We start from the raw sequence: 143,314 nt of genomic DNA, 5'->3' as shown, positions 1-143,314 counted from the left end.
CTGAGAGATATTGGGGGTGGGTGCGGAGTAGAGCCAGACTTGCAGTGGAAAGATCGGTCTTCCTCTGGAGGTTTAAGGGGCAACTTCTGGAATATTCTAGGAGGAGCAGTGATTGTGACGCAACTGACCAGGGTATATAAGCAGATGAGGTTTTGAGGGAGTGTTGGGGCTAAAGCCTGCCAGGAGTGGATGCAGGAGGGAGTGGAAAAGAGGAAGCTGATGCAGCAAGACAAGACCATTCTTTCCAGGAGGTGGACAGCAAAGCCCAGCAGAGAAATGGAAGGAAGCTGAGGTAGCTGGTGGGGAAAGGGAATCAAGAGAAGGTCTAGAGTGGTCTGAGCTTGAGTGCTCAGTAATGGGCCCAGGAGAGGGTGGGCTTGACCGTCAGTAGGAGGGCATAGCTGCAGGGAGGGCAGACAGGCTCTGGTGCCCAGATGACGTGGCTGGAGCAGGAAGGTGGAGGCAATGGCGGGCAGGAGACCTGGGCAGCAGAGGCTCTCTCCTGAGAGCTCCTTGCACGGCTGCTCTGCTCCTCTGCTTGTGGGTGATGAGTAAGTAACCTTGTTCCCTGGCTAAGGTGCGATAGTGTGTGTGGTTTGGGGTAGAGAGAGCCCAGCTGGAAGAAGACACCAGAGATGGAGACAGAAGGAGTAAAGAGGCCTCGCGCTACCTCCATTTTGACCCCAAACTTTCTGAGTTCCTTCCAGCTTACCTCTTAACTCAGGTGAAAGACTGAGCAGGCAAAACCTAGCATGAGGTAACCCGAACTCCCACCTCAAGCAATAAGGACAGCCCTGAGCCAGCAAGACCCCGTGACCCCAAGACAATGATGGACCTGACTGACCTTCACTGTCCCCCTGCTTGGACCCACTGGCCCCTGTCCCACATTCTCCTAATATAAGCCTGGCACTTTGGCACTTGGGAGAAAGTCTTTGGGACACTAGTCCCCTGTCTTTCCGGTGTCGGCCTCACTGAATAAATACCGCCCCCCTTCTTTTCTAAAGATTTTATTTATTTGAGAGAGAGAGAGACAGCACAGAGGGAGCATGAGAGAGAGAAGCAGGCTCCTGCTGAGCAGGGACCCTGATGTGGGGCTTGATCCCAGGACCCTGAGATCATGACTATAGTGGAAGACAGCAGCTCAAGCCACTGAGCCACCCAGGAGCCCCAATAAATGCCTTTCCTGTCCCGCCACCACTCGTCCCTCTGTCTTTGGATTTTGTCAGTGGTGAGTGGCCAAACCTGGTCTGTTTAGGGGCCCCGGAGCTGGATGCTCTTGAACCCCCATGTCCTGGCCACAGTAGGACATTGAGAGGGAGAAAAATTAGAAAGGGCCCAGGCCCAAGCTCCAGTCTCTCACACACACACCCTGCCCGGAAACGGCAGCAACCCAGGTCAGGAGCTTCCTTGTGCCCTTCAGAGTCCCAAACACCAGGCCCAGGCTTGAATCACTGCTGACTTGCCTGCGTGTGACTCTCCCAGAGCCTCGAGTTCCCCGGCTGTGAGATGGGGCTCTCCTGGCTTCCTCTCAGAGCTGTTGGGACAATGAAGGGGAATAACATACACGAAGTGCGGTAAGGGTGCGCGCGACCAGGAGTCAGACGGGTCTCCTTCCTCTTGGCTTCCGCTCCCACACCACAGCCCTGGGAGGTCACGCTGGAACCACGGCAGCTCCAAGAATTGGAGCGGGGCCCCGCCTGCTGGCCGAGTTCGGAACTGCACCTCCTCCCGGCTTCAGAGAGGGTTGCCTCGGAATCCAGGGGGACAAGCAGTGGTTTCCGAACTCAGTAGGTGAGCACTCCAGAGCCTTCCTGCCAGGCTCATCATATGCCGGGGACTTTAATCCACCTGCCGCCTCTCCTCCTGCGTACCCTCCCTCTGCCACTTGAAAACATTAAAAAAAAAAAAAAAAGAGAGAGAGAGAGAAGAGAGAAGAAAAGGAAAGGAAAAAGGAAAAAGATAAGATCAAAGGTTGCCCCTCTGAAGCATTCCAGGACCCTCTCGCCTGAGGCCCACCTCCCTTCCGAAGACAGAATTACTGGAAACTTTCTCTCCCTTATTCTCTCGACAGGTAGACTTAACTTCTAGGTTTGCTAAACTGTGAGAGAGGGAGTGCTAGAACTGGCTTCAGGGAGACTCACCTGTGGTCAGGACAGCCATTTCTGTCATTTGATTCCTGAACCACCCCCCGCCCCCCCCCCAAGCCTCCGTGACTCTAGGTGGCAGGGGGCGAGATGCCTGAGCTCTGGATTTTCTAGTATTTCTATATGAGCATGTCTCTACTAACCCTTCCCTTTCTTCTTTTCTTTTTTTTTTTAAAGTAAGGAGGAAGAACACCTTTTGGTGTCTCCTGGTAACTCAAAACTTTCCAATTCCCCGGGGGGAAAGCTTACAGGGTGGGACCTGGCCTCTAGCTTTCCGATTCCCTTCTCCCACTATGGGTCATACCCCCATCCTTCTGGTTCCTCTGCCTGGAGAAGCTTGAATACACACTCCTCCTTATGGCAATTCCCTACTTTTCTTCAGTGCTCTGCTCCAATGTCATCTCCCGAGAGGCCTCCCTGACCGCCCCCCCCTTGTCCATCTCTGCTGTCCTTACCCTGTCCGTCCTCGTCCCACTAAAGCACTCAGCAGGTGACCATGTCGCTAGCCTGGCAAGCCTCTTGCAGGCGGCGTGGTGCAGTTCTGGGTGCCCAGCTCGCACATTTCCATGCCTAAGAGCTGAAAGAAGTGGGTCCCCACTGCCATAGTTTGCTCACAAGCAAAATGAAGGATCCAGACAGGATCTCCTAAGTCCTTCGGACTCTAGAATCCTATGATTTGCAGATAATGGGCATATTTTTGGCAAACTGTCACCAAACAGCTGACCCTGAGCCAGGAACACCTGGGGAATGGGCCGCTTCCTGTCAACAGGTATCCTTCTCTGTGGGGTTCACCACCCTCCCCTGTCCCGGGGAAGGGAACAATGGTCATTCCCTCCCTCCTTAGCTGATGGTCCATGAGTGGACAGGGGACTCCATGGAAACCTGCTTCTCTTGGAGTGGGTGTGCGTCCCAGGTGGGGGAGGCGCTGTGTTCCTCTGCAGAGTCACGCTCACTGGAGCGACGACCATCCGCAGATCCTGGTGGGGAACAGGACGGGCTTAGGCACCTGTGGCCCATCTCGAGCCGCATTAAGGGTAGGAGGCAACTGAGCCCATTTCCGTGGTGCTCGTCTCTGAGAAGTGCTAGGACATGACTGGAATGACTCGGAAGCATGGTGCGGAGGGGCCAGTTTCTCCACACACACACCTCCTTATGTTAGGAACTACCGGATTAAGCCGGTCCTGCTTCCACTGCAGTCAAACGGACCCTTACAATATCTTGGCAGGCTCGGATATTCTCTGCTGAGCCTTCTCTGAGACAACACTGCCATCCCCAACCCCCAACTAAAATTCTGAAACCAGCAAGGGTTTACTTTATCATCTCAACTACATCTAAACCCTTTAGTGTAACTTCCAGTGAGTTGTCCAGTTTGGGAAACTTTTTTTTTTTAAACTTCTTAACCAACCTAGCCCCCAACAGAGCTGCAGGCTGCCCAGCACATCAGTCACCTTCGCCCTGGAGGCTGTGTGAGCCCTCGCTCTGGCTCTGGCTTCAGGCTGGAGTTTCGCTACAGTGGGATCAGGGGGAGGTTTTTTCTCTTTTCTCACCTGTAAAGTGGGGATAAAAACAGGCCCCTCCTTAGGGCTATGGAAATGAAATGACTTGTTGTAAATGGTGGGCAGGGTAGACAGGGCCTTGGTGAGGGGCTGTGACCAGCACGGACAGTCACCTTCACTACAGCTGAAGGCGCCCTTCTAAGACAAGGACCTTCATTTTTACAGAAGCCAGCTAAGAAGTCAGCTTCTTACACAGCTGGGATCTTATGGATCCCTCTTCCTCTGCACTCCTGCCCCCAGTCCGAACTCTCAACCCAAGGGATCTAGAAGCCACTAGGCATCTTTAGGAAAGTCACTCCCGGCATCCGAGGTTGCGGGTACAGACCTCCCCAGGCGAGCGGCCGGAGCCAGAGCACAGGCGGCCAGGCTGGAGCAGTGCCCACCACACACCGGTGGCCTGAGGCCAGGTCTCCCCGTGTCCGTCGCGCAATTCTGCCTCCCAAAGAAGGGCAGCAGGCACCTCTTACCCCATTTTGCTCAGTAAGGCTCCAGTCAGGGAACTGGAATTTCTAATGAGAATTTCGGCAGGGAGCATCTTTATCTGTCGTCATGAAACAGGGCCAGAGCAGTGCCTCCCAAGCCCATCCTCTGCTGCTCCCACAGCAGCCGGAATTCCTTCGGCGACCCAATCACAGCCGGCACAAATGACAAAAGGTACGTTTAATTTACAATGTAATAAAGGTTACAGGTAAAAAGCTACACATAAAGCGTGAAAAGGCCTATTACACAAATGTACAAATCTCTGTACAAAGCTTGTATCACTGTTTGCTACCTTCGTCTCCTAGGTTTGTTAGCTGGGCCCAGTCCTGGAGCTCTGGGTTAGGAGAGCTCTCAGTGAAGGAGGGGAGAGCCGCGGAACCAACATTTAAAAATGTCCTCTTAAAGACATCCGTTATTTGCAAAGTAATCTTTTCCTTTTTAATGGAATTGCTGCTCTGACTGGTCATATCCTTAAAAAATTACCTTCACAACACACTTGAAAAGGAAAGCAAGGCTTTAGCAAGTGGAGGACGGTACTCTGGAATCAAACGAGAAACTTCAGGAAGTGGAGTACTCAGGTGTGACGAGAGAAACAGGTAAAGATCCAACAATACTGTAAGTTTAACTACCCATCCGTGTCTATGGCACTGGTCACAGATGAAGGAAAATCAAAATGTTCTCATTCCAACAGAAAGGACAAAAGAGAAAAAAGCCTAACTATTGGACCTCAAAACCAGTGACCTAGGCAAACATTTCTGAGTTGAAACCTTAGCTTAACTGAAGAATTCTAAACCCCCTTCTGATCGACCTGGGATCCATGGCAACCCCTTTGCTACCTGGGGCTTGCAAGGAAAGTCCACAGAAATCCGGCTGCTGGCCCCACAGGCTGCTGATGCTGCTGCCAGCGCCATGGCTCGAGATCCCACCCGAGGGCCTGGAATCTCCCCTCAGGGTACAGGACTTTAAATCAAAATGACCCTAAAACAAGGGAGAACAGAAAAAGGAGGTCATGGAAGGCCTGGGAAAGAGCCAGGGCAGCCTACTTGGCAGGAAATATGAAACACTGCTCTACACTCGGAGTGTTCTGAAGACAGGTCTTTATGGGCTACTCCCCAGCTTTAATAGTACATGGTTAGGGCCCCAGGAGACATTCTGAAAGACGAGACCGCACACATGGAAAGTTTTCTCCCTAGTTCATTAGCTCCCCCCTCACCCTTCCACCCAATTCCCACCCAATCCCACCCTTCTCCATGACCAAAAATATCAAATCAGTAAGGAAGGTGTGGGCTTCTTGCCCGGCCAAGCCTCTTTTGCATATTTCTTCTTCTTGGGTTCGTTGACGGCTTCGGGGTTATAGACTGCAGGGTTGGGTGCAGGGTTCATGTTCACTGCTGACGGCACGACGGGAGTCAAGTCCACGTCAGGGGCGAGGTTCGGGTATGGCATGGGCAAGCCCCCGATGAGTGCTGTCCCGTGGATGCCGTGTGGCTGGGAGCCGGCTTCACTGTGCGTGGGGGGCAGGCCCCCGTAGAGTCCTCCACTGAAGGCAAAGTTCTGCATGCGCCTGCTCCCCGACTCCTCCAGGCCCAGGGAGCCAGGGCCTTCCACCCGCTTCTTCTGTGGTTCATAAGGAACAGAGGAAGCAAGGGGTGAGGCACAAGACGGTGTTAGTTAGCCTTTTCTATTCCAGTCCTAGAAAACATGGAGAAGGCCCCCAACCCTCTAGCTTGTTTTGTTTCCCAGACGACCTATTTCACTGTCCTTAAGTCTCAGGATTTGAAGAGACCAGACGGTCCCTGTCTAACACGATGGCTCCCGAACACCACTGCCCACAAAGGGTTCACCATCCTACGTCACGCTGAGAAAAATGAAGACAATGTGTGAGCTTTTCATAAAGCAAACCTATCCAGTTTAAGTGACTACTCTTTCTCCTATGGTCATAGCCTTCCTCTCTTCTGATGTTAAAATACCCTTTTAGGAAGCAGAGGTGTTATTAGGTGGTGATAAGAATTCCAGTAAAAAGCTAGTATCTTCATACTGACAGCCCAATTTTTGAACATTACTCTGAGAGCAAAACAAATCTGTAGTGATGGAAAGTAGTCTACTGCATGCCTGGGGCTGGGAGTGGGGGAAACTGACAGCAAGGGGGACATAAGGGAACTTTCTGGGGTTTCTAATCTATATAATTAGAATAATGGTGGCTACCCATGTGCATACATTTGTCAAAACTCAAACTATACACTTAAAATGTGTGTATTTTATTGTATGTAAATTATAATAAAACTGACAAAGAAGTAAAAATATCTGCTGGTTTTACGCCTTTTTTTTTTTTAAAGTAATCTCCACACTTAAAGTGGGGCTCAAAACTCACAACCCCCAGATTGAGTCACCTGCTCTACTGACTGAGTCAGCCAGGTGCCCCTTGCTGGTTTTGTATTTTTTTCTTAGCGGGGGAGGGGTAGAGGGAGAGAGGGAATCTTAAGCAGGCTCCATGCCTGCAGGGAGCCGGATGCAGGGCTCAATTCCACAACCCTAAGATCATGACCTGAGCCACAATCAAGAGTACTCTTAACCAAATGAGCCACCCAGGAGCCCCTGGTTTTATACTGGAATGATAAGAGAACATTCCAAAGGAAGAAGCAAAAAGAGAAAAGAGCTCTAGGAGAAATGTGACATAAATGCTATAGAGATGCAGAGAAACATTCCCTCTAGTACTTTTTCACATTTATGAACATTCACGAAAGATCCCCCTCGACCTTCTACCCGTTTTGGATTAAAAAAGACTAACCAAAAACTTGACATAGGTAATCACACTGTAGTTTATTGCAGTCTGAAGATTTTTTATTTTTTAACGATTTTATTTATTTGACACCAAGAGAGAGACAGAGAAAGAGAGAGTACGCGTGCACAAGGAGGAGGAGCAGCAGAGGGATAGGGAGATGCAGATTCCCCGCTCAGCCAGGACCCTGGGATCATGACCTGAGCCAAAGGCAGACACCCAACCAAGCCACCTAGGTACCCCAAGATTTTTTTCTTTTAAAGCGGGATCCACACCCAACATGGAACCAATTCAGGGCTTTAACTCACAACCAATCGTGAGATCAAGACCTGAGCTAAGATCAAGAGCTGGACACTTAGAACTGACTGAGCCACCCAGGCGCCCCTGAAGATCTTTTTTTTAAAGAAGATTTTATTTGAGAGAGAGCAAGAGAAAGTGCAAGCACAAGCAGAGGGAGTAGGAGAAGGAGAAGCAGACTCTCTGATGAGTAGAGACCCAATGTGGGTCTCAATCCCTGGACCCTGGGATCATGACCTGAGCCAAAGGCAGATGCTTAACCAACTGGGCCATCCAGTCGCCCCTAAAGACTTTTTTTAAATAAAAGTTTTTAAAATAAAACTTTCTATCACACCTCCGACCATCTTCCAATCACTTCGTGAGCATCTCTAACATCTCACTACTTCAAGGGGCCATCTGCTCCCTTTGGACAGTCCGAGCAGTCACATAGTTCCTCCATGTATTGAGCAATGAGACCATCTCTGTAACTTCTATCTCCTGGCTCTTCAACATATCCGACCTTTCAGCCTAATCCACATCTGGGCTGTCTTTCCTATCCATACCATTTCCAATCACAAAACAAAGGCATGGCCAAAGCTGGAGAGGCCATGCAGAAATGCAACAATACCTCTTCCTCACCGATTAGCTTACTTGGAGTCAGAAGGGCAAGGCTAAAGAAAAGTGGTCTCTCTGCACCCTGCTGGGAGGTAAATTTACAGACTCCCAGTGTACCACCATTAACACGCAGCATCAAGCTGGCAGTCACCTGCGGTCTTTCTACAGCACTCCAGGATCCCCTAGATTCAGGTGGAATGAAAGTATTTCCACATGATGAAAAGCAAAGAATGTGTTTTAAAATTAAGCACACAATGAACACTTACCTACAAATAAAAGAGTGGGATTTTAAACCAGACTGTATGGCATTTCAAATACTGTTACAACATGCTTCCTACCTTGACTGGGACCACTGCAGTCTGCACCATGTTCCGGAAGCGACCGACTGAGGGATCCACATCCTCTGCAGAAGATAACAAGATTGGGTTAGTGTGATGCTCTGCTGGAAAGATTAAGGGAACAGGACCCACTGCAAACAAAGTAATCACAACTCTTATCAAAACAGAGAAACGCAGTGAACACTTCAAGTGCTTACTCAGTGCTGGCACTGTGTTAAACCCTCACAGCCCTACGAGGCGGGCACTACCAGTTAGCACCTAACAGACATGCTCGGGCCTGATGGGTGAAGTGCCTGGTCCAGTCACCCTGCTGGGGAGTGGAGGGACCAGGGTTCACGTCCAAGCGGTCAGAAACAGGCCTGGGCTCTGGACCACTGCGCTGTACTGCCTTTCCCAAATTCTTTTCCATTCCATATACATCTCTCTTTGAAGGGAGAAACCAAAGAGTAGATTTGGTCAATCCCATGCTAGTGATAACACAGTGACACGTGACACATGGGAAGGGATCACACACCACGTACCTTGCCGGTGCCTGCTCTTAGCAAACACCAGAAATAGGATTCAGGCTCAGGGCTTCCAAGTTAACCCGGCCTTGTGACCTGAACAACTGTACACAGTCAAGACTTACTAAAGGAGCTGAAGCCCAGTGTTCAGGCAGGGTGGAGAGCAGCCCCCTTTTCACGGGGTACACACACACTATTGGCTCTAGCCTGATTCACTGCAGGAAGAAAGTGCTAAGACCAAGGAAGGGACATGCCTGCAGTAACGCTCTCATGCCTCATTTACTGGACATCAAGCATAGAAATAAAGAGCAAGATACTGTCCTGCCTTTAAGAAGTTCACAGCTGAAAAATATAGGCTACAACATAACGGAGCGGTGCAAGATAGCATTCCTGGAGCACACAGGAGACGAGTGGCCTGGATCACCTTGGATGAACAGGACCTTTCTCGCCAAAGGCTGGGGGTGTAGAAAAAGGCAGGCAGACTTATTATCATTACTGAAAAAATAACTCCATGCACCCTTTGTCTTAATATATGCGTAGGAAAGGAACTGTTTCCCTAATAGGGGCTGTACAGCTTATTTTATTTTTTTATTTTAAAGATTTTATTTATTTATTTGACAGAGAGAGAGAGAAATCGCAGGCAGAGAGAGATGGGGAAGCAGACTCCCTGTTGGGCAGAGAGCCTGATGCGGGGCTCGATCCCAGGACCTTAGATCATGACCTAAGCCGAAGGCAGAGGCTTAACCCACAGAGCCACCCAGGCGCCCCTGTACAGCTTATTTTAAATGCAAAGAGGGTGTCTGCTATTCAAAGAAAACACTCCTATGAATCCCTTTGAACAAAGATTCAGTATTTGAGTAATTAATCCCTGGTTTATTTAGTAAGTCTGGTTTTTTATGATGCCTCCAAACAAGAGACCCTGTCTTTGTTCAGTGAACGAACAATCGAATGACTTCTACATAGAAGAAAGAAGGAAAGATATCCAGACTCATTAGGAAAAAGACAAGGTTTCTAAGAAAAGCATTCTCCCTTACCTTTTTCCTCATCCCCATAGGAGCCCTGTTCCAACCATCCCTTTAGCAAGGCAAGTGACATGAAGCAGAAGAGCAGCCTGGGCTGGCTCATGGGGTATGCGCCCCACGTGTGCAAGTGCAACAGGCCTACAGAGGAGCAGGCTCACTCTCTGGGGGACCCCGTCCTGGGTTGCGCTGGCTGAACAGTGCTAGGGCCTCTCACCCTCTCCTCATCTCTGGCCACTCCACTCCAAGAAAGAGGATACACCCATTCCATGAGATCTCTGCTCCTCGAAGCTCTCTGCTACTACGTCTACCTCTGGTACAGGAGCGGCGGCGTGGATAAAATGCAAAAGCAGGGCTTGATGACAGTGGGGATCATGGCTAACATCTGTCAGTGGCCTAATGAGTGCCAAGCGCTGATCTAAAGTATTTATACATGGATTAATCATTCAGCCTCCCACCAATCCTGTGAGGCTGATATCTGTTAAGTCACTTGGTCAACGTCACAGAGCTTATACTAAGTGAAGAGGTCCATTTCAAACCCAGGTCCTCTTAACTGTTATGCTGGGCTCTGTCTGAATATACATTTCACTCCACGGAAATGATTTCTTCTTTTTTAAAAAATTTTTTTAAATGATTTATTTATTTGAGAGGAAGAGGGAGCGACAGCATAAACATACAAGGGGAAGGGCAGACAGAGAGACAGAGAAAGAAACTCCAGCAGACTCCACGCTCAGCACAGAGCCCAACAAGGGGCTTGATCCCACAATCCTGAAAACACAACCTGAGCCAAATCCAAGAATGGGATGCTTAACTGACTGAGCCACTCAGGTGCCCCCCAGGGCAATAATTTTCAAGGAGAAAAACAGCAGACCAGACCCTGAGTTCTAAAGGGGATTTAAAAGACTGACTAGTCCAGGGGCACCTGGGTGGCTCAGTGTGTTAAGCCTCTGCCTTCGGCTTGGATCGTGGTCTCAGGGTCCTGGGATCCAGCCCCATGTTGAGATCTCTGCTCAGCGGAGAGCCTGCTTCCCCCTCTCTCACTACCTGCCTCTCTGCCTGCTTGTGATCTCTCTGTCAAATAAATAAAATCTTAAAAAAAAAAAAAAAAAAAAAAAAAAGACTGACTAGTCCAGTGATTCCCAAATTGCTGGCTGTTTATCAGTACAAATAAGAGCTTGTTTAAAACTATAAAATTTCTAGGTCCAACCCATAGGAATTCTTATTCAATAGGTTCTGGGGCCCAGAAGTGTTTTCCCAACTGGTCACTCAGCCCCTGCCTGAACACTTCCACTGGGCACCCACTGCTTGGATAGTAACCCTCTACTTCACACCAAACAGATGCCTGGATCTTTCATATGGCTCTTTTTGACTCTTCTTCTAAATATAAGAAGGATTTGTTGTTTCTTTTTATGCTGAGCCAAATACTTGCTATTCACTGGCTCTAGGTTTGCCCACTCCTTCCTTCCTAAGGTCAGCCCCACAAATATCCAACTATGGCGGCCGTGCCTCAAGCATGGGTCCCCCCTCCCCATTCCTAGCATTTGGGGGACAGTCTTCCATAGCTCTGCATCTCCTTCTCCCTCAGGAACTACACAACACATTTGAGGGTTGAGGCTGTGTTTGCATTTGGTAACCTGTCTGGGTAAGTTCTGCTCAGAACGCAGATGAGTGGGGTTACTGTCCCCTACTCTTCTATGAACTAAGCACTTGCTTAGTTTCCAGATGCCCCTGATGGCTCATTCAATCAACTGAACTCGCCAGATTTTTTTCATGAGCTGTCACTGGGATGGATCCTCTCCACTGAAATAACTGGTATTTTTGAACCTAAATGTAGGACCTGAAAGTTATTCTCACTGTTATTTCCTTTGGGAAGTAAAAGCAACTTATTAGTTTGGGATCCTTGTTTCTATCCATTGAGACTGATTTCTAACAAGGTTTTCAGAATCTCAAATTCATCCTCATTATACAAATGATACTTCCTGGCTTGATGTTATCTACCTACCAGGTACTTGACGTACAATTTGAGACCAAGAAATGGATGTTGAATGATGGAACAAACTGGTGGAAGTGGCGGCCTTCCCATAAACAAGATGCTCTCATCTTGCTGACACTACGGTACAAACTCTCTACACATTACTTCCTTACAGAGAAGCAAGTCTTTCGTGCACCTAATGGTGGCAGCAGAAGGCTCTCCAATGTTAGAGTTACCACTCACACTTAGAATTCCACAAAGAGGGTACCTGGGTGGCTCAGCTGGTTAAGCAACTGCCTTCAGCTCAGGTCATGATCCTGGAGTCTCAGGATCATGTCCTGCATCAGGCTCCCAGCTCCATGGGTAGTCTGCTTCTCCTTCTGACCTTCTCCCCTTTCATGCTCTCTCTCATTGTCTCTCTCTCAAATAAAAAAGCTTAGAAAAAAAAAAAAAAAAAAAGAATTCCACAAAGAAAGTAATGCTCTACTCTGAGGTAAAACACAACAAACAACTCTATTTCAGCCTCCACTGTGACACCGACCTACTGGATCATGTGGGACTTAGAGCCTGGCTCTGTTTACTGAGTTACATAGGCCCTTCCGCTATTTCTATCACATTGCAACTGCATGATGCTTGAGGGCTGCAGGGCACACCATCAGTGACCTGTAAGAATTCTCATTCCTTAATATAGCACTGGTTATCCTACACCTTGTTGAGAAACATTACAACCAGCCTACACATTGCACACACTATTCTCAGAGGTCACAGCTTTGTCATGGGAAGAAGCTAGGAAGACACCTCACCTGGGTTGATGATCTCATCATCCTCACTGAAAGTCACCCGCGAGTTCTTCCTCTTCCTCTTTGGTCTCTGAATGTCAAGATTCCCCTCCTCAATGGTCAGGGTGGAAATCCGCTTGTTGTGGGCAGTGTTGAACTCTGTCAGGTTCTAGGCCAGGGTTCACACAAGACAGACAGGAGTCAGTACACAGGGGATCTGAAGAATATACAGCTAAATAAAGGGCAAGAAGGCTTTAGGAGCGAACATTAACTTCTCCAGGCAAACAAGTTTCTCTTGTATTCAGGAAAAACTCATTAATGGCCTTAGACTGCTACTATTAACAAGCCTCTTTCGACAAAATATGGAACATCCTGACTAGTGGGGCAGTGATGGTCAAAAGGAGATGAAGAACCTTGAGTTGAGAACAGGTCATCTGTGCAAATATCACTGAGGTGAGGTTCTGTTTTTGGGGGAAAAGACTATCATGTCTTCATGCTGAGAATCAAAGAACGTGACTCAGAAGAACTCTACGAACTGCCTTAAAGTAATGAAACAGAGATGAGAGAGGGCAACTGACAGCATCTTTCCCAGCAGCTCTCCCCACTGAAGCTCAGAAGGACAGGGCCAGAGCACTTAATATTTGGCAGTAATAGTTTGTCGCAACCCGGCCCTGTGTATGGCCCCATTTCTATTCATAACCACCCATCTATTTCAATGATTAACTTGGCCCCAGCACTGCTGCCAGCCTCTTCCCAATTCCCTGGACTTATTCCAATCTGCACTGCAGTCTGAGACACTCCAAAAGTCTTGAGAAGGAACACCCAGGGCAGACCTAACAAACTAAACTTAAAAGACAGGGAAGCAGGGGAGCAACCTGGAGGAAAGATGGGCAAGAGTGACTCTCAGCAAGGTGCCCAGCTACGAGGCTACTTTTTTAGAACAAATAACTTCTAAATGATAAGATTTTTGTTGTGCTTTTTTCCTAAGGGCCGGGAAACTGCCCGGAGGAACAAGAGGTAAATGCACGAGGATGGCTGAGGACATGCTGGCATTCGGTCTACATGAATAGACCAGTCACACCAGTGCAGTGAGGGATACGTTAAGGACAACAGCCACATCATAAACCACTGGGGCTAGCCTCTAGAAAATCACATCCTGTAAATTCACGGCCTTTGGATAGCTAGGTCCATAAGACCAAAAGCAATCTAGTTCTACTCAGAGATTCTTGGGCCTTTTGAACCATATCAAGAAAAGCAATGTAAATGAACAAAAGCTTCAGTCTCTCTCCTGTGATGTCTAACAGAACTTTCTGAGTGACAGAAATGTTCTATATCATTGTCATTCAATATGGTAGTCGCTAGCCACATGTTGACTACTGAGGACCAGAAATGTGGTTAGTAGCTACCACACTGGACAGGGCAGCTCTAGAAAAGTCCAACTCCCAGCCTTGGCTTCTAACATCCAGTGATGGGGCACAGACTACCATGAAGGTCTGACAGGAACTCCTCTCAAGGCCCAGCTGGACATAACCAAGCCCACACAGCACAGTTGTGCATCATATCTAGCACCACGTGTGCACAGGTGCATCATATCTAGCAACTCTGTATGGCAAAATGGCAGAGGCCCACTATTGCGCTCAAGAAAATTTCCCGATGCTAAGTCACTGGCGTTTCGAGCTGCACAAAACAGCTACATACTGCAAAAACCAGAGTCCCCAAAGACAAAACAACAGCATAGATGGACGTAGAATTACATCAAGCTCAGTCTCCTCCTCTGGAAGCCCCAGTAAGCCCTTGAGCTCATCGTCCTCTCCACCCATCTTCTCATCTCCCTTCACAGCTGATGGCAGTGTCTGAGGCTTCTCACGGAGAGTGTAGGCCCTTGTGGATGCGCCAAACGAGACTGTGGAATCGATGGGAATCTGCTGAGGCTTGTGAGGTTCCAACCGAATGTGACCCAAGAAAGTGCCGTGTGCTGGGAATAACCAAATCAGAAATATAAGAGAGAAAAACAGAAACAAAAACCAATCTGAGTTGTAGAAGGGCAAGTAGCTCCTCCCAGCACATCATTTTTGCTTTTTAAAATGAAAATAGCACTGGGTCCACTTTGCATCCCTTGTCATGGGTCACAATGAAAAGGACACTCTTCACTGAGTCTTGAATCTCTTCAGTGGATTTCTTACACATCTCCAGACCTGTCGTTACCCCACAGAACAAAGACCACGGCTCGCTCTCTGGTGCCAGGTAGGTTTGGCTTCATTCTGGGTCCAGCAGGCATGGCACTAACCCAGCAACAGCCATGCCCCACAAGGCAGAAGACAGGCACTGCTGTGGTCTGACCTCTCCAGCCCCAAGTGTAAGGAAAATAAGAACTTCTGGCCTGGTAGCAGTTATGTTTGGGTTTTCCCAGGGCAACGAAGGACATTGGCTGAAACAGGTGCAATATGTATGCCAAGATAAGCCAAAATTCTACTGGAGAGACTCAGTGTTTTCTCATGTCAGCATTCTGCATGTTACAAAATGGAGAGAAAAGATGCGATAAATTTGCAAGTAAGTACTTACGAGACAAGGCTCTCCAAGGCCATTATATAAGCACACTGGGGGTATACGTGTGTGTGTGTGTTAGGGGAGGGAAGAAAGAGTAGCATATGATCAGCCCAGGAGCAGGCTTTACATTTTACATTATATTGAAACGTGGGCAAACTGAACAAACTTCAGAGCCCCATGCAGTTAAGTCTCAAGTGCATTTCTGGGATTATCTTTGGCAAAGATGAAAATCTTACTCGGAGTGTGCTCACAGAATTAAAATTGGTATTATTAGTAGTCAGAGCAAAATGCAGCTGGAATAAAGAACCCACTATAAAAAATTAAATTTTGCTCAAAGTAAGTATTTTTTAATGTCCTGCAATACTACTCTAATACATTAACGTAACTTTCCACAGCTTCTGCTTAAACCAGACCACAATTTTATCGCAGTCCTATGAACACCTGAATACCCGGAGCCCGTGGTTCCTGGGTACGTTTTTTTGTTCTCTGTATATACCTATTGCCATTCCAGGAAATGATTCCCCAAAACCCTCTTCTCTCTCTAGTCATCAATTATTTCAGGAAAATGAGAGCTATCACAGAAACAAAGAGCTCATTTAAAAACCAAACATAAGCTTCTTCCTTGATGAGCAATAAAACATGATTTCAAAACTGAAGAACCCAAAGAGTATTTGCACATTGCCCCAAAGGGAATGTGTGAAACAGGATGGGATGTAAGTTACTTACTACTGTTGAGATCTATTAGGAAAACTCTCTTCAGATGCTTGTGGTAGACCAAGGCAGCGTGGACCCGAGAGCAAGACTGGTGGTCAATGGTAAAGTCACACAAATCAGGGTTTCTCCCAAATAAGTAATACTTCTTCTCATCAATAATCAGTTTCTAAATAAATATTAAATTAAATATTACTTAAATCTTGTTTCAACAGGGTTCAGCAAAAATTCTTCCAATCTAGTAAACAGAGAATCTTGAGTAGATAAAATTCCTTGCCCCATGGTGAAAACAAAATTATTTCCCACTATTCTTCAAGATAAAAAGCTCAGAATAATATACTAGCATTTTTGGGGGGTGAATTGTAATTAATCTCCCCAAATGCAGTGGTTAAATATCTTGTGTTGGTACGAAAAGAACTTTTCTTAATTCTATTAGATGAATGTAGCCTGTGGGAGTGGCGGTCTTCCACCCATTGGAAATTTAAGATTTTACTAGATCTTAATTTTAGGTCAACCAGGAAACAAGAAGTACAAAGCATGACTACAAAGTAATGAGAATGCTATTCAGAAAACCTACATTCAGATGAATAGTAACAACTGGTGAGGAAAGGAAAGGGGTGTAAAAACCTATGGGTATTTTAATCGTGCTGCCATAGCCCCAGAGTATTTTTGGAACCCTCTTTAGGAAGTACAATTACATTACATATCATGGTATGGGTATTTAAATCCAACTTCATTGGCCAAAAAAAGTATTACTCTAAGTTAACTCTAAATAAGTATTTGTTATATCCAAACATAGAACTACTTCATGGGGCAAAGATTTTCTAGGTCTGGGTTAGAAGGGTATGGGGATTAACACTGACTGACAGACCCTTTACTGCTAGGCACTTTAAGCATGATATCATCTAATTCTCAAAACAACTCTGTGAAACAAGTATCACCTCTATTGTTAAAGACAAGAACACAGATGGAAAGAGATGAAGTCACTCATCCAAGGTGACCCAGCTGGTTAAGTAGCAGAGCTGGGATTTGAACTCAGGTGAGAATGACCTGCAATGCCAATATTGTAAAGAATGTGCCATTGTCTGAAACAATTCTAAGAGATGAGCTCTAGAACGTTTCTAGACACTGCTATGGCACGAAAAAGAATCTAAAACTATAGAATGACCCAATATAATATCATAAAAGGAGATTTCACAGACCAGCAAACTATTATTTAAAAAAAGCTATGAGGAGAGTAGGAGCTGATGTAGCACTGTTAACTTTTGACTTTGCCAAATTAAGAACATTAAAAAAAAAAACTGTCACCAATTAGTATCATCGTAATCATTTTATAAAAGAAGGTCATTTCAACATCAAGTAAGTAGGAAGGATAAGGATAAAGGACATTGTTTGAGCCCATTTTAGCTTTATGGAACACTCACATTATCCTTATTTTTATTTATTTATTTTTAAACTTTATTTAAGTAATCCCTACACCCAATGTGGGGCTTGAACTCAATGACCCCGAGATCAAGAGTGGCACGTTCCACCAACGGAGCCAGCCAGGCTCCCAATCCTTATCTTTCTTTAACCCTGAATCAGTAAAGACTTTGCTGGTTGGCTGTAGACTGGGTTGTTATAGATGAAGGACTCTAGATGAATTACACTTCTCCCAGTTCCAAAAGTCTGTAACTTGACCGCTCAAGAAAATGTTTGTGTTTTTCCTTTACACACAAGGTCTCCTTAAGCTCTAGTTCACATTTCACACTACACTCCTCCTAAAATCCCCAAGAGAAGATAGCACGAAGCTGAGTAGAGAAACAGTCAAGTTAGGTAGGACCCAAGAGGCTTAGATTTCATTCCTGGCTGTATCACTGAACGCACAGTGGGCCACCATTCTCCCCCATGCTTTAGTGTTCCTCTTGTGAATCCAGAAATATATCCCCTACGGATACTGCAGCAACTGCACAACACTTCGGTGCCATGCACTGTGCTAGGTTTCCTGCTGTGTCCCTTCATCTCCACAACCACTCTGTGCAGGGGGCAGATACTTTTATTCTTATTTGATTTTGATGATCAAGTTGAGCCAAAAGAAGATAATTAACATATTCAAGTTCAGGCAACTAAACACAGTAGTTGCCTCCTTATCTGCAGGGGATACCTTCCAAGACCACCAGCAGATGCCTGAAACCTCCTATAACACCAAATCTTACATCCTGTGTCTTTTCCTATATGTACATACCTGTAATAAAGTTTAATTTATTAATTAGGCACGGTAAGAGATTAACAACAATAATAAAAAAGAACAACTTTAACAATATACTGCAATAAAAGTGAATGTGAATGTGGCAACTCTCTCAGAATATTTTATTGTACTATATATTAATAATTAATATTAATATATTATTGTACTATACTCAATATATACTCATCATTCTGGTGATGATGTGAGATGATAAAATGCCTATGTGACGAGATGAAGTGAGGTGAATGACAAAGACACTGTGACACAGCATCAGGCCACTACTGATCTCTGACATGTCAGGAGGATCAACTGTGTCAGTAACTGAAATGGTGGGAAGCAAAACCATGGATAATAGGGGATACTACTGATTTTTAAGCTGGATTAGAGATCCAGGTCCATCTTCTTCAGAGTCCAAGCTCTTTTAGCCACTACATTATATAGTTTCTTCACTCTACCTACATCAAAAAAAATGCACCATCAGGCAAGGAACATTTTAAGAAGTGAACAAGTACTATGGGTCGCATTGTTAATTTTTCTTTTAACTATCACTTACCTAGTCTCTTCCAAGCTTAGTCTTAAGGCTCAATTGGTTCAAGCTAGTCTAGGTATGTGGGTCACCTCTGGGAAACTCTGTCCAGCAGTGCCCATCTACTGCTGGCAGAGCCTGTGCAAGGTCCGTACCACTATGGAGCACTGAGACTGAACCACAGCCTGACAGCTCAATCAACCATCCAACGTCACTACCAAGTTTTAATGTTTAGGTTAAAAATAGGACATTGATTTAGAAATGAGAGATCCTTGAAATTTCAACATCTTGTTCTTTCCAGGTACTGTCTATGCAGGCTGAATCTCACAGCATTTTTTGTTTATATTTACATGCACACAGATTATGTATGCACAAAACTTCAATTTGCTAACTACAGTGCCCACAGGCTGGTCTCAAGGAAGTAATATGTAAGATCACCCACTCCTGGGTTCTAATGTAACACCGACCAGATTTAGGTGTCCGGTCACCTAACCTGTATCTCCAGGTGGGAAAGGAGATACCAGGTTATCTCCTGGTAATCTGGTGGGGTGGGGGTGGGGAAGGAGAAAGGGTCTCCAAATTAAAAAGATATACATTCATTAGTAAAGGGATCTCAAGGGATGCTTTGGGTGGCTCAGTGGGTTAAGTGTTTGCCTTTGGCTCAGTCATGATCCCAGGGTCCTGAGATTGAGTCCCACATCGGGTTCCCTGTGCAGTGGTGAAGCCTGCTTCTCCCTCTCCCTCTGCCTGCCGTTTCCCCTGCTTGTGCTCTTTCCCACTCTCTCTCTGTCAAGTAAATAAATAAAATCTTAAAAAAAAAAAAAAGTATCTCAATTACAGGAATGTTCAAATATATGGGGGTAATAGTATAACTTAGAATCAAGGAAATGTGTTAATTCTTGAATGATACCAACTGAACAAAATAATACATTGCTCTTTCAATAGTAACTAACACCACAATTTCTTGCCCAGCTATCGCTAGTAACAGTATTCAGTTGTGCCTCTGAGTTATAACTCAGAGTGTGTCTTTACACACTGGGCTTAAGAGACTCATGGCTTTTGTTTTAATATTGCACTTCTTAAACCCAGCTATCACAACACATCACAAGCCTTTGACACAAGGCTAGGATATAGATAGCCCGGTTAGTATCAAGTGCTGCCTAAACCCTTAAAAATAAGCACATCTTAGGTCTACTCCCCTCAGAAACAATACAGTGACACCTAAGGATTGTAACTTGACAATTGTGTGGCAACTGAGCATACCTAAGAGCACTGAAAGACAGAGAAGATGATCAGTTAGAAACCAGTAATCAGAGGGATGTTTGACAAATTAGTGCTTTGAAAATATAAATTATTTCACAAAGGAATGTGATATTAGCTTTAAGGCTATGCCTCATTGTTTCTACTACAAACTAAAGATTTACTAAATTCTAGTATGAAAATAAATTCCTTTATGTCTTCAAAGCTTCACGCTATTTAGCAACAATACTTTACATCTGTGGAACAGTTTGTAGTAAAAAAGACAGACATTTTAGCTAAATTATTTCCTTGAATAATCTGGGTGTTTCGTAACCTCTAAAATAGAAGAATTCAACACAAAAGGCCTCTATCAGTGACTGGCTAATGGTATGATGAATTAACAGAATTCATCACAACTCATGCCTTAATAATTTGCAAAACACCTGGGTCTCCTTCAGATCTCAGATGCCTTTCAACCATGGAACATCTTGATCTTTACTATACACACCAAAGAAAACCAACTGCATTCAATAATGGGGCCTTTGAAACTAAATTCTGCCTAAGTAAGCAAACATAAAATTGTCTTAAGACATGGAGACTCACAACTCCATGGTCATAGGGGGCATAATCTCCATTTCTTGGTAAGTAAATGGCACCATAAGGATTAAAAAAACTTACAGAACCTAAGAGCTAATCAAAATTCATGTTCTCTTGAAGTTCCATGTGGTGTCCATTCTAAAGACTTGTATAAAAGCTGGAATTCTGCTAAACTTTTCCGGTATAGTACTTATTTCAATTATAGCCATGTAATTTTTGTGTGATTGTGTTTCTTACCATGTTTGTTTTGTTCACTGTTGTAGTCCCTCCTCTGCTGAGTACAATGACTGGCGTACAGTAAGCATTCAATAAATGTTTTGAATGAATGAATGAGTTTCATCACCATGCCATTCTCTTTTCTGAGCAATCGTCTTAGCTTACTATATTTCTCTGAAGGGCTTGGGCTTGAATTTTCAGCATAAAAGGAACTTAAAAGTGAAATGCAATCTACATCATTCACTTTCTTCTACAGTTACTGCATATCTTGCAACTTCCACACAACTCCATGTACTCAGAAAGACAGAATTCCCCAAGCCCAGTTTCATAGGGACCCATAAGCTTATGATCAATTAAAACCCTCATCTGGAAGGTGAGAGAAGTCACCAAAAAATGAGTGTCTGTGGGAGATACCAGGTTTGAATGTGTTATATCACCATGTGCTTTTAATAGGAAAAAAAAAATCAGGATGAACGAAAGTAGCATTGGTGGAAAACAAAGCACAGGAGAGGGGGTGGAAAAGTGAGTCATTGGCAAAAATGTTTAGTGTGATGAGAAAAAAAGGGAAGACAAGTATTTCCATACCTCAATTAGCTTGTCTCCTTTGACTACATCCAGATGTAAACCAGGTGGGGGTTTACCTGCCCTGAAAAATAAGAGTGAGAACAGCATTTTCAGGATGAGTTTGTAAATGTCGTTTACAATCACCGTCCCATTCAACAATGCAGCTCTTCTACCAGCCTATAATTAGTTCATGTTCAAGCAGAAATGTCATCTACTTCACTGTTATTACAGCTCCTTTCTACATCTGACACTTCCCCAGTGATTCAATTGCTCTAAAACAGACTTTACTGGATCTGTATTTAGAGCAGCACCAAAGAAACCTATATTTTAACACTGGATATCAACCTCAGAGAAAAAGCAGCACAAAGAGCCCAAGTACTACAGCTAGGGTAGTTTGGCTACTTGGAGTTTGAATCTAAGATTTACCACTAATACCCTATAAAGGTAAAATAAATCAGTTGGTGAGTGGGTCTGATCAAGATTAGTCTCATCACAGAATAAACAGAGGGTACTGTCCTGAGCTCCTGAGACCAAATCAGGGGTATAAAATTATAGGGAGCTAAGGCAATCCAAAAGCATGCCCATAAAACCAGGTACCAATAAATACAAAAGATGTTTGTCACTTTTGAACAGGTCTTCCTACAATGGCATGTTTAAGGAACTGTTCTCTATATTTCTTTTAACACCATTCATGGGGGATACATATACGTCAAAACACCAAACAGTGCCTGGTGCATACCAGACTCCGAGGAAATGGTAGGTGATCTCAATTAGTCTCTTCTAACTCTAAGTTTAAGTCCTGGTCCAACTTTAAGTCCTGGTCCAAATCAATGCAGCAAGGGACCAAAAATAGGCATACAATTTGTAGAATGAAACAACTGGGTACTAAAAAATGCAGAAGGACCCAGAAAACGGCGGCCACCCTTTCACTTGCTTCTGGTCTTTGTTCCTTTTAAGTTTGAAGAAAGAACAATCTTGCCAGAGCCCCTACATTTGCAAGCGCACACACAATGCATCCTCATCCATCTAACTGAAGATGCAACACAGTCATCTCTCCTGCCCCAACTCCTCTACCGTAGCTGAAAGGACAGTGTATTGGACAAAAGCTCATTTTGTATGGAAAAAGGAGTGTTAAATGTTACATCCACAACATCCTTTCTGAACTCCTACTATGTGCCTGGCTTAGGCCCAGGAGCTAGGAACAGGAAGATGAATCAGACAGCCCTTGCCCTTGAGGAGCTCCCTATAAAGGGAAAGAGATAGAAATAAGCATAAACTGTGATGAGCTACAGCAGAAACATTTCTCTCGGATGGGTCTCCTTGCAAGGCAATTCATATGTATCCATCTTGTACCTTGCTTAAAGACTAAATTAAATTCCTCCATTGTTCCCAAGAGCTTGAGAAGGGTTGAAAGGGGTTCATCCCAACAACTACTGCCTGCCGGCTTCGAGGTGGGTCAGAGCCGTCCCTGCCCTCAGGGCGCTTCCCGTCTGCGGGAGACAGACAAGTACCGCAAAAGAGATGCAGCAACGACAGAGGGATGCGGGGCACTGAGCTTGGGCTGGGGCCGGGAAGCGGGCTCGTGCGCGCTCGGGACAGAAAGCAGGGGGGCAGGTACCGTGCTCCACAAGAGCACCAGGCACTCACTCAGGAGTTGAGGTAAGTTCGGGGCCAAGGCCCCGAAGCGCCCCGGCAACCGGCTGATCGCCCAAGGGACTGCCTAAGCGAACACCTCAGAGCCCCCCAAGTCTGGGTTTCCTCAGTTTCTGGGCCCGGGCTCCAGGCTCCCGGTTCCTCCACACGCCGCCCGGCCCGACGGGCAGTTCTCCCTCAATCAGTTCCAGCGTCTCTGAGCCGTTCGGCTTGCTGCGAGAAATAAGCCGCCCTGCCAGGCCGAGCCAAGCCGGACCGGGCCAGGCCACTTCGGCCCTGGCCGCCCCGCCACTCACCAGGTCGGGCAGTCGAACAGCGGGAGGCTGGAGCCGGAGTTCGCGGCTGCCGCCATCTTGCGTCTCCCCCTCCCATTTGGCGGGCCCTAAGCACGCCGGGAAACTGGAAGACCCGAGAGGAGAGGCGGCATCCCAGCAGTCCGTGCGTACGCACGCGCGCGGGTGCGCGCACGTACATCTACGCACGCGTAGGACGTGTCTAGCGGCCGTGGAGACTGGGATGTGGTTTTTAAGTTCTTTTTCGCTGTTTTGAGACAGCTGGCCTTCTCTGGAAGAGTCTCGGGAGGGTAGGGCATTTCTTGACCGGGGAGTGTCTGAGGAAAGAGGCTTGTAAGGAGAGGTATCGGTCTACCCTGTGTTCTCTTCCAGACATGCCGCTGGGCTCTAAAGTCTTGGGACCCTGTCCTTGTGCTGGGCTTGCGCCATCAGCCTTTCCACCCCAATCTGGAGAGAAGCTAGAGGACAGAATTCAGAGCATGGAGTGCTCAGTTTCTCTTCTAACGGCCCTTCTCCGCAGAGCCGCATGCATGCTACTACATCACCTTCCTAATCCAAATCTGGGTCAGAGGATTTCTGTAGATTGTGATCTGGGAGGCCGCTTTAGGGGGTTCTCTAGTTTGTTTATGAAAACTGCACAAACTGCAGCAGGGGGCGGATCCAATTTGAAGGCAGGCGTTCAAATTTTAAGTGTGCATTAATGAAATAGTCCAGCTGTGGCTCCTTCGTATTTTAAAATTTTGGTCATGGTAATAAAATAGTGCGAGGAAGCGTTAGGATTCAGGCCTGCCTTAGGCCTACGGCGGGCTGAAAGAGACCAATAAATAGCAGGGCCTCTGATTGTAATGGCTTTATTGAATGCTTACTTGTCTGTGCAAGTATGTTCTGTATGGGTCATCTCATTTAATCCTCACAACACTGTTGAGATAGGTATAATGATTCCTGAGGGGAGACTCAGAGATTGAGTTACCCAGTCTCACCCTAGAACAAGTGGTGAGTGGGATTCGAACCTAAATCTGCCTGATGCCAAAGGTCATGCTCTTAAGTCACCACTGTCTCTCATACTTAGATGTTAGTACAATTACATTTATTATTAGCACACAGTTGATTCCCGACACTTTTTCGTTTTTGTAGAAAACAGGCAATGATTATCTGGCCATTTTTAAAGAAACCAACTGCAAAATTATTGTTCACTAAAACAGGCCCTGCATAGCAAGTTATCGCTGTAGTGGGGTTACTTCTTTTCTTCATTCCCTGCTGCTGGTGCTTTAGATTTTTTTAAATCAGACATCAGCCTGGTGTTTGCTCTTTTGACATTTCCAAGGCATCTAAACTTAACTGCAGCATAATATTAAGTCGGATTTTTAAATTACCAACTCTTAGGCAAGCAGGAGAATCACCTTTTCCTCTGGCCTTCAGAAGCAGAGTAAACTTATCCGGCAAGGATGCTAACTGATTGGAACACTTATCAAATGACCTGTTAATATCCTCGTTTCCAAACATAGGATACTAAAGACCAGGCTGATAGGGAAAATACAAATTCTGAGGAAACACCCTCCTTTGAGCATGAGTACGTGATTCCTGAGAAGGAATTATTCTCAAGTATTTTGAGTGTAACAGAAAAGAACAATGTACTTTTATCTACAGAGATTGTCCAGGCCTTCAAGTGTCCATGCCCTTTTCAGGCATAAGGTGGTGTTGAAACCATTTCTAGCTAACAGTGACCTGATAACAAATGTCAACTTTGCCTTTCAATTTCTCAGCTTCTGTGTGTGGTCCATTATTTGATCCCTTCTAGTGCTGACCATACATCCAAGAAACCTAAAGCTACATTCTTACCCTTATGATTCTTTACTCCTTGGCCATGCTTCTTGTTTCCAGCACAGCTGATAGTCATACTGGCTTCTGATGTAATGGCACCTTACATTTACCTAGGCCTTATAAAGCAAAATGCTCTTTGTTTGGGCGCCAATGATGTCAGTATAGATCAGCAAACTGAAAGGCAGCAGTCCCTGAATTGGAAAGACTGATGGGCCAGCTGCCTTGGGATCTGGTGTCTCAACTAAGGTTAATTTTTTCAACTTTGAGACCACCTTAGAATAGAACCTAATGACATTAGGAGTATATTGATGTCAGAAAACTTTCTTAAAACCTTTTTGATTTATGAGTGAACGACTGGAGACACCAAAAGTTTCTCTGTGAATAGATACTACAAAGCAGAGGCTTCATTTAGCAGGGTGGTGAATGAAAAGTTTTTCACAAGGTGCTGACCAAAGAAAAGATGGGCAGAAATTGCCACTACTCCAGATTTTTAGAGACTGCTACATGAAAGAGGAGGTGAGCAAAAGACAGTGTAGAGTGTCTCAAGTGTGGTTTTAAGTCTGAGTGCTTGAGATCAAATCCTGGCTCTGTCATTCCTAAATTGTGTGCCCACGGGCAGACAATACTGCAGTTTACTATGCTTCAGTTTCCTAATCCATAAAAAGGAGACAAGAAATACACAAAAAAATTTGCATTTAGCATAATAAGGTAGTAAGGATTCGAATGTTATCCCACAAATGACCATGCACACGTAGAACACTTCCTGTAGCTTTAAATTCCTGTATTAGGCTGCCATTCCCAGCCTCAGCTTCTTCAGTTGTAAAGTGATGGGGCTAGTCTACATGAGTGTCTCACAGACATTAGAGATGTCATGGACCAGGGGGAAAAAGTAATACAGGGATCTCAACTTTTGTCACCTAAGAAGATTTAAAAATGAAGACTTCCAACTGACATCACCTATTTTTATAGTTTTGAAATATCCTTTTTAAAAAGGTGGAAGGTTGGGGTGCCTGGGTGGCTCAGTGGGTTAAGCCTCTGCCTCTACCTCAGGTCATGATCTCAGAGTCCTGGGATCAAGCCCCACACTGGGCTCTCTGCTCAGTGGGGAGCCTGCTTCCCCGCCCCTCTCTCTACCTACTTATGATTTTTCTCTCTGTCAAATAAATGAATAAAATCTTTTTTTTTTTTTTTTTAAAGGTGGTGGGGCGCCTGGGTGGCTCAGTGGGTTAAGCCTCTGCCTTCAGCTCAGGTCACGGTCTCGGGGTCCTGGGATCGAGCCCCGCATCAGGCTCTCTGCTCAGCGGGGAGCCTGCTTCCCTTCCTCTCTCTCTGTCTGCCTCTGCCTACTTGTGATCTCTGTCTGTCAAATAAATAAATAAATAAAATCTTTAAAAAATAATAAAAAATTAAAAAAAGTTGGAAGGTCATTATCTCAGACTCAAAGATGGTACTTTTTTTTTTTTTTTTAAAAGATCTGATTTATTTATTTATTTATTTGTCAGAGACAGAGGGAGAGAGAATGAGCGAGCACAGGCAGACAGAGAGGCAGGCATAGGCAGAGGGAGAAGCAGGCTCCCTGCCAAGCAAGGAACCCGATGTGGGACTCGATCCCAGGACCCTGGGATCATGACCTGAGCTGAAGGCAGCTGCTTAACCAACTGAGCCACCCAGGCGTCCCAAAGATGGTACTTTTTAAAAAGCCTACTACTTACTACATGAGCACCTGGGTGGCTCAGTTGGCTAAGCTTTTGCTTTCAGCTCAGGTCATGATCCCCTGGAGCTCTGTGTTGGGCTCCCTACTCAGCAAGCAGCCTGCTTCTCCGTCTCCCTCTGCAGTTACCCTGGCTTGTGCTCTCTCAAATAAAAATAAAAAGCCCATTACATCATTTTTCTCATCATGGACTGGTAAAAACTCGGTCCATAATCAGAGTCCAACATTAAAAATTCTATTATTTCAAGTTTATCCCTTAAAAATCAAGTGCCACATTGTCAATCAAATTCCATTTTGGATAAATATCAAAATGAATTACTCAAACGGCCTGTGAGTATGATCTGGGATTGGGTATAAAAATCCTTCACACTATACCCTGGTTAAATGGAGAGTCTAAAATAGTTGTATTTCATAGCACTGAAAAACAGTACTGAAAAATCCCATGAAATGTAGGGATACACTTAACATGTTTAGAAAAGCAGGGAGAAGCGGGTGATTCCTAGCTGAGGAAATAGGATTGAATGAAATCTGAGTTGGGTTTTGGTCTGCATTTAGCGATCAAAAGCAAAGGCTTCATTCCTGTGACTAAGGATAACCTCTGAATAGGAAGGGGGAAAAAAAAGAAAAAAAAAAAAAGAGGGGCGCCTGGGTGGCTCAGTGGGTTAAGCCTCTGCCTTTAGTTCAGGTCATGATCTCAGTGTCCTGGGATAGGGCCAGAATGTTCTGGAAGCAGTAAGGGCTCTCTGCTTAGCGGGGCTCATCTGGGCTCTCTGCTCAGTGGGGAGCCTGCTTCCCTCTTTGCCTCCCTCTCTGCCTAACTGTGATCTCTCTCTCTCTGTGTCAAATAAATAAATAAAATCTTAAAAAAAGAAAAAAAAAAGAATGAAGTTGTTTGGATTTTCTAAAAGACTTTATTTTTAAATAATCTCTACACTCAGTATGGGGCTCAAACTCATGAGCCCAAGGTCAAGAGTCACGCAGTCCACCAACTGAGCCAGCCACGCACCCATAAAAAAGAACGGAGTTTTAAGAACAAAAAGAACAAAGTTGGAAATATCATACTCCTAGATTCCAAACTATACTACAAAGCTATAGTAAGTGAAATAGTATGTTACTGGCACAAAAATAGACACATGGATCAATGTAACAGAGTAGAGAGCCCAAAGATAAACTAACTCTCATATGGTTAATCTATGGCAAAAAGAGGCAAGAATATATAGTAGGGGAAAAGAGTCTCTTCAATAAATGTAGGCAAGGGGCACCTGGGTGGCTCAGTGGGTTAAAGCCTCTGCCTTCTGCTTGGGTCATGATCCCAGGGTCCTGGGATCGAGCCCCACGTCGGGCTCTCTGCTCATCAGGGAACCTGCTTCTTCCTCTTCCTCTGCCTGCCTCTCTGCCTACTTGTGATCTCTGTCAAATAAATAAATAAAATATTAAAAAAAATAAATGTAGGCAAAACTGGACAGCTATATACAAAACAATGAAACTGAACCACTCTTTTAAGTTACAGACTGTGTACTCTGAGAAACAAACTGAGGGTTTTGGAGGGGAGAGGTGTTGGGGGTTGGGTAAGGCTGGTGATGGGTATTAAGGAGGGCACATATTGCATGAAGCACTGGGTGCGGTGCATAAACAATGAATCTTGGAACACTAAAGAAAAATAAAACTACAATATTAAAAAAAAAAGTCCATGTTGCAAATGAAAAAAAAAAAAAAAAAAAAAACCACACACACTAGGGGCGCCTGGGTGGCTCAGTGGGTTAAGCCACTGCCTTTGGCTCAGGTCATGATCCCAGGAGCCTGGGATCGAGTCCCGCATCGGGCTCTCTGCTCGGCAGGGAGCCTGCTTCCTCCTCTCTCTCTCTCTCTGCCTGCTTCTCTGCCTGCTTGTGATCTGTCTGCCAAATAAATAAATAAAATCTTTTAAAAAATTTATAAACACATACACACACACACACACACTAAGCCAAAGTGGTTAAGGACTTAAATATAAGACCTGAAACCATAAAACTCCTAGAAGAAAACAGGAAGCTTTTTGACATTGACCTTAGCAATAGTTTTTTTGGATCTGTCTTTTCAGGCAAAGACAACAAAAGCAAAAATAAACAAATGGCACTATATCGAACTAAAAGGCTTTTGTTCAGTGAAGGAAACCATCAATAAAATGGAAAGGCAACTTACTGAATGAGAGAAGATATTTGCTAATGATATATCCAATAAGGAGTTAACTTCCAAAATATATAAAGAACTCATACAACTCAATACAAAAATTCAATTAAAAAATTGGCAGAGGACCTGAGTAGACATTTTTCCAAGACATCCAGATGGCCAATAGACACATGAAAAGAAACTCAATGTCACTCATCATCAGGGAAATACAAAGCAAAACCACAGTGAGATAGCACCTCACAGATGTCAGAATGGCCAGTATCAAAAAGACAAGAAATAACAAGTGTTGGTGAGAATGTGGAGAAATGGGAACACTTGTGCACTGTTGGTGAAATGTAAATTGGTAGAGCCTCTATGGAAAACAGTATGGAGTTTCCTTGAAAAATTGAAAACAGAAAAAAAAATAGAACTACCACATGATCCAGCAATCCCACTTCTGGGTATTTATCTGAAGAAAATGGAAATACTAATTCAAAAAGACGTATGCACTCCGATGTTCACTGCATTATTTACAATAGTCAAGGCATGGAAGCAAACCAAGTGTCCAGAGAGATGAACAGATGAAGAAAATGGGATATATATATAATATTTCTCAGCCATAAAAACAAAGAAATACTGTTATTTGCAACAACATAGATAGACCTAGAGGGTATTATGCTAGATAAAATAGGACAGAAAAGACAAGTGCCATATGATTTCAATTATATGGAATCTAGAAAACAAAACAAATGCACAAAGAAAATAAAACAGAAACAGACTCCTATATACAGGAGACAAACTACTGGTTACCAGAGTGGGGAGGGGTTGGCGGCAGGCAAAATACGGGATTCAGAGGTACAGACTTCCAGTTATAAAATAACTGATGGGGATATTATGTAACAGCATAGGTAATATCATCAATAATGTAAAAAATTTGGTGACAGATGGTGACAAGACTTCTGTGGTGACCATTTCATATTGTATATAGATATCAAATCACTATGTTGTATACCTGAAACTATGTAATACTGTATGCCAGTTATACTTCAATTAAAAAAATGAATGGAGGCGGCTTAGGGTGTTTAACTTTGCACTGATACAATGGTAATTCCAATTTGATATTGTTGCCCAATAGTATAAGGCAGTGTGTATCACCACCCCTTAGCAGGTAAGACAAAACCTGCCCTGTGAGTATCAGTTTAGCAGCTACAAATTCTTGTTCTAGAACATTCCCAGAGGAAAGGCCCACAATGACATTTCTACTTTACCCTATATAGTACTATAGTTTTAATTTACTTGAAAAGAATGGTAGATCTGCTTAGTGCTTCCAGAACATTCTGTAGAGGAAGGAAAAAGGGGAAGAGAAAAGGAAAGAAATATCAAGGCAAACAGAATCCGTATGCTCAGACCAAACCCCTGTGGATCCTTATAACCAGAAAATGTTATAGAGGAGCCCCTGGGTGGCTCAGTGGGTTAAGTCTCTGCCTCCACCTGGGATTGAGCCCCGCATCAGGATTTCTGCTCGGAGGGGAGCCTGCCTCCCCATCTCTCTCTGCCTGCCTCTCAGCCTACTTGTGATCTCTCTGTCAAACAAGTAAATAAAATCTTAAAAAAAAAATGTTATAGCTAGAAGAGAGTTACTGGGAAAACTTAGGGCCCATAGGTTAAATGACTTATCCAAATACCTATGGCATGTTAATGGCAGAGCCAAGATTCTTCAGCCTTCTGTGCTCCAGTCTGGCTTTTGACCAAACTAATGGCTCTCAACCATGGTTATACATGAGAATTATCTAGAGCTTTTAAATGCCCAGTCTATACTCCAGACTAACTGAATGAAAATCTTGTGGCGGGGCACTGAGGTATCAGTATTTTTTTTAGTTTCTAATGTGAAGCCATGGTTAAAAACCACTGTCCTAGACCACGGTGCCCCCTTCCCCCCAAAGACAAACAAAGCACAGATAAGGAGGATTCTGTGAACAGGTTTATTAAGATCATCTAGCAGAACCTCATGGCAACTACCCTAAACTCCAGGCCACTCGAATTCTAAGCCAAGGTCAAATTTGCTACCCACAATCACTATTACCACCACCACTGCTGGATTACACAGTATTATAGAACAGAACTATGAATAGCTTCATTTAACCCAAACTGAAAACCATTTTTCACAATCAGGAATTTTTTTGTCTGAAATGTTACAAATGATGTATCCAAGTCCAGCCGTAATTTTGGAGCTGAAGGGGCCATGATTGTGGAACCAAGGAATGAACCCCGAAGCTGCTGCTTGGGCCACTGTGACACCCCAATAGGGTGTCATCCTGTTTTTCAAGGAGAGGGCAGCAGCAGCCTTTATTCCACCCCCCAAACCAATCAACTGACCTCTAGTCTTCTTGCCAGGTTCAATTTTTCTCAGGATAGCAAATTACCTAATAGCTACCACAAGTTAACTCATTAAAACTTACTACAAAAGCTTTTAAAATGTTTATTTATATTAAGGAGTGGAATGGTGCAAGAGTACAAAGAAACTTGGGCATCTGGGCCCTTGTTTCCCTACTATTCACATTAGTTTGGTAAAAAGGAGATTAACACTAAACAGAGTGGAAGAAATTAACATAAATATATCCAGGGCAGCCCAGTCCTCTAATTCACTAAAGGATGAACTGAAATCATTGGCCCAATTCACACTTATGTGTGAGCCGACAGAAATTATATTCCCTTTAACGGCTCTAGACCTGTGTGAAAAAGGGAAGTGGACAACATTTCTATTACAAGACAGCAATCTTTTATTGAAACTTTTTTTTTGTCTAAAACTATGCATGGAGATTAATCTCTTGTTCATAAATTAGGATAAGTCTAACATCACTATTCCAAACCATCAGTATTTACAAAAATGAACCTTTTCTTCGCTTTATCACAGGTTCACAGAACTAAATTTTAAACCAACTTCAAGTCTAGCTTTTAAAATCTTCCTGCCATCAAATGCCCAGCAACCCTTATGGGGAAGGGGCAGCCTTTTGACAGCAATATTCATCATTCACCAGGAATGTAGAACCACAAGTGAACAACAACAAAAAGTTTAAATCATTCCAAACAGTTCCTATTTGCTTTCCAAAAGCATGCTTTGTCTAATTCTCCCTTTCTATACAGACAGGGGGAGAGGGACCCCAGAGAGCATAATGTTAAATTAAATTAACCTCTTAAAAAAGTGAACTGAACAAGATGGTTTAGTGTGTGTGCAGATGAACGGCCATGGCTGACACTAGCAGATAATAAGGTAAACTTCAAACCCCATTAACGGGTACCTTGACGACTGACCAGCTCAAATAGATACTTTTAATTGGGATCAAATGTGCCTTTTTTTTTACTTTCTCGTTAAATACGTTGCCAAAATCTTTCAAAGCAGATAGAGAATAGGCTTCTTCGAAATTCAAATTAAAATGTTAAATAACGAAAAGTATCAGCTTATTATATGGTTTCTGACAAATGTGCTGGCTGTCAGAAAGTAATTCTATCTCAGTGGCTAGAAAAAGGTGAATCCAGTATACACATAAAATGACAATATTACAAGACTGTAGTGTCACCTGTCAAAAGAAGAATATCTAGAATGGAATTTTCAGTAAACACTTGGAGATGAAGGGCAATCAGAATACAAGAGAAAGCAAAATCCACATAAATTAATTACTAATTTGAGAAATCAATAAAATGTATACATAAGTTGATAAATACTGTCTCCACGGGTCACTAATTCCAAAGGACTAGTTAGTAGTTATTTTCTAACTAAATTATTACAGGACATTCTGGTGTATGCTCTCTTCTTGTGATCAGTTTGTTCTGGCAAGACTCCAGGAAGCAGGTGCCCTTGAAAACAGCTCAGCAGAAGGTGGCTCGGAGGCAATCACTTCATTTATAAATTCGCCAGATAATAAGTACCAAGATTACGATAATCACAGACAGGACAAGCACCAGGATACAGATCTTCTTGCGAGATTTTTTCTGAGGAGAAAAATATATAAAGAAGACACTCATGAGACAAGTAAAATTTTTGCTATCTGAGACTTCAAGAGTGGTTCATAAATCTGCCACCTCATAATCCAGCATTAACTCTATCGGCGCTTGAATATTCAGAGACCTTCCCCAAATCTCAACAGTTACCAGCACGAGGCAGTAGTGCCAGTTTTAATTCCAGATCCCCTAATACATTTCTGCAAAGGGATTGTTTATACCTATGCTGCTAGGCATTATTTGTAATAAATAAGTTATTTGTGCATATTTTTTTTTTTTAAAGATTTTATTTATTTATTTGACAGACAGAGATCACAAGTAGGCAGAGAGGCAGGCAGAGAGAGAGGAGGAAGCAGGCTCCCTGCCAGGCAGAGAGCCTGATGTCAGGCTCAATCCCAGGACCCCAGGATCATGACCAGAGCCAAAGGCAGAGGCTTTAACCCACTGAGCCACCCAGGCACCCCATTGTGCATATGTATTTTAATAAAGGTTTTATACCAATTATAAAATTCTGTGTTCATCTTAAAAAATACAAAGAAAATAATTACCTACAGATAAAATTGCTGACTTTTTTTTTTTTTTTAAAGATTTTATTTATTTATTTGACAGACAGATCACAAGTAGGCAGAGAGGCAGGCAGGAAGAGAGAGGAGGAAGCAGGTTCTCCGCGGAGCAGAGAGCCCCATGCGGGGCTTGATCCCAGGACTCTGGGATCATGACCTGAGCTGAAGGCAGAGGCTTTAACCCACTGAGCCACCCAGGCGCCCCAAAATTGCTGACATTTTTATTGTATTTTCTCATGATATTTTATCTATGCATATTGTTATCTGACAGAATTGGGATCACACTGTATGATGTTTGACATTTTTCTCACTTACTATTTTAGCATAAAATTGTTGTTATTATAAACATCTCTTTTAATTCCCACATAATATTGAGTAGATGCATATAATTTACTTCATATTTCCTTTACTGTCTGACACTAACATCATCACTCAGTTTTTAAAAGGAAACACTATTATTAAACACAAATTCCTTTAAGAACATTTCCAGGTAAAATACAACTATCCTAGGAACATGGAAAATGACTGAAATGCTGTTTACACCTAAAAAATCATATAGCACCAAATGGAGAGGAAATGAAAAGGACCTCATTTACAGTATTTGTACACTTGAGATAAAGACTCGGGTAAAAGTCACAAAACCAGCATTTCAGCTAATATGTAAAAAAAATCACTTCATACAAAGTAGAACGATTAACTCCCATTTATTCTTAGAAGAATGAGAACCCCCTCTTTATTCACAAATAGTAGTTAGAACTGATTTTATGTCCATCCTCTGTGGCCACAGTCAACATAAAGTATCCACAAAGTCTTACTTTGTTCCTATTACTACACTAATTGAAACAAATTTTAGCTATTCATAATATAAAATTAGCTTTATACCAGATTTAGGTAGCATTTAACCCCATACCAGCTAATGGGGTTAGCTTTGTAGCCAAAAGCCTTCTGTATAAGTTTATTCAAGGACTGATGTCTTTTTGTAGATTTCTCTACAGAGGAAAATATTACAAATGGACTACCACAGCAACTATGAACACCGGCCTCCAGCTTAAACCTAAGCCAAAGCTGCAGCTGTTCTCAGTGTGTCAATGAGCTGTGATGGCTCGTGAAGTCGGCAGCCCAGTGACTTTCCTGGGTACATGCTCTTACCTGATAGTAAGCAGCTCGCTGTAACTGGTCAGTTGCTCTCTCTACGTGTACCTCTGAGCTTTCCACATTGGCTTCTATGCTATCTGCAAAAAAAAAAAAAAAAAAAAAAAAGGAGGGCAGTGGATGTTTTTACCAAATCAGACGTTTCAAGATTGCAAATTAAACACACTCTTGATGATGTTGGCCCTCGTTTTACTACCACCATTCCAACTATCCAGCCATGGAATCCAAAGTTACTAACTGGGTAAGACAATAGCTCTATTCTTTGGAAATAAGCACTGAACTATTTTAGCGGCAAAGCACTGTGAAGTATGCAACTTATCCATGACTGGGTCAGAAAAAATTATGCATACACACATATATTTAGAGAGAGAGGGAGCAAGTCTAAAGCAAATGGGGTAGAATGTTAACAAGAGGTAAATCTGGGTAAAGATTACAAAGGAATTCCTTGTAGTCTTTTTGTTTTTGCAACCTTTCTAAACTTTAAATCATTTCCAAATAAAAAGCTTAAAAAAAGAGGTTACTAATCCCCCAAATTATTTAAGTTTCTGGAGATAAAAGCTGGGAAGCCAACAGCTATTTCCCTCAACAGCCAAAGACTTAGCAGGAGGCTAACGGCAAGGGAGCTGAGCAATCACAGAGGTCTCATTTCAGTTTTTACATTTGACAATATAAAAAGGGGGCTAAACAAAGAATTTAATAATTTTTAAATGTCTAATTTCTTCAGATATGTCTTACTGACTTGTTCACACACAAGTACTGCTATCAACTCACCTCGAGGTTTATGGTATCAATGATACATACCAATTAGATCCCCTTGATCATGGATCATCATGGCCAAATCTTTAAATATTTGATTGACATCCAAAATGTCAGCCTAGGGAATACAAAAAATAACAAACATAAAGCAATAGTGTTAGACGATCCCTCTACTTAGCTAAAATTTTGGCTGTAAACATAACACATGTGTTTCTAAGGCTTATAAATCATGCTTTCTCCGTAAACTGAAAATGAAAATAAAGTTAACTAATATCTACTAAATGCCTACTATGTGCCAAGAACTATACCAAGTAGGTAATTAAACAGACTCTTGGAGCCTGAGAGTCAGCTAGAGAGGATAGTCTTGCTGTGTGAGGTTAATCCTCCACAGTCTAATTGTACCATTGTAGGTTAGGAACCCCTCTGGCCTGGGGCACCTGGGTGGCTCAGTGGGTTAAGCCTCTGCCTTCAGCTCAGGTCATGATCCTAGGGTCCTGGAATCGAGCCCCACGTTGGGCTCTCTGCTCATCGGGGAGCCTGCTTCCCCCTCTCTCTCTGCCTACTTGTGATCTCTGTCAAATAAACAAACAAACAAACAAACAAACAAAGAACCCCTCTGGTCTGTTCCCTCTGAAATGTGAACAATGATAGTACCCACCTCATATTAAAGTACAGAAGCACTAAGTAAGTTGATATATGTAAAGTTCTTGGAACTGTGCAATAAGCACTTCATATGTCAGCTATGATTAATCATTATTTAGTTGGTTCTCATGACAACACAATGAGACATGTATCATCCCCATCGTACAGAAGAGAAAACTGGGGCTCAGGAAAGTTTAATGACTTGTCCCAAGGTCTCAAAGCTAGCAAGTGGCAGAGCTGAGAATTAAAAGTTCATGATGTTCTCCTTTTTTTTTTTTTTTTAAGATTTTATTTATTTATTTGACAGACAGAGATCACAAGTAAGCAGAGAGGCAGGCAGAGAGAGAGGGAAGCAGGCTCCCTGCTGAGCAGAGAGCCCGATGTGGGGCTGGATCCCAGGACCCTAGGATCATGACCTGAACTGAAGGCAGAGACTTAAACCACTGAGCCGCCCAGGTGCCCCTCATGATGTTTTCATAATGTTACTATGCTTCTTTGATATTTACATTAATCATTCAGTCACTCTATGAAGTCAAGTATCTTTGAGAATAATAAGGCTCGGAGAGGTTATATAACTGTCCAGTTATAAAGCTGGTCCATTAGGAAACTAAGCATTACAGCCAGAATAGCTCCGAAGCCCATGCTCTCTGGATTACAATACACTGCCTCTCAGAACACTACAGTCAGAATCAATGCCTTGAGGGGCGCCTGGGTGGCTCAGTGGATTAAAGCCTCTGCCTTCAGCTCAGGTCATGATCCCAGAGTCCTGGGATCGAGCCCTGCATCAGGCTTTCTGCTGAGCAGGGAGCCTGCTTCCTCCTCTCTCTCTGCCTGCCTCTCTGCCTGCTTGTGATCTCTGTCTGTCAAATAAATAAATAAAATCTTTGGAAAAAAACAAAAGAAAAGAAACAATGCCTTGAAAGCCATGACTTCCGAATCATAGCTTGGCAAGACTAGTTCTTCCAGCACATCAAAACCTTAGTTACTTGCTAAGAGTCTTCTGTAGTTGGGACAGTCTGCTAGTTGCTGTGGATACAAAAAGGCTTACTAGCTAACGGGGGTGGGATGAGCATATAGCAAGATAAATAAGAAAAGTCATTACAGAGGAAGTGACTAGTAAATGGTATACGAAGGTGTGCAGAGGAAGGCTTCAGAAGCAGCAAGACTTGAGTTGTACCTTAAAGCAAAAGAAAAGCCAAATAAACAAAAAGTTAATTGAGTTAAAGGACAAATAGCTTAGCTTGGTTATAACATGAGTGTGAAACTGTGATTTATAATAAGAAAGATATATTTAGTCTTCATCCCATTCCTAGACTAGAGCTCCTAAAATGCTCGAAATTTCCTAAGTGGTAAAGAGAGAAAATTAGCTTTTGTTACTTATAACAAACTCCTTTCAACCACACCAGAGCTTAAAGAACAACCCCTCAGGATGGGGGCTGGTTGCCAGGGGAATCAACCTTGTTATCAGAGGGCTGGAGGCTGAATCAACCATCCAGAGCCAATGATTTAATCAATCGTGTCTACATAATGAAGCCTCCATAAAAATCCTAAATGGCAGGGAGCCTGCTGTGGACCCTGGGATCATGACCTGAGCCAAAGGCAGATGCCCAACAGACTGAGTCTTAATGAGGAATAAAATATTTGTTTGCCTTGCCTTGCTCTGTTCTTCATCCCTGTTCTCCCAGAGACCATGTAAGACCATGGAGGAAAGGATTTGAATCTTCCTGGGCACCATGACTAATACCATCATAAAAGTAGTTCAAATTCACCATGATTGCACTGAGACATAATATGAAAATCACCTAAGGACTCATTTCATACTTTTTTCTAATAGCTGAGAGAAAATCCGGGTGGACTAGAGTGGTAGATACATTGAGTCAAACAAAAGACACGACCTGGCTCTTACCTCCAGCTGCCGAATTGCTGTTTCTCTCTCTTTAATAAGTTCCAGATCCTGTTCAGTGATGGCCACCTCATCCTCCTGGCTTTGCATCTGGTTCCACTCCTCATGGCTGCAAGGAGATAAGCACACTAGTTGATTCCTCCCCTCTAAGGTGTGCACAAGACACCCACATTTCTACTACCAGCAGAGCCTATCCAAAGCCATTACCAGGGCTCCAACCCCTCTGGCATCGATACAAAGTCCTTAAGGGCCACATTCTTCATATCTGGAGCCAAAGAGTTGATAATACCACAAGAAAACAAAGTCTCAGCTTCCCTGGGCAAAACTGAGATGAAACAGGGTTATAAGGGCCTCCTTGCTAGTTTCTAGTTAGAGGTACACTCTGCAATCCTGCTAGAGCTTGCTAGACAAGGAAAGCAGACAGAGACTTCAAGTCAATGAAGCACACTGACCCATCCTCTTCTAGAGCACCCTCAGAGAGTAAGCTGTGTTGGTCTCTTTGGTACTAAGTGGGTGGAGAAAAGCAAGCTAAGTGACCTGTCAGGGCTTCTCCAATTAATCTAACAGAATCACACCTTCTGGTTTTCAGATCATTCCTTGAGATTATATTTTGGGTTAAATGCCTCTTTTATAAAAAATACTTTTGAGGTTTTTTTTATTGATTCATTTGAGAGAGAGAGAGAGCAAGAGCATGAGCAGGAGAAGGTTCAGAGCAAGAGGGAGAAGCAGACTCCCCGCTGAGCGGGGAGCCTGCCCCAGGGGGCCCCATTCTAGGACCCTGGGATCAGGACCTGGGTCAAAGGCAGATGCTTAACCACCTGAGCCACCCAGGAGCTCCTGGGTTAAATGCCTCTTAAGAGAAAACTAAAGTAAAAAAGCTAGTGAAATGCTGTAACTCTTCTTTTCAGGTACCACGTTTAGAAGAAAGGCATACTACATATGATGCTAGACATAAAACATTTTGAAACTCCAGTATTAAGCATTTTTCCAACAGTATGCATAAATCAGACATTGTCTCCACAGTATTTAGAGTTTCTTCCACACGTTAGAGACACAAAATGGAGTAGGGTAGAGCCCATCAGGCACCCCTTTGAGGTGCTCACAGTGTAGTGGGAAGAGACAGATACATAACTATGATAAAACATTCTAAGTTCTGAATTAATAACACCAACACATTTCTATGGAATCAGTTAACTCAGTGTGGAGAAGTTAAGAAAGAAGATGTCTTTCAGATGCAAATTGTCTGCTTTTTCTTGCACTACTCCTAAAAAAATGAGTTGCTTCTGTTTTACAGATGGGTAAACGGACACCCAAGAACTTAGAAAAACTTAAATCTGTATTAGAGATAAAGTCCTAATCTGTAGATTCATAGATTCGTACTTATTCCTAGTGAGCCAAGCCCTCTCCCCAACACAAAGACATCAGGGATTTCTCTGGCTTTTTTATTTACCTTGAAATTGTTTCTTCCCTAATTCAAAGATCTTGGAAAAGCACAAGGTTTTGACTTTTTTATTTTACTTGGTGGATTATAAGTTACCCACCCCAGGTCTGCCTTTATTTTTCCTTCTTCTCCACACTGATGTTTTAAATTAGAATTAAGTAGAAAGTACAGAATCCCTTCTCAACAAGCCAGGGGGTTGGATGGATAACTCCTTACCCATCAAATGAGACGAGCTGTTCCTCTCTTTGCCTCTCCTCCGCCTAGAAAGCAGATGGCATTATTACTGCTGTTATCCAGAAACATGTCACAGACAGACACACAAAACAATGGCTTCCTGTCGCTACAGTATAAAGAAGCAACAACCCTTGGCTCCAACGGGATCTGTAAGACGACACAGGGCTCTGGCAATCTGTCTCTACTATAAAATGGGCGTGAAGTAGTTCAAAGCAAATCTGGGCTCGGAATGGTAACCTGACTGAATAGGGTGGAGGAACGTGGGTCGGAGAGAGGAGTAAACAACAGTAAAAGTGATAACTTATTTACAGTCTGCAGGGAAGCAGCACAAGGGAACAAGTGGAAAACCTGCAGGGAAACAAATCTTCAGAACATGTAAAGATTAAAAAATGGGCATGTATGGCACATCAGGCGCTAAAGCGACAGACTCATTTCAAAAAATCAGTCTAATGCATGTATTAAAAAAAAGTTAAGAAAAAACGTTAAAAGAGCAATCTATTCCCATTAAAAAAACAAGTCTTTCCCTTTTCATAATTAACAGAACAAGCAAAATGAGGAAAATTTCAAAGTTCTACCCACCCAGAGGAACACTGTGAGGTTTTTTGTTGTTACTGTTGTTGTTTGAAATTTTTACTTTTTCAAGAAACAGAACACTGGTAGCGCCCTCCAGCCTACCTCTCTCCCCTTCTCCAATTACAACACACCCTCTCTGCCCTTAAAGTAACCACCATCCTGACTTTCCAATGATCATTTTCTCGTATTTTCAATATAGACATGTATCCTTATTTAATATCATTTTACCTGCTTCTGAACCTCACATGAACGAAATTACACTGTTTATACTCTTCCGTGCTTTCACTGGATCATGCCAGATTGTGCCAGATCCATCCCTGATGCTGAATGTAACTGCTGTTCATTAATTCTCTCTGCTGTATGATATTATGTGAATATACCATAATGTATTTACCTATTCAACTACCGATGGACATTCAGATGTTTCCAACAAATAATGCTGCTATAAACATTCTTTTTTTTTTTAAAGATTTTATTTATTGGGGCACCTGGGTGGCTCAGTGGGTTGAGCCCCTGCCTTCAGCTCAGGTCATGATCCCAGGGTCCTGGGATCGAACCCCACGTCAGGCTCTCTGCTTGGCGGGGAACCTGCTTCCCCCTCTCTCTGCCTGCTTCTTTGCCTGCTTGTGATCTCTCTCTCCCTCTGTCAAATAAATAAATAAAATATTTAAAAAAAAAGATTTTATTTATTTATTTGACAGAGAGAGAGAGATCACTCTCTCTGTCTCTGTAGGCAGAGGGAAAGAATCTCTGCTGAGCAGAGAGCCCGATGGGGGCCTTGATCCCAGGTCCCTGAGATCATGACCTGAGCCAAAGGCAACAGCTTAACCCACTGAGCCACCCAGGTGTCTCTGCTATAAACAATCTTTATTTTTTTTTTTTAAACATTATTTATTTATTTATTTGACAGAGGGAGAGAGAGATCATGAGTAGGCAGAGAGGCGGGCAGAGAGAAGAGGGGAAGCAGGCTCCTTGCTGAGCAGAGAGCCCGATGTGGGCCTTGATCCCAGGACCCTGAGACCATGACCTGAGCTGAAGGCAGAGGCTTTAACCCACTGAGCCACCCAGGCACCCTGCAATAAACATTCTTATACATGGGGCGCCTGGGTGGCTCAGTGGGTTAAGCCGCTGCCTTCGGCTCAGGTCATGATCCCAGGGTCCTGGGATCGAGTCCCGCGTCGGGCTCTCTGCTCAGCAGGGAGCCTGCTTCCTCCTCTCTCTCTCTGCCTGCCTCTCTGCCTGCTTGTGATCTCTCTCTCTGTCAAATAAATAAATAAAAATATTTAAAAAAAAAAAAAACATTCTTATACATATATCCTGATACAAACATTTCCAGTTTTCTCTAGGGTAGAACTGATGTGTTCAGAAGTTCACAGGCAAAATATCTTCCAGTGGTTGTCCCAATTCATACTCTAACTGGCCAGGTAGGAAAGTTTCTGTTGCATCATATCTATAACAATCACCTTCAGTGTTCAAAGAATTTTACACTTTTGCCCCACATCTGGACATGAAATACTACCTCACTGTGGTTTCAATTTGCAGTTTCCTGGTGATTAAAGAAGTTGGGCACTTTTCCGTTTGTTTGACCATTATTCAAAATAATACAAAGATGTTACTTGCCGTTTTCACTGTGCTGACGTTTATACTCATGGAGCAAAATCACAGGAGGCTCAGACCACTGAGTATCCAACTCTCGATCTCAGCTCAGAACTTGATCTCAGAGTTGTGAGGTCAAGCCCCCCAATTGGGCTCCATGTAAGCCTACTTTTTAAAAAAATATTTTATTTATTTATTTGAAAGAGAGAGAGAGAGAGAGTAAAAGAAGAGGGAGTAGAAGGCAGAGGGAGAAGCAGACTCCCTGCTGAACAGGGAGCCCAGTCAGGGGCTCAATCCCAGGACCCTGGGATCAGGACCTGACCTAAAGGCAGACGCTTAACAGACTGAGCCACGCAGGCACCCCTGGCAGATAAACTCTTGAAGATAAACAATGTAAGCCTGTCACATCAAGGAAAACAATGGACAGTGTATGTTGCCAGTGATAAAAATCTAGCTTTCAGGGTGCCTGGGTGGCTCAGTTGGTTAAGTGTCTGCCTTTGGTTGAGGTCATGACCCTGGGGTCCTATGATTGAGCCCCAAGTGGGGCTCCCTGCTCAGCAAGGAAGTCTGCTTCTCCCTCTTCCTTTGCCCCTCCCCTGCTTGTTCTCATTTACTCTCTCTCTCCCCCCTCAAATAAATAAATAAAATCTTTAAAAAATAAAAATAAAAAATAAGGGGCACCTGGGTGGCACCACTTGTGAACTTAAGAGATTCACAACCCCCCTTAAAATATCTAAAGACTCTTCCGATAAAACTAAAGATACTACATTACCTTTTGATATCGTATAATGAAATATATCAACATTTAGAAGACCTGCATAACTCAGGAAATCAATATTTTCCAAAAGATAAATATATGATATAAAAATCATACATGGAAAAAAGATCCAATCAAAACATACGACCAACAGATTTGAATGTAGCAGAGTCTGAAAAAGTAATTAATACCGTTTTAGACTCCGTAATTCCACTAACTTCTGTTAAGTTTTGATGTAGTATCAAAGAATAATATCAACAATGATCTGAAAAGATTAATTAAAATACTCCTTCCTTTTCTACTTGCATATCCCTGTAAGTCTGATTTTCTTCAGATACCTCAACCAAAACAACTTATCACATCAGACTGAATACAGAAGCAGATGTGAAAATCCAGCTTCCTTCCATTAAGCCAAATATTAAAAAGATTTGCAAAAATGAAAACAATGCCACTCTTCCCACTAATTTCTTTTTTGTTTTGGAAAAGAAGTTATTTTTAATTAAAATGTCATTTATATTTATATTACTATATATTGGGTTTATTATTAATTATAAATGAAAAAACATTTTAAAAACCTCACAGTTTTAATTTCTAACATATATCAATATACACCATTCATACAAATAAAAAGCTCACTGGGGTCTCTAATAATTTTAAGTCTAAAAGGGTCCTGAGATCAAAAAGTCTGAGAAACTCATGCTGTATTGGGTTGTATATTTTTCATAATGATTCACAGGAATTTTTTATATGTTCTGTATCTATTCTGGTTACTAGTCCCTTGCTAATTATACATATAACAGTATCTTCTCCCTGTTTGTAGTTTATTTTTTCATGTATTTACCACCTTCTTTGCTCTTCATTCTTTTCTGCTTTTCAGACTTCCCATCTGGGATCACCTTCCTTCTGCCTGAAGTATATTTTCTAGAATGTTCTTAAGTAAGATATGCTGACAGCTAACTCACCTTTGACTGAAAATGTCTTTAGGGGCGCCTGGGTGGCTCAGTGGGTTAAGCCGCTGCCTTCGGCTCAGGTCATGATCTCAGGGTCCTGGGATCGAGTCCCACATCGGGCTCTCTGCTCAGCAGGGAGCCTGCTTCCCTCTCTCTCTCTCTGCCTGCCTCTCTGCCTACTTGTGATCTCTCTCTGTCAAATTAAAAAAAAAAAAAAAAAATCTAAAAAAAAAAAATGTCTTTAATTCTCATTCGTATATCTTCTTTCACTGGGTTTAGATTCCCAGGCAGTTATTAGAATATTACAGATGGCCCTCGACTGGTTTCCCCTGTTGCTGCTGAGAAGAAAATTGCCAATCCAACTACTGTGTCTCTGAAGGTAGTATCTTGTTTTCCTGGCTATTTTTATGATTTTCTCTTTGTCTTTAGTGTTCTGAAGTTTCTCTCTGATGTATCTAGATAAGAGTCTTTTATTTATTCTTTTTGGGATTTGTTGGGCTTCTTGAAACTGCAAATGAGTGCCTCTCATAAGTTCTAAAATATTACCAGTCATTCCCCTCTATTCTATGTTTGCTCCACTCTTATTCTGAAACTCCAATAAAAACTAGGTCAGATCCTTCCTCTTCATTCTCCCTTTCTCAGAAGGTTTCTTCCTATTGAACTTCTTAACCCTCTGTCCTACATGTTGATACATAATATCGTGAGATAGAAAATATTTTCTATTTCCTAGTTAAATCACCTACCCATTAAGTTTTTAGTTTCCACATTATATTTTTCAATTCTAGAAAGTATTCTAACTCTTTTCCAAAGTCTTTTCTGTAGCCTCCTGCTTCTTGCAGATGTTTTCAAGATTTTCTTTAAATACAATAAGGACAGTTGTCTTATAATTCTAATACATGAAGTAGGTCCATTTCACCTCACTGTTGTTTCTATTCATTCTTACTTTACTTAAGAGTTATTTGTTTCTTTGTGTACTTTGGTATTTTTTTTTTTAAAGATTTTATTTATTTATTTGACAGACAGAGATTACAAGTAGGCAGACAGGCAGGCAGAGAGAGAGGGGAAGCAGGCTCCCCGATGAGCAGAGAACCCCATGTGGGGTTCGATCCCAGGACTCTGAGATCATGACCTGAGCTGAGGGCAGAGGCTTAACCCACTGAGCCACCCAGGAGCCCCTACTTGGGTTTTTTTAACGCTGTGCTGCTCATAACACTTCAAAAATTGTTTGAGGGTATTCTTTCAGGGCTAGGATAAACGTGTCTAACCAGAGAGGATTTATTTGTATTTGCTTCTGTCTGGCATCTAGCCTGATGCTTTTGGATCATTAATGCAGTATGAATTTGAGCACTAAATTTGCCCCAAAGTTCCTCTGTGATACAAGTTAGTGTCAGGATTTCCCCTCTCTCTTGCTGTCCTCTACCTCCTACTCAGTTCAGTGCTAATGCAATCTTTTTGTAGGAAAGAAGGGTTTACTTTTGGTTTACCCATACCCGAAGGATATAGTCTTTTGGGGTCCAGTTTGATTGGAGGAGCAACTTCTTTTAGATTTCCCACTTTGTGTGGACTCTGGGCTTTTCTTCCCCCTCATACCATAAGGACATCAAAACTGAAGTTCAAGTTTGCCCTCAGTAAATGTACTCCATGCACAAACAGTTTCAGTGCTCTGCTTACCTCTCTAGGGGTTCTCATCTTCTCTTAGATTTTGACCTTAATATTTTCATGGCTCTTTGATACTTTTGAGAAGTTGGGTTGTTAAAATTTAATATTTGTTAATTTGTTTCAGAGAGAGGTCTAGTGCAAATAATCTAGGCCGCCTTATTCTAGGAAATAGATTCATTGTTCCTTTTTTTCTTAATTTTTAATATAAGACAAATAAAATAACAGAAAAGAAATTACACATAATTCTGTCACTTTTTCAAATCTTTGTGCATATTCTTTTCTAGTCTGAGACTACAGGCATACATATTTTTAAAATTTATTTTTATTAAAAAAAATTTTTTTTAAGTAGGCTCCTCGCCCAACGTGGGGCTTGAACTTACGACCCTGAGATCAAGAATCACATGCTCTACCAAATGAGCCAGCCAGGTACCCTGCATACATATTTTTTATATCAGTTGAGCCAGTCTGGTATTTTCACAACAGCTAATGACTATATTTATTATTATTAAGGGGAGCAAATAACAACAAAAGCTAAGGGTCAAAATGGTCAGAAATAGGAGAGGAAAAAAAAATAACCCAACAAGGTGGGAAAGAACATCCTGCAATTGCAAGGGTCTTCTTTGCAGAATCAACTCACCGAGAGACGAGATCCAGCTCTTGCTTTGGCAATGCTCTCCTTTTCCTTTTCAGATACCCTTCTCTGCACAACCTGGAAATTATTTAAGGCTGCAGAGAAGTCATTCATGAGGCGTTCTTTCTGAAGTTTCTGCTGGCGCTACAGAAATAAAGAAGGACTTGAAATTTCATATTAACCCTGAATCATTTGGTTCTAATTTCCATTAAAAACAAAATTATTCCCCCTAAAGATTTCTAACCAGGAAAATTACTATAAAACAGGCTCTTCCTTAATAAATTTGTTCTTTGCTAACTCAAATCCCTCAAATGCCATAGACCAAGTCTGAGTTTTCCTTCTTTCATTCTGACAAACTTGGAACTGTGTGTCATTTACCTTGTAAGGTAATATCAGAGGGAATTGCAATTGAGAATTTTGGTTCCCTGGAGAATCTAAAAGCAGAATAAATAACTTTAGACTCAGACTGAACCCCAAAAGAGATTGTTTTATGTTAAAATATTAAAAAATATTCATCCACACTGAGTTCATAGTGTCCCTGAAAACTACAGAATCATTTTCCTTTATACTGTAATGAGATTTAAAATCTTTGAGAACCTGGAAACTCTTATAGGCTATCTTTACTAAGCTTACTGATTCTGTGTCTCAAAAAACACATGCTGAGAGCTCCTGCTACGTGCTGAGAACACAGAAGTAAAAACTCATCCCTGACCTCAAACAGCTTACCAACTACTTATAGATAAGGGATATAGACACAAAAATTACAAGTCATTATAAATAACTGCTATATCCTATTAATACTATAGGAGTTTGGAGGCAGGTATAATCAGTTAAGAACTCAAGTAGCCATAAAGGCCAAGAGAAAGTGAACACTGAAGGAAGAGAAAGGTCTGAATAAGCAGATGGAAGGAGTAAGGCAAATTCGTCAAAGAAACAGTGTGAGCAAAGGTGTGACAGTAAATATTTGAAGAGCATCTATAAGGAGATGGTTTGGCTGGAACCAAAGCTTTTTTCGTAAGACTAGCTAAAAGACAGAACTGGAAAGACAGAGAAGGGGCTGACCGGAGCAGGTTTTAAATGCTAAGCTAATGAGTTTGGGATTCAATCCCTAAGGAAAAAACAAGAAAGATTCCTGAGCAGGAAACATGATGGGTACAAAATGATAATTTAGAAAAAGTAGTCTGCAGGATGGAAAAAAGAAGCATGTCAAAAAGACTTTTGCAATATTCTAGGTTAAAGGTCAGGAGGACATTGTGTCAATAATGGGAACCCCAAAGACATGAATTTAAGAAACATTATGACTTAGCAACTGCCTATAGGGCTGCAAGGGGGCTAAAGTCAAGAATGACTCAAATATCACACCTGGGAGAATTATGGTAATACTAAAAGCAAATTTATTTTTTTTTTAAGATTTTATTTATTTGAGAGAGAGAGAGAGAGAGTGTGTGTGAATGAACAGGGGGGAGGGACAGAGAGAGAAAGAAGCGGGCTCCCCACTGAGCCAGGAGTCCAATGGGAGACTCGATCCTGGGAACTTGGAATCATGACTGAACCAAAGGTAGATGCTTAACTGAGCCACTCAGGCGCCCTGAAAGAAAATTTGTTTATTTTTTTTTTTAAGATTTTATTTACTTATTTGAGAGAGAGAGAGAGAGAGAGAGCAAGCGCATGCACAAGCAGGGTAAAGGGCAGAGGGAGAAGCAGACTCCCCGCTGAGCAGGTAGCCCAGTGTGGGGCTCAATCCAGGGATTCTAGGATCATAACCTGAGCCTAAGGCAGATGCTTAACTCACTGAGCCACCCAGGTGCCCCTGAGAGCAAATTTACATGAGGAACATTTCCCTCTTTTTCTGGAATTTAAAAAAATTTTTCACATTAACATTATAACAATAAGAGGGAAAAATCATCATTCCCTAATCTTACTATTCAAAAACACTTTTCTTTTTTTTTTTTTTGGGAGTAGGCGCTATATGGGGCTTGAACTCACAACCTTGAGATCAAAAGTTGCATGCTCCATCATCTAAGCCAGATAGGTGCCCCACAAAAAATGCTATCTTGAAGTATATCATAAACATTTCCCATGTTATCATCCTCTTCACAATTATGGCCTTTGTTACATAATACCCTATCAAGGAAAATTTGATCTAGGAAATTTTATGTAAACATTCCTTCTAGATTATGCCCATGTTTTAACTACTTAACTATTATAAAGAAAGCTAATGGAAGCCCCACTGTAATTGCTAATATTAATACAGTACTTACCATGTACTAATACGGTTATAAGTACTTCAACATAATAACTCACTTTAACCTAAACAACCTATATTATAGTCCCTACTTTACAGATCAGAAAACCAAGGCACGAAGAAGTTAAGTAACTTGCCTAGGATCACACTGTCAGTAAGTGGAAGGGGTAGAATTTAAATACAGGAAATCCAGCTCCAGACTACAGTTTTTTTTTCTTCCAACTTTTTTTCCTTAGGACAAATTTTCATGAATGGGAATATTAGGTCAAAAGGCACAAACTTTTTTTTTTTTTAAGACAATCAGTAATATCAATCAGCTTAGTTAAGGGATATGAGTGAAATGGGAGAAATCCTGTATAAGACAACGCATTAAATTTTAGATGAAGGCAATATATTCAAGAAGAGATCTTAGAGTAGGAAATGACAATATGGGCCCAGTCCTTAGAGGTTAGAGCCTAGAGCCAGGAAAAGATCTCGGGGTCATGTTCATAAAGGTAAACTCATAAAAATAGATCAGCCTCCTGAGGGAAAAAGCAGAGACTAAGAAAATGAGAGGTCAATGGCACAGCCTTGGGACATGTTTACTCCTAGGAAGACCAAGAGTCAGGGAAGGAGAATGAGACTCTACCTGGGGAAAGAGAGAAGAGGCCAGCAAGGGATCCCAGAGTTGGAAGACATACTGAAAGGGGATCATGGGAAGAAGAAGACAGTTTCAGTAGAGATGGGATGGGCTGTTTCAAATGAGACAGAAAAAAGCCCACTGGATTTGGCAGCAAGAAGATCACTGATGATAGCACATAAGTAGGAAAGATTGAAAGGAGGATATATGATCTGATATACAGGACAGCAGCAAAAAGATGGTGGTAAGACTAAGATTGACTAGATGAAGAAAGAATTGAAAGGGCAAACGGTATTCAGCACAACAGGACAGGGATCAAGAAATTATTTGCAGGGGCGCCTGGGTGGCTCAATGGGTGAAAGCCTCTGTCTTCAGCTCAGGTCATGATCCCAGGGTCCTGGGATCAAGCCCTGCATCAGGCTCTCTGCTCAGTGGCGAGCCTGCTTCCCCCCCTCTCACTCTGCCTGCCTCTCTGTCTACTTGTGATCTCTCTCTGTCAAATAAATAAATAAAATCTTAAAAAAAAAATTATTTGCAGATCTATTTCGTGTTCTTAAGGATCCAAGATGACGGAAGGGAACAATAGCATGCATGACCCAAAAATAACTTCTATTTGACTTTGGACTACATTAAATCCTTCTCTCTCTCTCTCTCTTTTTGGTAGCAGATATAACTTTCTATTTATTTTTGCTTAGGCTACTATTAACTCTTAAGGACTCCCAACACTTCTGCTTTCATCAAGACCCTTAGACTCGGGGCACCTGGGTGGCTCGGTGGGTTAAGCCCCTGCCTTCAGCTCGGGTCATGATCCCAGGGTCCTGGGATCAAGTCCCGCATCGGGCTCTCTGCTCAGCGGGGGGCCTGCATCCCTCTCTCTCTGTCTGCCTCTCTGCCTGCTTGTGATCTCTCTCTCTCTCTCTGTCAAATAAATAAATAAAATCTTTAAAAAAAAAAAAAAAACCTTAGACTCCTTTTTTGTTACTAACTAGAACCATTCACAAGTGTGTATTCCCTAAGTGGAGCTTAGCCTAAGTGCCCAGCTGGGAGGACAAAAGAGGTGATGTTTATTGGAGATACTGGACGGCAAGGGGAACTGGCCTCTACGTGAAATTTCAGCAAGAATAACAGCACACCTATGGACAACCAAAGGTGATTACATTAAGATTACATTTTTTTTTTTTAAAGATTTTATTTATTTATTTGACAGACAGAGAGCACAAGTAGGCAGAGAGGCAGGCAGAGAGAGAGGAGGAAGCAGGCTCCCCGCTGAGCAGAGAGCCCGATGCGGGGCTTGATCCCAGGACCCTGGGATCATGACTTGAGCTGAAGGCAGAGGCTTTCCCTTAAGATTACTTTTTATCAGAGCTCCTTTGTAGCATGACAACAAACCATCTAGTCTTGGTTCCTCTCTTTTGTGCAAGGCGGGGGGCGCCAAAACTCCACAGACTAGTGCTCCATTAAAGAGCTTGCCATGTATGGGTTAAACCAACATTTTTAAACTTTTTTGATGGAGACATGCAGAAATAATGTGACATCTTGACCTAGTACCGTATATACACATATGTATGAAGTGAAAGCTTCCTGTAAGAATAGTTTCCTTTATTACATGGTATATATTCAGATACTCCTACTCTATTTTATTATTATTTTTTAAAGATTGTATTTATTTATTTGACAGAGAGAGAGAGACCACAAGTAGGCAGAGAGGCAGGCAGAGAGAGAGGAGGAAGCAGGCTCCCTGCTGAGCAGAGAGCCCGATTCAGGGCTTGATCTCAGGACCCTGAGATCATGACCTGAGCCAAAGGCAGAGGCTTAACCCACTGAGCCACCCAGGCGCCCCTCTATTTTATTTTCTAAATGATGAGCACAGCACACTAAAATTATTTCATGTTCCAACCAGGCACAACTCACAGAGTGAAAAATAACCCAGAATGGGGAAGTTGTAGGCTTTGTCTTTATAGCCATCAGGGATAGGACATCATCAGAAAAAAATTCAGTAATAAAAAGGAAAACAAGTCAAGTGCTCCTAGGAATGGTAGAGAAGCTAAAGAAAAATGGAATCATAGTAGGCTAATGTAGATGGAGAAGGTTTTTGATTTTTTTTCCTGGAAGAGAAAGGATTTGAGGTAGAACTATGAATGATAATTAAAACAGGTGAAGCCACAATAAAGGCAGAGGCACACTGACTTCTGGAATGTGTGAAGAAAAGGCCTGGAACATCAAGGGAACAATGAACTCCTGTTAAAAATTGTGCTTTTTTTAAAGGATTTCAATTTCCCTGGGCATTTCTTCAACCTGAGACCTACGAATGACTCATGATGGGACATGAAAGTGACTGCAAAATAGAAGGCAAAACATCTGATTGAGATTTATAGAAACTGACTACAAGACAAACTAGGACCTAACCTGCAACATAAAGCTACTGGCCAAACCCTAGAGATGCAAACACTGAAGTTCTTTACCAGTTAAATTAATTTTATCAATATGTAAGTATGGGTTGTTGGTTTTTTTTAAAGATTTTATTTATTTATTTGACAGAGAGAGAGATGCAGGGAGAGAGAGAACACAAGCACAGGGAGTGGAAGAGGGAGAAGCAGGCTTCCCGCTGAGCAGGGAGCCCACTGTGGGGCTTGATCCCAGGAGACCTGAGCCAAAGGCAGATGCTTAACAACTGAGCCACCCAGGCACCCATAATAGTATGTTATTATGAATAATAACAGCCAATACTGAGTAGCTACTGAATGCTGAGCACTTTACAAGACCCAGTGCATACATTCTTTATATTGTCACAAAGGTCACATAGCCCAATTTTACAGATAAGGAAACTGAGGGTCAGAGAAGGTCTACCTGACACCAAAGACCAACTTATTTTTGTTTCACACAGTCTTCCCATTAAAACAAAGTCCTTTCCTATTAAACAAACACACATACCAGAAAATACCAACCTGTTCTGAAGCAGATAAGGGAAGGGGCAAGGACCCTAATTCCTTCAGTAATTCATTTGTTTCCTTGGCGAGCTGATTTGTTGAATGCTGTAACTGTTGCCTAAGAGAGAAAAGACATGTTTCAGGATTATTTCCACAGCTCGAGAGCTGTTACAGTTAGTACAGTTAGTTCTCAGAGTGCCCCAGTACAAGGAATAAAGGGGGTGTTTGAAAGAATGGGTTCCCAGAGGCCCAGTTTCACAAAAAAAAAAAAAAAAAAAATTCCAGAAATACTACTCAGTCAGACCCACTGCAAGGCATCTCCATATTACTGAGAAGAAAGAACCTACCTCAGTGAAACCTGCTGATAGGTATTTTAAGTCTTTGGGAAGAAAAGAAAGGCCTACCAGCAGTTCTGATAGAAATATAAGAGCAACTGCCCCCACATCTAAATCTGATAGTTTGAACACACCAAGGTCTCACAAAACTCTCCCGTCCATCACCCGGCAGTTCTGCCTAGCTGCTGTCTGTCCAGGCACTGATTGGAGATGGGATCCAGACACTGGGGGTTGGATGAAACATGCATTAAAAGCACAGCTTCTGGGGCGCCTGGGTGGCTCAGTGGGTTAAGCCGCTGCCTTCAGCTCAGGTCATGATCTCAGGGTCCTGGGATCGAGTCCCGCATCGGGCTCTCTGCTCAGCAGGGAGCCTGCTTCCCTCTCTCTCTCTGCCTGCCTCTCCATCTACTTGTGATTTCTCTCTGTCAAATAAATAAATAAAATTAAAAAAAAAAAAAAAAGCACAGCTTCTACCCTAAGGAACAATCTCCGAAGATCTACTCCCATGTTCCTGCTTAAAGCTGGTGCTTTTTCAGCTTTATTCTTGGCTCCCTATTGTCCTTCATGCTTGACTTTCTGGCTCCTCCCTCCAAAACAAAGAAGCCCTGTACTGCATAAAAACATATAAGGAGTATAAGAGGAAGAATATTAAAAAAGGAGGAATATGCATCATATTAAGTGGGATTGGAAAGTAGTGGAAACACAAAAAGAGGCCCTTTTGGTCATGATTTTCCTCTACTCTATGGCCATTTCTACAGAGGTTTTAAGGGAGGACAGAGAAACCATACTACTCAATCAGTACTACTTTTTCATTGCAAAGGGGTCTCCAAGATTAAAAAAAAAAAAAAAAAAACGAGGGAGTCAAAAACAAAAAGGAGGCAGTCAGGAGCCTGTACCTCCTAGACATTACTAACACATCCAAAGATGTGTTTTTCTCATCTCCCTGGAAAAAGCTCAAAGTAGTAAGTCATTCTCTCACTTCACACTGTTGAGGACAGAAAACAAAGAATATTGCTCAGTATATTTTAAAGATGAAGAAAAGAACTTCTAAAAGCAGAAATGGGGTCAAGAAGGATGTAATAAAAAGAATCGTGAGTCCCTACTCCAAGTCCATTCTCCTCTCCTTCAGACACCCCTCAGATCATTGTGAATACGTTTTTTGAATTTTTACGGTTGGAAATCCCACTAGACTAGATGATCTCTGCAGCTGATCAACAAGGAGGCTCATTTTGGCAGACTACAGACTAATAGTGGTCAAAGTTCGCCTCCCTACTTCCTCAGAGGGTTCTGCTAAACAGCCCAAGGGAAGAAAGAATCTGTGTTCAAGGATTTTGAAAGGCAGTAGAGATCACAACCCATGAATATATTTTGTTGTCCCTCATCTAGATCCAGCTAAGCTATTACTTCGCGTCCCACGGTTTGTCATGCTGACTCCACAGGCTTTCCTGGAAACCTAAGCTGCCATGCAGCAAGGACAGTGGGTGTGTCCTCAAAAGAATTCTCACAGGGCCTCACAGAACCCAACCACATTAGGAAGCTACTTACAGATTTTCCTGTAGCTTGCTTGAATCCTGCTTAGTTCCTAGTTGGCTCATCAGATTCTTTATCTGAGCAGCTGGGGAGACGGGGGAAAAGAAAAATACATTCATCATGAGCATCCTACTTCTTAGATCACTGGTCTCTCTGTCCACATCCTGAATAAGTTCATGCAACTAACAGAAAGCATGCTATGATTGAAACTTCGGCATGTCTATTCCTTCTAAAACTAATCACGGGGTTCACCTTTCTCCTATAGATAACTATGTCACCAAGTAGAGGGTGGCAGTTTTGTTCATCATTCCCAAAGAACTTCCAAAATTTTCCAGATTTCCCATGTTGCTGGTTTAAAGTTTCAACACCTTTGCAAGGGTCTTAGAACCAAATATCAACTTGCAACAATTAAAATTTAAATTCATAGTACACAATAATTTTTCCTTTTTTTCACAATAATTTTTTATAGCAAACATTTTTGGAAAGACAATGTACATTTGTTGTTAATAATAAATTACCATTAAAAAGTAATTATAATAAGCTTTGTGCAGTGGCAGTATCGTAGCCAATGAGGTTTATACAAGGTACGATTACTGCTAATTGAAAAAATAATAATAATAAATTACCACTGACTGAGCACCTCCATGTGCCAGGAGCTTTTATATTAGAAGTTCCATATACATTATTTTATTAATTTTCACAGCAATGGTCTAAAGTAGGTATCTTCATCTTGCCGATGAGGAAATATATTTAGCTAAGTTATAAAAGTTAAATTTATATAAGTTAATTATGCAAGGGTACACAATGGTTAAGTAACAGGGCAAAAAATTCAATCCCAGATACATTGTACTCCAAGGCCTATGTCCTTTAAACTATGTTGTCTACAGTCAAATGTATGGTTTTGTTCAGATAACGTCCTAGATATTTTGCTAAGACGGTCATGTTTGAATTCTAGATATTTAGGCCTCTAGCCCTGGACTAGGAAAGCAGAGGTCCAGAGAAACTGATCATCTACCTATAAGGAAAAACACTCCAACAGCAGCTTGCCTGGGAATGTGAGTAGCCCTGGACCTCACCGATTTGTGCACCAGAAATAGAGCCCTGATTTCTTTTTTTTTTCTCTTATTCTAAATATTTTGGGGTTTGGGGTGGGTTTTTTTGAAGTGCAGTTGACCTTTTGATTTCTTTTGTGTCCTGCTTTCTGTTCCTCTCCTGACTGGCGGGGAAGATAAAGGAGTTGGATTCATTCATTCATTCATTCATTTGTAGAGGTTGGAATTTTCTTGTATTTCTTTTTGTTGTTGCTTGCTTTTTTTTTTTTTTTTTTTAAGATTTATTTATTTGAGAGAGAGAACGTGTGCAATGGTGGAGGGGGTGGAGGGGAGCAGAGGGAGAGCGTGAGAGAATTCCAAGCAGACTCTGAAGAATGCAGAGCCCAGAGCCTGACATGGGGCTTGACACTGAGCTCGATCTCACATCCCTGAGATCATGACCTGAGCTGAAACCAAGTCAGATGCTCAACTGACTGCACTACCCAGGTAGGTACCCCTGCTTGCTTGCTTCTGAAGAGCATTTGCTGTTTTCTATTCCAAGTTGCTGGAGTACAGAACATAATAACAGAGTACTTCCTGCCCAGAGGAAACAGGATTATCTTCAAGTTTCACCAGAACTTCAAGAGATAACAGGACACAATAGGTACATGACTCTTCCAGCCAAAACATCGTCTCCTTTGTGAAGGCCTTTCCTATTCTCTCAGCATTAATGCCAAAGTTTCACTTGTGAGATATCAGACTGCTAAATGACTGGCTTAGTGGAAAATGAGGAGGAAATCAATCATCATTTGTATATATTACAGGGACAACGTACATACTGTGCTTCCATGTCCACTAAGAAAAAAACCCTTCACTTATTTAAACTTATGATAGGGTGCTCCTTAAAATAATAAAATTTGAGGGTCAATCATAATCTTGCTCCTAATCTGGTCACCAAGAGTAACAAAGAAGTAGGCACCTGGGTGGCTCAGCCAGTTAAAAGTCCAACTTTTGATTTTGACTCAGGTCATGATCTTAGGGTTCCAGGATTGTAGACTGGCTCTGAACTCAGCGGGGTATCTGCTTCTATTTCCCTTTCCCTCTGCCCCACCCCCCATGCTCTCTCTCTAAAACAAATACACAAATCTTAAAAAAAAAGAGAGAGAGAGAGAGAGTAGTAAAAAGGCAAGCTGAAGTTTATTAAATACCAAGTTACCTTTACAAACACAGATGAATTAATAGCCTCTAAGTCTGATAAGAAACAATGATGAAGCAAAATCTAATTGATTGCTGGTGACTCTCTACTCATAAGCAGAAAATGAACAACCTATTCCTTAGAAATATGTACAAGTTATTTCTGTCTAGCCAAAATCACTACATCATGCGTGTTAGAAAGCAAAAAATTCCAAAGTCAAAAATATATAAACTTCTAGCACTTCAAATTATGATTTTATCTTACTTTGAGACCGTGTTTTTCTTTTGTTTAGCAAAAATGTAACTTCAATTTTATAATGGAAATATAGTGTTCAAGTGATTTAAATCTTGCCTTTTGACCAACTTTCCTAAAATAGATTAATTATTCTATTAAGCGTTACTTTTAGCTTAATGGTTCCACAGGAAAAAGCAAGCACTCTAATGAATGTATTTTGCTAAGACAACATTCTGTAAGATATAAATAAATTTTCTGTTACTAACATGTGGAATTTCCCCTCTTATCTCAGTCAAATTAGAATCAAGATACCAACAGAGCTATCAGCTGGCTAGCCATACAAATAATTTATAAGAGGGCTGACATTAGCATTAACTGGGCACTTATTATGTGCCAGACACAGGGCTAGGTACTTGACATGCTATAATAAAAAATATGTTTGTGGGGGGCCTGGGTGGCTCAGTTGGTTAAGCGTCTGCGTTGGGCTCAGGTGGTCCTGAGATTGATCCCTGCATCAGGATCCCTGCTCAGCAGGCAGCCTACTGCTTCTCCCTCTCCCATTCCCCGTTTGTGTTTCCTCTCTTGCTGTGTCTCTGTCAAATAAATAAATAAAATCTTAAATATATATATATATATATATATATATATATATATATTCATTGTCCCTGGTTCCTGGCACAAAGCACCTAAAACCCTTGAAATTTTGTGTGTAAGGGAGTGTCTTTTGTTATTCATAAAGATTCCCCCCCCCCTTTTTTTTAAGATTTATTCATTTATTTGAGAAAGAGAGAGAGCACCAGGGGGTGGGACAGAGGGAGAGAGAGAAGAACCTTCGAGTAGACTCCTCGCTGAGTGCACAGCCCTGTGCAGGGCTGGATCCCAGGACCCTGAGATCACCACCTGAGCCAACGAGAAAAGTCAGCTGCTTAAGGGACTGAACCCTCTAGGTACCCCATAAAGAGCCCCTTCTGAGCACACTGAGTTTAAGTTCCTAGGGTGAGGTAGGGCAAGACTGCCTTAGGTTGGGTGGAGCTAGTCACCAGAACTACCAAGTGATTACGCCAGAACTTTCAGCCCCACCCACTGACTTTAGGGAAATCGCGGTAGGGGGCAGGGGGCGGGGATGATAGGCGCTGCAGGTTGAGACTAAGCATTATAAAAACACTCGGGAACACTGTTCGATGAGCTTCTGGGTTGGTCAACAGGCGAATATACAGGGAGGGTGTTGGAGGGTGTCCAAGCTAGTTCCCACATACCTTGCCCTGGGCATCTCTTCCATCCGGCTGTTCCTGAATTATGTCCTCTTATAATAAATTGATATTGTAATAAGTAAATGTTTTCCTGAATTCTGTGAGCTGCTCCATCAAATTAATCAAACCCAAGGGGTGGTTGATGGGAATCTCTGATTTAGAGTCCATTGGTCAGAAGCACAAGTAACAACCGGATGCAACTGGTGTCTGAAGGGGAACAGTTACATGGGACTCAACCCTTGTGGCATCTGATACTAACTCCAGGTAGAAGTGTCAGAATTGGGTTAAATTGCAGGATATCTAACTGGTGTTTGGAGAATCTCAGAATTGTTTGGTGTGTGGAAAATCCACACATCTAATGTCAGAAGTATTGAAGTAGAGGAAAAACAGGAGTATTCTTCCTTTATACTTGATAAGCATGATTTTATTTGATCCCAACAACCCTTTAAATAAACATTATTATCTCAGTATTATAGATGGGTACACTGAGGCTCATGACTGAGACAGAATTCATTCGTTAGTTCACTCATTCATTCATTCACCCATTCATTCATTCAGAGTACCTACTCTTTATGTCCTATGCTCTAGAAAACAACTGCTCTTAAGAGCTAAGATTTTAAAGATTTTATTATTTATTTGAGAGAGAGATAGAAAGAGAGCATGAAAGGAGAGAGTTCAGCAGGAAAAGCAGACTCCCTGCCAAGTAGGGAGCCCAATGTGGGACTCGATCCTAGGACTCCAGGATCATGACCTGAGCCGAAGGCAGTTGCTTAACCAACTGAGCCACCCAGGCACCCAAGAAGCTAATATTTTAGAGAAAAGAGACAGAGAGTAAGCATGTATCTCTGGTGGTGATTAAGTACTATAAAGATAAATAACGGCGCCTGGGTGGCTTAGTCCATTAAACGTCTGCCTCAGGTCATAATCCCAGCATCCTGGGATCCAGTGCCACATCAGGCTCCTTGTCCAGCAGGACACCTGCTTCTCCCTCTGCCTCTGCCTCTGTCTGCTGCTCCCCCTACTTATGCTCTCTCTCTGTCAAATAAATAAATAAAATCTTTTAAAAAATGAAAAAGAAAAAGAAATTCAGGTAAGGGCTGGAAAGACAGGGTGGGGAGAGTATACTAGCTTCCACAGTGTGGTCAGAGAAAACCTCTCTGAGAAGGTGACACAGAGAAGAGATAGAAAGGAAGTGAAAGATCAAGCCATACAAAGACATGGGGAAGCAGCTTGCTTGCTTGTGTTTTTTTTGGGGGGGGGCGTGGGGGCAGCTTTCTAACAGAGTATGAAGTGAACCCCCAAGGCAAAGTGCTTCTTGTGAAGGAGGAACAGTGAGAAGGCCAGTGAGACTACAGTAGAGCAAGCGAGAGAGTGGCCAAAGAGGTAAAGGCCAGATCATATAGGGCCTTCTTAACTAGAGCAAGAACTTTAAACTGGAATGAAATGGGAAGCCACATGGTATCATAATAACCGGAACTCAAACCCAGGGCAAATTCCAATGGCTATATTCTTTGTGCCACGTTATGTTTTCTCAAAAGGCTAAGGCTTAAGGGAAACAGAATGGAGTGACACAGGGCAGGCCTCAATTCCAGTGTTCCACTTAGCCCCACCCTGCTTATCTGACGCCTCCCTAACTCAATAGCTCTCTGGCAGAGGTAGGCCGATGTCCTTGCTCTAACCTGCTCTCTTCCCCAACTCCCTCCCACCTTTGGGAACATTCCTGTGTACTCCCCAGAATCCAGCCAAGTGCCAGGCACCCAGTGGGTACATAAGTCATTGTTGGTTGAGTTAACCTCCCTTTTATATCATGACACTTTCTTTAAGGCAGAAGATATGAGAGAACATGAGCTGGGAATAGTGAGACCTGACCTCTAAGCCACACTTGACCACTAACTCGATGCATGGTGCCAAGCAAGTCATTTCATGTTGCTGGGTCTCTCTTCACCAATTGTATGTGATAATCAGGTTTAACTAACACATACTGAGCACTTCCTATTGTTACAATACTTACCATCTATACTATTTTTTCCTCATTAAATCTTTACAACTGTGTGAGGAATAAATGTTCTTTGAGTCCTCCCATCCTGCTCGGTGCTAAAACGATAATAAATAAGCTCTAGTCCCAGAATGATGCTGTGTAATCAAGGAGTGCGTTTTGCAAGCCAGAGTTTGGTTTAGAGAGGTTCCACCTGCGTACAAATGGGAGTGGATGAAGTATGTGCTCTGTCCTCCCATCCAGGAGGGCAGGGGCCACATTCTACTCATTTCTGAATTTGCATAACAACACACACATATACACTTCCAGAAAATAGCTGGTTGAATATATGAAGACATATAAAGGCAGGTCTTACAAAGAGTTTAAGGAAACAGATCTCATCTTATTGACTGTCTTTACAGAGTACCCTCCTTAGAAACTCTAGAGACATGTCAAAGTATCAAGGTATCAATAATCATCTATCAAAACCTATTAAATACCCAGGGCACCTGGCTGGCTCAGTTGGAAGAGCATGTGACTTTTTAAAGATTTTATTTATTTATTTGGGAAAGAGGGTGAGCAAGAGCGAGCACAAGTTAGGGGAGGGGCAGAGGAAAAGGGAGAAGCCGATTCCCTGCACTGAGCAGGGAGCGGGATTCTGGACTAGATCCCAGGACCCTGGGATCACCACCTGAGCTGAAGATGGACCCTTAACCTATTGAGCCACCCAGAAACTCTGAACATGTGACTCTTGAACTCAGGGTTGTGAGTTCAGTCCCCACACTGGGTATAGAGATTAACTAAAAAATAAACTTAAAAATTTTTTGTATTAAATACCCTAGAGGGGTGCCTGGGTGGCTCAGTTTAAGCCTCTGCCTTTGGCTCAGGTCATGATCTCAGCGTCCTGGGATCGAGCCCCGCATCAGGCTCCCTGCTCAGCAGGAAACCTGCTTCCCCCTCTCTCTTTGCCTGCCTCTCTGCCTACATGTGATCTCTCTCTGTCAAATACATAAAATAAAAAATCTTTAAAAATAATAATAAAAATAAGTAAATACCCTAGAGAACAATGGTATTTTACAGGACATGGAAAAAATCTATTAAAAATCAACTATTCTTCGTGTATTCTCAACTGAGAACTTTTTTCATCTAGACTTTTCTGACTTCTTTTGTTTGTTGAGGGTACCTGAATTTGTGGGGGTGCCAATTACAAAAGTTCGGGAAAAAGGGATTTACAGAGTCATTTCCTAACTAAGCACCAGAATTAATCCAAGCCTCCATCAACTCCTACTAAATTTCTGAATATTAAGGTATTTTCCTAAGAGTTTCCAGCAAGACTCAGGTAACAGATACCACAAAACTCAAATCGTAAGGACAGTAGTGTCTTACTTTACTAAAATCCAAAGAAGCAGAATTTTTTGTGTACTATCCTCCATAACCACCAACTTCAGGGATCTATTAAAAAATAGTGATTCGGGTGCCTGGGTGGCTCAGTGGTTAAGCCGCTGCCTTCGGCTCAGGTCATGATCTCAGGGTCCTGGGATCGAGTCCCGCATCGGGCTCTCTGCTCAGCAGGGAGCCTGCTTCCTCCTCTCTCTCTCTCTGCCTGCCTCTCTACCTACTTGTGATTTCTCTCTGTCAAATAAATAAATAAAGTCTTTAAAAAAAAAAAAATTAAAAAAAAAATAAAAAAAAAATAAAAAATAGTGATTCAAGGGGCGCCTGGGTGGCTCAGTGGGTTAAAGCCTCTGCTTTTGGCTCGGGTCATGATCCCAGGGTCCTGGGATGGAGCAGCACCGGGCTCTCTGCTTAGCGGGGAGCCTGCTTCCCCCCTCTTTCTCTCGCTGCCTGCCTCTCTGCCTACTTGTGATCTCTGTCAAATTAGTAAATAAAAAATCTTTAAAAAAAAATAGTGACTCAATGACCCATCTATTTTATATCTAAGAATATTATCCCTTAGTAAACCTAAAGCCCAGAAAGGAATAGGATGTTCCTATACACAGCTATTTTCACTGGAGTGTACTTACAATGAAGTAAAGTGATACTTTTTGGAAAGATTTTTATAAAAATGGGTTGAATCTATAAGAACTTTCTGGTCAACTTGGTTAGTCAGAAAACTCCTTTTCTAAGCACTCTGGTAAATAAAAATTTTACCTTAGGTAGACTTGTTACAACATTTTGGATGAAAATAATAGTCTATGAAATGCTATATAATCTGGAAACCAGATGACTAGGCCAAATATAAAGACAAATATAAAGTTCTGTGTAAGCAATTTTGTTATTTTTAAAACTAGATCTCAATATCTATCATTGACCTCTTATTTTTAAAAGCATGTCCTGGCTAGAACTTTTAAGACTACAAAACAAATCAATTTGTTGTACATTACAGCTGATATCCACACTATAAACTACTCTAAATTGAATACTCTTTATGTGCTTTTAGCTGATACCAGCTTTAAGTAGAATCTGAATCTCCAAATGAACTTTTTTTTTAAGATTTTATTTATTTATTTGGTGGGGGGTTGGGTGAGCCTGGTGGTAGGTATTAAGGAGGACACATATTGCATGGAGCACTGGGTGTGGTGCATAAACAATGAACTTTGGAACACTGAAAAAATTAAATTAAACTAAATTTTTTAAAAAGATTTTATTTATTTATTTATTTATTGGGGGGGGGGGTAGTGTAAAGGGAGAGAATCTCAAGCAGACTCTGCACTGAGCACAGAACCTAACACAGGGCTCGATCTCACAACCCTAAGATCAGGATCCTGAGATCATGACCTGAGCTGAAATCAAGAGTTGGATGCATAACCGACTAAGCCACTGAGGCACCCCCAAATCTCCAAATGAACCTTAATCCAAATCGAAGTCTAGTCATATCAAAGTAACGACCATCGCAGTGTTTCTTTTTCAAAGGAAAATCTTTATTTACACCAAACGAAAATTTCCAAATGGGAAAAGGATAGCCTATGTGGTGATTATGACAATGAAGTTATCTCAATGTCTTACTCTGAAAATCAGGTTTATATTCTGTTTTCATATAGGTACAATGAAAATGACCTGACTTGAAAAATGTAGTCACTATATTATAATATTAAGGCTCTAAACCAAACATAAGCACTAAATATCAAAGGCACAATCTTCCATTTACTGTACCAGTGACAACGTATGTAATGGTGAAGAGCATACTCTGAATTAAGACTGCCTATGTGTTTTTCCTGGTTCTACCACTTCTTAGCTTTATGATCCTTTTTTAGAAAGCTCTAAACCCAATGTGGGCTTGAACTCCCAACACCATGATCAAGAGTTGCATGCTCCAACAACTGAGCCAGCCAGGCATCCAAATTAGCTTTATGATCTTGAGCAAAAGCCTTCACTCCTCTGTGCCTCAGTTTCCTCACCTAAAAAATGGGAGTAACAAGAGAACTCTCATACAGTTTTTGAGCAGATAAAATGAGATAATGTAGAGCTAAATTTAGAACAGTGTCTGGCACATAAAAGAACTCAATTAAGGATAGGTATAATTATCAAACTCAAGACCAAGAACAATATATTTAGCAATGATAACATCAATTAAGTACATACTGAATGCCAACTACATATCCATTGCTGTGCCAGGCACTGGAATTAAATAGAACTAACCATACAATGCACGCGGACTCTAGCCCCAGAAAATGAAAAATAATCTCCCTGGTCAGAATGACAAGGTCAAAAAAAATTAATTAAAGAATACCGGAAAAGTGCTAAACTGTGAATGAAAAGTGCTTGCAAATTCAATGAAACAACAGCAAAAGGATAACCAACATTTCTTAAACATCTATGTTGCAGGCACTGTTTTAAGCACTTTACACAATTACATCATTTAATTCTCAAAACCCTATGAAGTAGATATTATTTTTACCTCTACTTTATAGATGAGGAAATTGAGAATTACAGAGGTAAAGCTGTATGTTTACACAGGTAGTAAGAAGCAGATTAGGATTCAAACCCAGACAGTCTGACTCCCAAACCTGCTCACCTAATTACTTTACCATAGTAGGGCAAGAGACTCAAACAATAATATCACCATTAACTGAATGTCTACAATGTGCCAGTCACTCTACTTTCAAAAACCCCACTTTAATAATTCTGCTCATGGGGCACTTGGGTGGCTTAGGCAGTTAAGTGGCCAACTCTTGATTCTGGCTCAGGTCATGATCTCAGGGTTCTGGGATCGAGCCCCACATGGGGCTCCACGCTCAGCAGGGACTCTTACTTGTGATTCTCTCTCCCTCTGCCCTTCACCTACTTGCTAGTGCTCTTTCTCTCCCTCTCTGATACACAAACAAATCTTAAAAACAACAACAGACAATTCTATTCATTTTACAGACAGCGTTATAGATAAAAAGGGGAAATGACCTGCCCAAGGTTAACAGCGCATATAGGGGCAAGGACTCAGTCACAGAACTGCTGACCCTAAAACCCATGCTATTTCTGATTTGACTTTCTTTCAAAATCAAATCTACACATTGTATCTACACAATGCATATTGTGTATACATAACTATCTACAGACCTTAGATAGTTACAAAGGGCAGGACTGAAGCACAGCTCAGAGGATTTGTATAATTTAGATAGCTAGTGAGTTAGGGAAAGATATTAAAGAAGGCACAGAATGAGTAAAAACTTGGAGCAAAAACCAGTGTTTAAGGATGTTAAGAAAAATAGCCTGCCTGTGGCAAAGGGTGCAGAGAAGTAGAGACAATCGCGCTGATCCGGGTTAAGATGGCAGAGAGTGAGGGGCGCCTGGCTGGCTCAGGCGGTACAGTGTGTGACTTTGGATCTCAGGGTTGTAGGTTTGAGCCCCCCACTGGGCATACAGATTGGTTAAAAATAAAATATTGGGGGGAAAAAAGATGACAGAGAATGAAAACAAGGTAGAAAGTGATGCAGCAGACAAAGAGAGAGCTAAGGCAGGCTCTTGAGAAGGTGAGTGGTATAATGAAAACAGGATTTTAGACATACTACTACTGAGAGCGTTACCAGGATGAATGGAATGGAAACAGAGACACTGAGAGTTTGCTGCTGTGATACAGATACTGAGATCAGGAAGATTTAAGAGATGGCAATGAAATAAAAAGCAAATCGCAAATGTGAAAATAACTTTGAAAAAACAGCCTATGGGACTTCATAATAATTGGTTTTAAAAATTCAACTCCCTTTCGGGTGCCTGGGTGGCTCAGTGGGTTAAGCCGCTGCCTTCAGCTCAGGTCATGATCTCAGGGTCCTGGGATCGAGTCCCACATCGGGCTCCCTGCTCAGCAGGGGGCCTGCTTCCCTTCCTCTCTCTCTGTGATCTCTTCCCTTCCTCTCTCCTACTGTGATCTCTCTCTGTCAAATAAATAAATAAAATCTTAAAAAAAAAAAAAAACCTTTAAAAAAAATTCAACTCCCTTTCTTTTTTTTTTTAGTAAAAAAACAAAAAACAAAAAACATAGTAATAAGTAAGCAACATTAAAGAAGAGAAATGCTGTTCTTTAATCTCTTCAGAGATAACTTGGAGGCTATTAGTTTTTTTCCTATATCTGACACAGTAATACTTGCCCAGATCCCCATAATAGGCACAGTCAAGTACATTTCTTCTGTACCCCACCCATACTGATAACAGCCCTTTTTGTACCAGGCAATCGACCCTAGCTGTACCCTTAACAACCCAAGTAGTGGCCTGCTGTATTTCAGCTTATACACTCAGCAATTTCAAACCCACATCTGTGGCTGAACAGCTGGGAAAAAAGAACAACTATCCTCTCAAATTCTCAACAGATACATACTCCCCGCAGGTATATGTCTGTGAGCTCACATTCAGAGCGGACACTTAGTATGACCACCAACCAGCTCTTGGAGAGATGTGGGGAAAGTCATTAACCTGATAACACGGTGGAAACAGTGTAACTCTGCTAATTGCAAACTCCTAATTCCTCACCAAACAACCCTCAGGGAAGAATTCCAACTGACACCACCCAAGGTCCTAAGATGTGGCAGCTACCACACAGTACAGGGAGAATGTGGCAGGAAGACTCCAAAGATGGTAGAAAAGCTCATTCATTCAAATGTACCATTTAGTAAGCATCAAGACCCTAAATGATATGACCCCTGGCTACCTCCCTGACTTCTTTCTTACTATACTCCCCATCTTTAACCACAGTCTAGCCACACTAGCTTCCTTGCTATTCTTTGAACACCCTGGAGGGGGCACCTGGCTGACCCAGTTGGTGAAACACGCAGCTCTTAATCTCAGGGTTGTGAGTTCAAGCCCCCTATCAGGTGTACAGATTACTTAAAAATAAACTTTGAGGGGCGTCTGGGTGGCTCCGTTGGTTAAGCCTCTGATTCTTGGTCTCAGGTCAGATCTCAATCTCAGGGTTGTGAGTTCCAGCCCTGAGTTGGGCTCCACACTGGGCACTGAGCCGACTTTAAAAAAAAAAGAAGAAGAAGAAGAACACACTACTATCTTTGCTTTTGCTATTCCCTCTGCCCAGAATGCCTTCCCCCAGCTACTCACACAGCTCTCTCCCTCACTTCACTCAGGTGTCTACTCAAATGTCTCCTCACAGAGCCCTTCCTTAACCATCTGATCTAAAATATACAACACCCACCCTCTTTCTCTCCTCACCTCCATCCCCTTACCCAGCCATTTTCTTCACAGCACTTGTTACTACTGGAGAAACTCACACACACACACACACACACACACACACACACACACACCTGTATACAAACACATATGTTCACACACACTCTCACAGCAGTGATTTTTGTCTCTTATTCATGACGCCAACCCCAGTGTATAGAGGGTGCTCAAAGAGTATCTGTTAACAACAATAAATGTATGAATCTATCATATATTTGGGACTGAGATAAGTACTAGAAATATAAAAATGAGTAAGTCATGCCCCATGCTTCATGAAAGGAGCTAACAATCTAGCAGCAGAGGTTAGACACACCACATGAGAAAGTTCTATAGCCTCAGGTTTTCCCTAGTTTCCTATGGAGAGTAAAAAAACCAAGTCACTTCTAACTTGAACTGCCAGGTGCTACAATACTGTAATATTAATTAAAAATTATAAAAATCCTAATTACCGGTCATAAGAGATAGACCTGGTTTCAAATTCAGCCACTGCCACTTGTTTGCTCAGTAATTTTTTTTTTAAGATTTTATTTATTTGGGACACCTGGGTGGCTCAGTTGGTTGGACGACTGCCTTCGGCTCAGGTCATGATCCCAGAGTCCCGGGTTCGAGTCCCGCATCAGACTCCCAGCTCCATGGGGAGTCTGCTTCTCACTCTGACCTTCTCCTCGCTCATGCTCTCTCTCTCACTGTCTCTCTCTCAAATGAATAAATAAAATCTTTTAAAAAAAAAGATTTTATTTATTTATTTGAGAGAGAGAGGAAGAGCACAAGCAGGGGGAGAGGCAGAGAGAGAGGGAAAGGGAGAAGCAGACTGTCCCCTGAGCAGGGAGCCCAACATCAGGATCAATCCCTTGACCCTGGGATCATGACCTGAGCTAAAGCCAGATATTTCACCGACTGAGCCACCCAAGCACCCATTTTCTCAGTAATTATTTAAAACTGCCCAGCCTGGGGTGCCTGGGTGGCTCAGTGGGTTAAAGCCTCTGCTTTCAGCTCAGGTCATGGTACCAGGGTCCTGGGCTCAGCAGGGAGCCTGCTTTCCTCTCTCTCTGCCTGCCTCTCAGCCTACTTGTGATCTCTGTCTGTCAAATAAATAAATAAAATCTTTAAAAAAATAAAAAATAAACCTTCTCAGCCTGTTTCCTAACCCATAAAAGGAAATAATATTGGTAATTACTTAATGGAGTTGTTAAAAAATTAAGTAAGATACTGCATATAAAGCACTTCCCGCATTGCCTGGCACACAGTATGTACTCAATATGTTATCTATTAGTGTTCTTTTTTTTTTTAAAGATTTTATTTATTTATTTGACAGAGATCACAAGTAGGCAGAGAAGCAGGCAGAGAGAGAGAGAGAAGCAGGCTCCCCACCAAGCAGATAGCCCGATGCAGAGCTTGATCCCAGGACCCTGAGATCATGACCTGAGCCAAATGCAGAGGCTGAACCACTGAGCCACCCAGGCGCCCCTCTATTAGTGTTCTTAATGGTTGACTCCAATGATCCCTTGAGCCAGATACCCAACCAACAGCTAAATCCTATTTAATTCTGTCACCAAAGAAGCCTTTCCTTTCCTTCCTTTTCATTTTCACAATTCCTAACTGGTGTCTCTAATTCCAGTCTCTTCCTTCCAATTTAATTTATAAATTTTTTTTTCAATTTATACATTTCTAAATAACTAAATCCAAGGGACATCTGGGTGGCTCAGTCAGTTAAGCAGCTGCCTCTGACTCCGGTCATGATCTCAGGGTCCTGAGATGGAGCCCTGAGTCAGGCTTTCTTTTTTTTTTTTTCTTTTTTTTCTTTTTTTAAAAATATTTTATTTATTTATTTGACAGAGAGAGATCACAGGTAGGTAGAGAGGCTGGCAGAGAGAGAGAGAGAGAGAGGGAAGCAGGCTCCCCGCCGAGCAGAGAGCCCGATGTGGGACTCGATCCCAGGACCCTGAGATCATGACCTGAGCCGAAGACAGCGGCTTAACCCACTGAGCCACCCAGGCGCCCTGAGTCAGGCTTTCTGCTCAGTGGGGAGCCTACTTCTCCTTCTGCCCCTTCCCTCACCCCACCTCCCAGATCCTTCCCAAGTGAAAACGGTATCTTTCTCCCCTGAATGCCTACTCAATGCTGCTAGATCTCTTCTATAGTACCGAACCCTTTCAACTTTATATTTTAGTTGTTATGTACTCTAAGGGCTCCCTGTTGAAAGAATCCACGCCATGCCAGTTCCTATACTCATATGCCTAATACTCAAACAAATACATGTAGAACATTTCACAGATAGACATTAAGGTTAGGTTTAGCCTCAACAATAAACTTTCAGCCTTGAACCAGAATCTTCTAACTGGTACTACAGTTTCCTCACAAAAGGATATATTGGAACACAAAGTACGATACTTTCAAACCAGTGGTCACATTAATTTTCTTTTTAATTTTTATACATAGCAGGCCATGTCATCTTCCTTCCACTTCTAATTCACCCAGTCTCACACTCTTCATCAGAAACTTTCCCCCTCTTTATATAGAACATAATTATAATCCAGGACTAACTGAGCTCTACCTATTAACAGAGTACAGCCAAGCTCACAAAAACACAGTAACAAACAAGGATGCTGGTCCCCATTCTTTCCAAGTAAAGTTGTGCCACTGACCTGTTTATAAGGCTCTGTGATGATTTTCCCACACAAGAAACTGCCTATATTTGACTCAATCAGCTCAATCAGTCTTACTCAGACCTTAGTGATGGGGTGGGGGTTAGTTTTAAGATGAGCAAAGACATTCTGAAATCCACCACCAACTCTACCATGTCTTGCTTGCTATGTGATTGTGGCCAAGTCCCTGAACTTCTCTGTGTTAAGAGATCTGTTTAAAAAAGCTGCTGAACGGGGAAGGAATGCAGAAGTTTCATCAGCTTGAAATCCAAAAATATGTGCAGATCTTTTGCTACAAAAGACAAAACCATGTAAATGGGAATGTTTGCGGTGAATTCTCTTTATTAAAACAGAAGTTATCTTACCACTCATATACATGTCATTGTATCTGACTTCCAAATTCATTACAGGAAGAGCTGGGTATTAAGTCACCCAAACACATGCACTCTCCACTTCCCTTAATTGAAAGCTGCTGACTTCCAAGGAGCAAAAAGCTGAGCAGAATGTAACTTAAAGTCTTGATCAGTAAACAACTCGCGATCCAAACTGGCCAGAGAGGAAAGAGAGGTGGGTGGGGATAAGGCAGATGACAGGAAAAACTCGGCTGACCACTGCGCCAAGTGAACTCACTCACTGCTCCCGAGATGACACCCATACCCCTCCCACCCTAAGGCTGTCAGGCTCCTGCTTTGGCCCCCATACCATGAGGGCAGTACACCTGAGAAGAAACTCAAGCTTCAGCTGGGGCTCGGGACCCTCGGGGAGCCTGGGCCTGACAGACTCGAGGATGGCAGCCGCCGCCCCCGCACTGGAGAGCCCGAAGACCGCCTCAGGTGTGGCTTTGGCCATAGCCTCGGCCGGGCTCCGCATCCCGACAACCTTACCCGGGCCTGTCCCCGGGGCAGCCCCTGCCCCCCATCCCGGACCCCCAGCTCACTGGCTTGGCTGATCCGCTGGATGTTGCCACTGCACGTCTGTATGATGCTGTTGAAGTCCCGGAGCTGGGGCCCGGAGGACCCCGGGTTCCGATACATGTCTAAGGGACCGTAGGACATGACGAGGAACTGGGACCGACTTCTCCTGCACCGAGCTCCTACCGGAAGCAGCCGCCAGACTGAACCCGCAGCCTGACGGGGAAACCGAGAAGATAAAGGGCGGGGGAAGGGACTAGTGCTGCGTGCGCACTAGCCCCGCCCCCACGCCGCGCGCACGCGCCCCGCCCCACAGTGCGCAGGCGCCGCTGGAACTGGTGCCGGGGACCGTAGCTTAGAGACTGGACGCCTTGGCCTTGGGGAAACGGGGCGGGGCGTGACGTCACACGGTCGGGGCTCGGATTGGAGGAGCTGGTGTGGTAGTGTTGTTTCTCGCCGGAGCACGGTGACAGGAGGCAAGAATTTTCGATTAGCATAAAATTGTACCAGATGATCTCAGCCCTGACAGCCTATTCTGTTCTAGTCTGAGAATTCAGGCCCAAATATGGGAGAATTCGACAACCCTGAAACTCAGATCGGTAACCAAACTCCTGAAATTCTTCACTCTACTTGGGTCCTGCAGGGCTTTGTAGTAATTGCAGAGCGCTTTTATGGTTTACAGACCGCTTTCATTTCTCCCTCCACCCCTCTTCTAATCTAAACAATAAAGCGATGATAATAATATTTATTGAGCATATACTATGTATGAGCCTTCAATGCAATTCATTTGTTCATAAGCTCTACCATAGCAAAGGACAATGTTCTAACCATATTTTTACGTTCAGAATAGATAATGGAAAATCGGTTTTTTAATTGTTGAAGCAAAGTAATTCGATAAAACAAGAGTTATTTTCCCTTTTGCAAAACTGAGAAAATGAAGACCACAGTGGTTAATTTGCTTTTCTGAAGTTTGACTGCAAACCCAAACACTAAGCTAACTCCATACTCATCTCGATATTTCCCTAAACGCATTCTCACATTCCCAAACTCATTCTCCATCTAAATCCTTCCCAAACAGCCTCTTCCTTTACTATATATCCCAAACCAGGATTTTTTTTTTTTTGAGAGCTACACTCTCAAATTTTAAAAATCATTCCCTTGAGGGTGGGGAAAAATCATTCCCCAAGTAATTTGCAGATTTGTAATTTGTAATTTCCCCAAGTAATTTGTATGACCTCAGTGTTCCCTTAGAAGAATGCATTTTGTGAGCTTATCGTAAACGGACAGACGTGGGTAGGATTTGGATTTTGGAAGAGATCTAGACAGGGAGAAGCGAAAGGGAAACTGGCAATGTTTGTTTCCTGTGTTCTCCACCCAATCCCACCCCTGCCTACTCTTCAATCTCTGGGGATTGGCAAGAGAGGAAGCTGTTTGCCTATTTGGGAGGAGACCCCAAATGAGGGAAAGAGCTCTAGAGATCTTGTACGCAGATCTCTTTGTGGCATTTTTAAGAGCATTTCTCTATAGAAAGGGACAGATGACATTTGTGAGCTCTCATTCTGGTTATTAAAATGCTACCGTTTCTTAGAATCCATAGTTTTATATCAAATCTTCTAGCTAATCATGTAAGTTGTACATTTTTACCTATAAAATAGTCTTGAGTATTTTTTCATTTACACTTGACTCTATTTAGAGTGAAATTCAGTAAAGGTATTTTTCTCCTAGGAATTGAAGACATAAGGTTTTGTTACTGTTTTCTTTCTCCATCTAAAATAAAAGTGGTTTTCCATCTGTGCCTTGTGCTATCTTGTTCATTCCTACTGTTATAGCAATACATTTGTGTCTTGCAAATACTGGATGTCAAATGAACATTTATTATGTTTATACAAGAATAGTAAAAAATAACTACCGTTTCTTAAATGCCTATCCAGGCAATGTGAACACATTTTATGAACCTTATCCCCCAAGATAAAACCTATCTGATAAAGACCACCTGTGGTCTGACATAGTTAGGTTTATTAACTTAATGCTGCAAGGAAGACTGCACGTCAGAGGAATCATGGGGTGTCTCACCAAGCACAGGAGGAGATAGAGTTATCCTAGGATTTGGGGAAAAGATGGAGTGTAGGTAAAATTTAAAAGAAGCAGTGTTTTGATAGCCTCAAAGCACACCAGGCTAAGGGGATTATCATCAGGCCTGAGCTAACAAGAGGACTCAGGATCTTGTTTCCTTGGAAACTACAACGTGAAGATAAATGTGGACTGTTGTATCTGGAAACCCCTTATCTGAAGCTCTGCACCTGGATTGGAAATTGAGGCTGCTCCTCTGTGTCAAAGTAACTCAAATCCTCCAGGCAGGAGTGGAATATTCCATTCCTACTGATATTTCGAATAGCAAATATCCTGAAAATCTGTGATTTTTCTCAGCATTATGTCCTTTTGTTAACCGACAAAAACAGTTTTCTTGGTTTGCACCCATCACTGGGAGATTAAGCTCCTTGGTAACAGATAAGGAATCTGGTGTTCTCTAGAGGTCCTGGGTACTTGCCCAGTGCTCTACAGCTATTACGTTGCAAAGCCGTGATTCATACATATTCTATGACCGGGCAATTCTACCCCTAACTAAATACTCAACTGATATGAATACATATGTGTTTCAAAAACCAAGTATAGGAGTGTTCATAATAGCATTTTTTAGGACTAAGCAGCATTTTTCTGTATTAATTATTTTGATGGAGTTATAATTGACTTACAATACAGTGTCATGTACAGGTATTAAGTGTTCAATTTGACATTTGTATACATCCATAGAACAACCACCTATCTCAAGATATAGACCATTTAATCACCCAATGAAGTTTCCTTGAGCTATGCTCCTTTCTATAGCATACTTTATAGGGGGGGAAAAAGGAACATAGCAAATGGGTGTGGGTTGTACGAAAACACCAGTGAACTGCAGGTTTGTACACGTTGCTCTAACAAGCTGTGCTCCTTTGTAATCAGTTTCTCTCATCCCCAGAAATCACTTTCCAATTTTTATCACTGCAAATTTGTTTTCCCTGTTCTTAGACTTCGTAGAGATGGAATCAAATTTTATGTATTGTTTAGGATTTGGCTTATTTCAATTAACAAAATATTTGGGGGATTTATTCATGATGTTGCATATATCAGTGGTTTAGTTTTTTTTATCATTTAGTACTGTTTTATCATATGAATATAATACAATTTGATTATTCATTCTCTCTCTCTCTTTTAAGATTTTATTTATTTGTCAGAGAGAGAGAGCACAAGCAGGGGGAGCAGGCAGGCTGAGGGAAAGCAGACTCCCTGCTGAGCAAGGAGCCCGATCCTGGATCCTAGGATCCTAGGATGGGAATCATGACCTGAGCCAAAGGCAGGTGCTCAACCAGCTAAGCCACCCTGGTGTCCCTGCATTATCCATTCTCTTATCAACGGACATTTCAATTGTTTCAAATTTGAGGCTATCATGACGAAGGCCACAGCAGCATTTATTTTTACTAATTCCAACCTGGAAACGATCTGAATGTCCATCAACAGTAGGATGGATAAATTGTAGTAATATTATAGAACACAAAAATAAATTTCCTACTCCTATGTGAGCAATGTGGGTGAACTCATCCAAACAATGCATTATGGGGTGCCTGCCTGGCTCAGTCGGTGACCCTTGATCTTGATGTTGAGTTCAAGTCCCATGTTGGGCATAAAGCCTACTTAAAAAAAATTAAAAAATAACATAATGTATAGCAAAAGAAGCCAGAAAAAATTGAGTATAGAGCGCCTGGGTGGCTCACTTGGTTAAACAACTGCCTTCAGCTCGGGTCATGATCCTGGAGTCCTGGGATTGAGTCCCAGCGTTGGGCTCCCAGCTCCCACCAGGAGTCTACTTCTCCTTCTGACATTCTCCCCTCTCATGCTTTCTCTCTCTCACTCTCTCTCAAATGGATAAATCTTAAAAAAAAAAAAAAGGAAGAGAAAGAAAAATTGAGTACATCCTGTATTAATCCATTTTGATTAGATTCATAATCAACAAAATTATTATGAAAAGTCAGGACAGTATGTAGTTAGTTTTGAGAGAGGAAGTGACTGGGAATGGGCACATAAAGTGAGCTTCTAGGATGTTGGTAGCAGTCTGCTTGATTTGGGTGGTGATTATTACATAGGTGTGTTTACTTTGTGAAAATTAATCAAGTCATATACATGTAATGTGTCCTCTTCTGAAGTATGCTGTACATCAGTAAATAAGTTTCCTATTTTTTAAAAGATTTTATTTATTTATTTGACAGACAGAGATCACAAGTAGGCAAAGAAGCAGGCAAAGAGAGAGAGGAGGAAGCAGGCTCCCCGCTAAGCAGAGAGCCCAATGTGGGGCTCGATCCCAGGACCTCAGGATCATGACCTGAGCCGAGGGCAGAGGCTTTAACCCACTGAGCCACCCAGGTGCCCCAATAAGTTTCCTATTTTAAAAATAAAGTATCATTATCACCAATATGGCAAGTTTTCTTGGGAATGATAGGAAAGGATCAATGGAGATATTCACATAGGTTGCAACGAAAACTATTCAAATGGGCACTCATCATACATTGCTCATGGGAATGCAAAATCAAATAGCTACTTTGGAAAGGAGTTTGGTAGTTTCTTGGAGAATCAAACAAATTTGCCATACAATCCAGCAATCCCACCCCCAGGTGTTTTTTTACCCAGGAGAAATGAAAACACATGTTTCTATAAAGATCTGTACATAAACGTGCAAGGCAGCTTTATTCATAATAACCAAAAGCTGGAAATAACTCAATGTCCCATCAGCTACTGAATAAACAAATTGTGGTGTATTCACACGATGGGAAACTATTCAGCTATAAAATAAAGGAGCAGACTACTGAAACATGGAATGAATTACTGAGACATGCAACAGTGTGGGCAAATCTCAAAAGCATGTGTTGAATGAAAGAAGTCAGACATGAAAGCCTTCATACTGTATGATTCCATTTATGACACATTCTGGAAAAGGCAATGCTACGGAGCTAGAAATCAAATTAATGGTTGCCGGGGGCTGGAGTTGGGGGAAGGGGATTAACTACCAAAGGGCATAGGGAAGTTTTGAGGTTGATAGAAATGTTTTATATCTTGATTATGGTGATTATACAATGGTATACAGCTATAAAAACTCTTTGATCTATATACGAAGATGGGTAAATTTTACTGTATGCAAACGATATCTTATTAAACTAAAAAAATATATGACACCAGTGTGTCATGAACCAGTGTGATAAAGTGCCATGCATGAGATGCGTAGATTGGAGTCAAAAAAAGGATATACCAGTTGTGGGTTGCATGAGTGTTCTGAGGGCCTAAATGTGATCTTAGGATACAGTAACTATAGAAACCAAAAGCAAGTGAACATCCATGGTTATTCCAATTTGTGACTCTATTACCTTCTCTCTCAGGAAACAGAAAATGTAGATTCTATAGAAGTCACACATAAAAATTGCTCACAAAATCTAGTGCATACTAAATACCAAGCACTGTTCTAATGACTTCTACAGATATGACTTAATCTTCACAACCACCACAAAGTAGGTAGAGACAGAACTCAAATTCTGGCATCTGACTTCAGAGTTAACTGTGGCATGGCACCGGTATCAATTTTCAAGCAGAGTTGATAATCTGTTGCAATAACAACCTGACAGACACTGGTAGGGAAAGTAGTCATTGATTCCACAAAGAGCTGAGGAATATGAACTACTTCCCCCAAACTGACAGCTTTCATTTCTGGCTTCCAAATCTAGAGGTTCACATCATTTTACTCAGTTCTATAGGCAATGTGGTAGCCAGCCTACAAGACAGACCCCAATGATCCTTACCTCTTTGCCTCCACGTGGGTGGCACCATTCTACCTTGAATAGTGTCAGTAATTTGACCTCTGTAACCAGTAAGGTATTGCAGAAATGCCGGAGAGTCACATCTGAAGGTAGACCATGAAAGACATTGCAGCTCTGTCTTGCTCTTTTGGATTTGGTTTGGTTCCAGAATCTATTCCCTACGTGGCAGATTCTATTTTTTAAGTTAGCCACCACAATAGCTTCCATCCAACATGCTCTTCTACTTTGTCATCCTCTCATAAAGAGAAGGGATCTATGATTCCTCCCCTCAACTCTGGATGGGGTTCTGACTGTTCAACCAATAGACTGCTGCACGAGTAAGGTAATGTGACCTCTGAGGACACATCAGAAGACGTCTGCATCTTCAGCTTTGTTCACTGGATCACTTGTGCTTGGAGTTCTAGAGCCACCATGAAAGAAGTGATATCCTTGACCCACTATACTGGAGAAGGTGAAGTTACATATGGAGGGGTCCTATGTAAGGTGCGTCTTCACACATTGGTAGAGGCAAGGTATCTCTAATTTTATTCATGAAGGCAGAGCTTAAGCACCTTCCAAAGGAAGGTCCCACCTTCTAACACTATAATCTTTGGGGATAAGTTTTCAACATATCAATTCGGGAGGCACATTCAGACCATGGTACTTACAAAATAAGACAGTCTTTAATTTAGGGAAAGTAAGTTGTCATTGAGTCTATGGAATAGAATGATCAGGATGTGACAGTGACAATGTCTGAAAAGTATGTGTTTTTTAAAAATTAACATATAATGTATTATTTGCTTCAGGGGTACAAGTCTATGAATCATCAGTCTTACACAATTCACAGCACTCACCATAGCACATACCCTTCCCAATATCCATCATCCAGCCACCCTATCCCTAACCACCCCCCAGCCCCCAGCAACCCTCAGTTTGTTTTCTGAGATTAAGAGTCTCTTATGGTTTGTCTCCCTCCCAGGTCCCACCTTGTTTCATTTTTTTCCCCTCCCTTCCCCCCATGACCCCCGCCCTGCCTCTCGAATTCTTTGTATCAGAGAGATCATGATAATTCTTTATCTGATTGACTTATTTCGCTTAGCATAATACCCTCTAGTTCTATCCAAATCAATGCAAATGGCAAGAGTTTTTTGATGGCTGCATAATATTCCCTTGTGTGTGTATACATATGTATATATATATATATATACATACATATATATATATATATATACCACATCTTCTTTATCTATTCATCTGTTGATTGACATCTAGTTTCTTTCCATAGTTTGGCTACTGTGGGATTATAAACATTCCAGTGTACATGAGAAGCACCCGTTATTAATTTTAAAACCTACCAGTACTGGGGCGCCTCAGTTGTGAAGCATCTGCCTTTGGCTCAGGTTATGATTCCAGGACCTTGGGATCAAGCCCCGCATCAGGCTCCCTGCACAGCGGGAAGCCTGCTTCTCCCTCTCCCACTCCCTCTGCTTGTATTCCTTCTCTAACTATCTCTCCCACTCTGACAAATAAATAAATAAAATCTTTATAAAAGTAAAAAAATAAAACTCATCAGTACCAAAGTTTCAAACTAGTAACATTCCTCTCCTTCTTGAGATGGTATCTCAAAATCCTTTCACTCATACCTTATAAAGATTCATCCTATATTTTGAAAAACAATGGTAAATACAAAATCAAGAAACAAGACAACTAGTGTTGTCCAGTATTTCACTAAATGGAAGCCTGTAAGGACAGTAACTTTGTCAATTTCCTTCAATTGTCTAGCATAGTGTTTATAACAAAATAAGCACTTAAACTGGAAAATAAAGTGGAAGAAAAAAGAGAGTTTATTTTCTGATCATGGAGATCTGAAACTCCCTGTTACCACAGTTAGGCTTTTAATTGTTTAAGTCTACAAGCAAGACAAATGTTTTCTAGGCTGATGGGCACCATGGGTATGTCCATTGGTAAACCAGCCATCAATCAATCAATCATCCAACAATTATACTTGGGTCAATTTGAATTTTTATTAACACACATTTTTCAAAGTTTGTACAAACCAAAACATTCCTGTGTTTCAAAATGTCCATTATACAAACATACAAATGAACAAAAGGTGTTACCAAAAGTTAGCTACTCAATTTCATGGTAAAACAGTGTCATGATTTTTAAAAACCAAAATTTTAAGACTGAGTTTTCTTCCTTTACTTTTTGGAACTTGTGGAAAGTTAGAAAATGTGTGAATCTGCTTTATATTAAATGCCAAGACCTTAAAAAAAGATTTAGTATAAAACTAACTATGTGTTTTTATATTATCACTTCATGAAACAGAATTTCTCAAGTCTTCCAAATTAAAAAAACCCAAAAAACCATGACTGTAACTTTTTTCACCATCATTTCCCCATAGTCAAATGTAAATGCGTCTGAAAAATATTATCTGACAGTTTATCTTTACCTAAAAGTTTCTCATTCAAAAAGTTACAAAACTATTTAGCACTGCCGTTCCCCCTGCTTAGAAGGGAAAATGACCTCCCCTACTAGAGTGAGATAGAAGCAACATGGTCCATTGTTTCTCTTCTCAGAAAAAAAGCCACCCATTTCCACATCTCTGTCCAATTCTGTGCATGGCTCCACTTGTGAGAATGTTATTACAAATCATAAGCATCTGCCTCTAGGAATTGCCTAGCAAGTTAAACTGACTGCTTACAATTTTGGTACACTGAGGTACAAAGGTCATCTGCCCTCATCGTTACCTCTAGCCTCAGCACCCCTCCCTCTCCATTAAGGATTCCAAGGTAGTTGATTTTACTGTGTTTCATGGCATATTACACATCTTTCATTTCTTTCACAAACATCCCATAGAGGACCTGAGAGAATGGCTAGAAGTGCAAATCTATCTCCTCTCCTAGAAAAGTAAATCCATGTGCCTGTTGGGTCAAGAAGGGAAAACAGGACACAAACAATTCTGGCTGAGGCCAAGCTGCTTCTGATAAGCACCTGTTTTCAATATATTTCCATTCAAAGCAGGGAGTGTACAGGCTGGGGTGGATGAGGAGGAGTAGGGAGAAGGTACGGTGATATCAATTCTTGCAATCAGATTCAGAGTCCATACTTGAGCAGCTCATACTGACTCTCAAAATGCTCTGTAGTTCGAGTATGATTCTATTTTGAATCTGCTCATTAAAAAAAAAAAAAAAAAAAAGTTCTCTGACAATGGCTCAATATAACAACTGATATAAGGGTGCTTTTTTTTTTTTTCTAAAGAAGTGGCAGTGTGAGAATTTAAAATCAGTCACATAAAACAATCAAGAAAGGGATAGGGGAGGAAAATGTCCAGTAAAACCTGGACAACCTTTCTTTCTGCCCTTACTTAAAAAGACAGACTGTTCAAATCTTTGCTATCTCCCTTAAGTATCCTCTTCTTAAATGCTCTTCCAAGAAATCCTCCAAAAGGCACTTAACTCCATACTTCTGCATTGAGTTGTTTCACCTCAGCAATCAGTTTTTAAGACTCCAAGGTAACAAGAAAAGGTCTTATTCCTTTACGAAAAGGTAGAGAGTAGAACTTTTTTTTTTTTAAGAGGCATCACTTTTACAAGAAGAACAAGCTAGGCTACCATTATTCCTTTATCAAGAAAAAGTTTCTTTTTTTAAAAAATAAATAAAACTCTGGCTATACATAGTACAAAGTTCATACATAATATACCTGGAAAAAAACCCAAGAATATACCCTGAAGCAAAAGGTTTATTGGAGAGAGAAAGCCTCTTCCATTTACCAAGTCTTAAGGTGGCAGTTTTGAAAGTTCAGAGGGTGGCAGTGATATGTAATTAATGCCAAACTATTTGCTCATGGGTATGGCAGGATGCAATGATGGACAAAACAAACAAACAAAAAATCATTCTGCACGTAACACTGAGCAGTGACCACCACACACACACAAAGAATAGTACCAAAAGGGAGAGACAAAGAGACAGAGAGTAGGACTGGGGGTTGGGGGTGGGGGGGAAGAGAAGTGAGAGCACGAGACAGAGAGCTTGGAACCCCAAACATCCAAGCATGCAGTCAAGACACAGCACTAACCAGATGTTTCCATTCAGCCCACTGCAATCCCACAAAGAAGGGCAACTGTAATAAAATAGAGATTTCTTAAGAAAGCTTGCAATTCCCAGAGAATAGCCCGGTCACCAAGCCTAACCCAGGAATCCCGCTGCTGTTGGCTGGGAGCCTCCTTATGATCTCTCATGGAGAGGTTATAGCTCCTGACTTCTCAGACTTCTTGCTCTTGGACAAGGCAGCTGCCTGCTTCAGGAGCTCTCGGTTTTTGGCCTAAACAAAAAAAGTCAGTGCAAGAAGGATGTTTTAACAGGACAGGACACGTTTTTCATGCAGATGCTAGGGCATACAATATAGAGGGTCAGGAAGAGAACAAGCTCTTGAGGCAGAAAACAACAGAAAGCTCTAGGGCTTGGTTTAGAGGAAGACAGTGTTTGCTGGAGGTTAATCAGCACACTACAACCTCCTGGGATCTACGGTTACAAAAGGTGCTTTGTGCAACAAAAACAAACCATGGAGTGCCTTAACGTGCTGGATAAACAGAATGCATAATCCAGACATCTGGAATCACATCTGGCTTATCCAAAAATTAAAATACGCATTTATTACTTCCACTGTTTTTGAGGGAAAAAGATCAGAACACTCCCAACAGTCAAACAATAAAAGACAACTATAAGGTGAGTTAATGTGAATTTGTCAATTCCCTGAGAACAAAAAAATATAAGGGACAATCACTTAAAATACAATCAGCTAAATACACCAGGCTTATCACATAAAATAAGCAGAATCACCTGCAATTGCTCTGTGACTTCTTTGTGGGTTTTCTCCATCTGGTTCATTTTGGCTCTCATCTGAGATTCTTGGTATTGGAAATCAGCCTTCAACTCTGTGATCTGACGGGAGGGAAAAAAAGGCAGAATGACCAGAAGAAATATTTGTGCAATGAAAAATGTTCTGGTACCAAAGAACTAAATTGTTTCCCAAATGAATGAAATCCAGGACTCTCCTGAAGATCCATGACTAAATCAAAGCCAAGAGATTCTGTATCCTAGTCTGAAGATTTCTTGAAAATTATACAAAATCCTGACATATCATTTCTGATACTTCATCACTGCCAGGTTTTAAAGATTTTATGTATTGGGGTGCCTGGGTGGCTCAGTCGGTTAAGCATCTGTCTTCAGCTCAGGTCATGAGCCCCATGTCACGCTGGGCTTGCTGCCCAGCAGGAAGCCTGCTTTTCCCTTTCCCTTCGCCTGCCTCGCTGCTTACTTGTGAGCGCTGTCAAATAAATTAAAAAATCTCAAAAAAACAAAAACTTTATGTATTTAATACATGTCAATAATCCTCCAAATAAATCAGTGATTATAATACAATATGACTAACGGTTTGAGAGAAGCCAGGAGAATAAAAGCATTTATTGAATTTTTAACCCTGTTCCAGGCAAAATGTTTGAATATATACACAATTGTTTTGTTTTTGCTTAGTAATCTCTCTCTCTCTGTGGTTATTTTTGTTTTGTTTTGGCTTTTTTTTTTTAAAGATTTTATTTTTTTATTTGATAGACAGAGATCACAAGTAGGCAGACAGGCAGGCAGAGAGAGAGAGGAGGAAGCAGGCTCCCCGCAGAGCAGAAAGTTCCATGTGGGGCTCGATCCCAGGACCCCAGGATCATGACCTGAGCCGAAGGCAGGGGCTTTAACCCACTGGGCCACCCAGGCACCCCTTGTTCTGGCTTTTTTGGTAATCTCTGTACCCAGTGTAAGGCTTGAACTCACAATCCCGAGATCAAGAGTTGCATGCTCCTCCAAATGAGCCAGTCAGGGGCCCTAACCTATTTGATTATATTTTTAATTCAATCCCATAATAAATCTTTGGGGGGGGGGCAATATTATTTTTCCCATTTTATAGATGAGAAAACCAAGGCTTAGAAAGGGTTAAGTAACATGGCTAAGATCATACATGTTAGCAAGTAACAGAGCTAGAATTCAAACCCTAGGCCTCCTTCTACTGACTACACTATTCAAAGAACAGAGAGGGAAGTGATGTGTGAGCTGAGTTTTGAGGTACATTAGCTACAACTGGCACACGAGATAGGGAGAAGAGCATCCAAGCTAAGGAAACTGTATGGACACAGCCAGAGAGTACGAGGTAAATGACAGCTTGTTTGAATGACTGATGAGCATGGAGAGTGGCAGGAGATGATACAACAGATAGGCAGGCATGATGTGGAAGGGCCTGTGTTCTAAGCCAAGAAGCGTGACCTTGATCCTAAAAGTGATGAGAAACAATCTACTATTTGCTTTTGCTCTTTTTAATTTAAAAAAAAAAATTATGTATTTGACAGACAGAGATCACAAGTAGGCAGAGAAGCAGGCAGAGAGAAAGGAGAAAGCAGGCTCCCCGCTGAGCAGAGAGCCCGATTCAGTTCGGGACTCAATCCCAGGATCCTGGGATTATGACCTGAGCCAAAGGCAGAGGCTTTTACCCACTGAGCCACCCAGGTGCCCTGTTTTTGCTCCTTTTAAAGCCCAAACTTGGCAAAGCAGTAAACCAAGGGTCCATTTAATCTTAATTTGCAAAATCCTTTAATGTGCCCTTCTGATCTAGTCCATGAAGAAAATACACTTGGGTCTGCTTTCTTCCAATAGCCATGTAGTAAATACTGGTCTCTCCCCATGAATCTCCACCTTGCTGGCAGAAGAGAGCATAGGCTAGTAGAAAGAACAGCAGAGTCAGAAAGATCTGAGTTAATTACTTTGTTCTGCCATTTACTGGTTGTGGGATTTGGTACATCATTTAATATCTTTGGGTTCATTTCCTCATCTATAAAATGAGGTTGAAAGTAGAAAGAATGCATATAAATATTTTAATGTTATAAATGCCTTTGTTAGCCATTCACAATGAACACTAGCACTCCAAACTTGGCACAAAAAAACATCCAGCTTCAGGGAAAAAAAAAAAAAAAAAAAACCCAACCAGGTGAAGGGAATGGAAGCCTAAGAGGGAAAATATTGGAGGCTGTCTTCAACTATGACATAATGATAACAGTAATTCCCCTCTCAAAGAGCTATTATAAAGACAAATGAGGGGGCGCCTGGGTAGCTCAGTTGTTAAGCATCTGCCTTCAGCTCAGGTCATGGTCCCAGGGTCCTGGGATCTAGTCCCACATCGGGCTCCTTGCTCAGCGGGAAGCCTGCTTCTCTCTCTCCCACTCCCTCTTCTTGTGTTCCCTCTCTTGCTGTGTCTCTCTCTGTCAAATAAATAAATAAAATCTTTAAAAAAAAAAAAAGACAAATGAGTTAATACACAGAAAGCATGCAGAACAGTCAGGTACTTAAGTATCTGATAAAAGTTAGCTATTACTGTTATTAATATATTAAGAGAAAAATGAGATATTGTTTAAGAACCTAAAAACAAGATAAATAGACCTGAGTCAGAAGAAGGATGTAGAAAGTTCCCTTAAAGAGGGAGGCTAACTGTTAGACCAGAGTAAGACTTTCTGAAGGTGTTAATGTGTTTCAAGAATGGGTCACTCAGGAAGGGAGTTGTCAGCAATGGAAGTAATGGAAGCAAAGTAACACAAGAGTCATGGAGGAAGGCCTACCTGAACACTGTCCAGGAAGGAGGAAGACCTGGCCCACATATTTTGAGTATTACGTCCCACAGACATGGCCTTCCCAATAATAGAGATGGAGACATCAGGTTCTTTTAGCTTGAGAGCATTAAAAATTCCAATTACATAACTACCTCCTCTTGTCCTGACTCTCTGCTCATTCAGCACCTTCTGATTACAACTTTCTAAAGGAGCTCACACTGAGAATGGTAACCAGGTATGCCCCACTGTGAATTAAGAGGGGCACTGTAGTTTTTTACATAACCTCTGTAAGCCTGGTCAACACAAGTCCTCCCTGAAAAGCAGAAGTTCCCACCAAATGCTGAGAAAAATCAACTTGCTAAATGCACCTGACCAAGGTAGCTTCACCACAGTATTACCAGATCATGAGTCATCTTGGCAGATAGTAACTCTCCCCCAGAATAGCCCAACCTTGCCATTGTATCTCTCAAAGCGTCAGTGGTCAGTACCAAATAAATACCAGTTAAACAAGAGTCAGCACCATGCCCCACGGTACACATGCTTACCCTGGCATCACTCTGGCCTGAGAGGCATTAACAAAACTGTACCTTCTTCTCTTTCTCTAAAATCATTTGATCCTTTTGATGCAGCATCTTCTTCAGAGTGGCCACTTCTTCCTTCAGTTGGGCAATGATGACAAAGTGGTCAGTGCCTGGTGAGTCCAGAGCCAGGTCTGGGGAAAAGCTGAGTAGAAACATGGAGGGGCGAAAAACATCATAACTTGGAGGGATAAACCTTTTTCTCCTTGAGGACACACCATAGGCCACTTGATGACAAGCTCAAGGGTGAGAACAACTATCTGAATTCCCAGCAGTAAGCACAAGGCTCCACAAATGCCAGAATCAACAGCATTTGTGAAACTGCACAGGCACGGTGATCATGAGATAACTATACCAACCAAACCACAACCCAGGGCATTTCTGCAGCATTCATAGTCAAGGTGAAAGCAAATGCATTCTCCAAGAGTCAAGGACTTTTTGTTTCAGGTGCACTGAAGATGCCCAATTATTTATGGGTGAAACAGTCAATTTTTTGTGACTAATTTCCCCAGAATCTGGATAAATGATCAATTGTAAGCTCATGTATTTTTCTTTTAAAGCTCCCCATAGAGTTCATCTTTTGGTTCTTTTTTTTTCTGCTCCAAAGTACTGTGATGTGGTACAGCTGCTAAGAAGCCGCTACACAGGGGTGCCTGAGTGGTTCAGTTAGTTTAGCATCTGTCGTTGGGCTCCCTGCTAGTGTGGGGGTCTGCTTCTCCCTCCTTTTGCTGTCCCTCCCCCCCACCATTCTCTCTCTCTAAAATAAATAAATAAAATCTTAAAAAAATAAAAAAAGAAGCTGCTGATTCCATCTCGGAGGCAGTCAGTCCCTTTTAAAAATTATAAAAAGATGATAGTTTTAAAAAATATTTTACTTATTGGGGCACCAGGGTGGCTCATTTGGTTATGCGGCTGCCTTCAGCTCAGGTCATGATCCCAGGCTCCTGGAATCCAGTCCCAGGTGGGGCTCCTTGCTCAGGGGAGACCCTGCTTCTCCCTCTCCCTCAGCCTACAGATCCCCCTGCTCATGCTCTCTCTCACTCTGTCAAATAAATAAAATCTTAAAAAAAAAAAAAAGATTTTATTTGAGAGAGAAAGAGAGAAAACACAAGCAGGGGGAGGGGCAGAGGGAGAGAGAGAAGCAGGGAGCCAGATGTGGGGCTCAATCGTAGCACACTCCCGGAAAAGACTCTAGCAAATTCCAGTCACACCACAACCTGGGTTTTTAACAGATTCTTCCCAGTAACACCACTTGAGCACTTCATCTTTTCCAAGTGCCAGGTGAACTCTGTCCTCTTAGCAGAGTCTTCTAACCAGGCCCAGCTCCAGGGAATCTGTAACCCCCTGAAATTGTATGTACAATTCAATGTATACATACAATGGGCAGTTTCTAGGGTGAGGATCCATAGCTTTCCCTGGTTGGTCAGAGATGTCTTATACCCAAAACAAGTTAAGGAATCATCGCCATGAGAGTCAAATCCTGCCCTTCTCTAAAGACTTCCCAAAGAAAGCTCTTACTCTTCCCCGGGCAACCTTTAAAGTAAAACACAGACCTGTTTTTCCTAAGCACACACCAGAATGTTTATTCTCAGCTCCCTGCATCAATATGGCAAGGACTCTAGGTCCCCCTTGCTATTGGCTCGTTCCTCCATCTTGAACTACACCTAACAACCAGCATTCCTCTACACAGGCAGAACCTCTAAACAGCAAGCAGAATCACTGGACAGCCTCACAGTTACCAAGTCAAACATTTCTATGGCTAAAAGACACAGTCCACTGCTAAGAATATTCTCTCTTGGTCTACATGAAGCATGTCAGAAGAAAGGACCTGTGCTTTCATAACTGATGAATACGCAGAATTACTGGGTGACAAAAAGTAAATGCCATATAATAAAACAAGGCAAGCAGGAGAAAATACTGACAGAACCCATCAAAGTCTCCACCAGTTTCAATACCTGCCAAGGGACTGTCTTCCCTCGATCCAAAAGAATTTACGTAAGCCCATAACTAGAATGACAAATGAAACAGAGTCATGGGCTAATATTAATCTTGTGGTCCCCAAAGTTTCTAATGCTCTTCTCTACCTGCTTCTTAAGGGAAGATTATTCCCATTCCAATACATTGTTGACAAAACCAGTCATGTCTATGCTGTGTTAGGGCCTGACCTTTCTAACTCTCTAACTTTTGATTAACAAGAACTGCTAGAAATCAAATGAAAACAAATGGTTAGGTTAGCAAGGCAGAAAATTAGATCCAGTCTCTTTTCAAATATCTCCAATGACAGGAAACTCACTACACTTCTTTGGGAAGCTTCTTGTCATTTCTAAACCTTTTAATATAAGAATAATCCTCCTCAGGTTAAGCCAAAACCTGCCTCGTCATTCCCATCCTCTTCTTTCCTCAAAGGCCACACAAAGTAAGTCTACTCTTTCAGGCATATTTCAAATGAAGAATGAAATAAAACTACAAGGGGGAGGGGGTGTCTGGCTGGCTCAGTCACTTGAAGATGCAACTCTTGATCTGAGGGTCCTGAGTTCAAGACCCATGCTGGGTGTAGACATTACTTAAAAAGTAAAATTTTGGGGCACCTGGGTGGTTCAATGGTTAAGCCTATGCCTTCAGCTCGGGTCATGATCTCTCAGGGTCTTGGGATTAAGCCCTGTATCGGGGCTCTCTGCTCAGTGGGGAGCCTGCTTCCCCCTCTCTCTCTGCCTGTCTCTCTGCCTACTTGTAATCTTTCTTTCTCTGTCAAATAAATAAAAAAAAAACCTTTAAAAATAAAAGTAAAATCTTAAAAAAACAAAAACAAAAACCTATGAGGAAAGGAAAAGAATGTCCTTTAGAAACTCCTTTAGAAACAATAAACCACAAGGTTGCCTGGGCATCACCCATTATTGAGGGTACTTTTTTATTACCAACAGAACAATAAATAAATATGATCAAAAAGTAGCTTTCCTCTGGGAAGGAAAGCTAGAAATCAACTCAGACTTTCATCAAATTGGAAAGTTTTTGCTACAATTTCAACAAACTAGAAAATACGAGAGGGAGGCTATGAATTCTGCAGGATACTTAAAAAAACCAACAAAAACCATTTTAGAAGTATAAAGCTATCTGAGGGGGCTATATAGTTGGTTGAGTATCTGATTTTGGCATAGGTTGTGATCTCAGGGTTGTGAGATCAAGCCCCATGTCAGGCTCTGTGCTCAGCACAGTGAAGTTGACCAAAGAAGATGGTCTTTATGGTTCTTTCTCCCATATAATTTGAATATCTAAGTTAAACATTTCCAGAAGGTTCAATTCAAAAAGTATAAATCAGTGATACTGGCTGATAAAAAGACTCCTTGTAGGGGTGACTAGGTGGCTCAGTTGGTTTAAACCCGACTCTTGGTTTTGGCTCAGATCACGATCTCATCGGTTGTGGGATGGAGTCCTGGGTTGGGCTCAGCATTCATTGGAGAGTCTGCTTGGATATTCTCTCCCTCTGCCGTTCCCCACCTCACACACTCTCTGTCTCAAATAAATCAATAAATCTTAAAAAAAAATTAGACACCTTGTAGAATCTAAAATCAACGTAATAAAAAAGGTAAAAGGAAAGAATAAATTTCACAGATGCTTTGTGCTCCCCTAAATGAAATTCAGCCCTGGTAAGCCTATGTGCTAGTCTGCTCCCATACCCACCACTGGCTGGGAGGGAGAACTGATACTAGGAGTTTTCAGAATGGACATGATTCTAAGAATTCTCGGGAAGAGTATGTCAGTGTCTCACTTCAGGATTCCTGAGCCTGCAGAAACGGGAAAATGGGTGGCCCCAAGACTTAGCTGGAAACCAGCCACTCTACCAACATGGATGGGGCACTCTGGATATTAGGACAAAGCAGCTTGCAAGAGGACACATCGGTCAGGAGAAGAGAAAGCAAAGAATAAAAAAATATATATATATTTTTAGCAAATAAACATAGGAGTATTTGGTATAAAATTGTAGCATTTAAACTTTATAAATGGCTTATACTGAGTAAAAATATGTATTTAGACAGGTTTAAAAGAAGTAAAAATATTTGAATGCATCTCATTCACTGCTAATTCGTTATCTGCCTTGGGCTTTCTGCATACTAAGGAAGCTTGGATTACCCCCTCACAGACTGAGCAATACTGCCTTAACTCTAACTGGTCTCTGTTGCACCTCTCAAGACCAACTCCTGTCCTGCCTGGAGGAGGCCACAGGCACAGATCATAGCGAAAAACATATAGCTCCTGATTTCTTAGAATCAGTGCGGGGGAGTTATTTGTGGACTACAGAATTCAGGTGCTATTAAATCCAGTTATATGTGCTTGTCTTTTACTGACAGGATTAGTTATAAACAAACATCGGCACCGCTTATTGGTAAGATGCTGAGCGGCTAATGTAATGATGCTCAGAGCCTCAATAAAAACCCTAGATTAGGTCCAAGGGATACCCTGGAATGTCCTGTTTCAGGAACTGTATCAGGAGCTCAAATGGAAGCATGCAGACACACCAACTGGCTTACCTGTCTCCATTGGTTGTAATTGACTCAAACTTGGATTTTTTCTTTGGGATTTCATTTTGAATTGAAGATGTAGAAAGTGTTTTCTGGCTTTTAATGCAAAAATAGAGAGACACACATTAGAAATCAAAGATTTATAAAACATCACAATAAAGGTTTGTTAAATGGGACCAACATGACATCATAGCTCTTCTATACAAGAGCTAATCGGTCTTTTTTTTTTTTTTTTTTTAAAGATTTCAGTTATTCTCTTGACAAAAGAGAGAGAAAGAAAGCACAACCAGGGGGAGCGGCAGGCAGAGGGAGAGGAAGAAGCAGACCTCCCATTGAGCTCCTTGCTGGAAACCAGCCACTATACCAACAGTCATTCCCATCCTCTGGCCCTGGGTCTGTCCTCAAAGGTCCCAGGACCCTGGGATCACGACCTGAGCTGAAGGCAGATATTCAACCAACTGAGCCACCCATGTGCCCCTATTCTTGATTATTAAAATCCACCAACATGTTGATTTCATAGGTCCTGAATGCATGGCTAGCTCTCCTTCATAGGCCCCCAAAATTCTTAGCTTGAACTAAATATTACCTGCTTTATTAATAACTATGGGAACAGAGTCAATAAAATCTTAATAAGAAGTATAATTCATCTTATTGTTTAAAAAGTACTTTTCTAGAAATCTTAATTTTTTAAATTTTAAGTAGGCTCCATCCCCAATGTAGGGCTCAAACTCATGACCCTGAGATCAAGAATCGCACACTCCACCAACTGAGCCAGCAAGGCACCCTTCTTGTCTTTTTGAGAACAGCCATCCTAAAAGATGTGAGGTAATAGCTCATTGTGGTTTTGATGTGCATTTCCTTGATGATTAGTGATGTTTAGCACCTTTGCATGTATCTACTGGCCATTTGTATGTCTTCTTTGGAAAAATGTCTACTCAGGTCTTTTGTCCATTTTTAAATTGGATTATTTGCTTTTTTAATTATTGAGTTGTATGAACACTTCATATATTTTGTAGATTAACCCCTGATCAGATACATGGTTTGCAAATACTCCGTCCTTCTTTTTTTTTTTTTTTATTAAGATTTTTATTTATTTATTTGACAGAGAAAAAGAGAGATCACAAGTGGGCGAATCAGGCAGAGGGAGAGGGAGAAGCAGGTTCCTGGCTGAGCAAAGAGCCCAATTCGGGGATTGATCCCAGAACCCTGAGATCATGACCTAGATGAAGGCACAGGCTAAACCAACTGAGCCACCCAGGCACTCCTATTTCATCCTTCTTGAGGCCTTCTAGAGTTCTGTTCTCAGCCTCCAACTTGAATTACATCATCCAAGAGTATGGTTTTAACAACTACTTATCATATGGGTTGGAAATGGTATTCCCCAAATGCAGCTTCATGGACTCTATCCTACATCTTAATGAATTAAAGTCGGGGGTAAAGCAGCAGGAATCCACACTTTATACCAACTTCTATTCCTACTGACTCTTCCTTGCTACCAATGGGCCACATCTGAACCTTTCTTCTCAGTTCTAGGCTAAGCTCCCAAAAAATAATTCTTCTTGATGCCGCAGACTCAACTTATTTTTTTTTTTAATTTTAAAAAAGATCTTATTTATTTATTTGAGAGAAAGACAGAGAGAGCATGAGTGGGTGGAGAAGCTGAGGGAGAGGGAGAAGCAGACACCCTGCTGAGCAGGGCACCTGACGCAGGGCTCCATCCCAGGATTTGAGATCAGGACCTGAGCTGAAGGCAGATACTTAACAAAGTGAGCCTCCCAGGCGCCCCACAAACTCAACTTTTAAAAACTGAACTTCCCTTCTTCCTATATTCTCTCTCAGTTAAGAATCTACCTATTCCCCCAAGTAAGAAACCTGAGAATTATCCCTTACTCCCCCAGCTCCTGCCCTTCTACCTGTTCATCAAATTATCTAAATTTCTCATAATTCTCCCTCTAAACTATCTTCCTGAATCTGCTTCTTTGATCTCCGGTGCCATGGCCTCAGTTGAGATTCTAATATTAGTATCTCTTATTGTGGACTCATATGAAAAGCTTCTTAACTATCCCCCAGTCTCTTTCTTCCAGTGTATTCTCCACAATAATCAGGGTTAATTTTTTTTAAGGACGCCAGGCTCAAGTTCATGCTCCTTAACATGTCTGCAAAACCTTCTTTTCTCCCATTTCCTGGCTCTCGAACATAAGGTCCAGCAACATAAAAGGACCTGTAGTTCCCCAGGGTTCCATGTGGTCTCACACCCTCCATGTCTCAGCAAATGCTATTCCCTCAGCCTAGGAAGCATCTGCTCATTCCCTCTGTGAGGATTCCAACTCATCCTAAGCTCCAGGCCTAACACCAGCTCTTCTCTGAGGGTCTCTTGCCTGACTTTCCAAGGTAGTTAATTACTACTGCCTCTCGTGCCTGTATCTCGATGTTTCTCATGCTTATCGAATTATATTGCAATGATTGGGTTACAGGTCTGTCTTCCCTACCAGACTGCATACTCTCGATGAGCAGTTTGATTCTTGTATTCATCTCTGCCTTCCTAGCAGAGTCGCTGGCCCATGAGAGTACTTAATAACGTTTGCTAAATGAACAAACAAAATCATAATGGTAACAGCAACAAACAGTAACTAAAATATAGTGAATGGTTCCTACATGCCAGTTATAAAACTAATCGCTATGCATGCACTATATAATTTATCTTCACAACAATTCCATGAGGTAATACTATTATTTCCCTATTTTAAAGATGAAAAAAGCTTGCCCAAGATCCCACACAGAGAACCTGACAGAGCTGGGATTCAATCCAGACCCAGAACTCTTAACACTTCAGATACTCTGAGAGAAAGCTAAGGCTACAATGAAAGGACGTCTTTTTGACTAGATCCCACCAGGACAAACCTAGAACATCTATCAATCTCCTGATCAAATATGCATAAAAATGCTGCATGCCTCAGAAAGTGAAATGTTCAAACTTCTAAGGAGATAGCCCACTCCAAAGGTGAGGAGAACATTACAGGGAAAGTTCCACAAACTTTTCAGATAGTACAAACGAAGTCAGGAAATCCTGATACCTTACAGAAATCTCTCCGGCACTTGGAAGATATACGAACTGTAAAATGTGGTAGAGGCAACCAGAAAGAGAAGACCAGGAAAATGTATACTAAATGGTATCTCCCATGGCTAATTGTGTATTCTGTAGGACCAACCAGTACTTCCAGTCCTATCTTATGCATCTTGGGGTTACCTGTTATAATGGCTGCCACCACTCAGTCGACTATACTGTTCCTTCTCCTGATGGCTGGCACGGGAAGAGCTGCTCAGATGTTTCCTCTGCTCTTTAGTCTTCTGGAGGACTCGTTTGTACGAAAGTGTACAAAGCCAGCACAGCAATTTCCCATCTACCTGAAAGACAAGGAGACAAAGATAAAGATAAAGAAAAGAGAATGTAGTACATGGGTACTACAGAATATAGGTACTGGGAGCTAGAACCTCTGGGTTAAGTCCCAATTCTGCCACTTGTGAGATGTGTGAACTTAGGCAAGTCTTCTACCTCAACTAAATCTCCCTGTGTCCTATGAAGCAGCTACTGTTGTTTCCCACTGGAAAGAGGAAACTGATGCATAATATGATTAAGTAACTCGGGGTGCCTGGGTGGCTCAGTGGCTTAAAGCCTCTGCCTTTGGTTCAGGTCATGATCTCAGGGTCCTGGGATCAAGGCCTGCATTGGGCTCTCTGCTCAAGGGGGAGCCTGCTTCCTCCTCTCTCTCTGCCTGTTTGTGATCTCTGTCTGTCAAATAAATAAACAGAATCTTAAAAAAAAAAAAAAATGATTAAGTAACTCGTCCAGGATCATTCAGCTAACCCAGATCTATGAGACAGAGAGGCTTATACTCCATTATTATACGCTGCCTCCTGATTCCTAAGTCAGCTTCTCCAGTATCTTGATTCAGGGAAAATGTGCTCTCATTGGCAGGAAGCAATGACCATTGCTCTCATTGGTCAATGGAGAGTTACATCCTCCCATTGTAAATTAATGGAATTTGGTTAATAAGAGTTAGCTCTTATGAGCCTAAACGTCTCCAAAAAGTAGCTCTGGACACTGAAAAAGTGTCTGTACTGTATTCTTTCATTAAAAGAATATTTATTGGGGGCGCCTGGGTGGCTCAGTGGGTTGGGCCTCTGCCTTCGGCTTGGGTCATGGTCCCGGGGTCCTGGGATTGAGCCCCACATCGGGCTCTCTGCTCAGTGGGGAGCCTGCTTCCCTCTCTCTCTCTGTGCCTGCCTCTCTGACTACTTGTGGTCTCTGTCTGTCAAATAAATAAATAAAAATCTTTAAAAAAAATAAAAATAAAAATAAAATAAAAGAATATTTATTGAAGAGAACAAATTGATAGTTGCCAGAGGCAGGGAGTGGAGGGTAGATGAAATGGGTAAAAGTAGTCAAAGGTATAAACTTCTAGTTATAAAATAAGTCACAGGGATATAATGTACAGTATGATGATTACAGTTAATAATACTACGTTGCATATTTGAAAGTTGCTAAGAGTGTAAATCTTAAAAGTTTTCATCACAAGAAAAAGAATTCTGTTAACTGTGCATAATGATGGATGTTAACTAGATTTATTGTGCTGATGACTTTCCAATATAAACAAATACCTAATCATTATGCTATAGATAGGAAACTAACATAAGGTATGTTACACCTCAATTTAAAAAGATACATAAAATAATCACTTTTTCAGTCACTTTTTAAAAAGTAGAGAGTGAGAAGTAAACTTTCTCTCAGTAAGTAACAGCAAGCTGGAGATATATTTCAGACTAATATTTTGGCCATGTTTGGTAAAACAAAAGAAAAAGGAAATATTTCTCAACAAAGTATAACTCTTATCAACCTAAATATATACATATACATTTATGTAACATATATATTATATATACATACACACACATATATAAATAATATATATATATAGTAGGTATCCCCTCTAATATTATTTTATATTTTACATTATTTTATATATATATATATATAAAATAATATTAGAGGGGACACCTACTATATGCCAGGCCACTGGAAATGTGGCAAAGAACAAGACAGAGCTCATGTTCTAGTGGAGGTTGACAAACATATAAACAACATTAATTTCTCACAATGTTACATGCTATGAAGACAATAAAACCGGGTAATATGATAAGGGGTGAGTAAGTGAGTTAGTAAAGGGTCTTTGTGAAGAAGAGGCATCTGAGCATAAGGAACCAGTTAAAGATGCTTTGGAGAAGGATGTATCAGGCAGAACAACAGCTAGCACAAAGGTGGGAATGACACGGGCATGTCTAAAGGGCTGAAAGGCAGCCAACGTGGCTGAAACAAGGTGAGGGGCAGGAGGTGTGAGGTCAGATGAGACTGAGAGGCAGGTGTGGGCCATGCAGGCCAAGGAAGGGGTTTGGGTTTTATTCTAAGTGCAGCTGGAAGCCACTGGGTTTTAAAACAGAACAAATCTAAACCACTTTTATCCTACTCCATCCCTCCACATAGGGCTCTCTTTCACGTCATCTTGTAATTTTTTAACTTCAATACATAGAAACACTTAAAGAGTCAGATAGTGAAACTGGTCATGCATCCTGCTTAAGTCACAATCTTTCCTTTACAGAATTCAATAGACTTTTGGCAGTCATCACTTCACTTACATGAGATATTGATCACTGTAATTCAGATTCTCATGAGATACTAGAATACAATGCTCCGGCGGTACCTGACTCGCTCAGTCAAAAGAATATGCAACTGTTGATCTTGGAGTCATGAGTTCGGGCCCTACCTTGGGTGTAGAGATCACTTAAATAAACAAACAAATATCTTAAAAAAATACATATGCTATTTTTTAAAAAAAGAGAATAAAATGGTCCACATTTAGTAAAAGAAGAAATTAAAGGCTAAAAATCTTCAAGGTCAATAACATCTAGCAGAGAAACTGAGAATTCTTTTCTCTGTCATATGTCCTTTTTTTTTTTTTTTAAAGTAAAGTAGGCTCCACATCCAGCACCGAGTCCAAGTCAGGGCTTGAACTCACAACCCTGAGATCAAGACCTGAGCCAAGATGAAGAGTCGGATGCTTAAGTGACTAAGCCACCCAGGAGCAGCCCCCCTTTTTAAAGATTTTATTTTTAAGTAATCTCTGCACCCAACATGGGGCTCAAACCCACAACCCTAAGATCCAGAGTCATATGGTCCCCACTAAGCCCAGCAGGCGCCCCTTGTTTATGTCTTTTTGACATAAGTGACCCACCTTAATTTCTCTGAAAGAAAAAAAAATCAACAAAAACACAGAGCTTTACCTTCTTTCTGTCATCTTTCCTGTCAAATGCGCACTGCTGCTTACACTGTTCACACGAATATGGTGGTCCATATTTCTTCTCTGAATTCGTGCAGCGCTGGCATTTGTTGCCAATAAATGCTGCAATTATGTTGCAGTACTGACAAGGTTTGGGCTTAAAGAGAGAAAAAGTGTCAACTGAGTATATTATAAAATACCAGTCAGTACATTTTTTAAAGCAACCATTCCTATTACATCGTTCGTTATTCACTGTAAAAATGTATTCCCAACTTCATAAATTTCCTTCTACACCAATCGAATGAAGCCCAATTCCCAACACTATGTAAGGTGTTTTTCTGCACAAGACTATTGATTTTAAAACAAATAAATGAACAAATAACAAAAGCCCATTCGTGTATATGCTGGGACTTCTGTGAGAAATTCAAAAGAACCAGTACTTTGAAGAAACCAGCAAGTGCTTCCAAATTTCTCAAAAGACCTCTTTGTCATTATCACAGTGTCACAGGCTAGGAGATTCCCTGCAAGGACATAATATCCAGAATCCTAATACTGAGAGACCAAAAAAAAAAAAAAATCCATTCATCCAAATGAAGTCAAATGCTACCAAAGAGGTCACATCATAGGATCCATCTTTCTCCTCCTCTTTTCACACTGGTTACTGAAGCTCTCAAGGAAAATTATGACAATCCTGCCATCATGACCATAAACACAGACCTGCTCGAAAGCTCAAATACTGGACAAAGTTCACTGAGAAAGTATTTACACATAAGAAGTCCTAATAAAAATATAGTAATTACATTGATAATCCACAGAATATAAGGTTCCAAGGACCTGAGTACTCACTGTTAGGTACAGAGAAACCCTACTTACCGTTCCATATAACTGCACATTCTGAGCACATTTCTTGCATATTGTATTGGTTTTACTGTTAAGGAAAAAAGACACACAAGACTTTTATAAGAAAAAACTTGTTTTACTCACAACATTTGAAAATTGGTCTCTCCTTAAGCCCACAGAATTTTCTCATTGCTAAGTGCCAAGGTGATATGTGGTCTAGATACTTGGCTAACTGAAGGCTGAGTATCTGGCCACTAACTCTTTTTTAATTATCTTGTGGTTATTAATTTTATTAGCTCAGACTAAATGAGACTTTAAAGTAGAGAGTGAGTTATTTCTGATTATCACATCTCAAAGTATCACTAACCAAAATTATCAAATATGGACAGGACCCTCAAAAAAATATTAGATTAGATTGAAATGCACTCACAGTAATTCCTCAATTCAGATAAACATCTGAGAAACCTGAGGTGAGAAATGAAGTATATGTGTTTGGAATACAAACTTAAGAGACTCTATCCATGTTGACTATATTATGTCTACTCTCTCCTGAGTAGGTAAAAGCATACGAAAATCCCAGATGTGGGGCACGTGGGTGGCTCAGTTGTTAGGCGTCTGCCTTCAGCTTGGGTCATGATCCCAGGGTCCTAGGATCAAGTCCCAAGCCCCGCATGGATAGAGCCCTGTATCTGGGCTCCCTGCTCAGAGGGAAGCCTGCTTCCCCCTCCTAATTTCCCCCTGCTTGTGTTCCCTCTCTGTCTCTGTGAAATAAATCAATAAAAATCTTTAAAAAAAAAAAAAAGAAAGAAAGAAAAAAAGAAGGAAAGAAAAAAGAAAATCCTAGATGTGGGGAAATAGATGGTATGACCAAATTTTTAAAAAAATATTTTATTTATTTATTTGAGAGACAGTGAGAGAGAGCATGAGAGACAAGACGGTCAGAGGGAGAAGCAGACTCCCCATGGAGCTGGGAGCTCAATGCAAGACTCAATCCCGGGACTCTGGGATCGTGACCGGAGCTGAAGGCAGTTGGTTAACCAACTGAACCACCCAAGCACCCATGACCAAATATTTTATCAATACTTCCAATTTCCCTAAGAACTAAGCACTGACAAAAATAAAAACATCTTCTATCTTGTGAAGGTCCAGAGGTCATAATATTACCTAAATATCTAAACTGATAAACTACCATGGGGGAATAAAACCATCTTCAAATAAAGTTTAATTCTTCACAAAGGGAGGTACGAACAAATGCTTAATGTGTAAGAATAAACTATATTCTGGGGCTGAAAATAAAATCACATAAAAATCCAGCCTATTAGCCTCTGTGATTATTTTCTCATAGAGTCCTACAAAAGTGACCATAAACTTAAAACAAAGAGAAGTCTCAAAGTAGAAAACATTTAAATTAAAAGTGGAATATTCAAACAAAATATTTTCCAGGGCAATTTTCTGCCATTTTAAAGAGGCAGTACAAGTAGTGAGGTGAGGGGCACCTGGGTGGTTCAGTGGGTTAAAGCCTCTGCCTTTGGCTCAGGTCATGATCCCAGGGTCCTAGGATTGAGCCCCATAAGGAGCTCTCTGCTCAGCAGGGAGCCTGCTTTCCTTCCTCTCTACCTCTGCCTGCCTCTCTGCCTACTTGTGATCTCTTTCTGTCAAACAAACAAATAAAATCTTTAAAAAAAAAAAAAAAAGTGAGATTAAAAATAAAGTAAGGTGCATTTAAAGGAAACTTTCAGAAAGAGGCTTCCCATCAGAAATTCTGTGATGCTGAACATTTTGGTTTATGTTTAGATTACTGAAGAAGTGGGATACACACACACACACACACACACAAATGCTCCTGACAACTTAGAAAACATACAAAGAAAAACTATTACTATGATCCATCTTGAATCAATTTTTTTTAAAAGATTTTATTTATTTATTTGAGAGAGAGAGAAAAAGCATGAGGAGGGTAAGAGGCAGAGGGAGAAGCAGATTCCCCACTAAGCACAGGGATCGATGAAGATCTTGATCCCAGGACTTAGGGATCATGACCCAAGTCAAAGGCAGACACTCAACCAACTGAGCCACCCAGGTGCCCCTGAATCAATTTTTTTTTAGATTTAATTTTTTTAAGTAATCTCTACACCCAACATGGGGCTTGAATTTACAACCCCAAGATCAAGAGTCACATGCTCCATGGACTAAGTCAACCAGGCATCCCCATCTTCAGTAAATTTTTATGTGCAGAGTGAATGAAGGGTCAAATTTCATTATCTACCCCCCCCACCCAAAAACTAATTCAAGATGGATCATAGACCCAAATGTTAAAGCTAAAACAATGCTTCTGGAGATGTTTTATATGTTTCCATTTCTATGAAGAGCTAGAACAGGTAAAACTGATCTGTGGTGGAAAGGAAAATCAAAACAGTAGTGTGGGGGAGACAAGAAGGGTAGGGACTGAGTGGGATGAGGCATGAGAGGACTCTCTGTGGTGATGGTAATGTTCTAGATTTTGCAAGGGGTTTGGGGCTACACAGATGTACATAGTTCGCAAAACTCATCGAATGACATACTTAGATTCAAGCATTCAGTGTACACAAAATTTACCTCTAAAAAATAAAGGACCGTAAACAAATGTTGAACTTTGTTAACAATATGCCTGCTTAACTGTTTAGGATCAAATATAGTGATGTCCACAACTTTAAAGTAAGATGGATCATAGATGCAAATATAGTAAATGTAAGTTATAGAATCCAAGTGGTGGATATATGAGTGTTTACTGTCTAATTCTTTCAACCATTTCTGGTTTGGAAATATCCATAATAAAATGTTGGGAAAAATGTTCCTAGAACTGAAATAAGACTGATTAAAATTAGGCTTCTAGGTCTATGTGTGAGCTTGCAAACAGACCCCACCCTGCTTGAAGAAACTATTACAGCTGTAGTCCCACAGAATTTACACCAATAAACTACTTTGCTACTATTGAAAGTCTCCCAAAAATGTGTGTTTCCTGACACCTAAATGTTTTTCACATTTTAAAAAAAATGAGATTTACATAAGGCAAGTGAGTTTCAAATGTGACTAGGGCTAAGAAACCCTTATCAGAACTGTCACATTTCCCAAAGTATCTTCTTTTGGATTATAAATTCTTGACACTCTGAATACAAACATACTGAAACAAGAGGTTCATTGTTTTACTGTTGTGGTTTCTTCATGTCATAAAGATTTATAAACACAATATAAAATGACCAAGGATCTGGAAAAAAAGTAACTTTAAAAATTTAAGCAATCAATGGATAACTAGGGAATGATACGTGTGTTTTTTATTTGTCAATGTGTTATAATTTAAAAAAAAAAACACAGAATCTGTGTATAATGCGCTCAATTACAGATCTGTAATGTGAAAAGCAACTAACTGTCGATTTTAAGAGGAAAAAGCCTATCAACATCTTCCATGGTCAACAAAAACTGTACCTCTCCTGCTGGTACTCAGTTCTACAGTAGGTGCACTTCACAACAGGGTGTGCAATCCGACATTCCTGAAATGAAATGAGGATATAATTTTAAAAGGCAGTCAGAAATGGAAATAGCCTTCAGTAGGAGGCAGAAGACCTAGGTACTATTCCCAGCATAGCCACTGAGCTTGAGTGAGTCACTTGAACTTTCTGGGCCTTTTCTCTTCTGTAATACTGGCATCACTGGCCTGCATTGATGTGGGAATTAAAAGGGAATTTATAAGGAACTAGTCATAAATTGTAAAACAAAGTATGTATGAATAAGGCTCAGACTGGAAATCGAAAGCCCTCGATTCTGGTTCTAGTTCTGCCACTTCCACCATTTAATTTCCGAGCAGGTTCACTTGGAAAATGAAAATGCTAAATTAAAATCATTATTGCTTACCTATATGAAACTTCCTTAAAAGATATATATGTATATAAATATCTCAAACATCTGAGCTCTTTCTTACAGAGTAAACAGAGTAGACAAGTCAGGGCCATTTGAGGCAACGGCGACATACAGTTATGAGTTACCCATATTAGAGGCACAAACTGAATGATCTGGGAATATGGGAAAATCCGTCCCAGGCAGCCTTGCTTACTTTTAACTGTCACCTCACAGCACTTCTACTAACTTAAATAGGCAAAGCAGATGAGGCAACTCAAACGAAAAAAAACCTTGGAACTTCAGGAGTAAAAACTGAACAGTAGCTGGTTAGGGCCGGGACCGAAGGTCACCAACTGGGTGCTGAAAAATCCTTTTGCTTCCTGCGCTTAATTGTAGGGCTTTTCTATAAAGTCGCGCCACCTCAGACTTTCAGACTGGCTGGAAAGTGCCCGTGAGGCGCCCGAGTTGGGAGACTCTCCTCCCAGGCAGCACCCAACTCTGGAGTTCAGTCCCAGGCGGGGCAAGGGGGGTTCCTCAGTCTGCAACCAACGGCAGGGAAGCCAGCCCCGGAGGGATCTCGGTGTGGTGCGTCTGGTTGGGGGAAAGCAGGAGACCCACTGTCCCCTCCCCTGAACTCAAGGGGTCCGAGAACAATCCCTCGTGGTTGCTAAGCACCCGGACACGCCGGCCGCAGGGGCCTGGACTGAGCCCGGGACTCCCCCACGTGCCCCGCTGGCCCCCAGCGAAGAGGATGAGGCGCCTCGGCTGGGCGGGCCTGCCACGCCCTGCCCGGCGGACCCCGCTGAGCGGCCCCGCAGAACAGGGGGCTCCGGGCCGCGCCTCTAGCGTCCCAGTTCCCGGCCGCCGCCCCAGCCCGCGCACCTTGCACAGCTGCTGCCCCTGAGACAGCGCCTCGAAGGGGAAGCGCTGGTGGCACTTGGTGCAGGCGTAGAGCGCCGCCATGTCCGGCCCGGGCCGTGCTCACCGGCCAGCCGGCCCGGCCCGCCGCTTTATCTGACAGTCTGAGAGACAAGCTGGCGGCGGCGGCGGCAGCAAGCTGCGGGCTGCGGCAGGCGGGCTGGCCGGCGAGTGCGGGCGGATCAAGGCGGGCGTGGCGGCGTTGGTCGCCCGTTCACTGGTTCATGTCGACGTCCATCAAGCACGAAGGGGCGGAACACAGAGCTTATGACAACTCTGATTCGGTCTGGACTGGAGTACGCCACTTATGACGCGCGCGGCCTCGATTATGTAAAGCGCAGTCACGCGGGGGCGCCACTAGGAGGTACCATCTCCCGCCCGGGACCTCGGAAGTGCCCAGACCCCTCCCACTTCGCTCTTTGTTCCCGCCCTCGCTCCGCCTCTCCCCGGCCGCGGTGGCAACGGCGCCTCTCGCGATATCTCCGCGGAGTTGTGATGTTTTGGTTTCCATGGAGCTGCCTTCTGGGAGCAGGAGGGGCGCGGTTGGGTTAAGAGCACCGCGTTGTTGGACTAGAACTCGCGCAAGATCCCGAGCCTGAAAAAGGTTGGGGGCTTGTGAGAGAACACTACCATCGTCTGGACAGGAGGGGCCCACACAGGGAGAGAAAAGAGGAAACCATGAGAGACAACCTAAGAGGGGTGTCCTCTCTGAGAGATCCCTAAAAGGGGGTAACTCGGGGATCCTTGACCTCAGAGAGAACGTGGGAAACCCCAGAAAGAGGACCCCTGTGTGGAGGAAGAAGGCTGCTAGAGTGATGACAGCCCCTGCAGGACGTTGTAGAAGAATACTAAGGCGAGGCCCTCTACCCCTCGGAGACCTCCTGCTCTGGTGGCCTCCCTCAGAGTGGGATACACATTTGGCCTGAGGCCTATTTCCTACTTTGTGTTCCCCAGTTGCACCCCCAGCTTCTCTTGCAACCACCTGAGGTCTCCTGGCTGACCTTGCCCCACCCCACCCCAAGGGGAGCCACATCCTCCTGGATACTCAGCCACTCTTCAGTTCTCAGCTTGGCACATATAGGGGCCCCCAAGGAGGAAATATGAACTTCTTGTTCTTGACACTTTGGCAAAGTTTCCTGCAGTGCTGACCTTTCCAAGTCCCTGCCCTATAGCTGCTCTTGGCCTTAGATTATTTCAGATTCTGCCAACCACCTATATAATATACAGTCCTAATCGCAGCTTTATTTCAACGTGCGTTTTTTATAATTGAGGATGCCCTTAGGGTTTCTACATTCCTGGCCCAACAAAATTGACCTCTTAAACCCAAATCCAGCCCCCTTCTTGGGAGTTTACCCAAAGATGTGTGTTAAATCAAAGGTTTAGGCTCTGGGGTCAGAACGCTAGGGTTCAAAATTACTGTTCCGCATTTCCTAGCTATGTGATGTGACCTTGGATTTATCATTGAACTTCTCAGAGCGTCACTTTACTCAGCTGCACAGCTGAAGCATTATGAGGATCAGAGACAGTACAGAACAGTACATGGAGGATAATGGGGAAACTACTCAGTAAGTAAGGAGTTTTACTTTGGAATGATGGAAATATTTTGGAACTAGTTAGAGGTAGTGGCTGCCTAACACTGTGAAAGTATTACTGCCCTTGAATTGTTCACTTTAAAATGGCAGATTTTGGGACACCTGGGTGGCTCAGTGGGTTAAGCCACTGCTCACGTCATGATCTCAGGGTCCTGGGATGGAGTCCCACATTGGGCTCTCAGCTCAGCAGGGAGCCTGCTCCCTGCCCCACCCCTGCCTCTCTGCCTACTTGTGATCTCTCTCTTTGGCAAATAAATAAATAAAATATTAAAAAAAAAAGAAAACTAAACTTTAAAATGGCAGTTTTATATTATGTGAATTTTACCTCAAATCATTAAAAAAAAGATGTAGGTTTGGGAGATAGACTGTGTCGCTTTGAATCCCAGCTCTATCACTTAAAAGCTGTATTATTTGGGGCATATTGAACACAAAATAAACAAAACAAGAAACAGTGAAAACAGTAGATGGAACTTGGTGCACTAGGTAAATGTTCATTATTAGAAGATAAAAACTGTGTTTCTTACTAGGGAGACGCTGGTGCCTTGGATCATGTAAATACAGCCTCCCTTTTACTCACATCTATAACCCCACACTGGAGTATGAGTCTCTCTGTGTTCCAGTTCTGGTCTCCAGTGTATTACTTACCAGCTTTCTAATTGCCTATTTACACATTTTTCATCCACCAGACTATGGCATTATGGAATATAAGGACCATATCTAGGTCATTTCTGTATCCTCTTTATCCAGTGCAGGGTGAATTAATCCATTCTTCCAACAGATCTTTATTCAGTGTTCACTATGTACCAGGCTCTGGCTTAGGCATTGGGGATGCACTGGTGTGGAAAACCAATGTGAATCCTGCCCTTGTGAAGCTGAAAGCCTACTAACAAAGACAGTTGAACAGCAAGGACTGCATGCATGATGAGACGTACCGCAGGAATAGAGAAGAGTGTTAGGATAGGGGAGAAGATAAGGGGAGTCACCTGGGTAGAGAAGATGAGGGGATAATTTTCTGAGGAGGTGCCAAGACATGAAGGTCAGGAAGACCTTAGCCATTTGACTTAGCCAAGAAAGATCTGGGCAGAGGGAAAGGTGAAGATCTCGCGGTAGAATAGAGCTGGGCATGTACAAGAATGAAGAAGCCACTATACCTGGAGCTTAGTGGGATGCAGACAAGTAGAGAGGTTGGCAGGGCTTCGCTGGGGCCAGATGTATAGAATCTGTAGACCCTGATATGGACATGGATTATTTTTTTTCAAAGCACAATGTCTGGAGTATAATGGGGCATAAGCCATTGGCAGTTTTAAGCACACAAGTGAGATTTGTATTTTTTAAGATGTGGGCTGGCTGCTATGAGGAAAATAGACTGTGGGGGGGGCCAACATAAATGCCCAGAGACGGGAGGAGGCTATTGCAGTCATCTAGGTGAGAGGTGACGATTAAAATGTTGCAGTGAGAGAAATGGAGAGATATAAGATATATTTTGGAGAAAGAGTCAACAGGATTTAGGGATGGATTGGATTTAGGAGGTGGTAAGGGAAAGGAAGAAATGATGATCAATGTACCCAGTTATGTGGATGGTGGTATCATTTCCAGCAAAAGGGAAGATAAGGAGGACAGGTTTCAGAGACAAAATGAAGCATTTTATTTTCGACATACAGGCATGCATCATTTTATTGAGCTTGGCTTTACTGCACTTTGCAGATATTGCATTTTTACAAATTGAACGTTTATGGCAACACTGTGTCAAGCAAGTCTGTGTGCACCATTTTTCCAACATTTGTTTACTTCTTGTCTCTGTGTCACATTTCGGTAATTCTCACAATATTTCAAATCTTTTCATTATTTTATTTGTTACAGTGGTCTGTGATCAGCAATCTTTGATGTTATTATTGTAATTGGGCACCACAAATGACATTCATATAAGAGGGTAAACTTGATTAATAAATGCGAATGTGATTTTTTTAAAGATTTTTATTTATTGGGGCGCCTGGGTGGCTCAGTGGGTTAAGCCTCTGTCTTCGGCTCAGGTCATGATCCCGGGGTGCTGGCTCCTCTGCTCAGCAGGGAGCCTGCTTCCTCTCCTCTCTCTGCCTGCTTCCTCCTCTCTCTCTGCCTACTTATGAACTCTCTGTCCAATAAATAAATATCTTTAAAAAAAAAAGATTTTTATTTATTTGTCAGAGAGAGAGTGAGCACAAGCAGAGGGAGCATCAGGCAGAGTGAGAAGAAGGCTCCCCGCTGAGCAAGGAGCCCCATGTGGAACTCAATCCCAGAACGCTGGGATCATGACCTGAGCAAAGGCACTTAACCAAATGAGCCACTCTGGTGGCCCGTGTGTGTTTGTTTTTTAAGATTTTATTTATTTATTTGACACAGAGAGAGAGATCACAAGTAGGCAGAGAGGCAGACAGAGAGAGGGCTGAGCAGAGAGCCCAACTTGGGGCTCGATCCCAGGACCCTGAGATTAGAACCCGAGCTGAAGGCAGAGGCATAACCCACTGAGCCACCCAGGTGCCCCTGGTTTTTTTTTCTTTTTAAGTAGGCTCCATACCCAGCGTGGAACCCAATGCAGAGTTTCAACTTGTGAGTCTGAGATCAAGACTTGAGCTAAGATCAGAGTCAGACACTTAACCGACTGAACCACCCAAGGACCCCAATAAATGTGTGTTCTGACTACACTATGAACCGGCTGTTCCCTCATCCTCTCCTAAGGCCTTCCCGTTCCCTGAGACACAGGGAACAATGTTGGAATTGTCCAATATATAACCCTACAATGGCCTCTAAGTGTTCAAGTGAAAGGAAGAGCCAAATGTCTCTCACCTTAAATCAAAAGCTAGAAATTATTGAGCTTAGTGAGGAAGGCATGTCAAAAGCTGAAGCAGGCTGAAAGCTAGCCCCTTGTGCCAGAGAGTCAGGTTGTAAATGTAAATGCAAGTTTCAGTTCTTTTTTTTTTTTTTTTTTAAGATTTTATTTATTTGTTTGACACAGAGAGAGAGAGAGAGAGAGAGAGAGCAAGAGCAGGAACACAAGCAGAGGAAATGGGAGGGGGAGAAGCCGACTTCCTGCCTGAGCAGGGAGCTCCACTTGGGGCTCGATCCCACTACTCTGGGATCAGGACCAGAGCCAAAGGCAGATGCCTAAAGACGGACCACCCAGGTCCCCTCAAAGTTTCAGTTCTTAAAGGAAATTAATAGTGCTACTCCAACGAACACATGAATAATAAGAAAGCAAAGTAGTCTTATTGCTGATACAAAGTTCAAGTGTTCTGGATAAATGATAAAAGCCATCACAACATTCCTTTAAGCCAAAGCCTAATGCAGAGCAAGGCCCTAACTCTCTTCAGTTCTGTAAAGGCTGAGAGAGGGGAGGAAGCTGCAGAAGGAAAGTCTGAAGCTAGCAGAGGTTGGTTCATGAGGTTTAAGGAAAGAAGGCATCTCCATAGCATAAAAGTGCAAGGGGAAGGAGCAGGTGCTGATGTAGAAGCTGTAGAAAGTTCTCCAGAAGATCTGGCTCAGATCAGTGACGAAGGTGACTACACTGAACAACAGATTTTCAGTGTAGATGAAACAGCTTTCTACTGGAAGAAGATGCCATCCAGGACTTCCATAGCTGGTGAGGAGAAGTCAATGCCTGGCTTCAAAGCTTCAAAGGACAGGTTGACACTCTCGTTAGGGGCTAGAGCAGCTGGTGATTTTAAGTCAAAGCCAATGTTCATTTCCATTCCAAAATTCCCTAAAAACAATGCCAGGGGTACCTGGGTGGCTCAGTGGGTTAAGCTGCTGCCTTCGGCTCAGGTCATGATCTCAGGGTCCTGGGATTGAGCCCCACATCGGGCTCTCTGCTCTGCAGGGAGTCTGCTTCCTCCTCTCTCTCTGCCTGCCTCTCTGCCTACTTGTGATCTCTGTCTGTCAAATAAATAAATAAAATCTTTAAAAAAACAAAAAATGCCAAATCTACTCTGCCTCTGCTCTATAAATGGAAAAACAAAGCCTGAATGGAAGCGTGCCAGTTTACAATGTGGTTTACTGAATATTTTAAGCCCACTGGTTGAGACCTACTGCTCAGAAATAAGATTCCTTTCCAAATATTACTGCTCACTGACAACGCACTGGTCACCCACGAGCTCTGATGGAGATACACTTCGAGATTAATGTTGTTTTCATGCCTGCTACCATATCATTTTATGCTTCAGCCCATCGATCAAGGAGTAATTTCAACTTCCAGATGTTATTATTTAAGAAATACATTTATTAAGGGTATAGCCACCTTAGAGAGTAATTCCTTTGGGGGATCTGGGAAAAGTTGAAAACCTTCACAAAAGGATTCACCTCTCTACATGCCATTAAGGACATTCATGATTCAGGGGAAGAAGTCAAAATATCAAATTTGATAGTTTAGAAAAAGTTTATTCCCTCAGGGCACCTGGGTGGCTCAGTCTGTTAACTGTCTGCCTTTGACTCGGATCATGGTCCCAGGGTCCTGGGATGGAGTCAGGCTCCCAGTGGGAAGCCAGCTTCCCCCTCTCCCCATTGCTCAGGGTCTCTCTCTCACTATCTCTGTCTCTCTCAAATAAATAAAAACTTAAAAAAAAAAAGAAAAAGCTGATTTCCACACTCATGGATGACTGTGAGGATTCAAGACTTCCGTGGGGGAAGTAGGTGCAGATGTGGTGGGAACAGCAAGAGAGCTAGAACGAGAAGTGGAGCCTGATGATGGGACTGAATGGCCATAGTCTCATGGTACAACTTGAAGAGAGGAGGAGACACTTCTGGTTACTTATGGATGACCAGAGAAAATGGTCTCCAGGGATGGAATCTACTCCTATTGTGAGACAGTTGAAATATACAAAGGGTTTAGAATGGTACAGAAACTGAGTTCCTAAGACAGTGGTAAGGTTTGAGAGAAATGACTTCAATTTTGAAAGAAGTTCTAGCATCGCATGTTCCAGAAAAGTCATCTGTGAAAGGAAGAGGCAAACTTCATTGTTTTAGAAATTGCCACAGCCACCCCAACCTCCAGCACCCATTGTCCTGATCGGTCAGCAGCTATTAACGTCAAGGCAAGACCATTTGGGACTACATGGATGGACCTAGAGGTTACTGCGCTAAGTAAAATAAGTTAAAACAGAGAAAGACAAATGCCATATGATTTTACCGATATGTGGAATCAGAAAAACAAAACAAATGAACAAACAGAAAGAAACACAATCACAAATACAGAGAACAAACTAGTTGTTGCCAGAAGGGAGGGGTGGGGGGAATGGGCAACATAGGTGAAGGGGATTGAGAGGTACAAACTTCCAGTTATAGTAAATCATGGAGATGAAGTATACAGCACAGAGAATATAGTAAATAATACTGTAATAATATATATTATATAATATTACAATAATAATATGGTGACAGATGGTAACAACATTTATTGTGGTGAGCATAGCAATGTACAGAATTGTCAAATTGCCATGTTGTACACCTGAAACTAATATAACATTGTATGTTGACTATACTTCACTTAAAAAAAAAAAAGGAAGTGAGAAGGGGTAAATAACTATTGAAACAGGGAAAATTTAATAAATTATAAGAGACTAAAACAAAAATGAAGGCAAGACCCTCCACCAGCAAAAAGATTACATCGCACTGAAACAACAGACAATGATTAGCATTCTTTAGCAACAAAATATTTTTTTTAAAGATTTTATTTATTTATTTGACAGAGAGAGAGATCACAAATAGGCAGAGAGACAGAGAGAGAGATGAGGAGAAGCAGGCTCCCTGCTGAGCAGAGAGCCCCATGCGGGACTAGATCCCAGGCCCCTGGGATCATGACCTGAGCCGAAGGCAGAGGCTCAACCCACTGAGCCACCCAGGCGCCCCGCAACAAAATATTTTTATTAAGAACATTGTATTTTTAGATATAATGCCATTATGTACTTCATAGATTACAGCACAGTATACACAGAACTTTTATATGCACTGGGAAACCAAAAATGCATCTCAGTCACTTCATTGTGCTATTCGCTTTATTGTGGGGGGCTGGAACCCAACTGGCAATGTCTCCAAGGTGAGCATGTATTGAGTTCTAGAAGCCTATGGGACATCCAGTGGGAGACATTATGTAGGCAGTGGGCCGTAGTCTGTATATGTCTTATAGAAGAGGTCTGGGACAAAGATAGAGTTTGGGGGACATTATCAGTATATACATAGTATTTAATGCCCTCAAACTGGATATTATTTTTACCTCGGAAGCCCATAGAGCAAGGGGAGCAGAGCCCTCTTCCTGAATCAAAAGGAAGTGCATCCAGTACAAGCTCTAGTCAGGAGGGGTTGTCTACAGAGGAGCCACGAGCAAGAGAGTGCAGAGAGGAGAGAGTGGTTTCACAAAAGCCAAGAGAAAAGCATCGAGAAACATTAGTCAATAGTGTCATCAGCTGCTGAGGGACTGAAGTGAGGACAATGATGGATGCTTCCTGAACTAACCTGGACACACACCTGTGTTTGCTGGATGTCTGTCCTGTCAAAGCGTGTCCCTCTTCCCTTATCAAGTCTTCCTCCATGTGTCTTTGGCAGCAGCAGGGTGTGCCCCTGAGGGAGCAGGAGAAGACAATTTTCTAGCAGTATTGTTCATAGTATAAAAGGAAAGGGGGGAAAAAAGAAATAATGATTGACAGAATAATGGATGAATAAATTGTGTTGTGCTTAGGAAGTCCAGAGAGGGGACCTTAGCTTCAACTGGGTCAGCTCTCCCAGAGTGTCATTGCTTACCTCCCATCCACCAACTCCAGAAAATCCTCATGTTAAGGAGGATGGTGGAGGTCTGGGGTGGAGAAAGGGGAGTTGATAAAAGTTAGAACTGTCTTCTATCACATATATGAATTTGGTATAGAAATTCAGAAATAGGGGCGCCTGGGTGGCTCAGTGGGTTGAGCCTCTGCCTTTAGCTCAGGTTATGGTCTCAGGATCCTGGGATCGAGCCCCACGTCGAGCTCTCTGCTCGGCAGGGAGTCTGCTTCCCCCCTTCTGTCTGCCTGCCTGCTTGTGATCTCTCTCTCTGTCAAATAAATAAATAAAATCTTAAAAAAAAAATTCAGAAATAAAACTTCTAAAAACTAATTTTTTTAAAAAAATTATTTTTCTGACTTTATTGAGATATATTGACATATAACTGGATCTAATTTCTATTATTTATCCAATCAACATGCACTGATGTATCGGGTACAGGGCTAGGTCTTAAAAGTACAGCCACAGAGATGCCTTGCTGGCACATTTGGTAGAGTGTGCAACTCTTGATCTTGGGGTTGTGAATTTGAGCCCCTTGTTGGGCGTGGAGATTACTTTTTAAAAAGTACAACAACCAATACAACCAAGTCCCCTGCTGTCATGAAGCTTCCATTGTAGGGGTTGGGGAGACAGCTGATACAGGAGTAAACAAGCGTATAATATAATTTCAGGGGATGATAAGTGCTCAGATTAAAAAAAAATAATAAAGCAGGGCAAAAGGAGAGAGAAAATGGGAGAGGCTCTATTTTCAATGGAATTGTCAGGAATGTGCCTCAGGACTAGGCCTGTCAGCAGGCACTTGAGTGAAGGATGGGGTGGAGGAGAGAGGAAGGGGTCTTCCAGAAAACAGCAGGGTAAAGATTATCTAGTCTTCGTCATCTGTCCATACTGACAGGTCTTGCAGAAAACAGGTACAGCCAGTGAGGTTAGGAGGAAACTCAGGAGAGTGCTGAGTCTCAGGACCAAGTGAAGAAAGGTCTTCAAGAAAGAAGTGATCACTGGGGCCCTGGCTGGCTTAGTTGGAAGAGCACACAACTCTTTGATCTCAGGGTTGTGAGTTCAAGCCCCCCGTTGGGTGGAGAAATTGCTTGAATAAATAAGTAAACTTTAAGGGGAAAAAAAAAGCTGTGATCATTGGTAAAGGCTGATAAGAGCTTTGGCAGGGTGGACAAGAGCAGTTGCATGGGGTTGGCAGGAGGAAAAGCCTGACTGAGATCTAAGTTCAAGACAGATGGGGCGGGGGGAAAAAAGGAGAGAATGGGAGGTGAGGAAGTGGAGTCAGTGCGTAGAGAGAAGCATTTAGAGGATTTGGAACACACCAACCAAGGATAATTTTAAGATTGTGAGAGGCAAGAGAAGATTTACCTTTCTATTTTCTCAAAGGGGGCTATTACAGTAAAAGGGAAATTTGATGGTGTGGGGGGAAGTTCAATGAACAAAGCCTTTGAGTAGGTGAATAGGGATGAGATCCAGGATACAAATTGAAAGTTGTTGTGAACAGTAGTGGCAGGAGTAACTTAGAGTCTGTCCACACCTTCCCAAGAGCTGTACCTAAGTTCTGGGAAGTTTTTGAGCTGCAAACACAGGTGGGTTGGAGCAGGGTAAAGATTATCTAGTCTTCGTCATCTGTCCATACTGACGTCCTCTTTCCCATCTGGTGTCAAGTCATTGGCCCATGTGTCTCGCTGCCATGTCCTCCTCAACTAGACAGTAAGTTCCCTTCATGTCTGCCAGCTATACATGCCATACCTGCTTTGCTCAAGGCGATTGTAGGAAATGTTCCACTGCTCCCTGAACCACCCTCCAGCAATGAGGAGCCACACCCTTCAACCATTCCTGTCTTCTGCTCCTGGACTATGTTGGGGGTAGGGACCTCCATGAGCTTTGCCACCTAAGGTAAGACTAGGCTGCTGTAGCAACAGGAATGATCAGTATGGCTTGACCAAGACAGATGTCTATTTTTCTCTAGTGTAATTGCAATGCACAAAGTTTATGTCCTCCTGAAATTCACATGTTGAAACCTAATCCCAAATGTGATAGTATTTCGAGGTGGAGACTCAAACATGATTAGCTCATGAAGGCTGAGCCTTCATGAATGGGATTAGTGCCCTCATAAAAGAGGTCCTCGAGAGTTCCCTTCCCATCCACCAGGTGAGGACATGGTGGGAGAACAGCAACCAGGAAGCGTTCTCACCAAACACCGAACCAGCTGGTACCTTGATCTTGGACTCTCCAGTTTAGAACTGTGAGAAATACATTTCTGCTGTTTATAAGCCACCCAGTCTATGGTATTCTGTTACAGCAGCTGAAAATGACAATAATGGTCGAAAGACTAATGTTCCATGTTGTCATCCAGGCACCCAGATTTCTTCCAGTGAGTTCCTCCACTGCCTGCCTGGTTGAGGCTAGTTCATGCAGGGTACAACTGGTAGGGAATGTAAAAAGTACTTGGACTTTTTTCTCTTTCTCCACTCATCCTATGAGATCTCATGTAGCTCTTGGCTTTTCTACTACCGATGACTTTGAAATTTGTCTCTAGAGTGCCTGGGTGGCTCATTTGTTACACAGCTGCTTTGGCTCAGGTCATCCCAGTGTCCTGGGATCAAGCCCCCTATCGGGCTCCCTGTTCTGAGCAAAGCCTGCTTCTCCCTCTCCCATTCCCCCTGCTCATGTTCCCTCACTCTGTCTCTCTCTTTGTCAAATAAATAAATAAAATCTTTAAAAAGAAAAGAAAAGAAATTTGTCTCTAGTCCAACCTGTCCCCTGAACTTGACATGTTGTTATATCTAGAGCAGCGAGTTGTATAGATGGACACCACATTCAGTAGGCCAAATTGAGGAGTCTTTATTAAAAAGCCGGCGGCTGTGAGGGGACTCGTGCACTCCAAAATCTTGCAGCCTCGAATGAACTCAGGGGTAGACTTATAAAGGCATAAACCACATCCTGTTGCCAGTTTCTAAAAATTGCCAAGCACAGTACAGAAGCAAAAATGCTGGGGTAAGCAGATATCTAAGGTAGGGGTACATTTCCGGGAATTGTTTTATCTGGAGTATTTTGCGTTTTTTTCTGCTAAGGTTCCAATAACACGGGTACGGTAACATGGCTGCATTACGAAATGCCCACTTTTTACAAAAATGGTGCGACTTATGCTAAGTCCTTCTCCTAGGTGTCTCAATCTCCCTTTGGATGTCTAGAAAGCATCTCAAATTTGGTATCTCCAAAAAAAATATCCAGCTCCTTTTGCAGTCCTCTCCCTTTCCGTTAACGACAGCTCCATTTTCCCAGTTGTTTGGCTGAAAAATCTTGGTGTCATCCCTGACTTCTCTCTTTCCCTCTTATCTCACCTCTGATCGGTCCATAAATGCTATTGATTGGTTCTATTATTGAAATAACAGGTTGAAATATTGAAATAACAACTCACTAGTTGAACTCCTGTTATCTAAACTCAGAAACCGAAGGGACACAAATAAAATTTTTGAAATATCCTTCAATATCAGAGACCTGACACCACCATGCTTAGATCCAAGCCCTGTGTTTTAGAGAACCCCGCATCACCACGTACATCCGTGCTTCAGGATTTGGAAGTTCAGCGTTAGCACAGCACAACCCGAAATCATAAACATCTAGGACTAGCACAGTTCATGTCCCAGGGAATGACGCTAAAATCTTGGGTCCTGTGTTCCCAAAACAAAAGTGAATTGTGTTGATCGCAGGAAAGGTTTACAGGTGGTGTCACTGCCAACATCAGAAAACAGATATCGCTTCAGAGTCTGCTGAAGGCTGAAAGAACAAGCTCAGGCAAGAGAACTGACAAATTCATTGCCTTGCCAAAGCTTTCCTCTCTGATGGCATGAATGTAATAAATTATGGCACAACAAAGTATCATTTTCCAGTAGTGCCCAGTGTCCATTTTCTTGTTTCTCTTTCAGTTTCAATTCCAAATGAGAGGTACTCATAAATTACCTTGGCATTCACAACAGTTACACATGGCAGCTGAGGGATGTTTTCCAATTGAACAAATCTTATTACTCATCTGGGTATGCATAGATCTAGATGTAACATGTGTGAGGCATAGTACCAATTCTTTCTATTGGCATCTAGATGGATATTAAACACTAAAAGGGCAGAAAGTTTTATTTAAAAAAATTTTAGTAAGACTTGAGAGAATTTTCAAAACAAAAATGTATCAACTTTATCATTTTATTTTTTAAAGTATTTATTTAGGGGCTCTTGGGTGGCTCAGTCGTTGGGCGTCTGCCTTCGGCTTAGGTCACAATCAAGCCCCACATCGGGCTCCCTGTTCCACAGGAAGCCTGCTTCTCCCTCTCCCATTCCCCCTGCTTTTGGTTCCTCTCTTGATGTGTCTCTCTCTGTCAGATAAATAAATAAAATCTTTTTTTTTAAAAGGTATTTATTTATTTATTTAGAGCACAAGTGTGGGGAGGGGCAGAGGGAGAGAAGCCGAAGCAGGATCAGACTCCATGCTGAGTGTAGAGCTGGATGCCATGACCCTGAGATCATGAGCTTAGCCAAAATCAAGAGTCAGATGCTCGACTGACTGAGCCACCCAGGTGTCCCTTAAATTTTCATTTCATTTCATTTTTTAAGATTTTGTTTATTTATTTGTCAGCGAGAGAGAGGGAGAGAGAGAGAGCGAGCACAGGCAGACAGAGTGGCAGGCAGAGGCAGAGGGAGAGGCAGGCTCCCCGCCCAGCAAGGAGCCCGATGCGGGACTCGATTCCAGGACGCTGGGATCATGACCTGAGCCGAAGGCAGCTGCTTAACCAACTGAGCCACCCAGGTGTCCCTCATTTTATTTTTTTAAAGATTTTATTTATTCATTTGACAGAGATCACAAGTAGGCAGAGAGGCAGGCAGACAGAGAGGAGGAAGCAGGCTCCCCACCGAGCAGAGAGCCAGATGCGGGGCTCTATCCCAGGACCCCGGGATCACGACCTGAGCCGAAGGCAGAGGCTTTAACCTGCTGAGCCACCCAGGCAGCCCTAAATTTTCATTTTAAATTTCATATTAAGGTATTAATTTTTAATAGATGATTTAAGTATTTTGGAGAGCGGGGAGTCTTGATTTTCCCTCTGCCTCTCCCCCTGCTCGTGCTCACACGCACTCTCTCTCACAAATAAATAAATAAAACACTTTAAAAAAGAAAGAAATATTAGAGTGCACTTGTGATGAGCACCAGGTGTTGTATGGAAGTACTGAATCAGTATCTTTTATCCCTGAAACTAATGTTAGGCGGTTAGGCATGACAGAGAAGGTCCAGAGCAGATACCGGCCACAGCCTGGGAGCCACCCCAGAGGATTAACAGCCACACGTTCAAAGCCAGTTCTAAGGGCTAACAGAATAGGAAAGGCTGCAAGGGGCCTTCCAGGAGCTGAGCATGAGCATGAAAGGTGCAACTACACTGTATGTGAACTAATTGGAATTTAAATACAATCTTTTAAAAAAATTAGTAATTTTGGTGAAAAAAAAGTCAAGAAAGATATATTCCAAGTGTGTTAATTTTCTCAGCCAAAAACCACTGGAAACACACCTATAGATAAATAAAATTGGGATTTATCACCCATTGCAATGAGGAAGAATAGACACATTGGGAAACATGAATGTTACAAACAGATCCTTTTATAGGATCTGGACTAGGGTTGAATGACTTGGGGAAAGTGACTCTGTGGATGTCAGAAGGCAAGGGCAGTTCTATAAGTGGGAATCTCAATACACAAATCTTTTTTTTTTTTAAGATTTTATTTACTTGACAGAGATCACAAGTAGGCAGAGAGGCAGGCAGAGAGAGAAGAGGAAGCAGGCTCCCTGCTGAGCAGAGAGCCTGATGTGGGGCTCAATCCCAGGACCCCGAGATCATGACCTGAGCCGAAGTCAGAGGCTTTAACCCACTGAGCCACCCAGGCGCCCCTCAATACACAAATCTTATCCATAGGGAGACAAGACTAGCACGAGGGTAAAACTAATTGTTAAGAAGTAGCAGTCAGGGACGCCTGGGTGGTTCAGTGGGTTAAGCAGCTGCCTTCGGCTCAGGTCATGATCCCAGCGTCCTGGGATCGAGTCCCACATCGGTCTCCTTGCTCAGCAGGGAGCCTGCTTCTCCCTCTGCCTCTGCCTGCCATTCTGTCTGCCTGTGCTCGCTCTCTGCCCCCCACCTCTGATAAATAAGTAAAATCTTTAAAAAAAAAAAAAAAAAAAGAAGAAGTAGCAGTCATGCGGTGCCTAGGTGGCTCAGTGGGTTAAAGCCTCTGCCTTTGGCTCAGGTCATGATCTCAGGGTCCTGGGACTGAGCCTCGAATTGGGCTCTCTGCTTAGCAGGAAGCCTGCTTCCCCCTCTCTCTCTGTCTGCTTGTGATCTCTCTCTGTCAAATAAATAAATAAAATCTTAAAAAAAAAAAAAGTAGCAATCACTCATTTTAGCTAAGGAGGAAAGGGTAGCTTGATATTCTGAGGGAGGCACAGTGATCTTGTTGCTATCTGTGCTACAATAATGTATGAAGTGTCCTTGTTTTGTCTAATGTTATCATGGTCTCAGAGTAAACATGTAACCAGTTGAGTATTGGTATTCTGTGAGATCATTTATGTTCAGTAACGTGGTTCAGCTGTGAGTTACAGGTCAGCCCTTTTTTCTCACTTTTTTATATGGAATAAATATATAACAATTTATTAATTATGTATATTTTTTGTATCCCTTGTCCAAATATTTCCAGTCCATCACCTGAAAACCCAGATATGTAATGTGATCATGAAATGCCTTCACTGTGATAGACTTTCGGTCCCATAAAAGTTATAAGTCTACACATATTTTTTATTTTGTCATTTTGGTATACAGAGAGAATATATTTTATTTTATTATTTAATTAATTTTTTTTCTTTTTTTTTTTTAAAGATTTTATTTATTTATTTGACAGAGATCACAGCAGGTAGAGAGGCAGGCAGAGAGAGAGAGAGGGAAGCAGGCTCCCTGCTGAGCAGAGAGCCCGATGCGGGACTCGATCCCAGGACCCTGAGATCATGACCTGAGCCGAAGGCAGCGGCTTAACCCACTAAGCCACCCAGGCGCCCCTATTATTTAATTAATTTTAAGTAGGCTCCATGTCCAACATGGAGCCCAACATGGGGCTTGAATCCACGAACCTGAGATCAAGACCTGAACGCCCAACCAACTGAGCCACCCAGGTGCCCCAAGCTAGAATACATTTTAAATTATATGCTGTGTCTTCATTTAGAGTTTTAAAATATTTAGATGTAATAGGTGCGCCTCTATTTATACATTTGTCCCAGCCTTTATAGATGTGCATGGTGGGCATATGATTTTCACTCAGCACATGCTACTTTTGCATCAGAATTCACCACCCAGGCTTAGAAACAAACAGATTCAGAGAGTAAGGGATATTCAAGATACCTCCAGAATTCAAGCCCTTCTCCCATCCCTGTTGCCAATACTCTGGGTCAAGCCACCCTAATTTCTTACTTGGTGTGGTGGAATTTGTATTCTGTCAATTTAGCTAAGCCAGAACTATGATTCCCAGAATTCCCTTTCTTGTGTAGCTTTGTGGGAGAATTTGCCACAGAGGAAGATTTAGGCAGGATTTGGCAGAAGAGAGACTGTAGTCATGCCTAGTCTTGGAAGGCTGATAAAGGGTCAGATGCTGCTGTAGCTCATGCTTGTTTTCCCTGATCTGCTATCTCCCCTTATCCATGTAAGGCAGTAGCCAGACCCACAACTCCTCCAGCAACCCCCAGTTCTCTGTCTTCTGCTTCTCCAACTACAAGCTGAAGTGTGTGTATCGATGAAGGGCATCAGCTTCTATTGCTACTCCTCAAAACTGGAGGCTTGGAGGTGTGGAAAGACCAAAAAGAGATCTAATTTGTCCTTGTTGGTTCCAGTTCACCTTCAGAGGCCCAGTTTGACCTTGACATCCACCACTTCATGTCCATCTTTCAGAACACCCATGTCTTGGATCTGCCTTGTTGACTCCTAGCCCAGCACCAGATACACAAGCAGCAGCTTGTGTCATCTGTTTCATCAGCCCTCGTAATTGTATCAAGTTAAATACCTATAACAAACCCCTCATTTTATACTGATCCTAATGGTTCTGCTTCTCTGATAGAACCTCGACTGATACACCTGGCCTTTTGCAATTGACTCCTGGGCAGTCAGATTAATCCTGCTAGAACCATGTCACTCTAGTCAAATCCTTCCAGAAGCTTCCCACCTCACTCTAAGAAAATGCCAGTCTTTTTTTTTTTTTTTTTTTTTAGGGTTTTTATTTGACAGGAAGAGTAAGAGTACAAGCTGGGGAGCCGCAGAGGGAGAGGGACAAGCAGGCCCCCTGCTGAGCAAGGAGCCTGGTGTAGGACTCAATCCCTAGGACCCTGGGATCATGATCTGAGCCAAAGGCAGACGCTTCACCAACTGAGCCACCCAGGCACTCCATAAATGCCAGTCTTTATTCTCACTGTCCTGGACTCAGTTTGGGTTTCTTCCAGCAGTCCCTATCCTTGCCTCGTCTCCAGACATTACCGGATGCCTCAACATCGTGGGGAGGAGGCAAATGCTAGTCCTTGGCATGAATTCAATGAAGCCTGCTGTAGTGGGAAGCACAGAAGCTTTGGCACTCATGTCTGACCCAAGTGGACCCATGAAGGCTCTGCTTGCCCAGAAACAGCCCAGTGGAACGAATTCACACGATTCCCAAATGCAGACTGTTAAGACTCTGTTGGTGACCATGAGACCAGAGAGTGAAAAATTGCTGAGAGAGAAATTCCTCACGCCTCATCCTTCTTATGGACTATTCTGAGACACGGTGGCTCTGTGTGACCTCTTTGAAGTGATCCCATGTGACTGAGCAACTGGCTTTGATTTTTGTGGGACTCTGGCCAGCGAAGTAATGCACTAACTTGTATCTTTCCTTCCTTCTCTGTTTCACTTCTCTTTTTCCCTAGCTGTAGGGATCGCAACTCCCGAGAAAGCATTATCATCCACTCTTAGATTCGGGCTCTGTTTTCTAGGGAACAGATACTGATATTTAGTTCCAGAAGAGGTCCTAGAAAATAGACCTTCAGGGTATGATTCTGTGGTAGTTTTTCTCATGTATGTGAAGGCAATAGACATCTCATTGTTGGTAGCAAATGGAGTGATAACCTTGCCCTTTGGTTGGCAACAATGATGAAAGCTTTCTCTTGTGTTGAAGGGAAGACTAAAAAAACAAAAACAAAACAAAACACCCCAAAACCAAAATAAAAACCCACAAAAAAACACATCCAGGATCAGGTAGGTTGTAAGTGGCACAGTTGCAAAGGATTCAATTTTTTTTTTTAAGGTTTTATTTATTTATTTAACAGAGAGAAAGACAGCCAGAGAGGGAACACAAGCAGGGGGAGTGGGAGAGGGAGAAGCAGGCTTCCGGTTTGGGGCTCCAGCCCAGGATCACAACCTGAGCCTAAGGCAAATGCTCAATGACTGAGCCCCCCAGGAGTCCCCGAAAGGACTCTGAATTTGTAACTTAAGTAGGTCTCCTACATCAGAGTCAAAGTCCTGACAGGGAAAGAATAGGACCCTGAGACCTGGGATAGAGACATCAGGGCAGACAAACCTAAGAATCTTTATCTCTCAAATTCTCCTGAGTTTCCTGGGGAAGGGGGTAGAGAAGTCCCCGCCCTCTTGCCAAGGAAGAACAATTTCCTCAGACTGTGCATAATCTTACATGAAGCAGATGCCTCTTTTTTTTTTTTTTTTTAAGATTTTATTTATTTATTTGACAGAGATCACAGGTGGGCAGAGAGGCAAGCAAAGAGAGAGGAGGAAGCAGGCTCCCTGCTGAGCAGAGAGCCCGATGTGGGGCTCAGTCCCAGGACCCTGGGATCATGACCTGAGCCGAAGGCAGAGGCTTTAACCCACTGAGCAACCCAGGCGCCCCAAGCAGATGCCTCTTAAGATGACATTCTCCTCAAGACCTGCTCCCATCACCTCCTCAAATAACCGGGGTCAGTTTTCGGCAAATCCTGAGTGGGGAAATTTAAGTCCTGAACTGGAAAACTAAGCTACATATCAAAGGAATAAAAAAATATATAGTTTGGGGCACCTGGGTGGCTCAGTGGTTTAAGCCTCTGCCTTCGGCTCAGGTCATGATCCCAGGGTCCTGGGAGCCTGCTTCCTCCTCTCTCTCTGCTTGCCTCTCTGCCTACTTGTGATCTCTGTCAGATAAAAAAAAAAATACATAGCTAATATATATGGGAGAGTTAATATATATGGGAGAGATCTTGGGGGTTTTAGACATGGTTGTGAGGGGGCAGGTATGGCAGAACGTAAGACTGGCGAATAGGGATCTCATCATCGTGGACCACTGTCCCATAGTTCAGGCTTCAAAATTATTTTTTTTCAAGATTTTATATTTGAGGGGTGCATGGGTGGCTCAGTGGGTTGAAGCCTCTGCCTTCGGCTCGGGCCCAGGGAGGGTCCTGGGATCGACCCCAAGTCGGGAATCTCTGCTCAGTGGGGAGCCTGCTTCTTCATCTCTCTCTGCCTCTCTGCCTACTTGTGATCTCTGTTTGTGAAATAAATAAATAAATAAATCTTAAAAAAAAAAAAAAGATTTTATTTTTGAGTAATCTCTACACCCAATGTGGGGCTCAAAACCGGAAAACCGAGACAAAAAGTTCATGTTCCACTGACTGAGCCAGACAGTCACCCCACAGTCTTCAATATTCTTGCAAGGATAGCTAGATCTCAGGGGCACCTGGGTGGCTCAGTTGGTTAAGCATCTGCCTTCGGCTCAGGTCGTGATCCTGGGGTCCCAGAATTGAACCCTACATGGGGCTCCCTGCCCAGCAAGGAGTCTGCTTTTCCCTCTGCCCCAAACCCCACTTGTGCTCTCTCTCCTTCTCTCTCTCTCTCTCTCTCTCTCTCAAATAAATAAATAGAATCTTTAAACAACAACAACAACAACAAAAGGGATAACTAGACCTTGCTGCTGGTAGATAGTTTCCAAAGATGGTCACCATCAATTCCTTCCCTTCCTCTATATATGTGCCACTCTTCACAGCAAGAGACGGAGTCTGTTTTCCTCTTCACCTTGAATCTGGACTGGTCTTGTGATTTGCCTTAACTAACAGAATATGGTAGAAGGACACCATTCCAGTTCCAGAACTAAACTTCATGAAGACTGGCAGCTTCCATTTCCTCCCTCTTGGAAGCCAGCCATCATGTAAGACCCGCACTGAGACCTTCTTACTGTGAGGAAGTACAATTTAGCCATGTTGAGACACCATATTACAAGATGATTGGGGAAACTGTGTGGCACAGTCAGTTAATCATCCACATCCAATTCTTGGTTTCAGCTCAGGTCATGATCTCAAGGTCATGAGATCAAGCCTCACACTGGGCTCCATGCTCAGCATGGAGTCTATTTGGGATTCTCTCTCCTTCTCCCTCTGCCCCTGCTCCCTCTGCACCTTCTCTCTCATTTTCTCTCTCTCAAATACATAAATCTTTCTCAAAAAGAGATGACTGGGGGGCACCTGGGTGGCTCAGTGGGTTAACCTCTGTCTTCAGCTCAGGCCATGATCTCAGGGTCCTGGGATCAAGCCCCGAATCTGGCTCTCTGCTCAGCAGGGAGAGTGCCTCCTCCTCTCTCTCTACCTGCTTCTCTGCCTACTTGTGACCTCTGTCTGTCAAATAAATAAATAAAATCATTTTTTTTTTTAAAGAGGGATGACTGACCAGTCCACAGGGGTTCCATCTATCCCAGCTGAAGTGCCCTGTATGTAAGTGAAAAGGACATCTTGGACATTTCTTCTCCTAAAAACACCTGTAAATACCACACAAATCATATGGACACCCAACTAAGCCTAGCCCAGATTGCAGAATTGTGAGAAATAATAAATTGTTTGATTATTTGTTTGATTAAATAATTGTTGTTTGAAGCCTTTAACTTTTTTTTGGAGGGGGAATGAAGGTTGTTACTCAGCAATAAATAATTGAAATATGGTCTTAATACTTTGCAAGGATGGTTCTTTAAAGCAGGATGGTGGCCTACAATAAATCAGGTCAAGATCCTAGAATTTCCATGGTAGAGTATTTAAGAAGGGGTCAGAAAGTTCGAGGAGGTGGAAATGTAAGATCCAAGAACTCAGCACCTGATTATGTTCTCTAAGAGGGCCCAGAGGATACTCTCTTTACCAAAGCAATGAGGGGTTCACTGAGAAATGGACCTCAGCATCTCTGAGTAGCTTAGTGGTGTTTGTCTTTGGTAGGCTGAGATGAAAAGTAAAAGATGTGGCCATGGAACTGGCGTTCCCAATATGAACAGTAATGTTTGGATTCCAGAATGGCAGAGGTGGCATCCAAGGCCAGGTGACTATGATTATTGTCATGGGTAGCAAGGCCAAAGTGACAATAAGGTGCCTTGCTCTGCAGGGATCTATGGCATTGGAAAGAGAAGAATATTCACGATTTTCAAAAGATTATTAAAGACATGGAGTCTGACCTGACACAGAAACTAACAGACACAAAATACCAACATTGCTTTCTGGTTAGAGTGGGGACTAACAGAGGCCAGATGATAGATGGAGTTTAGCCTAAATCCAATGGATTACATGATCCTGCAGAGACAATGTGGCTGGAGGCTGTCCAGCCAGATGGACTATGGAGATGGAATGGAAGGACAGCTGACTGGGTAATTCTCAATTTTGATTGATTGATTGATTGATTGATTTAAAAGATTTTATTTGGGGGAGCCTGGATGGCTCAGTTGGTTAAGCAACTCTTGGATTCAGCTCAGGTCATGATCTCAGGGTCGTGAGATCAAGCCCCCCACTGGGCTCTATGCTCAGCATGAAGTCGGCTTGAGATTCTCTCCTTCTGCCCCTCCCTCCCCCCACTATCATGAGTGCACACTCTCTCTTTCAAATAAAATATTTTTTACAAAAAAGCTTAAAAGATTTTATTTGTAAGTAATCTCTATATCTATCGTGGAGCTTGAATTTATAACCCCAAGCCTAATAGTCACATGCTCCTTGCCAGGTATCCTCTCTCAACTTTTATATCATTAAAAAAAATCAAAAGACACCTGCGTGGCTCAGTTGGTTAAGCGTCTGCCTTTGCCTCAGGTCGTGATCCCAGATTCCTGGTATCAAGTCTTGCATGGGGCTCTCGGCTCAGTGGGGAGCCTGCTTCTCCTTCTGCCTGAAACTCCACCTGCTTGTGCTCTCTCTCTCTCTCTCTGTGTCAAATAAATAATAAAATCTTTTTAAAAAATCAAGAGCTGATAAGTGGAAGACTGACATTAGCTGCCACAATGGAAAATCACAGTCCCTCATCCAGATCTGAGATCTAAGTTCACAGAACGGAACACCTTGACTGCAGTAGAGGTCATGCCCCATTAAGGAACAATTCTGCAGTGAGTGATACCATAGTTACATATAGTAAATATTCCTCCTATCCTTTCCCAAAGGGATCTGTTGTCATTTGCTGGAGTAACTGTGCATTGGAAAGAGAAGAATATTCACGATTTTCAAAAGATTTTTAAAGACATGGAGTCTGACCTGACACAGAAACTAACAGACACAAAATACCAACATCGCTTTCAGGTTAGAGTGGGGACTAACAGAGGCCAGGTGATAGATGGAGTTTAGCCTAAATCCAATGGATTACATGATCCTGCAGAGACAATGTGGCTGGAGGCTGTCCAGCCAGATGGTCATATGTCCCATATTGTGGATGTCAACTAAGTTCTGAACTTAGCAACTCTATTACTTTGCAAAAGATCAATTTAAAAATGGCCATGGTGGCAAAGACTGACGCTATGAATGGATCCCGAAACTTGGGCTCCCTCTCACCAAAGTTAATCCAGCAACTGCTAAGAAATAACTCAGCAGGGAACTGTAGGCTGCAGTTAACAACATAGGTCAGGGAGAATGGCCGGCCACCTAGTGGCAGGTCACTTACACCAGCCCCCTTTCACTTTGGAGAAGGCAGTGATTCATCCTTGTTAGAACTGCTGTGTACTCCAAACATGGATTGCATTTCTTACTCATTGTGCTTCTGCAAGCATTACTATCCAAAGGCTTAAGGAATTCTCAATCTATTACCAGAATCAGAGGACCCATTTTATGATAAAGGATGTGTGCCAATGGCCTCATGCACATGGCCTGTGCCAGTCTTACCATACACCCATCACCCGGAAGCAGTCAGCCTGAGAAAAGATGCAATCGAATGACTTCATTTCCACAAGCTTAAATCTGCTCTGCAGAGTGAAGATTATAAACAATAGATGATATTTTGCAGGACTGTTGTGGGACCGGAAAGAGATCATGTTCATAAGGTATTTTACATAGGCCCTGCTATGCAGAAAGTGCTCGATACATGGGTAGGCATTATTATGAACTGAATTGTGAAAGGCTTCTGCATCCCAAGAGGAACTGAAGCCCAACGGGGTCTTGGATCCCACTGTAGTACGATCTGCTTTGAATACTCTTAGCTATTCAGAAAGTCCCTGGCTTCAATTACATGTTTCTGCCTGTGGATATTGCAGAGATGCCGTCACTGAGCAAACAGAGCTGGAGGAAAAGGAAAAAGAAAACCGAGGATGAGGCCAGGAAATTGAAACCTGGACTAGGATTGGTTGGTTGCCTGGGGGAGGAGGCAGTCCAAATGTGATTATAAAAAGCCAGCCTTCAGCTGGAGAGCTGTTGCCTCACTGCTGTTCCCATCTAACGTCGGGCTCTGGGAAAGAAAGGAAGATTCACCTTCTTCCCCCTCCAAGGTAAACCCAGAAGCTAGGAAGTGTGAATATCCAGCTGCCAAACTCTACCAGGCTCCCTGCCTGTGAGCCTCATGCCCGAAGAGCCAGGACACCCATTCCTCAGGGAGGCTATGCCCCTGGGTCCCTTGCAGTGCCATGGGCTAGGACTGGTCCCAGGAGATGGGTTGGGGGCTTTTAGGGAGTTGGGGTACAACACCCTAAGAGGCATGAGACTTAGGTCATAGGTACCAACTCAGCAATCTGTGGCCTTAATTAACCCTGGCACTTCACTTCTTTGGATTTAGTTGGTCATCTGTAAAATGGAGACCAAGCTACCTTACCTGCCCAAAGGACTGGACGATTTCTGAAACCCCTTTTAATGTAGGATCTAAGGTGACAGTGAGTTCATCTTTGAGGATAGATGAAGTTACCTGGAGTGGTTGTTAAAAGTATGGGTTTGGGCATCAGTCAACTGTGGGTTTAAATCCAACTGCCACTTCCTAGCTGGGCAGTCTTAGGAATATTACTTAACCTCTCCCAGTTTCAGCTTCCTTATCTATAACACGTGGTTGAGAACAATGGTACCTGCCCCATGGGGTTGTTATGGGTATAAATGACCTTGTGCCATAAAGTGCTAAGTCCTCAATATATGCGAGGTTATTCGTTTTTAATTGAAGGAAAATTCATTGAGCTGACAAAGATCACATTAGAGGTAAGCGTGGGGGGGGCATATGTATTTTCCTATTCTGTGCTATAATGTTTGAATTCTGACAGTCTTGAATGTGTGTCTAGGCTGTACAGTTTGTTGTGTTCTTGCCACGAGGAGATTAAAAGCCCGTGGCTCCTTAGGAGGGTCCTGGGCTCAATCCAAAGCAAATCGCTGCTTTTTATGGATTCGCCCCAATAGGACGGGGAAACCACCGAGCAGGTCCAAAAGGGCTCTGGAGACCATCTGTTTCCTCTCCCCCTTCTCCCGGCCAGTGACAAAGACTGAGCGCGGCGCCATCATGCGGCAAGAGGCGGTATCGCTCTTCCTGTGCTACCTGCTGCTCTGCGCGTGCTGCAGGGTGGAGGCAGGTAAGGGTCCCCGCACCTGGGAGGGCTGTGGGATAAAGAAGCCCACAGAGTTTCAGAGTCCCGGCAGAGAGTCTCAGGATCCTTGATTCCCAGACGAGAAGGGCCATTGCGATGGCCAGCTCCGGGTCGCTGCAGCCAGGGTCCCAGATTCGAATCCCCACCTGTCAATTCCTCCGTTCCACCGAAAGGTATCTCGGTGCCAGTTCTGCGCCAGGCACGGCGCCTCGGGGGAGGTCTCTTCCTTTAAGGGAGGCTCCCCGAAATGGAAGGATGGGGGTGGTTTTGAGCATCCGGCACAGAGTAGGGAACCCTGCTCCCCACTCCACCTTGTTCCCTCCCGATAGGCAAACGACAACGGGAAAAGGAAGATTCGGAAGGCGGAGGCTCCGGGTTATGGGGCGCGCTAACCTGCATGGCTGTCGGAGGAGGTGGGTCCGGAGGGCGCAAAGCTCGGGAAGGTGGGGCGCACCCCTGCCGCGGGCGCTCTCTCATCACCTCTTCTTCCTCCAGGCCTCCTGGCGGCAGGGCTGCCCGCGCTGGGCTTCCTGAGCACCGGCATTGCCGCCAACTCGGTGGCCGCCTCCCTGATGAGCTGGTCGGCCCTGGCAAACGGGGGCGGTGTGCCCGCCGGGGGGCTGGTGGCCACGCTGCAGAGCCTCGGTGAGTGGGGCGCCGGGCCCTCCTCCAGGGATGCCAGAGCCCGGTAATTCTAGCAGTCGGGTGTTACTACAATCTCCATCCTGCAATGGGGAAACTGAGGCACCGAGGGACTGAATAATTTACTTGAGTTCTCCCAGTGAATTAGCACCAGAGCCAGCATTCGAACCTCGTTTTATGCCTCGCTTTTAACCACGAAGGCCAGGTGCCTCACTGATGCTTTGGCCAAGTCACAACAAGCCTCAGTTTCCTCATCTGTTAATAGGGATGACCATCCTCAATATAACATTTTATGAATCTGCTCAATCAGGGAACCAGATTGGCAAAGAAAGGTGGTGGAGAGGGGTGCCTGGCTGGTTCAGTTGGTAGAGCATGTGACTTTTGATCTCTCGGTTGTGAGTTCAAGCCCCATGTTGAAGGCAGAGATTATACTGAAAAAAAATTTTTTTTTTAATTTTTAATTAAAAAAAAAAATGCATTCGCTGCTCGCTCTTTCTTTTTCTTTCCCTCACTCACTCTCTGAGGCCTCCAAAATCCTAGAGAAAAGTTGCCCCTGGCAGACTCCCCTCTGCCTTCCAGAATCTTCCATCTGCTCTCAATTCTGGATGACAAAAGCTCAAAGAACCAGCCCAAAAGAGAACAGAGTCCTTCTCAGGAGGGGGCAGAAGAGAAGACACAGATCAGGCCACACCCCAGCAGTGGGAGGTGAAGGGTGTGGGCAAAGCTAGGAACAGCCCTGTGCTGCTCTAAGATGCTTGTACATGCCACAGGCTTGCCAGGAGGATGAAATCCCTTACTAGTGAACCCCCAGTCCCCACAGGGAGGTCTCCACTGAGGTGGCTGTTGTTAGCATTATTAATAACACAGTGTGCTCACTGCAGATGTGAAGAGAATGAGTTGTTATTTGTGTATTTTCCATCTCTGAAACATATCTCTGATTTGAGATGGCAAGTCAAGGGGGAACTAGGATTCACTTTGCGGAAGTCCTGTCCGGGCTCGGGGCCCCCTGTTTCTCGAACTGGAAACGAAGAAGTTGGACTTCACTAATGGTCTCCTGGCATTTGGATTCCCAGGTCTGGTGCCTGGGCCCCAAGTGACCTGGTGATGTTTGCTTCCCAGGGGCCAGTGGTGGCAGTGCCCTCATGGGCAAGATTGGTGCCTTTCTAGGCTACACCGTCCACAGATACCTGGAAAACAGCAAGGAGGAGGTGGAGGAAGAGGAGTAGCCTGCAGCATCAGGAACCCCCAAACTCCTTCCAGCTGTAGTCCAGAGCTTTCTCTGTCGCACTCCTCGGTGACAGAGTAAAATTCGATCAGAAAACGTTTTGCCGGGGCATCTGGGAGCCTCTGCCTTCTGCTCAGGTCATGATTTCAGGATCCTGGGAATGAGTCCCACATCAGGCTCCTGCTTGGTGGGGAGCCTGCTTCTCCCCCTCCCTCTGCCATTCCCCTTATTTGTGTGCCCTCTCTTACTCTATGTCTCAAATAAATAAATAAAATCTTAAAAACAAATTTCGCCCTTCTGTGAGTCACTCTTGCTGTGAGAAGCCCAACAAGATCTGCCCCCGATTTGCCTTCTCCACACACCTTCCACCCCTTCTCCCCTGCAGCCAACCACAGCTTCCTGGAACGCAACCAGGTGGTTTTGTCTCTGGGCCTCAGCACGTGCTGTTCTCTCTGCCTCAAATGTCCTTCCGAAGCTCATAACCCAGCTGAGACAGCCTCTCCTCTGGGATTCCTTCCCAGCAGAGTCTTCTGCCACAGCGAGAGCACTCGGGCTCGATTTCACAGGGTGCCTGGGGAGGCAGAGCTCAGTCTGTTCTCAGTGGGAGAACCTTCCAGCTACTTTTCTGATTAGGCAGAGATGGAGAAGCCTGATCTCCATTTTCTGAGGAAGCACAGAGCACTCTCCCTTAGATGGAGACTCAAAGGCCAGGGAACAGCAGCTTTTTGAGGGCTCGGCTCGGCCAGTTCTCTTTCCCTCCGAGAACTCTGGGGACCAAGTGGACAGTTGGCATCTGGAGCCTTTATACCCTCTGAATGGAAAGAAATGTCCATCCCAAACCTTTGGCGAGATTCAAAGTTAGCCAAGGCCTGTCCAGGTGAACCAGGGTGACTGAACCCAGGTTGGGGTCGGAGGTGGGGAGCCTAGAGTTCCCAGAAATCAAATGGCACTGAAGACAGGCCTGGTGCCAGCACCTCAGTGGGCATACCAGTCTCCAGACCAGACCAGCCTCCCTCTGCATCCCTGGGAAGTGGTCATGTGTGAACCACAAAAGCTGGTCACAAAAGGGCCACCACAGCTGTGTTCAGGCCTCCCCCGCCCTGCCTCACCCCACTTATAATCCAGAAATTCTTCTCTAGTTACTGATGTGTATGGGAGGATGGTCCCTCCTGCCTGCTCCTGTCCCCAGATCTGACGCCATCTCTGTGCTGGCCATCATGTGCCTCAGCTGACTTGCCCCAGGCCCCAGAGAAACACTGCCTGAGGAAGAGGCGTGTAGGAGGGAGAGACACCACCTGCTCCTCACACACTCTCCAGGGCTTATGTCCAAGAACAAAAGCCGGGCTGAGTCCCCTGACCTGATACTCACCATTTAGGGCCTCAGCAGAGTCCTGTCTTGGCTAGGGCCATCCACAGAGGGGCCGAGAGTGGACTTCTGCCTACAGAGGGAGGGGGAGTCTCAGGCATCATACTCTGCTCCTCGAGGCCTACACCCCAGTTTAGACAAGCTGGGTTTGTCATCCCAGAGACACAGTGTATATCCCTCAACACCTTCAGGGAGGGCATTGCCTCTAATTTGTCTAGGTCTAGCCTAGGCCTGGCATACAGTAGGTGCTCATATATGTGGGCAGAATTGAACCTGAGGCCAGTCTCCTTTCACGTACCTGTCCCTTCACCTCCCCCAGTATTCATGAGAAGGATGACCAGACCTCTTTTTCCTTCCTTCAGGGACCCTCGGTAACACCCACTGTCACTTCCATGTAGGCCTGAGGATGGGGAAGCTCAACCCCCAATAATACTACTGGTCCAAGGAAACCCAGTAAACCCAAGTAAATCCTTTCCTGGAGTAAAGAGGCCTTTAACCTCTTAGCGTTCTCCAGCATGGATGAGGCTGGGTTTTTCAAACAAGGCCGTGGAGCATAGTTTAGGAATTTCCTCTGGAGTCCTACAGACCTAATATCAGTTCTATCACTTCATGGGAGTCAGTTTCCTCCTTTGTAAGATGAAGGGATAAAGCAGAGAGGAAAAAGCCGAAGAACAACCCGGGACTGGATCATGTGACTTCACAGCCAGGGTTTACTTTCCAGAGCTCACAGACCCTGTTCTTCTCTCCTCAAGGTGGGCACCCTGTCCCAGGAGCATAAGCCCCCTCACTTATTCATTTGACATTTTTTTCCCTAAGACTCCATTTATTTATTTATTTGAAAGAGAGCGAGAGCGAGAGAGCGAAAGAACACAAGCAGGAGGAGTGGCAGAGGGAGCAGGAGAAGCAGGCTCCCCACTGATCGGGGAGCACGGATGCAGATGCGGGGCTTCACCCCAGGACCCCTGGGCTTGACCTAGGACGCTTAACCGACTGAGCCACCCAGGTGCCCCAGCATCTTTTTTTTTTTTAAGATTTATTTATTTATGAGGCACCTGGGTGGCTCAGTGGGTTAAAGCCTCTGCCTTTGGCTCAGGTCATGATCCCAGGGTCCTGGGATTGAGCCCCGCACTGGGGCTCTCTGCTCAGCTGGGAGCCTGCTTCCTCCTCTCTCTCTGCCTGCTTCTCTGCCTACTTGTGATCTCTGTCTGTCAAATAAATAAATAAAATCTTTTTTTTTTTAAAGATTTTATTTATTTATTTAAGATTGATTGATTTATTCAGAATGCCTCCTCCGTGGGGTCCACCTGCCGTTTCCCCTGCTCGTGCACTCGCTCTCTCTCGCTCTCTCTCTGGCAAATAAATAAGAGGTTTTATTTATTTATTTATTTATAAATATTTATTTATAATATTTATATTTATAATATTTATTTATTTATTTATTTATTATTTATAAATAATAAATAAATAAATAAATAAAACCTCTTATTTATTTGCCAGAGAGAGAGGGAGAATGAGAGAGAGAAAGAGAGAAACGAGGGGCAGAAGAAGATAATTTTAAGCAGACCCCGTGGTGATCATGGAGTCTGACTCAGGGCTTGATCCCAGGACCCCGAGATCATGACCCGAGCCGAAACCGTGAGTTGGAAGCTTTAACCCACAGAGCCACCCCGGCACCCCTTCCCTTGGCATCTTATTCCCTTGAACATCTTCAAAGCCAGAGAGCGACAGACAGCTCTGTCCCCAGAATTTCAGACTGAAGCCTCAGCACTTCTCAGACTGATGGCACTGAAAACAACCCATCTTTAAGGGGACACTTGTCTTCTTTTTTTTTTTTTTTTTAAGGATTTTATTTATTTATTTGTTTGACAGAGGTCACAAGTAGGCAGAGAGGCAGTCACAGAGAGAGGAGGAAGCAGTCTCCCTGCTGAGCAGAGAGCCTGACTTGGGGCTGGATCCCAAGACCCTGGGATCATGACCTGAGCAAAAGGCAGAGACTTTAACCCACTGAGCCACCTAGGCGCCCCAAGGGGACACTCTTCTTACCACAGGATCCCTTGGATCCAAGCAGGATAGCTCTTTGCTTCCCTCCTGCAGACATTCACTGGGCACCTGGCCTGTGTCAGACACTGTGCCAGCTGCTGGGAACATCATGGTGGAAGAGATCCAGTTCCTACCTCCTTGGAGACCACAGAGCACAAACTAGGACCCCCCACCATGTATCTAGGACCCCCTTCTCCCTCCCTCCCTGTCACCACCTCCTTGCCCCCTCTCCTTTCACCCACCCTAGACCCCTGTGAGCCATCATGGGCCACAATCATCATGTCAACAAAGTGTGAGGCAGAAAGATGAACACAAACCAGAATTCACTAATGCAACAAGTCAGGAGATGCTAATGCACTTTGAGCCACCTCCTTGGCAATGGCCTTCAGAGAGACAGAAAGCTGAGTCCTGGCCCAGAAAGAAGGTGGTGCCTCTGGCAAGTTCCCTTCTCTGCCTTCTCTGAGCCATAGCTTCCTTGTTGTTAAAACATGGGGGCTTGGATATTATGGTCTCTGAGGTACTTCCTGCCCTAAAGCTGCTGAGCCTGAAGCACACGCTCCAGAATCCTCTTGTCTGATCCCGGCCCTCTGAGAGTGGATTTTATTTTTAGAAGCTGCCAAAAGCCACCTTGTGGTGCCAACTTTGGTGACTAAGGTGGGTGATGGTGCAAAGAGAGGCCATGTTTGGTCACAAATGAGAGTGACTAGAAACCAGCAGGGCAGTTCCTCACTCTGAGACCACACCCTAAGACAAGTCCCAAAATAGATCCCATCTGTGTGGCTGACTTGATGGAAAACAACATTGAGGTCCTCCGTCCTCATCATTTCTCTCTGGACCTCAGTGTCCTAGTCTATGAAATGGAAGAGGGGAGGAGTTGGACTCTCACCTAGACCTAGAATGTCTTTCCCAAGGACTCAAGTGAGAGGCGTTTTTCTCTTTAATAAAATCCCTTCACGTGGGGATTTCTTTTATTCTTTAAGGGCCTCCCTGGCCCCCAGACCCGTGAAAGTCTGCTCACTCACTCCCTCTCAGGGTAGACCTCTCGGCGCCCCAGGGCGCTATGTGAAGCTACGGCCACCAGGTGGCAGTATAACCCCGCCCTGAATCTCCCTCCGCTGGCATCATCCTTTAGCAGCTCCACCCCTACCACCCGCGCTCCCTGTGGCAGACCCCACCGCGGATGCTGAAGACCAAGATGAATCAGACCCTGCCCCTGCTCTGCAGTAGGAGCTCCTGAAGCTCACAGAAGTGGTCAGTCCTGAGGATGTCTGCTCCTCCTCTCCCTTGCATTGCAGGCCCTCAGCCCTGCAATGCTGGGATGTCCAAACTCCCCAGCACAGCATTCAGGACCCTCTAGAATCAGGTCTCACCTCCAGGCCTCCAGCCTGTGCATTTAAACGGAGCCACGGGGATCTAAAGGAAACGGGAACACACCACACACACTTCTCCTTGGCTGGGCCGCAGAGAGTGATGCCAGGTATAGGGTATCCCCGGATTCAGCCTTGAAGGGGGCCTGGGCCAGCAGTAACTGGAGGGAGCTGAGGCCAAGGAGGCCTGTGGCTTCCTGTGAAGAGCTAAAGAGCCACTTCCTTTAAACAGATGGCTATGGGGGAGGGGCAGAAGAGTAGGGAGTATGGGTTTCCTGGCTTAGGGGGAAAAGAAAAGGGCCCCAACAAGGCCCCATGGAGAGGTCCAGAACAGCTTTCTATTTCCCTTCCATCTGAGGTTTCTGTGGAGCAAACAGTGCAGACAGGGCAGGTCACCCTTTTCTCATGTGCTATGAAGCCACAGAGAAGACAGTCAGGTTAAGGGCAGGCTCAAGAAATGGAGCCTTGGTTACTCTAAGAAGCAGACCTAAGCACTTTGTCCCAAACAGCCAAGTCCAAGTGCTAAGTCTCAGAGCCCAGTCCCAGACTTCCAGATCTAGGGTTTTACATATATTAACTCATTTAATTCTGACAACAATCCTCTTGGGTGTTATTAGGATCCTTGCTTTTTTTTTTTCTTTTTTAAGATTTTATTTATTTATTTAACAGACAGAGGTCACAAGTAGGCAGAGAGGCAGGCAGAGAGAGAGAGAGAGAAGGAAGCAGGCTCCCCGCTGAGCAGAGAGCCTGATGCTGGACGATCCCAGGACTCAGAGATTATGACCTGAGCCCAAGGCAGAGGCTTAACCCACTGAGCCACCCAGGCACCCCGATCCTTGCTTTTTAAAAGAAGAGATCAAGGCAGAGAGAGGTTAAATGAGTTCCCTAAGGTAAACAGCCAGCAAGTGATAGGACCAGGATTTGAATCTTGACAGCCTCTCTAGAACAGTACTTGGCACCTAGAGAGGAATCTACAAATAATTGTCCAATAAAAGTACTTAATCTTAATCTCTCTTGGTCCCACCCATCCCTCCGCACTCAATCCAGCAACCAGCCAGCCTGTAGGATCCTATCTTCTCATTATTTCTTGAGTCCGCTCACGGCTCTCCACCAACATCATCCCCCCTGCCCCCAATCATCTAGCACACTACCCTCAGTCCTGGAGGTCACCTACAAGGTCTTCCTAATGGGTCTCCCTGTGTCCACTCTTGTCTATTCTCCACACAGAGCCAGTAAGATCTTAAAGCAAAACAAAATGACCCCCTGCTTCCAGCTCAAAGGCCCCCTGGAGCTGCCCATCACACTTAAAATTCTACTCCCTTACTCTTGTCTTCAAGGTCTTGAATAATCTGCTCCTCCAAAGCTCCAGAGTCTTACCTCACCTTGCTTTCCCTCCCCCAACTCTTTTCCAGCCATACTGGCCTCTTTATCCTTTCCAGAACCTTCCAAGTGCGTGCCAACCTCAATGCCTCTCCACAAGCTCTTCCCACAGCCTACAACACTTTTGTTGCCTCAGGAGTCAGCTCGAACAGAACTTCTCCAGAGACCCAAGCCCCCAATCTAAATTAAACACTCCGTTATCCCAGCAGCCTGTACCTTATGTTCCTAGAACGGATCACGATTGTAATAAAAGCATGATGGGTGTAAGCATTTGTTACTGTCAGACTTCCTCACTAGAATCCGAGCTTCCTGAGCACAAGCACAGGGTTCATCGTTATTTATCACTAGCACCCAGCTCAGCTCCTGGCACACACAGAAGGTGTCCAAGAGCTATGGTTGAGTGCATGGTCCAGACGGATGGACAGACAGATGGATGGGTGGATGAAGAACAACTGAGTGAATTAGTACATTTTAAAATTAGGAGACTATTCACTCTGCCTTTATTTCTCAGGGCAGGTATAATGTGTGTGACTCACCCGGGAGTTATTTCCACCCTTGAAGAGCCTGCCTCCACTACCCCCCACCCCGCACCAAGGCCTTTCCCAGGGGAGGCCACTGGGCGGGGCTTCCTGGACGGCTGCGTGACGTCATAGGGAGGCGTGCCCGGAGTCTGCCTCTGCTTCCTAATTGGGGGGCGCGGGGCGGCGGCGGACATGCTCAGCGGCGCGGCCGTCGGAGCAGCTACGCTGGGAGAGGAGAGGCGGAGGTGTGCTGCGAGGTGTTCCCCGGGGCCGGCATCCGGACCCTGGCGCCGCGGCAGCAGCTTCAGCGCGCCCGGATACCCCGGGGCACGTTCACGGCGCACCGAGCGTTTGGCGAGGCTCACGCCGTGCTACGGGGAGATGGGACGGCGGAGGTGACGCGCGCTGTGTCTAGACCGCTCCCCGCAGCGGGCGGGGCTGAGAAAGTGTGGCCAAGCTTCGGGGCGCCCACTGGAGCGCAACTATTTCGGGTCTCTGATCTCAGAGAGGAAAGTCCCAGAGACAGAGCCGCATCCTCCCACTCACTCTGCTGCACACGCCCCGCCTCCGTCCCTCCTACCTTAAAGGTAGACTCGAAAGTGCTGCAGGACGAGGAGTCCGCAGACCTGGTTTCCAGCCCTACCTCCGAAATGAGCCGGAACGAGAGTCCTGCCATCTGCACCCGAGTCAGCTGCTTTGCGGAACGAAGCGGTACTGCATTAAATGATGTGATGTAACAGTGCCTAGCACTGGACTGGCACGTACTAGGTCCTCAGCTGATACTAGTTTCCTGCTCCCTGACCGGACCCTGCCGCTGATCTTCTCTGAGTCTGGAGCAATTTCACTTCATCTATGTCCAGGAGCCTCACTTCTCCATCTTATGACGGGAGAAATTTCCTTCCAGCCCCTACCTTCTGAGAGCTAAGACTTACTGACTCACTGAATCTCAGTGATGAGCTGAGAGGAGACACCACCTCCAGGTGTCACTTGACTTCTCTCAGGTTCCCCTGACAAATGAACTTTCTCATCCTCCCTGAGATGCCTCTAATGGGGTTGTGCCTTAGAGAGCTGGACTCCCCAGAGGTTCTGCTCGGTCTTAGGGTCTGCAGGGACTTTAAAGGGCATCTCAGATATCCTTCCTCAGTATTTTTACTGGGATTGAATCACTACCCCTCCCCCCCCTCACGACCACCAAATACACACACTTCCACTGTGTAAAACCCTTTGGTGACTCCTAGTGGCCCTCAGGCTACCCAGCAAGACCCACGGGACCCTACCTGCATCTCTAGTCTCAGCCACACTCCCTGTCCTCTCTCCCAGCCAGACTCTATGCAGACTGAGCTGCTTTCAACTCTCTTTCCTTTCCTCCAGGTGTTTGCACAGAGGGTTCCCTCCCTGCCCCATCCTCTCACCTGGCTCACTCCTCATCCTTGACCATCATGGGGCAGGGTGGATCCTGACCTCTAAGATGGATCCCCTTTTAGATGACTGCTGGTAACTTCAGACCTCACCCAACTCAGTCAATGGCCTTTGCTTTCTGCCCTTCTGCCATGCTAAACTTTGAGTTCCTTGAAAATGAAGGGCTCTCTCTTGCCTCTAGGCCTTGTACCTCCTGTTCTCTCAGACCTAAACACTCTTCTCTTCCCTACTTTAACTCATACTGGTCCTTCAGAACTCAGTTTAGCAGTCCTTGACTTCTTAATCCCCTCCCATATCTTGTACCCTCTTTCTTGCCACGATTTAATGTCTGTTGATGAGTGAATCCTTGCCCAGGTCTTGTGTAGTATCTGTTTACATACCTCAGAGACAGGAAGCTCACTACTATTGAATCAGCCTACTCCATCTGCCCATTAGAAGGCCTGCCAATCCCCAACCAGTGCTCAAGAGATTCCCTGGAATTGGGGCACCTGGGTAGCTCAGTGGGTTAAAGCCTCTGCCTTTGGCTCAGGTCATGATCCTGGGGTCCTGGGATGGATCCGCACATCGGCCTTTCTGCTCTGTGGGGAGCCTGCTTCCCCCACCCCTTCCTGCCTCTCTGCCTACTTGTAATCTCTGTCTGTCAAATAAATAAATAAATAAATCTTTGAAAAAAATGAAAAAAAAAAAAATCCCTGGAACTGAGGCCCAGAGTGAGCAAGTACTTTGAGGTACTTGGTGCAGAGCAGGGTCCACTCACCTGTCCTGGGGGGTCATGCAGCTCACCTGACCCTAGTAGGCACCAGCACTGGCCAGATTCTCCATAGCCTGAATTCACTTGTAGGCCTGGGACTTGAGACACAACTCATGTTCCTTTTCACCCAGGAGCAGTGGACAGGGGACAGGATGTCAGCACCCTAATCTAGGTGGGGGAAGGCCAAAAAGGAAGTGTTTTCAGGCAACACTGGACTCCTATTGCCTCATTCAACCCCATGCCAGCCCTGTAGGGAAGAGATGCTATTCCCATTTTACAGATGCACAAACTGAGGTTTCTGGATAGATGCTATTTACCTAAAATCACACAGCAAGATAGTGGCAAAGCCAAGCTGTACTTCAAAGCCCAACCTCTTTCCTCTGCCCTTTAGCTTGGTGCCTCTTATATAAACCTGCCCTGCCAGGCCCATTCTGCTCAAAGCATCATGAAGTCCTGAAGGGTCTCATTCTCCTCTTCCCCATAGCTGGGTCCTACCCCCACTGGGGCATCAGCAGCAGTGCCTGGGCAGCAGCTAAGGGCTGGCTGAAGGTCAGGAGTCCTCTCTTCCTTCTGCACCGGGTCACTCCCCAAAACTGCAGAGAGACCCAGACCCAGACCAGACCAGTAGGCAGTGGACAAAGAGCTTCTTATAGATACCAAGTCCCTGAAACTGGGCTCGTCCATTTATTTGCTATGTTACCTTGGATGAGTTCCTTTCCTTCTTGGAGTCTCAGTCTTCAATTTACCATCTGTAAAGAGGACAAATTATCCCTTCCCAAGGGCTTCAGTGTGCCGGAATTCAGAAAAGCTGCTCTCTCTCCCAGACTACCTCACCCCTGAACCTTCCGTCCTTGAGGAACAGAGACCCTCTCCAGGGTCCCTGTGGTAGCAAAACTCCAGCCTAAACTGCACACAGCCTGTCCTTACTGGGGGCGCGGGAGAGGGGTCCCTGATCCTGGGTTGGGTGGGCACCAGCACTTCAGCCCCTTCCAGCCTTCATCTCTGCTAGGGAGCCAGCTCTGTTATCACATCTGCTCCCTCTACAGTCTGTGGCCTTTGCAGGGCCATTCCCCAGGGGAACCTGCGTCTCCTGCCTGCTCCGGTCTATCCTCCCTCCCTTCTTCCTCCCACAATGTTTATCCATGCCTGCTCGGTGCATAGATCACTGCCCGTCCTTGTAAAGCTCACAGTTCAGTGGGGGAGACGGACAAGGAAACTGAGTTACAATCCACTCACCCAGCCCAAATCCTGTTGACCTCCCTGCTGCAGCCCTCACCTGCACAGTCTGTTCTCCACGCTGCAGCCTGTAAAAAGGGAGGTCAGAACCCATTACTAAGGTTGCTCCTTCCCCTCCCACAGCTCCCCATCTCCAGGGAAAAGCCAGAGCCCTTGCTACGACCTGCAAGGCCTACCTGATCTACCTCATCGCCTCCCCCTCTCCCATCTGAGCTCTCCATTCCAGCTGCACTGGCGACCTTGTTGTTTTCAGCATGCCAAGCGTGCCCGAGCAAAGGCTCGGGCCTTTGCATCATTTGTCCCTGGTCCTGCTACTAGAGTCTTCTGCCAGGTATCCACGTGGCCTCCATCCCTTCACTCAAGTGTAGCCACCTCTTCCGGGGGCCTTCCCTGCCTGCCTGACTAAATGGGACTCCCTACTCGCCTTCGGTCCTTTTATCTGCTTTATTGTTTTTCTTGCCACTACCAAGTGACATGTAATTATTGTTTATTGTGTGTTTCCTTACAGAGTATAAGTCCCATGAGATCTCCTTAAGGTTCACCACTCTCGGAGAAGAAAAAAAAAGGGGAGGTGGAGAATACCAGGAAACTGCATGGGACAGAGGCAGAGAGGACAAGACTAACTTCACTACTATAGATCATATTTAAAGGGTCAATAATTAAAACAACTTGATTTGGGTGCAGGAGACAAGCAGATGAATGGACTGGAATAGACTGTCCAGAAATAGATTCAATGTACAGTTACTTAATATTTGATAAAAGCAGCATCTCAAAGTGGAGAATGGATTCTAATAAACAGTGGGGGTTTTGCTGTTGTTGTTGTTGTTTTTTAATTTTCTAATAAACAGTGTTAAGACAAGTAGGTAGCTGGGCGCCTGGGTGGCTCAGTCGGTTAAGTGTCTGCCTTGGGCTCAGGTCCTGGATGGAGCCCTGCTTTGGGCTCTCTGCCCCACAGGGAGTCTGATTCTCCCTCTGCCCCTCCTCTCACTCATTCAATCTCTCTCTCTCTCAAATAATAAATTAAATCTTTAAAAAAAAAAGACAACTAGGTAGCCAAGTGGGGAAAAAAATTAGATCTCTACGTCATACAGAGTACCTCACTAAGGATAAGCTCTAAAGGGATCAAATATTTAAATATTTTAAAAAACCAAAACAAAACCATAAAACACTAGTGGAAGAATGGGAGGAACAGGGGCGCCTTGTGGCTCAGTGGGTTAAGCCTCTGCCTTCGGCTCGGGTCGTGATCTCAGGGTCCTGGGATCGAGCCCCACATCGGGCTCTCTGCTCAGTGGGGAGCCTGCTTCCCCCCCCACCTGCCACTCTGCCTACTTGTGATCCCTCTCTGTGACAAATAAATAAAATCTTAAAAAAAAAAAAAAAGAATGAGAGGAACACATTGGAGAATCTATAATCTTAGAGGGGGAAAAGTCTAATCATGACTCAAACCCAAAAAGCCATCAAAAAAAGTTTGATTAGGGACCCTGGCTGTCTCAGTAGATGAAGCCTCTGCCTTCAGCTCAAGTCATGATCTCAGGGTCCTGGAATCAAGTCCCGCATCGGGCTCCCAGCTCAATGAGGAGTCTGCTTCTCCCTCTCCTTCGTCCCTCCCCATCCCCTGCTCGTGCCCTCTCTCTCTCTCTCAGATATATATTTTTTAAAAGTTTGATTAAAGTCAAGTAAGTACAAACCAAAACCTTTTGCAGGTAAAACACTCCAATCAAGTCATAAGACAAATGACAAACTAGAGGAACATATTTGCAACTCAGATCGCAGACAAAGGGTCATCTAATTTATAAAGCATTTCTGGAAAATCATTAAAAGGACCAACAACCTAATAGAAATAGGCACAGGATATGAATTGACAGTTCGCAGAAAGGTAAATACAAATGGCTTCTCAACATACAGAAAGAAGCTCAAACTCAGGAGAAACGAAAATCAGGGAAATCACTGAGGTACCATTTCCTATCACTCTGGCATAAGATGCCAAAGTTTAATAACATAGTCTGCAGCTCCTTCTGTGAGGAAGTCACATTCTCATGCATGCTGTCCTAGACGACTCTCACACACGGGAATATACATCGGTAGAGGCCCCCAAAAGGGCATTTTGGCAAAAATATATCAAAATTCTCAATGCATCCAGATATCCTGGTTCTGGGAATTTCTCCTTCATAAATGCTTGCACAGGTGAGAAATGAAGTTTGCATGATGTTATTCTCTGCAGCACTATTAGCAACAGCAAAAGACCCCAAATAACCCAATTGTCTATTAGTAAGGGGTTAGGTTAGGTAGAGGACTGCCCACCTATTAAATGAGACACTATATAGCTATGAAAAAGAATGAGAGAGATCTGTATGTCCTGATAGGGAAAGTTCTTCTTCTTCTTTTTTAATTCATGCATTTGAGAGAGAGAGAGCACATGAGTGGCAGGAGGGGCACAGGAAGAGAATCCTCAAGCAGTCTCCCTGCTGAGTGTGGAACCCAATGAGGAGCTCAAATTTCATGACCTGAGATCACCACCTGAGCTGAAATCAAGAGTCAGTCAGTCATTTGACTGAGCCCCACAGGCGCCCCAAGAAACTTCTTTAATGGACATTCAGTTTAAAAAGTGAGGTGCCAGGGGCTCCTAGGTGGCTCAGTGAGTTAAGCCCCAGCCTTCAGCCCAGGTCATGATCCCAGTGTCCTAAGATCGAGCCCCACATCGGGCTCTCTGCTCAACAGGGAGCCTGCTTCCCCCTCTCTCCATGCCTGCCTCTCTGCCTACTTGTGATCTCTCTCTGTCAAATAAATAAATAAAATCTTAAAAAAAAAACAAACTGGGGAGCTCAGTTGGTTGAGCAACTGACTCTTTTTTTTTTTCCTTTTTATTTATTTGAATGAGTGAGAGAGAACATGAGAGAGGTCAGTGGGAGAAGCTTACTCCCTGCCGAGCAGGGAGCCCAAATGTGGGACTTGATCCCAGGACTCCAGGATCATAACCTGAGCCCAAGGCAGTCACTTAACCAACTGAGCCACCCAGGACCCAAGCAACTGACTCTTGATTTCAGCTCAGGTCTTGATTTCATGGGTTATGGGATCAAGCCCTCCCCCACTCCCCCCAGGGAGTTTTCTTAAGATTCTCTCTCTTCTTCTCCCTCTGTCCCTATCCCTGCTCATGAGCAGGGATAGTAAATAATATCTGTAAATAAATAAATAAATAAATATCTTTAAAAAGGAAGGTATGCAGTGCCTGGGCTTGCTCAATGGGTATAATCATGAGTTCAAGCCCCACACTGGATGTAGAGCTTACTTAAAAAAAAAAAAATAGGGACACCTGGGTGGCTCAGTCAGTTGGGCGTCTGCCTTTGGCTCGGGTCATGACCCCAGGGTCCTGCGATGGAGCCCCTGCTCGGCCAGGAATCAGCTTTGCCCTCCCCCTCTGCCACTCCCCTACTTACACTCTCTTTTATTCTCTCTCTCGCAAATAAATAAATAAAATACTTGAGAGAAAAAAAAAAAAAAAAAAAAAGAATGAACCCTGTTGACATCTCAGTTTTGGACTTCTAGCCTCCAGAACTATGAGAGAACAAATTCTGTTTGAAGCCATCTGGTTGGTGCTAATTTGTTATGGCAACCCTAGAAAACTAACGGCTACTTAGAAAGCTGTGCAATCTTGGGTAATAATTTAGCCTCTCTGTGCCCTACTTTCTTTATCTGTAAAGTAGGGCTAATAGTATTTACCTCATACAGTTGAGTTATGAGAATTAAATGAGTTAATCTTTTTTTTAAAGATTTTATTTATTTCTTTGACACACAGAAAGAGAAATCACAAGTAGGCAGAGAGGCAGGCAGAGAGAGAGGGGGAAGCAGGCTCCCTGCTGAGGAGAGAGTCCAACACGGGACTCGATCCCAGGACCCTGAGATCATGACCTGAGCCACCCAGGTGCCCAATCTTTTTTTTTTTTTTTAAGAGTCCTGACTCCCAGTTGCCACCTTGCTCTATCTCCTTCCCTGTTTTACTTTTCTTCAAAGCACACATCATCCTTGATATTAGGCTTGTGTTGATCGTCTCCTCCCCTTCTAAGTTCTAGGAGGAGAGGGACTACGACTGTGTCTGCTTTGTTCACAGCTGTAGCCTTAGTCCCTAGCACAGAGCCTGGCCCATTCAATAAATATTTGTTGGGCGGCTGGGTGAAATGACACACCACATGTAAAGTGTTGAGCATGGTGCCTGGTATCCAGCAGCCTGGTATCCCTTTTACTCCCTTCACTTGTCTTGGACATCTTCACACTCTTGTGACCCACCCCGCACCCCAGGAGTACCTCCCATGTGGCCACATGAGCTCCTTCTCTCAGAACCCCCTTATCCCCCAACTCTCCTCTCCAGTAACTTCACAGTTGGCTGTTGACCTGGAGGTGTGATATGCCTCTTTCATTAGACAGTAGTCCCCTGTGCAGGAACTTTGGGACTAAGGTTCAGCCTCATTCTGGCTCTCTCCTTTCCCAGGACTTAGCCTGTGGAGCCAACCACAAGGACCACGGTGTCATTTTCTAACTCTAGTAAGGAAGTCCAGGCTTGTTCCCTGCTCTGTCAATAAGTCCCTTCTGCAGTCTTACTGAAATCTTTCTTGCTGCAATAAAGAATGAATTTCCTCCTAGTTCCTTAGAACCTCTGAGAGAGCAGCTGGGCAATGTTTTCCTGTATTCTTTATTGGTTGTCAGAGACTTGGAGATGGGCCCTCACCATGGAATTTCCAGGTCAGGTTCTCAAGCTGAGCCACACCAGCCGGATGCTTGGCAGGAAAGATTTATCCTTTATTCAGCTCAGAGGATGTCAGCAGGCCCCACAGAGCTGCCAGCTCTTTAGAACGGTGTCCATCAGGTAATTGGGGGCCAAGCACAAGGTGTGATGGGCACAGTTGTGGCTGTTAATAAAGCTGGATGAGGGGAGAGGTGGATACCTGTGACCTTGACCTCCTTGCTTCCACCTACCCCTTCTTAATGTATTCATCCATTCATTCAGGCTTTCAGAGTACATGGAGAACCAACTACATGCCAGACACCCACCTCTTACCTTCCCTATCCTCGCTTTCCCTGTCTGTAAAATGGGAATAACAGTCCCAAATGTGGTCATTATGAAGATCAAATGAGCAAATGCACAAATGTACAAAAAGCCCTTAGGATAATACTGGCTCATTCTAAATACTTAATAAACAAGTTATTTTCAACATAATCAGTACTGAGAGATGCCAGCTCTGGGCCAGCCTCTTAAGGGTCCAGAGGAAAAGGCTGACAAGGAAACAATATTTATAAAATAAACCCCAAGCAACAGGGTACAGTACTTTGGGGGCAAAGTGGGGCTGTGGGCTACTGGTCCCTTCCTTAATGCCTCTCCCTTCCCTTGATGAACTCAGATGCGGAATGATTTCTGCCACTGTACTTAGTCTCTCCTTCAGACTCTCCCGGGGCAGAGCTGCATCTCTTTCTTGAACCTGGTGGCGGGGTTATGTCTCTCCCATATGTTTCAAATGTAGACATTGCCTAACACTTATTCTGCACACTAATACAATACAACAAGCACTTCACATGCATCATCTCTGTTCATCATATTACATAGATTTTATTAATATACCCATTTTACAGGCCAGGAGACTGAGGCTTCTGGATTTTAAGCAATTTTTTCAAGGCCACCCAGCCAACAGATGGAGGAATGAGGATTTGTCCAGTGACCCACATCAGGGTTATGGAGAGAAGACGGTGTTAGTCAGTTCAGGTAGACCCTTAACCAAAACCCAGCTCTTTTTTACTCATTCACTAGCTGTGTGACCTTGGGCAAGTGTCTGGAGCTCTCGGGCCTCAGTTCCCCTATCCCTATAAAAGGAAGAGCAAGTCTACCTCACAGGGAGATAATGCATGTAGAACATCTAGAACAGGGCCTGATACACAGTAGGTGCTCAATAAAAGGTGATCCCCTCTTCCCTTCCTTCCTCTGGTGGAGGAAGGCCAGGCTGACCAGGCTGTGTCAGAGACAATATTTATGTTCTTTCTTCCCATACTGATAAGGCCTGGAGGACTACAGGAAGCTCCCCACCCCCACCCCAAGAGCTTTCTCCCCCCAGGGAGTCTGCTGGGGGGTGAGAGGATAGTCTTTAGTTTGATGGGGACATAGCACATTCAGAGAGGGGAGATAGTGGCCTCAGGCTGGCAACAGGTGAGAAACCACAGCCTTGTGCCACCTCATTGCACAGCATGTGTGGCTGGGGTATGGACACGGAAGGTAGAAATGTTGCTGCTCTGGCCAGGAGGGTGTATGGGGCTCTGTCCTGTGTTAAATGAGCCGGGGCCCCTTACCTGTTGCAAGGTGGAACGTGTCACGTGTACAGCGGTTGAAGAAGTTGCCAGAGTCCCACTGATACTTGGTGAAGTGAGAGCCCAACAGGTCGCTAAAGCCGTTCCTGGCAGAACAAACGGGAATTGTTCTCTAAGGGCCGGAGGCCACCCAGAGTTGGCATATGTTCTTCCCCCCTGCCTATGAACACCCTTGCCAGCACTGAGCCCTCCTGGCCCCCAAGGGCCTCCGATCTCACAAGTTGCAGGATCACTGAGACAGATAGGCTCCCACACTCCCCAAAAGGGCTCCCAGAGTGAGCAAACCAGCAATGCTGCCCGCATCCGTGCAGAATGGATTGTAGGCAGACTGCAAAGAGACCCCTGAAACCAGAGGGGTCTGTGGCCATCAGTGCTCCCTACTTCAACTGGGAACCCCACTCTTGGGAGAAGGTTGCTGAAAAGGGAAAGGGAGTCTTACTCAGAGGCAGAGGAATGGTCAGGTTGGCCTGACCCTTAATGGAAGCCCCAGAACTCAGGCAGGATTCTGCACTGGGACTGGCTTCTCCTTGGTGCCATTGACTTGGAGGCAATGGCGGATGTTGGCTTCCAAGGCCACGGTCACCAGCATCTCATCTCACCCCATCGCTAAGGGCTGCTTATGACTGAATTGGAGGTGATAACCTCCCCTGGGAGGAGACAGGAGCGATCATGAGACTGGACTCCCGGGGACACCCCTAGAATCTGGACTGCAGATTCACAGCTAAGGGGGGGGCTCCCCTGGCAGTCTCCGGGCCCTACACCATCCCCAACACTGTTCTCACTCACCTCTTAGATATCCTAACCCCCTCCCCCACAAAAGACTCTACCCCTTCTGAAGAACTCCTACTCCCTCAAATAATCCAGCTTCTCCCAGGGGATTTTAGCCCTCTCCATAATATTCCAGCCTCCCTCTGAGATACTCCAGGTCTTCCCCAATCCCCACAATATTCTATCACCTTGTGAAACAACCCAGCCCTCCATGACATTCTGTAACCCCCCCTACACAATACCCCATTATCTCTGACATACTTCAGACACTGCTGTGACGCTCCAGCTTAACTTTTTTTTTTTTTTTT

General features: G+C 43.5%; 4 protein-coding genes, 1 non-coding gene and 1 pseudogene across 8 annotated transcripts; 2 read left to right on the top strand and 4 right to left on the bottom strand.

Moving 5' to 3' along the window:
* Positions 1 to 4,343: 4,343 nt before the first annotated feature.
* Positions 4,344 to 23,178, bottom strand: PPP1R8 (protein phosphatase 1 regulatory subunit 8). Its single transcript, XM_059376841.1, has 7 exons — positions 23,038 to 23,178; positions 21,110 to 21,170; positions 15,735 to 15,888; positions 14,216 to 14,436; positions 12,486 to 12,630; positions 8,189 to 8,253; positions 4,344 to 5,797 (listed from the first exon to the last, which is right to left on the bottom strand). Exons 1-7 carry the CDS (start codon positions 23,091 to 23,093, stop codon positions 5,444 to 5,446), a joined length of 1,056 nt encoding a protein of 351 aa, XP_059232824.1. The 5' UTR covers positions 23,094 to 23,178; the 3' UTR covers positions 4,344 to 5,443.
* On the bottom strand, positions 19,466 to 19,631 carry LOC132002384 (small Cajal body-specific RNA 1). The gene has a single exon (XR_009399870.1). It is a non-coding gene; the product is annotated as a small Cajal body-specific RNA 1 (non-coding RNA).
* An 8,001-nt stretch (positions 23,179 to 31,179) lies between the features above and the next one.
* STX12 (syntaxin 12) lies at positions 31,180 to 69,410 on the bottom strand. The gene is made up of 9 exons (XM_059376839.1): positions 69,160 to 69,410; positions 53,242 to 53,311; positions 51,380 to 51,479; positions 45,577 to 45,714; positions 39,387 to 39,430; positions 37,733 to 37,838; positions 35,230 to 35,302; positions 34,426 to 34,508; positions 31,180 to 32,704 (listed from the first exon to the last, which is right to left on the bottom strand). The coding sequence occupies exons 1-9, from the start codon at positions 69,275 to 69,277 to the stop codon at positions 32,612 to 32,614; spliced, it is 825 nt and encodes a 274-aa protein (XP_059232822.1). The 5' UTR covers positions 69,278 to 69,410; the 3' UTR covers positions 31,180 to 32,611.
* On the top strand, positions 53,766 to 53,936 carry LOC132002291 (U4 spliceosomal RNA; annotated as a pseudogene).
* A 7,601-nt stretch (positions 69,411 to 77,011) lies between the features above and the next one.
* Positions 77,012 to 99,901, bottom strand: FAM76A (family with sequence similarity 76 member A). Of its 2 annotated transcripts, XM_059376835.1 has the most exons (9): positions 99,681 to 99,899; positions 98,388 to 98,452; positions 94,959 to 95,013; positions 94,090 to 94,242; positions 91,001 to 91,158; positions 87,763 to 87,849; positions 83,246 to 83,381; positions 79,855 to 79,956; positions 77,012 to 79,336 (listed from the first exon to the last, which is right to left on the bottom strand). In XM_059376835.1, exons 1-9 carry the CDS (start codon positions 99,759 to 99,761, stop codon positions 79,250 to 79,252), a joined length of 924 nt encoding a protein of 307 aa, XP_059232818.1. In that variant the 5' UTR covers positions 99,762 to 99,899; the 3' UTR covers positions 77,012 to 79,249. The 2 variants fall into 2 exon arrangements, with proteins under 2 accessions (XP_059232818.1, XP_059232819.1); XM_059376836.1 differs by lacking the exon at positions 87,763 to 87,849 and having other exon boundaries at positions 99,681 to 99,901.
* Positions 99,902 to 122,767: 22,866 nt separating this feature from the next.
* IFI6 (interferon alpha inducible protein 6) lies at positions 122,768 to 126,090 on the top strand. 3 transcript variants are annotated; one of them, XM_059375776.1, is made up of 5 exons: positions 122,768 to 122,875; positions 123,836 to 123,931; positions 124,276 to 124,359; positions 124,442 to 124,634; positions 125,708 to 126,090. In XM_059375776.1, exons 2-5 carry the CDS (start codon positions 123,862 to 123,864, stop codon positions 125,892 to 125,894), a joined length of 534 nt encoding a protein of 177 aa, XP_059231759.1. In that variant the 5' UTR covers positions 122,768 to 122,875; positions 123,836 to 123,861; the 3' UTR covers positions 125,895 to 126,090. The 3 variants fall into 3 exon arrangements, with proteins under 3 accessions (XP_059231759.1, XP_059231760.1, XP_059231761.1); XM_059375777.1 differs by having other exon boundaries at positions 122,769 to 122,875; positions 124,442 to 124,591; positions 125,708 to 126,089; XM_059375778.1 differs by having other exon boundaries at positions 122,783 to 122,875; positions 123,762 to 123,931.
* Positions 126,091 to 143,314: the final 17,224 nt, after the last annotated feature.

This window comes from Mustela nigripes, chromosome 14, assembly GCF_022355385.1.
Source record: "Mustela nigripes isolate SB6536 chromosome 14, MUSNIG.SB6536, whole genome shotgun sequence".
Lineage (NCBI taxonomy): Eukaryota > Metazoa > Chordata > Mammalia > Carnivora > Mustelidae > Mustela > Mustela nigripes.
This window is presented reverse-complemented; position numbering and strand designations above follow the sequence as displayed.

Bases quoted from the DNA above. Each gene is read 5' to 3' on its own strand.
- FAM76A (XM_059376835.1), bottom strand. From the start codon at position 99,761: ATGGCGGCGCTCTACGCCTGCACCAAGTGCCACCAGCGCTTCCCCTTC. The intron at 79,957-83,245 runs GTACAGTTTTGT...CCCTCCCGTCAG, and splicing joins TTTTAGAGAAAGAGAAGAAG to ATCACAGAGTTGAAGGCTGA. The intron at 79,337-79,854 runs GTGATTCTGCTT...TTTTTTGTTTAG, and splicing joins AAGTCACAGAGCAATTGCAG to GCCAAAAACCGAGAGCTCCT.
- PPP1R8 (XM_059376841.1), bottom strand. From the start codon at position 23,093: ATGGCGGCAGCCGCGAACTCCGGCTCCAGCCTCCCGCTGTTCGACTGC. The intron at 21,171-23,037 runs GTGAGTGGCGGG...CTTATTTTTCAG, and splicing joins CTGTTCGACTGCCCGACCTG to GGCAGGTAAACCCCCACCTG. The intron at 14,437-15,734 runs GTAAGTAACTTA...GGTTATTCCCAG, and splicing joins CCTAATAGATCTCAACAGTA to CACACGGCACTTTCTTGGGT.
- IFI6 (XM_059375776.1), top strand. From the start codon at position 123,862: ATGCGGCAAGAGGCGGTATCGCTCTTCCTGTGCTACCTGCTGCTCTGC. The intron at 123,932-124,275 runs GTAAGGGTCCCC...CCCTCCCGATAG, and splicing joins GTGCTGCAGGGTGGAGGCAG to GCAAACGACAACGGGAAAAG. The intron at 124,360-124,441 runs GTGGGTCCGGAG...TTCTTCCTCCAG, and splicing joins CTGCATGGCTGTCGGAGGAG to GCCTCCTGGCGGCAGGGCTG.
- STX12 (XM_059376839.1), bottom strand. From the start codon at position 69,277: ATGTCCTACGGTCCCTTAGACATGTATCGGAACCCGGGGTCCTCCGGG. The intron at 37,839-39,386 runs GTAAGGAGTTAT...ATCTCCTTGCAG, and splicing joins CAGCTCGTCTCATTTGATGG to CCATGAGGAGTGGAACCAGA. The intron at 32,705-34,425 runs GTAAGAGCATGT...TTTTCTCCTCAG, and splicing joins AGCGAGCTGCTTACTATCAG to AAAAAATCTCGCAAGAAGAT.